The 115,327-nt window shown below is 38.7% G+C and overlaps 3 protein-coding genes across 5 annotated transcripts; 1 reads left to right on the top strand and 2 right to left on the bottom strand.

The window, feature by feature from the left end:
- Positions 1-1,758: 1,758 nt before the first annotated feature.
- LOC108271069 (uncharacterized) lies at positions 1,759-33,225 on the bottom strand. Of its 2 annotated transcripts, none has more exons than XM_053683129.1 (53): positions 31,034-33,225; positions 30,601-30,694; positions 30,183-30,324; positions 29,992-30,091; positions 24,956-25,033; positions 24,742-24,864; positions 24,257-24,296; positions 22,587-22,687; positions 22,383-22,443; positions 22,031-22,249; positions 21,752-21,890; positions 21,510-21,660; positions 20,647-20,763; positions 20,400-20,522; positions 20,173-20,212; positions 19,825-19,931; positions 19,571-19,631; positions 19,219-19,437; positions 18,931-19,069; positions 18,689-18,839; positions 18,215-18,331; positions 17,976-18,098; positions 17,749-17,788; positions 17,401-17,507; positions 17,153-17,213; positions 16,801-17,019; positions 16,513-16,651; positions 16,271-16,421; positions 15,797-15,913; positions 15,558-15,680; positions 15,333-15,372; positions 14,985-15,091; positions 14,737-14,797; positions 14,385-14,603; positions 14,097-14,235; positions 13,855-14,005; positions 13,382-13,498; positions 13,143-13,265; positions 12,918-12,957; positions 11,381-11,487; positions 11,139-11,172; positions 10,798-11,013; positions 10,479-10,653; positions 10,234-10,384; positions 9,581-9,697; positions 7,717-7,839; positions 6,767-6,806; positions 6,320-6,417; positions 6,085-6,209; positions 5,180-5,448; positions 4,352-4,457; positions 3,874-4,157; positions 1,759-2,663 (listed from the first exon to the last, which is right to left on the bottom strand). In XM_053683129.1, the coding sequence occupies exons 2-53, from the start codon at positions 30,677-30,679 to the stop codon at positions 2,548-2,550; spliced, it is 6,345 nt and encodes a 2,114-aa protein (XP_053539104.1). In that variant the 5' UTR covers positions 30,680-30,694; positions 31,034-33,225; the 3' UTR covers positions 1,759-2,547. The 2 variants fall into 2 exon arrangements, with proteins under 2 accessions (XP_053539104.1, XP_053539103.1); XM_053683128.1 differs by having other exon boundaries at positions 11,139-11,175.
- Positions 33,226-33,537: 312 nt separating this feature from the next.
- On the bottom strand, positions 33,538-45,819 carry LOC108271070 (adhesion G-protein coupled receptor G5). Of its 2 annotated transcripts, XM_017478308.3 has the most exons (15): positions 45,590-45,819; positions 44,024-44,108; positions 43,539-43,739; positions 43,234-43,408; positions 42,998-43,148; positions 42,512-42,628; positions 42,270-42,392; positions 41,412-41,460; positions 40,036-40,142; positions 39,767-39,891; positions 39,063-39,331; positions 38,440-38,545; positions 38,004-38,284; positions 36,717-36,857; positions 33,538-36,581 (listed from the first exon to the last, which is right to left on the bottom strand). In XM_017478308.3, exons 2-14 carry the CDS (start codon positions 44,094-44,096, stop codon positions 36,730-36,732), a joined length of 1,905 nt encoding a protein of 634 aa, XP_017333797.1. In that variant the 5' UTR covers positions 44,097-44,108; positions 45,590-45,819; the 3' UTR covers positions 33,538-36,581; positions 36,717-36,729. The 2 variants fall into 2 exon arrangements, with proteins under 2 accessions (XP_017333797.1, XP_017333796.1); XM_017478307.3 differs by having other exon boundaries at positions 33,538-36,857.
- A 4,037-nt stretch (positions 45,820-49,856) lies between these two features.
- Positions 49,857-73,522, top strand: mmp15b (matrix metallopeptidase 15b). Its single transcript, XM_017478304.3, has 10 exons — positions 49,857-50,696; positions 59,435-59,583; positions 60,163-60,285; positions 60,371-60,678; positions 62,947-63,108; positions 64,011-64,213; positions 67,090-67,228; positions 68,536-68,686; positions 68,867-68,985; positions 69,375-73,522. Exons 1-10 carry the CDS (start codon positions 50,586-50,588, stop codon positions 69,866-69,868), a joined length of 1,959 nt encoding a protein of 652 aa, XP_017333793.1. The 5' UTR covers positions 49,857-50,585; the 3' UTR covers positions 69,869-73,522.
- The last annotated feature ends 41,805 nt before the right edge of the window (positions 73,523-115,327 follow it).

Raw genomic sequence — 115,327 nt, forward strand, 5'->3', positions numbered from 1 at the left:
CCTTATTGTCTCCATGAGATAGTGGCTATATTTTCCATTTGTACTGTTTACTGGTTCTGCTTAGGTGTTGTTAACTGCCTCTATTTTCTGTGGTGGTGTCGGTGGGCCTGGGCGTTATAGCCACTACACCACGGTGTCTGTAATATTGGTTTTTCTTTGTTTGTTGTTTAGTGTTTGTGTAATTTTGGGTTAACCGGTGTTTCCTTTCTCTCCAGGAGCCAGTGAGTCTTGGTGGGACAGGGGAGGCTAGCTTCATCTATTCGGTGGTGTGTGCTTCACAGCGTGCTCAGTGTGCCAACACAACAACTTCCTTATGGTGTAGGTAGTGTTTGATGATTTTGGTGTGACTTGAGGTGGGTTTGGATGACCTCCCGAGCTGTAGCTGGCCTGCCTTGTTCCTGCCAAACCTGGGCCTGGAGAAGTGCTTAGTTTTGAAATCCTTATTGTGCTTCATGGGAGAGTGATTTTATATTTATATGTTAAGTTTTAATGATGCTTAAGTGTCATAATAAAATATAATTTTTATATTCATACTCGTGTCTCACTCTCACGTTCCTTGCCCTAATTGGTAAAACTTGTGTGCCTTTATTTGGGAGTATTTCCCTGGTTCTCCCCCAGGGTGGCGTAGTTGGATTTACTTAATTTGGATAAACGTATCCCTCCACTTGGGAATGCCACATTATACATGTGAATATTTGATGTAAGAAACACAAAATCTTGATAAAAATCTATTTAGGTCAAAATTAAATAATTGTCCACTCCTGATCTCTTGATATTAGAGCCAACATCAGCATTGGCACCAAAGATCAGCAGAACCAAGAAGTAAAGTAGTTTCATTTCAGCAGCTCTCTGCTATTAATAGAGAGCTTGATAGATTAATAACTTTGGAAGTGACAACAAATATCCATATGCAAGACAAAACATGAACTAAATGATTAAAATGAAAAGACTGTGGCTCTGGTTAAGAAAAATATGAATTTCAAGAATTCTTGAAATTCAAATGATAAAAATGATATAAAAATGATATAAAACGGATAATAATTGTACAAACCACCTGCTTTAATTATAAATTCATCCCTGTTTTTGTCCATACAATAAACTGAAGAATAATCTGTTTATAGAATTATTCATTCCTCTTATAATTAATACCCAATCTTGCCATTCTCCATAAATAAAACTATCAGCCTCATATCACTTAGTTCATGAACATTTGCATGAATCAAACCTATGTAGTGTAAACTTACCAAAATCTTGTCCAAAACCAAACAACTCAACTGGAAGGATGTTGATATCTCCTTGCATGTTTTCTATCTGTTGTAGAACCTCTTATTCATTTGCATACACAAATACCAACGCATCAGATGTGGACATGTGCATTGCTCCACATATCCAGTGTACAGTGCCTCATATTATAACACTGTGTGCTTGATTCTGTTCAGGATGTTTTTGAGAAACTCAGCCCTATTCTGTTCCCTTTTTATTTAATCTCCCTATGTTTTTCCTTTGTTGTCTCTCTTTCGAGGTTCAAAATAATGCTCGAGGAACATTTAATAATTTGAATTGTTTTTATGTAAAACAGCACAATATTATAATTACAATGAAATGCATTAATACAATATTATAATAGTACAATGAAATTAGATTAGATTACTTATCAGTGTGACACCAAAAAGTAAATATATATATATATATATATATATATATATATATATATATATATATATATATATATATATATATATATATATATAATAATGAAGAATAATGTCTCCAACACCAATGCAAATGAACACTTGAATATGTTTAGAGTAAGATATTATATATATATATGAACAAATTTAAATACTAAACCCAGCCCTGTCACACTGTATAACATTAATTGCATTGCTTTAATACAGTATAAGATAGCAGTGTAATAAACATATAAAAGTTAATATACCATGTGATCACACAGACACAATTTATGCTAGTTTAAGGATAAGCATATTTTATATGTAAACCCAAAATATTAAACCAGATCATATTACATTACATTTTACATTACAGCATTTGGCAAACGCTCTTATCCAGTGCGACGTACAATTATCTCATTTATACAAACTGAGCAGTTGAGGGTTAAGGACCTTACTCAAGGGCCTGACACTGGCAGCTTAACAGTGCTAGGATTTGAACTCAAGTCCAACGTCTTAACCACTGAGCTACCACTTCCCTCTAAATGATTGGATGAAAAGTATAGGTGATGAAAAATGAATAATTACTCAGTACTGGATCATTACAAATGCTATACACACTATAGTTCCTCCAAAACAATTGATGTCATTTACTTTTGTAATGTCGACAATAAGGAGCTCAGTGGCTCACAACAGGAAAAAAATTTTTATTGATTATGAACCTCACGCTGGGTTACAGAGTGAGGTGCTGAAGTAGGTTTTAAATAACTTGTAGAACTTGTTGCAGTGCTTGTCTTTGTTTCTATCAGTATATGATATATGACCACATCAACAATAAATGATATGTAATATCGATTCAGTGGGTAAAGATGATTTCCTAGCGCTTGACCGAAGTACTGACCGGATCAGACACTGTGTACGCAACTGAGGCTTGTGCCACAAGACTCCTGTTCTTCTTCATTGCACTATAGGACCACAGGAAGTGAAACAACCCTAGACATCAACAAGATAAAAATTAACGTCATACACCTACTATTTCCCCATTGATTATTACTTAAAATTTCACATAGCAATTTTATTGACTCCTGTCTAGTGTATCTTCAGCTTCTTCTTTTTTTGGTGTTGAGGATTTCACCTGATTTTCCTCCCTGATTTAGTCTTGGCCAATTCCCACCCTCCATCTCTCCAAAATAACATAACTAGCAACTAGGGAGAGTGAAGACTATCATGTGAGGCATGAGAGTTCATCCTCCCTGAGAGCATGGCAAATTTTGCTCTCTTGGAAACTCCTGGCCACGGGTGACTGTGGCATTGATGGGATTTGAATTTCCAGATGTTAGCCTGAAAGCTTTTCTGTTGCACCACTTGGAAAATCCAAGCTCCTATTATTTTGTGGTAGTTTGTCTTCTTGCTCAGTCTGATTAGTTCTCATTTGAACTCTGACCACACCCACCATGACAATGAAAACAATTTGTTGCATCACTAGCGCTACAGTGGGAAGAATTTAATATATTTCTTGATTGGCTCTTGTTGCTTGAATAGAAATACAGTGCTAAGCTTAAAGCTGCTGAATGTTTTTGAGTTTTATCCTCTATGGCACAAAACTGCTGCTGCAAGCAGTAAAACGTTTGTTTGCCAGACAGATTAATCTCATGGGTGTGAGTACACACGTTCAGAGAGAATTCAGGGCTGTGTGATGCATACCACATAGAAACCTACTGTTTCACTAAGAGCTCATGAACAAAGAAATAGGAAGTAAACCAAAGTGGGATTAAATAGTGGGATCATTTTAACGTATTATGCAAACATCTAGGTTCACACGAAACCTATTCGGATTGTGTTAATTCATAGCAGTCTAGAGGTGAGAGTGTTATCAATGAGGAGATATTTTATTACACATTGAGCAATTTATTCTAGGAAACTGGACCTGTTTTTCAGAAATTGTTGGATTGGTTTCTTCCATGAGCTTTTATATTAAGAATATTTTTAAATACAGTTTAAAAAAGTATTGGGGACATGTTCTGCACAGTAAAACACACCTGTGCAGATTCAGTGTATTGTGTTTGTGCATCAGGAAATATTATGCAATGAGGACATAATCGATTTTTAGACATAGAGTTGCATTAATATCAGAAAAAGAATTCAGTAGAAGAATATGTTTACAAACCACTTCTTAGTTCTACCAGTAGTAAAATATCAGTACCTTGCAGGGTGTTGCAGATACAGAAGAGGTATAAAATGGGGTAGTTTGTGTATCCTGAAGTGAAGAATGCCAAACCCCATGTCATTCCCAGCAGGAAGCTCAGGCCCAGGACAGTGCAAATGTCCTTACGAGATGGAATCCTTCCGCTTCCTCTGATGTTCAAGCAACGCATCTTAAAGATCTGATGCGTCACTGCCACCAGAACGCATGTGTTGAACAGGAATGTTAAGCAGAAGTAGGTGATGTTCATGCCATACAGATAGTGAGGATCAGTAATCCAGCAGCTGTGTAATATAAATTGCTATTATGTTATTTGGGGTCAGACACCACAGGTAGATATTTATTATAAGTTTATTTTAATACAGCCATCTACAGCTGTTGATCGGCCATTCAGTCAATAAATGTTTTGCTAGTTTAAAAATATTAGCTTTATACTACAAAACTTATACTGAAGTTGTTTTTTATGGTGTTTACTTACAAACTCGTTGCTTCAGTCATGTTGGATAATTTAATTTGTGTTTTGCCAAAAAATGGTTTACTGCCGTATGCACACAGACTTCCTCCAACAAGGACAGCAGGCAGTCCTGGGAAAACCCCCCCCCCCCAGAATCTCATGACTCACTGACCACTTTAATAGGAACACCTGTACACCTGAACATTCATGCAATTATGGAATCAGGTAATCATGTGGTAGTAGTACAGTACAATCAAGCAGATACAAGTCAAAAGCTTCAGATAATGTTCACATCAAACATCAGAATGGGGAAAGAAATGTCATCTCAATGATGCTGGTTGTGATTTAGTTGTTGGGCCAATTTGAATATTTCAGAATCTGCTGATCTCCCAGGATTTTCTGACATAACAGTGTCTACTGTAGAGTTTACACAGAATGGTGCGATAAAAAAAAACAACCAAACATCCATTGAGCTGCAGTTTTTTGGGTTAAAACGCTTTGCTAATGAGAGTCCAGACTGGTTTGAGTTGACTAGAAGGGTATGGTCAGCCAAATAACCACTCTTTACCACTGTGGTGAGCAGAAAAGTGTTTGAGAATGCACAACATCGAACACTGACGTGGAGAAACTATAAGAGCAGAAGACCTTTCTACTGTCCAGATTCAGTGAGCCTGCATTGCACTGCTGCCACATGAGTGGCTGATTGGATAATTGCATGAATGAACAAGTGTACAAGTGTTCCTAATAAAATGGTCTTTGAGTGTAATTGTATTATAATTTTAATTAAATAATCATTACTTAATGGGCTTATATGACATTGTGTTTTGCAGTTAGACCACATGGATTCCTCACCCCATCCAAACAGTGACAGCTTGACCATGTAGTGCTTGATGTAGGTGTTGAACACTTTGATTAGAAGCAAGTACAAGTGTATGGCTTCAATGGCCATCCAAGAGAAACAGGACAGGAGGCTGTACTGTATTATCACCGCTATTATGATGCACACAGCATCTTGAGACCAAGTGGCTCCCCACTCGATTAACAAGAAGCTGGTGTTGAGGAGGAACAGGGCTACACTCAAAGACACATGGATACGGATGGAATTGTTTATATCTGGTCTCCTGTAAAAACAGATTAAATATGTTTGTGCTGTATTTGTGTATGCTACAATTTTTTTTACATACAGACAGGTTAAAGAACTTTTATGTAAATATGATTTTCTTTTTCACTAAATGTTTCTAACTCTGAATATTTGACATTTGGTTATCTGGCTGATGCTTTTATTCAAAGCAAATTACAACTGAGCAGTTGTAGGTTAAAAATCTTGCTCAAGGACCCAACAGTGTCGTCATAGTGGTGCTGGGATTTGAACTGGCAACCTTTCCGATCAGTAGCCGAAACTGAGCCACAACTTCAACATGAATAATTCCCTAGGTGTGGAGATACACAGTACGGAAACCTCTATTTTTTCTTGGCCCTCTCAGCCTAGGGATCCTCTGTATTTCAGATCCACAATTCATCCTTATATGACACTCTTCATGTTAGCTGTCTAATCCAATTTTACGGTTTTCGATCTACTATATTATGCAAATTACAATATAACATTACAAAAAGAACAGCATGAAATCACTTGCAAATCAACTGATTAGGGAAACTGCTAGAATATGAATATGTATATGAATAAATACTTTGTAAAATATTTGCTCTTAGCCAGATAAAATGGCTCATTGGTATATCATCACTTTTACAATACCCACTTCATGAAAATGTAGAGGAAGATGGTGACTGTTGAGAAAAACGATGAAAGACTACAACCTATATAACTAACATAGGACAGGATTTTCCACTGCTGAGGATTAATTTGCAACACGTTCATGTCAACCTAATAACACACACACACACACAGACACAAATAGAGAATACAGATTTATTAGCAAGACTACAGTATAACTAGTTCACTCACTTGATTTCTGATACTAATTCAGTTCTTACCAGAAGTACAGCGAAGGGGGTCATATGATCGTATGAGCAGGTTACAGTGTTGTTGTTACTCAAGTTGGTGAAAGACCCCTTGTCATCCCACTTGTGCTCTAATTAGGACCAAATAAGAATTTCCGGTTAGTTGAACTTGATGCATGCATCATTACCAAATATAATTCTTATAGAGCTTATCGAGCGTATAAAACTTAGAGTTTATAGAGCACTCTTTATTTCATCATAACCAACCAATCATCATTATCAACAATTTATACAGCTCACTTTGTATAAAAGTTACAATTTAACATTACGTGTAGAGGCAGTGTAACCATTTCTGTTCTTGTCACTCGAATCTAACCCCATTTGTACAAGTTTATGAGATCAGGTTTTCATCGTTGTTGTTTCTCATGACTATTGCACCACCAACAACAAAAAGTTAGCACTTTACAAAACCCTACATACCTGTTTCATCATAGAACTGACACGACAGTTTATGGTTTTCCTTTGAAAATAAGCATAAGAGCAGAATTAACAAACAGATCAAATAACCCTTTCTGAGTTTTTTCCACATGTGATTATATGAATAATGTGAAAGTGCATTTCAACCGGTTCTGCTCTGAAGTTGCACATGTGAATTCAAGTACACACATCATGTGAACAATAAGGATCACATGTGATAATAAATTAATCATGTGAACAAAATCACATCTGAAAATATGTAACCAAATGCATTATATGTGAACCAGTAACATGTGAAAGTAAAGGAAGCATGTACTGTAAAAATCCATCCATCCTACTATTGTCCATACCACTTATCCTACACAGAGTCGTGAGGGAACCTGGAGACTATCCCAGAGAACTTGAGGAACAAAGCAGGGGACACCCTGGACGGGGTGCCAACCCATCGCACGGCCCAATCACACACACCTTCACACACTTCAGACAATTTGGAAATGCCAATCAGTCAACAGCCCATCTCTTTGGAATAGGGGAGGAAACCGGAGTACCCTGAGGAAATCTCCAATACACGGGGAGGAAATGCAAACTTCATGCATTCAGGAGGCAGAATTCGAACCCCCAATGCGAGGCAAACACGCCAATCACTAATCCACCGTGATCCCCGCATGTAAAAATCACATAAAAATATGAAAATATGAACACATGCACGACACGTGAAAACATAACATGAAAATAATCGAATCGTGTAAAAATAACACGTGAAAGTAAATGAATTGTTTGCAAAATTTTCATATGTGAAAAATATAAACACTACATAAATGCGCTACATGTGAAACATATACATGTAAAGAGTCTCATTATGCTCAGGTGAAGTTCCAGTGCCATAAGCCTGGTCAAGATCCTAATGATAGCCAAAACTATGATATGAAAAATATGTACAAACAATCACTTACGGGTATCATTTCACTACTGTTCACCGTAAAGGCGATGACAAGTTTAGGGGACAAATTCTTAAGCGCACGTCCGAAAGTTTCAATGCGTAAGACTCTGGCCTCAAACCCAATGTACAAGTCATTCTGTGAATATATGAAGAAAGAGGATAGAGATTATATATGTATACAGTATCTCACAAAAGTGAGTACACCCCTCGCATTTTTGTAAATATTTGATGATATCTTTTCATGTGACAACACTGAACAAATGACACTTTGCTACAATGTAAAGTAGTGAGTGTACAGCTTGTGTAACAGTGTAAATTTGCTGTCCCCTCAAAATAACTCAACACACAGCCATTAATGTCTAAGCCACTGGCAACAAAAGTGAGTACACCCCTAAGTGAAAATATCCAAATTGGGCCCAAAGTGTCAGTATTTTGTGTGGCTACCATTATTTTCCTGCACTGCCTTAACCCTCTTGGGCATGGAGTTCACCAGAGCTTCACAGATTGCTACTGGAGTCCTCTTCCACTCCTCCATGATGACATCATGGAGCTGGTGGATGTTAGAGACCTTGTGTTCCTCCACCTTCCGTTTGAGGATGCCCCACAGATTCTCAATAGGGTTTAGGTCTGGAGACATGCTTGGCCAGTCCATCACCTTCACCCTCGGCTTCTTTAGCAAGGCAGTGGTTGTCTTGCAGGTGTGTTTGGGGTCGTTATCATGCTGGAATACTGCCCTGTGGCCCAGTCTCCAAAGGGAGGGGATCATGCTCTGCTTCAGTATGTCACAGTACATGTAGGCATTCATGGTACCCTCAATGAGCTGTAGTTCCCCAGTGCCGGCAGCACTCATGCAGCCCCAGACCATGACACTCCCACCACCATGCTTGACTGTATGCAAGACACATCTGTCTTTGTACTCCTCACCTGGTTGCCGCCACACACGCTTGACACCATCTGAACCAAATAAGTTTATCTTGGTCTCATCAGACCACAGGACATGGTTCCAGTAATCCATGTCCTTAGTCTGCTTGTCTTCAGCAAACTGTCTGCGGGCATTCTTGTGCATCATCTTTAGAAGAGTCTTCCTTCTGGGACGATAGCCATGCAGACCAATTTGATGCAGTGTGCGGCGTATGGTCTGAGCGCTGACAGGCTGACCTCCCACCCCTTCAACCTCTGCAGCAATGCTGGCAGCACTCATACGTCTATTTCCCAAAGACAACCTCTGGATATGATGCTGAGCACGTACACTCAACTTCTTTGGTCGACCATGGCAAGGCCTGTTCTGAGTGGAACCTGTCCTGTTAAAACACTGTATGGTCTCGGCCACCGTGCTGCAGCTCAGTGTCGGGGTCTTGGCAATCTTCTTATAGCCTAGGCCATCTTTATGTAGAGCAACAATTCTTTTTTTCAGATCCTCAGAGAGTTCTTTGCCATGAGGTGCCATGTTGAACTTCCAGTGACCAGTATGAGGGAGTGTGAGAGCGATGACACCAAATTTAACACAACTGCTCCCCATTCACACCTGAGACCTTGTAACACTAACACGTCACATGACACCGGGGAGGGAAAATGGCTAATTGGGCCCAATTTGGGGTGTACTCACTTTTGTTGCCAGTGGTTTAGACATTAATGGCTGTGTGTTGAGTTATTTTGAGGGGACAGCAAATTTACACTGTTACACAAGCTGTACACTCACTACTTTACATTGTAGCAAAGTGTCATCTATCTATCTATCTATCTATCTATCTATCTATCTATCTATCTATATATATATATATATATATATATATATATATATATATATATATATATATATATATACACACTTCACACACTTCATTTAAAGAGATTGTGAAGGTTTACTTAAGACTTACCATAAACTGTTCAGCAGAGTTATATGTCACTACAGCAACTTTGCACTGTTCCTTTGAGACATTCAGAAAAGGATCAACAGGGACAAAAACATCCACAGGAAGATCATCATCAGCCACCTATCAGACAGTAAAGACATATTATTTCCATCAAATTCGCATAAACACTTGGTAAAGAAAGGTCTTCATTATCCGGTGGTTTTAATCATGAGATATTTTCATTACTAATCTAATTCTCAGTTCTGAATGGTCACAAGGTTTAGAATTCTTTTTCTATAACAGCAGCTCTGACAATACTGCTGGCTGTATTTCAGATCACAGGTTCATATTAATTCACTTGTTCTAATATGTTCGTCTTTCTATCGTAACAGCTAAATCAGAGACAGTCAAGCTACATTGTCCAAACCTGCTATTAAACAGACTTGGATTTGACAAAAGGAAAACATATTAATCATTGATATGGTGAAGCTTTCTGTAAAGAGACATTCACAGCCCTAATATATAACTATAAACAGTTCAATTGCATGGCATGGTGATATTTAATATATAAAAAATACAAATTGTTGTGGTATAAGAAGAATAAAGTACTATCCTATAGCAACACACCTTCAAATGTTTTATTCCTAACTTATTAATACGTGTGAAGTGAGTGTTACCTTTGGAGCAGAGATCTGTGCAAGCCTGTCAACTGTGGTGTTCATCATATCCATCTTAACTACAGTCATGTTAAATTCCTCTAGGACATAATTTTTCTTCGTTCCATTAAATGGTAAGTTGATGAGCGAGTGGATGTAATTTTTCTCTGCACTGTGTGGCACAGACATTAACATATTTCTCAGTCTGTAAGTTTATGGACACATACTGACCAGAGCAGAGTATTCAAATGTTACAGAGTGCTCACCTGATGTATATATGTTTTAAATTTCTATCAGAAGTAAACAATTCATTACACATCTTTTTGATTTGTGTTAGTCTTGTTAAGTCTTTCAAGTCAGCAGAGCTGACTGATTGGATTATCAATGCACTGATTTCACCCAATACACACTTTGTGACATTACATGTGATGTCTTGCCCACCTAAAGATGATGATAATAACAATTTTAAAAAAACAACAACACAGAAAACACAATGAATCTTATTAACAATTATTATATAATTGAACTGTTTCATCAAAAGTAAGAAATTGCAAACTTATTCAGGAAATTGGAATTGTGACTTACCCGTGTTGAAGACCAGCTGTGTCTTGTTTTGACCTGTGATTGTATCATTTTGTACCTGTCCCATTATGTTGTTCGCACCCGTTATGTTTGTGGTGAGATTGAAATAAGTGCACTCTACATAACACCGGGAGTCTCCCCAGTTGCAGAGTAATTTAGTAAGGTTCTCTGAAATTTCCAATTCTGTGCTCTTGTAGAAAGAAATAGTTGTCCACCTAGCTGCATAAAGAGAAGAAATACAGAAACCAGTAAGCGATCGTTCACTTGTTATAACTGTAGGATGAAACAAACAAACAAATATATATATGGTGAGTGCTGAGAAAAAAATAAGAAAGGACTACAACCTTTGTAACCCATACAGGATTGGTTTTTCTGCTTCTTCTGATCAGGTTGTGCCACGTAAACATGAGAGAGAGAAAAGAAAAGAGAGCGAGAGAGAAGAAAAGAGAAAGGGAAAGAGAAGAAAAGAAAGAGAAATCCACAGACACAAACAGACAAACACGCAGACAGAGAATACAGATTTATTAGCAAAAATACAGTATAACTAGTTTACGCACTTGATTTCTGATACTAATTCAGTTCTTACCAGAAGTACAGCGAAGGGGGTCATATGATTGTATGAGCAGGTTACAATGTTGAGGCTGTTAAAGTTACTCAGGTTGGTGAAAGACCCCATGTCATCCCACTTGTGCTCTATTCGGGACCAAATAAGAATCTCTGGTTAGGTTTAACATAATATCTGCAAACAGGTAGGATCGTGTGTGTACACATGAGAAAAGCATGATTAAAAAAAAATAGACAAATGCTGAGCACTACAGCAGTTTTCATAAGATGGATATGAGTAGAGTCTGTTGTGTGTCTGTGATGTTCCTGAGCTGCTGTGAGTCACCCTGACAATCCTGTACTATTAATTCAGATACAAATGTGGAAAAGAAAATGAAGGCACTATGTATTGACTGAGGAACACGGCTGATCTGACACTTGATACTTTTCTAATCTTTGTCTTTTCAGCACCAGTCCAAATGAATGAGTTCAAAGCAAAGCTGTGTTAATACTACACAAATGATAAAGGAGCAGAGGTTGATTTTGGACAACTATCTTCTTAAACTCCTGATGTATTATTCAGCTATAAATTTTAAAGCATATTATTATGTTTGCTTGATAGAGCCAATATACTGTTCATCATCATCATCATCATCATCATCATCATCATCATCATCTTCTTCTTCTTCTTCTTCTTCTGTTGGCAAATTTGTCCTGTTTCCATGGTACCCTATTTGACCCTTTAGACATGTTTTAACATTTTCCCACTTTAATCTTTAAACATGTTTTAACCCATTAAAGTTTTAACTTTTAAACAAACATAATGTTTGAACATTTCTAACATACTAACATATGAATGTATATTATTTTATGAGTTTATACTTGAACTGTTATAACCTTTGAGCCTTTTAACATTTACATGCTATTAAAGTCCTATGCTATTAAACTATTAAAGTCCCTGTGAAGTGCCTTGAAACGTGCAGCATCATTCGATGTGTTGACATAATTTCCACTGACACAGGAAGTCAATACATATACTGTATCCTGGTACAGGTTGTGTTATAATGGAGAATTCAGTAACTTCCTTATAATCTACTAATCTAAATCTACACTAAGGTGGATTTTTCATGAAGAATTACCATTTACCTTCAGTGTGAGTAAACTTTCTCATAGCGTGGAAACCTTCACATCTTTCTTTTTCTGTACAGGATTTCACCCAATATATTAGGTGATCTGAGTGGACTTTACTTGTCAAGTGTATTAACATGATGCAGGCATCATTACCAAATATTAATCAAATTATAGGGCTTTTAGAGCACTCTTTATTTAATAATAACCAACCAATCATGACTACCAACAATTTACACACCTCATTTTATATACAAGTTACAGTTTAAGATTAAGGATAGCAGCGTTAATGAACCCATTAATGAACCTTTTCTTATGGCTTTAATCCAACACCATTTTGTACAAATTTATTATGAGATCAGGTTCTCGCCACTGTTGTTTCTCATCGTTATTGCACCACCAATAACAAATAACAAATAACACTTTACAGCACTTGACAAAATCCTACATACCTGTTTCATTATAGAACTGGCATGAAGGTTTATGGGTTGCCTATGAAAATAACCACAAGGACACAATAAAAAAAATAATAAAAGAACCTTTTCAGAGTTTTTCACATGAAAGTGATTACGTGAATAACATGTGAAAGTGCATTTCAACCTGTTATGCTCTGAATTTGCAGGATCCTAAGAATGACAAAACTATGATCTGAAAAATATATACAGACTAACACTTACGGGTTTTATTTCACTGCTGTTCACTGGAAAATTGATAACAAGTTGATTGGACAAGTTCTTGATCTCATACCCAACAGTTTCAACACGAATGACTTTAGACTTTAGCACAGGGTACGAGTTATTCTGTAAAAATGTACAGAGAATGGATATAGATTTATGTTTTCTGGTGGGAAAAAACCCAAGAATCTGAGAGAAATACATGCCATTTAAAGAGTTTATGAAGATTTATTAAGACTTACTAAAAACTGTTGAGAAGAGTGATATGTCACTACACCAACTTTGTGCTGGTTCCCTGGGCCATTCAGAAATATTTGAACAGGGAAGAATACATCTATAGCTGGATCATCATCAGACAGCTATCAGACAGTAAAGAGAAATATTATTCAGATGCCATTTTAATTTCTATAACATCAGATCTAACAGTAGTGCCAACTGCAAAGCTTTAATTTATATTAATATGTTATCGCTTCTATAATAACAACTCATCCACAGAGATTCCACAGAGACAGACTCTCCACATAATCTAATGCTGATAATAAATGGATTAAAAGAACAAATGTGGTGTCATCAAACAAAAAATTTAAATTGGTGACACAGTAAATTTTCTGTAAGTCAAAATCTTTCCACTACAGTGAAGTTACAGTGAAATACAGAGGAGTTTGATGTGTTTAATTCCTTATTTATTTTAGAATCAGCTATAGCTGAGTGTTACCTTTGGAGCAGAGATCGTTACATGCTCCTGATCCCCGTTGTTCATCATAGTTATATTAAATACTGTCATTTTAAAGTTATCATATTCATAGGTTTTGTTTGGCCCGTCAAACTCTAAGTTGATGTGCTGATCGATGTACTCTTTCTCTGCCCTGTGTTGCACAGACATCAACATTCTTTCAGTTTAAATTTATGGATAAATACTGATCTGAGCAGTGTATCTGAATTTGACCGTTTTCTTACCTGATGTATGTATCTGAAGCAAATGATTTATTACACATATGTTGTACTTGTTTTAGCCTTATTAAGTCCATGTTTGGGATGAATGCATTCATTTCATCTGATTCACACTTTGTGACATTACATGTGGTATTTGTATCACCTAAATTTAATTTTTAAACAAAAAAAACAACAACAACCCAACAACCCAGAAAACGCAGTGAATCTTATTAACAATTATTATATAATTGAACTGTTTCATCAAAATTATGAAATTGCAAACTTACTCAGGAAATTGGAATTGTGACTTACCCGTGTTGAAGACCAGCTGTGTCTTGTTTTGACCTGTGATTGTATCATTTTGTACCAGGTCCATTATGATGTTCGCACCCGTTATGTTTGTGGTGAGATTGAAATAAGTGCACTCTACATAACACCGGGAGTCTCCCCAGTTGCAGAATGATTTATTAAGGCTCTTTGTAAATACCAGTTCTGTGCTGTTGTAGAAAAAATAGTTCTCTGTCCTATTAACTGCATGAAGAGAATAAATAAATAAATAAATAAACCACAGTTCAGTGGTTAACACTGTAGGATAAAGATAGAAAGAAAACAAACAAGTAAATAAATATGGTGCATGCTGAGAAGAACAACAAAAGACTACAACCTGGGTAACTAATACAGGGCAGATTTTTCTGCTGCTGCTGATCAGGTTGTGCCACGTAAACCTGAGAGAGATAGATAAAGAGAGATAGAGAGAGAGAGATAAATAGAGAGAGGGATAGAGAGAGAGAGCACAAGAGAGTGAGAGAGATCCAAAGACAAACACAAACAGACAGAGAATACAGATTTATTAGCAAAAATACAGTATAACTAGTTTACGCACTTGATTTCTGATACTAATTCAGTTCTTACCAGAAGTACAGCGAAGGGGGCCATATGATCGTATGAGCAGGTTACAGTGTTGCTGCTGTTAAAGTTCTCCAGGTTGGTGAAAGACCCCATGTCATCCCACTTGTGCTCTATTCGGGAACAAATAAGAATCTTTGGTTAGGTTTAACATAATATCTGCAAACATTGTGTTTCTGCGATGTTCCTGAGCTGCTGTGAGTCACCCTGACAATCCTGTACTATTAATTCAGATTGCTTTCTACTTCACTTGTTAATGTGGAAAAGAAAATTGAGGGCACTTTGTTTTGACTGAGGAACACCAATAACAAATAACAAATAACACTTTACAGTACTTGACAAAATCCTACATACCTGTTTCATTATAGAACTGGCATGAAAGGTTATGGTTTCCCTATGAAAATAACCACAAGGACACAATAAAAAAAATAATAAAAGAACCCTTTCAGAGTTTTTCACATGAATGTGATTACGTGAATAACATGTGAAAGTGCATTTCAACCTGTTATGCTCTGAATTTGCAGGGTCCTAAGAATGACAAAACTATGATCTGAAAAATATATACAGACTAACACTTACGGGTTTTATTTCACTGCTGTTCACTGTAAAATTGATAACAAGTCGAGTGGACAGGTTCTTGCGCTCACGCCCAGCAGTTTCAATGCGAATGACTTTAGACTTCAGCACAGGGTACGAGTTATTCTGTAAAAATGTACAGAGAATGGATATAGATTTATGTTTTCTGGCGCGAAAAAACCCAAGAATCTGACAGAAATTCATGCCATTTAAAGAGTTTATGAAGATTTATTAAGACTTACTAAAAACTGTTGAGAAGAGTGATATGTCACTACACCAACTTTGTGCTGGTTCCCTGGGCCATTCAGAAATATTTGAACAGGGAAGAATACATCTATAGCTGGATCATCATCAGACAGCTATCAGACAGTAAAGAGAAATATTATTCAGATGCCATTTTAATTTCTATAACATCAGATCTAACAGTAGTGCCAACTGCAAAGCTTTTATTTATATTAATATGTTATCGCTTCTATAATAACAACTCATCCACAGAGATTCCACAGAGACAGACTCTCCACATAATCTAATGCTGATAATAAATGGATTAAAAGAACAAATGTGGTGTCATCAAACAAAAATTTTAAATTGGTGACACAGTAAAGTTTTCTGTAAGTCAAAATCTTTCCACTACAGTGAAGTTACAGTGAAATACAGAGGAGTTTGATGTGTTTAATTCCTTATTTATTTTAGAATCAGCTATAGCTGAGTGTTACCTTTGGAGCAGAGATCTTTACACACCCGTGATCCCTGGTGTTCATCATATCCATCTTAACTGCAATCATATTAAAGTCCTCGTGCTCATAGGTTTTGTTTGGCCCGTCAAACTCTAAGTTGATGTGCTGATCGATGTACTCTTTCTCTGCCCTGTGTTGCACAGACATCAACATTCTTTCAGTTTAAATTTATGGATAAATACTGATCTGAGCAGTGTATCTGAATTTGACCGTTTTCTTACCTGATGTATGTATCTGAAGCAAATGATTTATTACACATATGTTGTACTTGTTTTAGTCTTATTAAGTCCATGTTTGGGATGAATGCATTCATTTCATCTGATTCACACTTTGTGACATTACATGTGGTATTTGTATCACCTAAATTTAATTTTTAAACAAAAAAAACAACAACAACCCAACAACCCAGAAAACGCAGTGAATCTTATTAACAATTATTATATAATTGAACTGTTTCATCAAAATTATGAAATTGCAAACTTACTCAGGAAATTGGAATTGTGACTTACCCGTGTTGAAGACCAGCTGTGTCTTGTTTTGACCTGTGATTGTATCATTTTGTACCAGGTCCATTATGATGTTCGCACCCGTTATGTTTGTGGTGAGATTGAAATAAGTGCACTCTACATAACACCGGGAGTCTCCCCAGTTGCAGAATGATTTATTAAGGCTCTTTGTAAATACCAGTTCTGTGCTGTTGTAGAAAAAATAGTTCTCTGTCCTATTAACTGCATGAAGAGAATAAATAAATAAATAAATAAACCACAGTTCAGTGGTTAACACTGTAGGATAAAGATAGAAAGAAAACAAACAAGTAAATAAATATGGTGCATGCTGAGAAGAACAACAAAAGACTACAACCTGGGTAACTAATACAGGGCAGATTTTTCTGCTGCTGCTGATCAGGTTGTGCCACGTAAACCTGAGAGAGATAGATAAAGAGAGATAGAGAGAGAGAGATAAATAGAGAGAGGGATAGAGAGAGAGAGCACAAGAGAGTGAGAGAGATCCAAAGACAAACACAAACAGACAGAGAATACAGATTTATTAGCAAAAATACAGTATAACTAGTTTACGCACTTGATTTCTGATACTAATTCAGTTCTTACCAGAAGTACAGCGAAGGGGGCCATATGATCGTATGAGCAGGTTACAATGTTGCTGCTGTTAAAGTTCTCCAGGTTGGTGAAAGACCCCATGTCATCCCACTTGTGCTCTATTCGGGAACAAATAAGAATCTTTGGTTAGGTTTAACATAATATCTGCAAACATTGTGTTTCTGCGATGTTCCTGAGCTGCTGTGAGTCACCCTGACAATCCTGTACTATTAATTCAGATTGCTTTCTACTTCACTTGTTAATGTGGAAAAGAAAATTGAGGGCACTTTGTTTTGACTGAGGAACACCAATAACAAATAACAAATAACACTTTACAGTACTTGACAAAATCCTACATACCTGTTTCATTATAGAACTGGCATGAAAGGTTATGGTTTCCCTATGAAAATAACCACAAGGACATAATAATAAAAAAATAATAACAGAACCCTTTCAGAGTTTTTCACATGAAAGTGATTACGTGAATAACATGTGAAAGTGCATTTCAACCTGTTATGCTCTGAATTTGCAGGGTCCTAAGAATGACAAAACTATGATCTGAAAAATATATACAGACTAACACTTACGGGTTTTATTTCACTGCTGTTCACTGTAAAATTGATAACAAGTCGAGTGGACAGGTTCTTGCGCTTACGCCCAGCAGTTTCAATGCGAATGACTTTAGACTTCAGCACAGGGTACGAGTTATTCTGTAAAAATGTACAGAGAATGGATATAGATTTATGTTTTCTGGCGCGAAAAAACCCAAGAATCTGACAGAAATTCATGCCATTTAAAGAGTTTATGAAGATTTATTAAGACTTACTAAAAACTGTTGAGAAGAGTGATATGTCACTACACCAACTTTGTGCTGGTTCCCTGGGCCATTCAGAAATATTTGAACAGGGAAGAATACATCTATAGCTGGATCATCATCAGACAGCTATCAGACAGTAAAGAGAAATATTATTCAGATGCCATTTTAATTTCTATAACATCAGATCTAACAGTAGTGCCAACTGCAAAGCTTTTATTTATATTAATATGTTATCGCTTCTATAATAACAACTCATCCACAGAGATTCCACAGAGACAGACTCTCCACATAATCTAATGCTGATAATAAATGGATTAAAAGAACAAATGTGGTGTCATCAAACAAAAATTTTAAATTGGTGACACAGTAAAGTTTTCTGTAAGTCAAAATCTTTCCACTACAGTGAAGTTACAGTGAAATACAGAGGAGTTTGATGTGTTTAATTCCTTATTTATTTTAGAATCAGCTATAGCTGAGTGTTACCTTTGGAGCAGAGATCTTTACACACCCGTGATCCCTGGTGTTCATCATATCCATCTTAACTGCAATCATATTAAAGTCCTCGTGCTCATAGGTTTTGTTTGGCCCGTCAAACTCTAAGTTGATGTGCTGATCGATGTACTCTTTCTCTGCCCTGTGTTGCACAGACATCAACATTCTTTCAGTTTAAATTTATGGATAAATACTGATCTGAGCAGTGTATCTGAATTTGACCGTTTTCTTACCTGATGTATGTATCTGAAGCAAATGATTTATTACACATATGTTGTACTTGTTTTAGTCTTATTAAGTCCATGTTTGGGATGAATGCATTCATTTCATCTGATTCACACTTTGTGACATTACATGTGGTATTTGTATCACCTAAATTTAATTTTTAAACAAAAAAAACAACAACAACCCAACAACCCAGAAAACACAGTGAATCTTATTAACAATTATTATATAATTGAAGTGTTTCATCAAAATTATGAAATTGCAAACTTACTCAGGAAATTGGAATTGTGACTTACCCGTGTTGAAGACCAGCTGTGTCTTGTTTTGACCTGTGATTGTATTATTTTGTACCAGGTCCATTATGATGTTCGCACCCGTTATGTTTGTGGTGAGATTGAAATAAGTGCACTCTACATAACACCGGGAGTCTCCCCAGTTGCAGAATGATTTATTAAGGCTCTTTGTAAATACCAGTTCTGTGCTGTTGTAGAAAAAATAGTTCCCTGTCCTATTAGCTGCATGAAGAGAATAAATAAATAAATAAATAAACCACAGTTCAGTGGTTAACACTGTAGGATAAAGATAGAAAGAAAACAAACAAATAAATAAATATGGTGCATGCTGAGAAGAACAACAAAAGACTACAACCTGGGTAACTAATACAGGGCAGATTTTTCTGCTGCTGCTGATCAGGTTGTGCCACGTAAACCTGAGAGAGATAGATAAAGAGAGATAGAGAGAGAGAGAGAGAGAGAGATAAATAGAGCGAGGGATAGAGAGAGAGAGCACAAGAGAGTGAGAGAGATCCAAACACAGACACAAACAGAGAATACAGATTTATTAGCAAAACTACAGTATAACTAATTTACTCACTTGATTTCTGATACTAATTCAGTTCTTACCAGAAGTACAGCGAAGGGGGTCATATGATCGTATGAGCAGGTTACAATGTTGCTGCTGTTAAAGTGACTCAGGTTGGTGAAAGACCCCATGTCATCCCACTTGTGCTCTATTCGGGAACAAATAAGAATCTTTGGTTAGGTTTAACATAATATCTGCAAACATTGTGTTTCTGCGATGTTCCTGAGCTGCTGTGAGTCACCCTGACAATCCTGTACGATTAATTCAGATTGCTTTCTACTTCACTTGTTAATGTGGAAAAGAAAATTGAGGGCACTTTGTTTTGACTGAGGAACACCAATAACAAATAACAAATAACACTTTACAGCACTTGACAAAATCCTACATACCTGATTCATCATAGAACTGGCATGAAAGGTTATGGTTTCCCTATGAAAATAACCACAAGGACATAATAATAAAAAAATAATAACAGAACCCTTTCAGAGTTTTTCACATGAAAGTGATTACGTGAATAACATGTGAAAGTGCATTTCAACCTGTTATGCTCTGAATTTGCAGGATCCTAAGAATGACAAAACTATGATCTGAAAAATATATACAGACTAACACTTACGGGTTTTATTTCACTGCTGTTCACTGGAAAATTGATAACAAGTCGATTGGACAAGTTCTTGATCTCATACCCAACAGTTTCAACACGAATGACTTTGGACATCAGCACAATGTTCGGGTCATTCTGTAAAAAAATGTGCAGAAAAGAAACTTGTTTTGACTTATATTTGGGGGAAAAATATTAACTCGAGCATTCAACAGAAATACTCATTATTTAAAGAAATTATGAAGGTTTACGTGAAACTTACTGTAAACTGTTGAGCAGAGCGATATGTCAGTACACCAACTTTGCGCTGCTCCAGTGAGACATTTAGAAAAGGTTCAGTAGGGATGAATACCTCTATGGGCGGATCATCATCAGACACCTATCAGACAGTAAAGAGATATTATTCAGATAAGATGCCATATGTTTAAATACTTTGAAATGAAAGATCTTCATTATCTTAGTTGGTTTAATTGTCAGATATATCTATGCTAACATTCCTAGCCTGTTAATCATTATATCATAGCACAATTGGATTCTCGAATCTGATCATTTTCTTTAACAGCAGCTTTGACAGTATTAACAACTGCAAATCGCACACTTATATCAAAACACCCGCTCTAATACGTTATAGTTTCCATAGAAACTCATTCACATGTATGGCAGATGCTCCACATAATCTAATGCTACTAATAAACATGGTGTTCAGTTACAAACAAAGTGTATAATTGTTGCTATGGTGAAGTTTTCTGTAAGTAGGTGTTTATTTAACATTTACTGAAGCAGCCTCCAGTGTCAGAGCTTTTTGACAGTTAATAAGTTTTCTGTCTTCTGGACAGAGAACTTTGAAGTTCCAAGTTTCTTAGTAACATCACCAGCTGTGTTTGTTCTTGTTGTTGTTGTTGGTCTTATTAATTTAAGGATACAGAATAAATAATGGCTGGTGATGGAAAGACTATTTAAAGCTGTTATAATGTAAATGATAACAGGAAATAACTTGTGTCTTAGACATTACATAACATTAAATTGAACCATAAATGAATGAAAAAAATATATTTTCCTATAACTGCATACTCTGTTGTGTTTAATTCCTTATTTATTTTAGAATCAGCTATAGCTGAGTGTTACCTTTGGAGCAGAGATCGTTACACGCCCGTGATCCCTGGTGTTCATCTTATCCATCTTGACTACAGTCATATTAAAGTCCTCGTGCTCATAGGTTTTGTTTGGCCCGTCAAACTCTAAGTTGATGTGCTGATCGATGTACTCTTTCTCTGCCCTGTGTTGCACAGACATCAACATTCTTTCAGTTTAAATTTATGGATAAATACTGATCTGAGCAGTGTATCTGAATTTGACCGTTTTCTTACCTGATGTATGTATCTGAAGCAAATGATTTATTACACATATGTTGTACTTGTTTTAGCCTTATTAAGTCCATGTTTGGGATGAATGCATTCATTTCATCTGATTCACACTTTGTGACATTACATGTGGTATTTGTATCACCTAAATTTTATTTAAAAAAAAACAAAAACAAAAAACACTGAAAACACAGTGAATCTTATTAACAATTATTATATAATTGAACTGTTTCATCAAAAGTAAGAAATTGCAAACTTACTCAGGAAATTGGAATTGTGACTTACCCGTGTTGAAGACCAGCTGTGTCTTGTTTTGACCTGTGATTGTATTATTTTGTACCAGGTCCATTATGATGTTCGCACCAGTTATGTTTGTGGTGAGATTGAAATAAGTGCACTCTACATAACACCGGGAGTCTCCCCAGTTGCAGAATGATTTATTAAGGCTCTCTGCAAATACCAGTTCTGTGCTGTTGTAGAAAAAATAGTTCTCTGTCCTATTAGCTGCATAAAGAGAAGAAATAAATAAATAAATAAAGCACAGTTGAGGGGTTAACACTGTAGTATAAGGATAGAAAGAAAACAAACAAATAAATGAATTTGGTGCATGCTGAGAAGAACAACAGAAGTTTACAACCTAAGTAACTAATAGAGGATTGGTTTTTCTGCTCCAGATTTTCAATTTGTGACATGTTACCCTGAGAGAGAAAGAGAGAGAGAGAGAGAGAGAGAGAGAGAGAGAGAGAGAGAGAGAAACGTAGACAGAGAATACATATTTATTAGCAAAACTAAAGCATAACTAGTTTACTCACTTGATTTCTGATATTAATTCAGTGCTTACCAGAAGTACAGAGTAAGGGGTCATATGATCATGTGAACCGTTTACAGTGTTGCTGCTGTTCTCCAGGTTGGTGAAAGACCCCATGTCATTCCAGTCATCCTCTAATTGGGACAAAATAAGAATCTGTACTTAGTTTTTCATGAACAGGTGCCAACAGGTAGGATCTTGTGTGTACACATAAGAACAAGATGGTCATAGACAAATAATGTTGTACACTGAAGCATTTTTCATGAGATGAAAGTCAGTTGGGTTTTTGTGATGTTCCTGAGCAGCTGTGAGTCACCCTGACAATCCTGTAATGTTAATTCACAGTCACCACTGTGTCAGGATGCCTTTATTGCTTTCTACTTCACTTGTAAATGGAAACACCAAAGCAACCACCAGGGGCCACATAACAACCGCCTAACAACACCCTAGCAACCAGTTGGAATACCATAACAACCAGATAGCAATATCCAATCAAGCCCATGGATTATCATAGCAACACACAAGCAACACCCTAGCAAGCACGTGGTTTTCATGGGACCCACCTCGCAACACCCTAGAAACCTAATGCAATATCATAGCAACCACCTAACAACACCCTAGCAACCACCTGGAATATCAGAGCAGCCATCGAACATGTTAACAACCCACTGGAATACCATAGCAACCACCATGAAACAGCCTAGCAACCAACCTGTTTAGCATAGCAACCACCTAGCAACACCCTAGAAACTAAGTGTAATATGATATCACCAGGCAACATCCTACCAACTAACTGAAATATTATTGTAACCTCCTAGCAACACCATAGCAACCAGTCAGGATAGTATGGCAACCACCTTGGAACACCTCAATAATCCAACAGGCTTACCATAGCAGTAACCTAGTAACATCCTAACAATCAATTTGCAAATAGTAGCAACCACCTAGCAACACCCTAGCAACCAACTTGAATATGACAGCAACCACCTAGCAACCAACTGGGATAGCATAGGAACCACCTAGGAACAACCTAGCAACTAGCTTAATTAGCATAGCAGTAACTTAATTAGCATGTAACTTATCAGTAGCTTAATTAGCATAGCATTTTAACCTTTAAACATAGTGTTTACAATTTGAACCTTTTTAACCTTTTATCATTTACATACTTAACTGTTAATTTTCTCTAACATTATATAATCAATGACAAGGTGTTTATCCATGAACTTTAACCTTCTAGTTTAGTAACTATTATCAGTTATTCACTATCCAAAGGGAAACTAGTAGGACAAGTAAGATAGGCTGGTGAAGAGTATGGGGAGATCAAGTCTAGCCTGATTGAAGCGTACAGTTTTTTAAAAATAGCATTTGAAGGTGTATGTTTTTAATTTGGCATTTAATTGAAAGTATTTGTAGTTTCATTCTACTTTTATTTATGGTTTATTTAATCATTTTAAAACTCATTAAATTTCTTTATTTTTCTTTATTTTATTCTATTTTTAACACACACAACTTATATCCTTATGTTTGTATTTACATTTTTTTTACTTCACCTTTCATATTATAAATAAACATTTAAAGCTCACAAATTCATAACAAAATAACAGTTTACAACTTTACAATTTAAGTTGAAAGTTAGATGAAATGTAACAATTTGGACCTAAAAAATTAAAACTTTGCAGCACTTGAAAAAAAATCCCACATACCCGTTTTATCACAGAACTGGAATGAAAGGGTATCGTTTCCCTATGAAAATCACAGAATTAAAAAAAAAAATTATAAAATAATCCTTTCAGAGTTTTTCCCACATGTGATTATGTGAATAATATGTGAAACTGCATTTCAACCTGTTTTGCCCTGAATGTGAGATCACATGTAACAATAAATAAATCATGTGGGAATATAACATCTAAAAATATGAAACCAAATGAAGTACATAATAATAATGTAAATAATAATGTAATAATAATGTGTGAAAATAAAATAATCATGTATTTTTAAAAAGACATCACATGTGAAAATAAAAACATGCCCTACATGTGAAAATGTGAAAATAATTCAAATGAATAAAAATGAATGAAGCATGTCTAAAATCACAGTTTATCTGACTGAAGATAGTGCCGTAAACCTGGATACAATCTTACAGTTGCCAAAACTATGATCTGAAAAATATATACAGACGATCACTTACAGGTATTATTTCATGACTGTTCACTGTAAAGTTGACAACAAGTTGACTGGACAAGTTCTTCATCTCATGCCTGACAGTTTCAACGTGAATGGCTTCAGACTCCACCACTGGGTACAAGTCATTCTGTGAAAACATGCAGAAAAGAGATATCGATTTATATTTTTGAGAAAATAAAAGGTTGAAATAAGACTCACTATAAACGGTTTACACCAACTTTGAGCTGCTCCTCTGGGACATTCAAAAAATGTTCAGTAGGCATGAGTACATGAAAGGGTGGATCATCATCAGACAGCTATAAGACAATAAAGACAGATATTGGTCAGATTAAATGCCATTCACATAAACTATTTGAAATAAAAGATCTTCATTATCTTGGTGATTTTAACAGTCAGATATTTTTTATTACTAATATTCCTACCAGCAAATGAATTATTATAACAGCATTTCTAGTACAGCAGATCACATGTTTATCACGTGTTTATATTAATGCGCTCATTCTAATACGTTATCACTTCTATAGGAACAACTCACAGGGACTTGTATGGAAGACACCCCACATAATCTAATCCTACTAAAAAACATGGCATTATTTAGCAAACAAAAATATATAATTGTTGATACGGTTTTCTGTATGTAGATATTTATTTAACATTTATAGAAGGATTCGTGACAGTCAGTAAGTTTTGGAAAAGTCTTCTGTATATAGTACTATGAGTTCCCTTTCAAAGGGAACTTCGACGTTGCATTTAGCATAACAGTACGGGAAGCGCCTTGTGTAAAATCATGCCTCTACTTATAGGCCTGCCATGATCAGGTGACGTGGCAATTAAGCGCGTCGCATGATATATATATGGCACCTGTGAACCACACCGCCAGCCTTATTATCTCCAGCGAGACTGCATGTCTGTTGTTTGTGTGACAAAAAAGGTTTCATTTCTACTCTATATTTTCTCAAAATCTCTAAACTTTTCTATCCCTTTTTTAGAAAAAATAAAAAGAAAAGAGAGGGAAATAATGAGCGAGAAAGATTTCAGAAAGTGTGTTACGCCTTGCTCCCGTTTCATCACGGGAGGAGACGGACACGCTTTCTGTGTGAAATGTTTGGGCATAGAGCTTGCGACAGCAGCCCTCAAGGGGTCTGACTGTCAGCATTGTGAACATTTCACGATTAGGCAGCTTCGCTCTCGGCTCGCTCTCTTCTCGTCTGAAGGGAGTTGGGTTTCAGAGCCTCGCAGATCTGGGCTGGCCGCTGCCGAGGCAGCCAGCCGGCTAAGGTCATGGGGTTCTTGTATGGATTTGGAAGAGGAGCCGGAGACGAGCGCTGCTCTGTCTCTTGCTCTGACTTCCAGGTTCGGCTCTCCGCCTGACTTTAGAGCTCGCGTCGCGACTCCTCCTTCCCCTATGGAAAGCCAAAACAACCTCGCTGACTACGAGGAGTCGGTAGAGGGTGCCACTGCACCAAAAACCGACAGCAGCTCTCAAGCATATAAAGATCTGTTTGATGTGATCACTAGGGCAGTTGAAAAGTTGAATATAGGCTGGCCCGAGGAAGAGGAAGTGGCTCGTAGCAGGCTGGATGAGCACTTCCTCTCCAGTGAAAATAAATATAAATCTCCCTCACACTGCAGAAAACTCCCCTTTTTTCCGGAAGTGCATGAGGAGATATCACGCTTCTGGAGAACACCATACACTAGCCGTGTTTATAACCCCGCGACGTCTGATTGCTCAGCCGTCATGGCGAGTGAGCAGCACGGCTATGTAGCAATGCCAAACGTGGAGGAGGCGCTTGCGAGCCACCTCTCTCTATCAATCGCAGGTAATTTAGGGAGGCTAACTTTACCTTCTAAGCCATGTAAGGCCACCTCGGCATCGGTGGGTAAGGCCTATGCAGCAGCGGGTCTTGCTTGTGGGTCACTGCATACAATGGCAGTGTTGCAGGCCTACCAAGCAGACCTGCTGAGGAGCTCGATATTGGGGAGGAAATTGGGCCCGAGGCAGTGGCAGAGCTGCGCCGTGCCACAGATTTATTAACTCCCCTGTTAAACCTTCCGGCCTGTTAATGTCAAGTTAATGCCATCACCGACAGGTTTCGCGAGGCAAAACAGCAAACAGTGGCATTCAGCCAGTTCCTTCTCCGTCGTGTTGAGTTCGCCCAGGCCTCCATGATTGGAGCCCGGGCCAGCGCTAGTGTGAGGGAGGCGCAGAAATCCAGGGGGACCGGGCAGCCACAGCCACAGCCTGCTAAGAGGCCTGATCTAAGAATGTCCATAAAAGCAAAGCAGGCTAGGAAGGAACGGTCCTGATGGGCCACAGAGGGACGTATCAGGGGACATGAGGTTGTCAGGGCAGTTAGCCCCCAGTGCTACTGTAGGGCCTGCCCTGGCCAGGGCCATTCCACGTTTTCAGCCTTCTCTGGTCAGCAAGCTGTCACAGGGAGACGGAAATCTGATGCTTTCCCTCCAACGAAATGTGGAAAAGCTAACATCACTGAAAGACCATTTGGCAGCGTGGAAACTACTGCCAAATGTGTCTCCATGAGTTCTATCTACCATAGAAAATGGTTACCGGGTCCAGTTCAGAGCTCGACCCCCCTCGGTTCAGAGGTGTGCTCACCACAGTTGTCAGCACAGAGCAGAGCCCAATGTTAGCGCAGGAAGTAAGTTCCCTTTTGGACAAAGGGGCCATAGAACTTGTACACCATTCCCTAAGGGAGGGAGGGTTTTACAGCCATTATTTCCTGGTCCACAAAAAAGATGGGAGTATGTGGCCAATTTTAGATCTGCGTCATCGGAACCGTACTCTTCGGACATACAGGTTCAAGATGCTGATGCTCAAACTTATCGTGCCACAGATTCAGTCCGAGGACTGGTTTGTGACGATAGATCTAAAAGATGCATATTTCCACATAGGAATATCATCCAGTCACAGGAAGTTCCTCAGATTTGCGTTTGGAGACAACACGTACCAATTTCGGGTTCTTCCCTTAGTGCTAGCTTTATCCCCTCGCACCTTCACAAAGTGCATGGATGCTGCTCTGGCTCCCTTGCGACTCCAGGGCATCCGTGTACTGAACTACCTGGACGACTGGTTAATTCTAGCACGATCCAGGGAACAGGCGGTTCAACATCGAGATGTTGTTCTCGCCCACATGAGGAGCTTGGGGCTCAGGTTGAACCTCAAGAAAATATGCTTTCTCCAGTGCAGAGGACAACTTTTCTAGGTGTTATATGGGATTCTACTACGTTGAGGGCATTTCTATCCCCAACACGTGTAGAATCGATCCTATCAATTTTGAGCAAGATAAAGCTAGGTCCGGGCATCCCCTCCAGTCTCTATGAGAGACCGTTGGGCCTTATGGCAGCAGCAGCCAACGTCATACCGTTGGGCCTATTACACGAGACCGTTTCAGTGGTGGCTGAAAAGTCGGGGGTTTCATCCGAGGATGAAACCTCTGAGAGTAATCAGTGTCACGCGACGATGCCTACGTGCTCTGAGTATTTGGAGGTGCCCACAGTTTCAAGCCTCGGGTCACACTCTAGGGGCGTCTCCTTACCACAAGACGGTAATGACAGACGCGTCCCTCACGGGTTATATGGCTGCCCAGCTCACGGTCTTTGGAGTGGCCCTCATCTGGAGTGGCATATAAATCGCCTAGAGATGCGGGCCGTATTCCTAGCACTGACATTATTTCTTCCTCAGTTGAGAGGTCACCATGTGCTAGTTGTGTCGGACAACACAGCGGTGGTCTCATATATCAACCACCAGGGAGGGTTACGTTCACTCCCCCTGTTCAGGCAGGCACAATTAATCCTTCTCTGGGCAGGGGGAAAGTTCTTGTCAGTGAGTGCAATGTGCATTCTGGGCAGCCGGAATGTAGGGGCAGACATCCTGTCAAGGCAGGGTCTGAGGCCCGGGGGTTGGAGGCTCCATCCACAAGTGGTGGAGTCCATATGGCGGCGGTTCGGACAAACAGAAGTGGATGTGTTCGCCTCCGAGGAGACAACACACTGCCCGCTTTGGTTCGCCCTCAATCCTCCAGCATCATTGGGGCTGGACGCCATGGTGCACACGTGGCCGAGGTCACGTCTATATGCTTTTCCCCGATTGCTCTGCTCCCACAAGTTCTAGTGAGAGTTCGCCATGACCGTCTACGTCTGCTGCTAGTAGCACCTTATTGGCCAGCTCAAATATGGTTCTCGGAGATAATTTCCCTGCTTGACGGCACTCCTTGGGAGATTCCCATCCGCAGGGATCTACTGTCTCAAGCTGGAGGGCTGATTTATCACCCTCGGCCAGAACTATGGAAACTGTGGGTCTGGCTCCTGAGGGGCACCAGCTCATAGATTCTGGTCTCACAACTGAGGTTGTAGAGACCATGTTAAACGCTAGAGCTCCATCCACAAGGAAATTGTATGTGCTCAAGTGGCGGCTTTTTGTCTTGTGGTGTGAGGAATGTCAGCTAGACCCAGTGAACTGCGCAATAGCTACAGTCCTGGAGTTCTTACAGGAACGTTTCTCAGCAGGGTTGGCTCTTTCTACAATCAGGGTTTATGTGGCTGCCGTTTCGGCCGGCCACGCCCCTGTTGATGGAGCCTCTGTGGGGCAACATCCTCTAGGTTCATGCGTGGTGTCAGATGGCTGAGGCCCATCTGCAGGCCGCGCATACCTTCCTGGGACCTTTCTGTGGTCTTGGAAGGTCTGTCAGGGGTGCCATTGAGGCCTTAGAGTCAGCCTCTGAGAAGCTTCTGACTCTAAAGGTAGCTCTTCTACTGGCCCTGACATCTCTCAAGCGAGTGGGAGATCTACAAGCTCTCTCTGTTGCCCCTTCCTGCCTTGACTTTGCCCCTGGATTAGCCAAGGCCTTCCTGTATCCTAGGCCGGATTATATTCCTAAAGTGCCTACATCGGCTGCCCACCCTGTGGTGTTGCAGGCTTTCTGCCCTCCTCCGTTCCTCACACTTTATAGCTGCTATAATGTAAGTTATGTATAGTTTTCTTGGACATTCCACAACACTAAATGTAAGTATAAATGAATAAATAGTATTGCACATTTCCAGTTGTTGGCGAATTGCTGTTGTACTGTATAAGAGAAATAAAAGACTTTAATATAAAAGACTTTGTTGTGTGCTGTTATAAACATATGCTGCTATTAAAATAAACCTGGTGGTAATCTCTTATTTTCCTCTAACAGCACACTCCATTGTGTTTTATCCCTCATTTAGTTTAAAATCAGCAATAGCTGAGTGTTACCTTTCGAGCAGAGATCTGAATGTTAAAGTCTTCTAGGGCATAGGTTTTGGTTTCCCCATCAAATGGTAAGCTGATGGAATCCATATACATTCTCTCTGCCCTGTGTTGCACAGACATTGACATATCTTTTAGTCCAAATTTATGGACACACATTTGTATGAGAATGTATTTCAATTTTACTGTTTGCTTACCTGTTGTATATATTTGTATCAGTATTATTTGAGGCAAGCAATTCAGTACACATATGTTTTATTTCCAAGACATTAGAGTTGGATGATGTAAATATTTCATCCCGTACACACTTTGTGACATTACATGTGGGCTTTCGCTCAGCTAAAGATAAAGAAAAAGACAAATATAATGAACCTTATTAACAGTTATCAAGTAATTTAGCATTGTTTCAAAAATATATAATAATATAGAATTGTCAAAAAAGTATTGTTTTGACCTTGTACCAGTTTATAGATAGAGATAGATACATTATTGATAGATTTACTTTATTGTCATTATTATCTTAGTTATCGTAGCTGTGCATTTGATGATTTGATGTAAGAAATGCCACATCTTTATTAAAGTCTATTTAGGATGAAATTAAAATTGTAATTGTACCCTGTTCTCTTGATATATTAGAGCCATCATCAGGAATGGCTCCAAAGTTCAGCAGAACCATAAAGTAGAGGAGCTTCATATCAGCAGCTCTCTGCTATGATTAGACAGATTGATAGATGGATATCTTTAGTAGAGATAACACATAATAGTATACAAAGACATTAAATTGCACTGGCTCGACTTAAGACAAATTTTGGAGAAAAAACCCCACCAAAAAACAGAACAAATACTTTAAGAATTAAATAAATACATTAATTACAATAATTACAAAATACAAGTGAAATTTTATGAATTTTACAAATTCATCCCTGTTTCTGTGGACACTGATAAAATGGAAGAACTATCTATCTGAAGAATTATTCATGTCTCATATTATTATAAAAAATAAACACCTCAGGCTCATACAAATCAAAGTTATAAATTGTAAACTTACCTAAATCTTGTCCAAAACCAAACAGCTCAGCTGGATAGATGGTGATGTCTCCTATCTATTGCATGTTTCCTACCTGTTAATGCATGTTTACCTCTTATTCATTTGCATACACAAATACCAGCACATCAGATACGGATATGTGCGTTGCTCCAAACATCTGGGATACAATGCCTCATTTTATAATACTGTGTGGTTTATTCAAATGTGTCTTGGCTTTCTGTCAATGATACTGTTCTGTAGTATTACAATAATAATAATAATTTTTTTTTTTAGAAACAAGTACAGAAAGTAGTTGCATTTGCCAATTATGGAACTATTTGATGGGTCCTCGACCATAAATAATAAGTAATTTTATGTGTTTACAATGTATTAGTACTAATTGAAGTATACTGCATTGTAAAACTTTCCATGTTGTATGAATTAACATAGGGTTGTCCTATCATTTCTTCGTACATACTTACAAAATTCAAAGCAGCGATTTAGGTGTAAAACTATAACAAGACCCAACCTGTTCTTTTTAACAGTATGTACAGGTGTTACAATGTATTCATGTAAATGAAATATATCCAGCAAGTCCTGTCCTTGTATTAAAACTCATTTAAAAAATAAGAAGAGTGTAATAAATGCTGAAATGACATACATATTTGTGCTGAAAAGGTGTGAATCAGCATGCAGTTGGTTGTGAAGTAGATTGTGTGGAATAAAGTTACCACTGAGTGTATAATCCATGGACATAAGAAGTTATGAATGATACAGTAAGGTAATTATTATATTGTGTATAGTATATAGTATAAATCGGTCAGATATTTGTATTCTGGTGGGGACAGTTACAGCATTTAGATACATGAATAAATATATCTTAAGGTTGTTCATCCTGTTCATTCTGTTCACTTCTTTTTTTGATCCATACCATTTTTTTAAAACGATGAAATGATGAGACAATGATTGAAATGAATTGAGGCAACATATCATAAAGTGATTATCAATTATAATTGATTATAAATTGATTATCAAAAAAGTTCAGACAACTGGTGTGTAAAGTATAATTCATATTTATACTGATGTGTAAATAATTTAATATGCTCGCAAGAGCATTTGCCCATTACGCTGATACTTAAATTAGTTCTTCTCTACGTCATTGTTCATTCATTATTCTCTAATCATTATTTAGGATGTAGATCAGGCCTGCTCCAGATTGTGAACAAAGCTGATCACATATCATTCAGAGGCGACTAAACTGAATAGTATCGTATCGTAGCAGATTCAGTGGTGTCACCAAAGAAATCGTTGCCTTAACAATCATACCATTTCGTGTAGAAACCTGAGGTATAAACACAAAAATAAATAGATACAAAAATAAATACAGCTGCTCCCTTGAGTGTTCAACATGCCTTCAACATCGCAAACCCACACATATTGTTCTCCACCTTCTCTTAACTGCCTAAACCCCCATCATCCTTATCCCACGTTCACTCTTGCAGCTGATGATGGGAGAATAAACATTGCACAGAAGATCACCAACATTGTCATCCTTCAGTCAGCCAAGCAGGACCAAACCTATACACAGGTTAATAAGGAAGAAATGGCCACAATGATGACAAATATCTATGTAGCCTTCATCAGAACCACACACCTGCACATCAACTCCGGTCTACATTCCTATTAATACGGTTAATTTGCATGGATCAGTTAGAAATCTCTCGCCATCACATGACAGCTTCCAACTGGGGAGGCTGAAGGCTAACATGTGCTTTCTTCCAGAGACATGAAGCCACCCAATGGCATATTTTTTAACTGCTCCATCACAGGGCAGCTTAACACTCAGAGGAAAGCGCAATCTGCCCACCTCTGCATTCATGAACCCACAGACACCCATGATTGGCTAGTGTCTCTGTGATTGAGAGAGAGTATCCCATCCCTCCCACCTAGAGAGTGTGGCTAGTTTTGCTCCCTTGGCTCCCAGCCACAGATGGCTTTGGCATCGCTGGGATTCAAACTTATGATCTCCTGATAATAGGGCAAAAATGTTTCTGTTGCACCACTCAGGAGCCACGGCTCTGGTTTTTCCATTTTGTTTCATTCTTATCTTCATTTCATTCTGTTCAGATTTCCGTTGAGTGCGTTTTGGGGGAAACTCATACGTATTTCAATTTGATTCTTGAGGAACATATAACAATTTGAAATTGTTATATTACCCCCCCTCCCCCCCCCCCCCGAATATTAAAATTATTATTAAATGCATTAATACAATATTACAGGGGGGAAATACGTATTGGACGTGTCAACATTTTTTTCAGTAAATATATTTCCAATGAATATATTTCTACTGTATAATTGTACGATGAAATTTGGAATGAGGTTTTCTGGGACAAACCACCCCCCTAATCATGTGTCTAACACCAACACAAATGAATACTTGATTACAATGTTTATGGCAAAAAATATATATGAACAAATACAAATACTCACATCATACCATATTCAAAATAAAGTGGAAATTCTGATTGTTTTTTCTGTTTTCTTTTATTTTTCCAATTAAAAATTGTATTTAGACTATAGTTTATAGTGGACTGATTAACTTTATGTTTATGAAATAATTAAATTCATATTCACATCCCTAAGTGAAGTTAATGTCCAGTATGGCCAGCAGGGGGTGCTCAAAGAACATTAACTCAAAGAATCAGGGTTTGAATCACTATAATACTGTATCAGAGAATCACTTTAACACAGTATAAGAGAGCTGTATAATCATATAAAAATGAATATACAGTGTGATCACATACACAACAAAACATTTTCTGCTAGTTTAAGGATAAGGGTACTTTATATGTAAACCAAAAATATCAGATCAGATCAGTCTGCTCAAAAGTAGAAGTGATGAAGAATTAATAAGTACTCAGTTTAAAAAATATTGGATCATTTTACATACTATATGTCCTCCAAACCAAATGTGCATTATTTACAGTCCCCTCCAAAATAATTGGAACAGCAAGGCCAATTCTATACTTTGAAGACATTTGGGGTTGAGATCAAAAGATGAATATGAGACAATAGATCAGAATTTCAGCTTTCCTCATAGTTACATTTGGATGTGTTAAACAACTCTGAACATAGCATATTTTGTTTGAACCCACACATTTTTTAAAGTGATCAAAAATATTGGAACATATATTGGACCGATAGATGTTTCTAGCTGCCCAGGTGTGCCCTATTAAATTGATTTTTTAAAGAATTAATAGCTCTGCCTGTCTACTCTTGGTTTGAGCCCAGGGTTTCGCCTGTGAAGACTGCATTTGTTGTTAAAAAGGATAAACCAACATGAAGACCAGAGAGCTGTCTATGTGAGAAAAGCAAGCCATTTTGAAGCCTAGAAAAGAGAGAAATCTATCAGAGCAATTGCACAAGCATTGGGCATAGCCAATGCAATAATTTGGAATGTCCTGAAAAAGAAAGAAGCCACTGGTGTAACAGTCATGGTTGGTCCGCCAAGGAAATGAAGAACAGTTGATGACAAAAATTGTGAGAACTATGAAGAAAACCCCCCAGACAACAATTAGTGATATCAACAACCTGCACGGGCAGGGGTGAAGCTATCACAGTCCACTATTCAAAGAAGACTTTAAGTGCAGAAATATAGAGGCCATACCACAGTATGGAAGCCACTCATGAGCAGTAAGAATCAGAAAGCCAGATAAACAACGAACTACAGAGATGAACCACAAAAGTTGTGGAACTAAGATTAACATGTGGAGAGAAAAAAAATGGTCCAAAACATACAATCTCATCAGTCAAGCATGGTAGTGTTATGACTTGGGCTTGCATGGCTGCTTCTGGAATGGGTTCACTAATCTTTATTGATGATGTAACTCATGATCATAGCAGTAGAATGAATTCAGAAGTCTGTCTTCCAATTTACAGAGAAATGCATACAATCTAATTGGGAGGAACATCATCATGCAGCAAGACAATGACCCATAATGCACTTCCAATACAACAAAGGTATGAGAACCCATGTGAGGATATGACCTTACCAAGAGATAGAGTAAAGAGGGAGAAAAGAAAAGAACCATGTACTGAGCCTTGTGGGACACCAGTGGAGAGTCTGCGGGGAGCAGATGTGGATCCCCTCCAGATCACTTGGTATGAGTGGCCTTCCAGGTAGGAAGCAAACCACTGCCATATTGCACCATGAATTCCGAGACTCATGAGGGTGGACAAGAGAGTCCTGTGGTTGACTGTGTCAAAGGCTGATAAAAGGTTGAGAAGGATGAGGACTGATGACAGTTTGGGTGATCTAGCAGCATGTAGCTTCTCAGTGACAGCCAAAAGGACTGTCTCTGTGGAATGTGCCACTTTGAAGCCAGATTAGTTAGGATCTTGGAGGTTGTTCTGTGAGAGGTAGAGAGACAGCCCCCAAAGGGGCTGTGGCCCCCACTTTGAAAACCACTGTCCTAGGGGACCAGGAGGGCGGTAAATGACTATGATGAGAAGGTTGATCGGGGAGGTAACTGTAACTGCATGGAATTTTAAGGATGAAATGAGACAGAGAGAGGTGTGAAGCACTATCTCCGATTACAACAGCAGATCTGTACCACGACCCTGCCAGTTTCTCATGGAGTGTGAGAGAAAGCATAAGCAAAGGATAGAGCAGCTGGTGTAGCGGAGTTCTGTGGAGATATCCAGGTCTCAGTTAGTGCCAGAAAGTCAAGAGAGTAATGGGAAGCTAAAACTGAGAAGAAATTAGCTTTCTTTAAAGTAGACTGGCAATTCCAGAACCCACCTACCACTGCTGTTTGAGACTGAGACAGCAGAAAAGGGTAGATGAGGTTACTGGTAGTACTGGTCTGAGAGTGGTGACAACAGAGATAGATTTGAGGCATATGTCTAGTCAGGAGTGAAGTTAGTGAAGATAGGGCTGAGAGGGAACTGGTAACACTTAACTGAACAAGAAGAAATAAACACTACTAAACTTGATACTTTATCTAAATTTATGCTTCCAACCGCTACAGCACACTGAATTTTGAATTAGATATAGCTTCAATCTTAGTAAGCCCTGCCCACAATTCACACCTTAAGGGAGATTGAAATTACTCTTGATTAACCACCTGAGAGAACTAATTAGTTTAGACACAAATATTTCCAATCAAAATTACAGAATCAACAATACTATACAATACAACAACTTTAGTGGCAAGAATCTCGATCCAACTGAATCAAGTAGATAGTACACAAAAGTCAGAATCCTACCTTACCAGTAGGGAATAAATTCAAGATCAAGATAAAGCACATGGATATGCAAGCAAATATTAAGTGTTATTTACTTTAACAGTACTGTTACAGTAATTTTGCTTACCTAAAAATTGAGTGTTCATCACCAAAGGTGCCATGTTTTAAGTTGTTTAACACATTTAGATGTATATATGAGGAAATGAAAGCTGAAATTCGTCTCATATTCATCTTTTGATCTCAAACCCAAATGTCTTCCATGTATAGCAAAAACAATAGAATTGGCCTTGCTGTTCCAATACTTTGAGAGGGGACTGTACTTCTGAAAATGAAAAAAGGGAAAGGGAAAAAAGTGAAATATGATCAAATAGGTTTTAAATAACTTGTGTAACTTGTTGCAGTTCTTGTATTGATATCTATCAGTATATGATATATAACCACATCACCAGTAACTGACATTTAATATCTGATCAGTGGGTAAAGCTGCTTTCATAGGTCTTGACTTTAGTACTAGCTGGTTCGGACAGAGTTGAGGTTTGTGTCTTGAAATCCCTGTCCTTCTTCATTGTCCCATAGAACCACAGGAAGACAAACAACCCTGGATATCAACAAGATAAAAATGAATGTTATTCACCCTCACTGAAATCACTTCCCCCTTTGTGCTTTCCTAAAAATATCATACAGCGGTTTCAGTGGCCACCATCCTGATGTCAGGTCAGTGAAAACATTTTTTGTATGACTAGCATTAATGTTTAAGCATAAAAAATTTGTTTTCTGCCAGGCAGATTACAAACATCCCAGTTTGCACAGAACTTCAGGTTGTGTTAATTCATAGCTGTCTAGAGGGGATAGTTTTATCACTGAGAAGACATGCAGATATTTTCTTACAAGTATCAAACTGAGAAACTAATTCTTTGAAAACAGACTTTTTCAGAAATTGGTGGGTTAGATGATCAGTTCAATGCATATGTATCATATGGCAAAATTATACACATTGGTTTGTGTTGTGCATTAGCAAATGTTATGCAATTAGGATATAATCAACATTACATTTTTAGGCAGCCAGTTTAAGGCATTTTATAGGAAATTCTATTAGGAAAATATAGGATGAAAATCACCTCCGAATGGTTTCACACTATTACTGTAGTCTCATTATCCTGAAAACCTTATCCTGATTTCTGTTGCTCTTTAGACTATTTGTTGTATTCAGTGCAGCATGGGTCTAAACTATCTTAATTTCATTAAAAACTATCTTAATTTTCTTAAAAAATGTAATACCTATAATTAAAAGAATGGGCCAAACTCTGAATAAAGTAAAATGTCAGCAATATTGCTTAATTTTGTTCATGAATTAAATTTTCTATAATAATTATAATATTTCTATAATAGAAATTTCTGCAATACTTTCTATTTTCTAATCTGGTCTTCAACCATATTTTATTGTTTATTGTTTATTGTTTTCATTCAATATTGCAGACAAGAATGGTATAATTTTTTTCAAAGACATTTGAAGATTTTTTTAATTATTGATTTTTTTTCAACTTATAATGTTTTATCCTTTTCCCCATGACATTTATATAAAATAAAAATTCATATATCATTTGTTTTAAAATCATTAAAAAAAAACCCTCACAAATGAATGTATGAAATGGTTAATATAAGAAATAGAAATCAATAAAATGTTTAGAAACTTTTTTTTTTTTTTTTTTTTTTTTTTTTTTTTTTTTTTTTAAGATATCAGTACCTTGCAGGGTGTTGCAGATACAGAAGAGGTATAAAATGGGGTAGTTTGTGTATCCTGAGGTGAATAAAGCCAAACCCCATGTCATTCCCAGCAGGACAGTCAGGCCCAGGACAGTGCAAATGTCCTTACGAGACAGAAGCTTACTGCCTTGGACATTCAAGCAACGCATCTTAAAGATTTGATTCGTCACTGCCACCAGAATAGATGTGTTGAACAGGATTGTTAAGGAAAAGTAGGGGATGTTCATGCCATACAAAAGGTAAGGGTCAGTAATCCAGCAGCTGTGGTACAAATTGTACATGTTGAAGATCAGACACCAAAAGTAGACATTTATCATAAGTTTATTGTAATGCAGCATGTAGATTTTTAAAATATTTTATGCTACAAATTGCAAGCTGTTTTTTTTTTTTTTTTTTTTTTTTAAAGGTTTACTTACAATTGCGTTGTTTCGTTTGTGCTAGATAAATGTATTTGCGTGGTGCCATAAAACGGTTTACTACCATACACACACAGACTTCCTCCAACAATGACAGCAGGCATTCCTGTAAAAAAAAAAAAAAATCCAGAAACTCATGTGTGCTGTACACTCACTGATCACTTTAATAGGAACACCTGTATACCTGAACATTCATGCAATTATTCAATCCGTCAATCATGTAGCAGCAGTGCAGTGCATAAAATCACGCAGATACAGGTCAAGAGCTTTGGTTAATGTTAATTGTCTACAAAAGCAGAAGACCACATCAGATCCCTCTCTAATCATCGAAGAGCAGGAATCTGAGCTACAATGGGCACATACTCGCCGAAACTAAACAGCTGAATATTAGAAAAATGGTCTTTGGTCTTTTTCCAATCTTCTACTGTCCAGATTCAGTGAGCCTGCATTGCACTGCTGCTACACGATTCACTGACTGGATAAATGCATGACTGAACAGGTGTATAGGTAATCCATATAAAGTGGTCTTTGAGTGTAAGTGTATTATAATTTTAATTAAATAGACATTATTATTGGGCTTATATGACATTGTGTTTTGCAGTTAGACCACATGGATTCCTCACCCCATCCAAACAGCGACAGCTTGACCATGTAGTGCTTGACGTAGGTGTTGAACACTTTGATTAGAAGCAAGTACAAGTGTATGGCTTCAATGGCCATCCAAGAGAAACAGGACAGGAGGCTGTACTGTATTATCACCGCTATTATGACACACACAGTGTCTTGAGACCAAGTGGCTCCCCATTCGATTAACAAGAAGCTGGTGTTGAGGAAGAACAGGGCTACACTCAAAGACACATGGATACGGATGGAATTGCTTCTATTTGGGCTCCTGTAAAAACAGAGCATATATATGTTTGGGTTGTATTTGTGTATGCTGTTGAATTTTATATACAGACAGGTTACAAATTAAAGCAAAAACAGATTGATCTGTTATGCAGGGGAATGTGGGGGAATTGATTTATTTTCCTAGCATGGTTTGGAGTCTCTTGTCCATTCAGACTGATCACCTTCTGGGTAGTCCAGATCTACTGTTCATCCTTCTGTGACACTCTTGACATTAACTGTGTAATCCAATATCAGGGTTTTTGATCTACCATAGTATCTTAGTTCCAATATCCCATTTCAAACAGAACAGCATCAACAGCATCAATTTCAATGTAATTGATTATAGAAACTGCTAGAATATTTAAAATACATTTAAAAATATTTGCTCTTAGCCAGTTAAAATGGATCATTGGTATATCATCACATTTATAATACCCACTTCATGAAAACGTAGAGGAAGATGGTGACTATTGAGAAAAACGATGAAAAACTACAACCTATATAACTCATATAGGACAGGATTTTCCACTGCTGAGGATCAATTTTCAACACGTTCATGTCAACCTAATAACACACACACACACACACACACACACACACACACACACACACACACACACACATGCAGTCAGATAATACAGATTTATTAGCAAAACTATAGTATAACTAGTTTACACACTTGATTTCTGATACTAATTCAGTTCTTACCAGAAGTACAGCGAAGGGGGTCATATGATTGTATGAGCAGGTTACAGTGTTGCTGCTGTTAAAGTTCTCCAGGTTGGTGAAAGACCCCATGTCATCCCACTTTTGCTCTATTTGGGATCGAATAAGAATCTACGGTTAATTTTAACCTAATAGCCACAAGCAGGTAGGATCCTGTATGTGTACACATGAGAAGAAGACAATAAAAAAAAGAATGTTGTACACTTTTGTTGGCAGTTTTCAAAAGACTGATATGAGTAGAGTCATACAGGTTGCTGTGATGTTCTCGAGCTGCTGTGAGTCACCCTGACAATCCTGTACTATTAATTCAGATTGCTTTTTACTTCACTTGTTAATGTGGAAAGAAAAACGAATGCACTATGTCTTGATTGAGGAACACACCAGATATAACGTTCTACATTTTTGCAATATATTCTCATTTGCATTTTCTGCTTCAGTCCAAATGACTGAATATGAAGCCAAGCAATTTCAGATAATATGACATTAACTATGGAAAAGCTCCAAAATCCTGTCATATTAAGCAGCCGTACATTTTAAAGCATAGTATTTAGCAACTACTAACTGTTATTCACTATCTAAAGTAAAGTAGCAAAGAGAAGCTAAGAGTTTGGAAATGTACGTTTTGATAAATAATTTTTAAAAAAGCTGATTACACCCTTATAAAAAGCATTTTTTTCTGTCTTGGTATTTAAAGTTTTATCTTATTTTTATTTCAGTATCTTAAATTTATTTGAATGAATTATTATTAAATAATTGATTGATTAATTAATTTATTTATTCGAATAAATAGAATAAATTATTTACAAAATTCATAAAACTTTTAATAGTTATTTTTCTTTAAGTAAAAAAATATTATTATTATTATTATTATTATTATTATTATTATCATTATTATTATTATTATTATTATTATTATTATTATTATTATTATTATTATTATTATTATCATTAAGAGTTACCATTAACCTCCAGCATGAGTAAGCTCTCTCATAGTGTGCAAACCTTTACAGTATTTTTTTTTCTGTAAGGTATTTCACCTAGTATACGAGGTAATCTTGTTAGTTTTAACTTGGCAGGTGTATTATCATATTTATTACCAAATATCATTCAAATTATAAAGCTTATAGAACACTCTTTATTTCATCATAACCAACTGACCATCACTACCAACAATTTACACACCTCATTTTGTATAAACCTTACAAATTAAGATTAAGTTTAAAAGCAGTGTAACCATTTATACCTTTTCTTGTGACTTTAATCCAGAGATCATTTTGTCATCACTGTTGGTTCTCATAACTATTGCACCACCAATAACAAACTAAAACATTGCAGCACTTGACAAAAATCCTACATACCTGGAACAGCATCCACATCGTAGAACTGACATGACAGAGTATAGTTTTCCTGTGAGAATAAACACAAGGCCAGAATTAACAAATTGATTAAATAATCCTTTCAGAATTTCTCATGTGAAAGAGCATTTCAACCTGTTAGACCCTGAGGTTGTTCGTATGAATTCAAGTAAACACATGTACCATCATGTGATCAATAAAGACCACATGTGGCAACAATTTAATCATGAGAAAATCATGTCTGAAAAATGAAACCATGCGCACTACATGTGGAAAAAGTAACACGTGAAAATAAAGGACCTGTGTGTAAAAGCAAATTTGTAACTAAAAACACATGCACTACATGTAAAAGAGTAGGATGTAAACAAATTAATTATATGTTACAATCACATGTGCAAATAAAAGCTCATGTCCTGCGTGTGTAAAAATCACACGAACAACAACAAGACAAAAAAAAAAAAATCACATGAACCATGTGTAAATATCACATGAAAATAAAACATGTGCACTACTAGAAGAATAAATGAATCATATATAAACAATCACGTGAAAAATAAAACATTATGACTTACACATTAAAATACATGATTCGTGTGCAAAAATCAGGAGTGAACATAAAAAAACATGCACTACATGTGTAAAAATCCCATCTCGCAAAAATGAATCGTGTTAAAATCAAAAAAATTATTTTCACATGTAAAAAATAAGAAATGCGCTAGATTTGAAATGAAACACGTGAAGAGTCTCAAAACTAGGGGTGTGTCAATTTGATCTGTGAATCATGTGATCATTCTCAGGAGAAAATTTGAAAGTTCTGATCCAAAACAACGATCTGAAACATATATACAGGCGATCACTTACAGGTATTATTTCACGACTGTTTAATGTAAAGTTGATAACAAGCCGTTTGGACAAGTACTCCATCTCCTGTCCGACAGTTTCAACTCGAATGACTTTGGACTTTAACACAGGGTACGAGTTATTCTGTGAATATGTGCAGAAAAGAGATATAGATTTAGATTTTTAGGGAAACAAATGAACTCGAACGTCCAACAGAAACGCACGTCATTTAAAGTGATTATGAAGGTTTATGAAAGACTTACTATAAACAGTTGAACAGAGGGATAGGTCACTATACAAACTTTGCACGGCTTCCCCGAGACACTCACAAAAGGTTCAGGAGGTATGAATACATCCAAAGTCAGATTATCACCAGGCACCTATCAGAGAGTAACGGCAGATATTAATCAGATCAGATGCCATTCACTTAAACACTCTGAAATTAAAGGTCTTCATTATCTTGGTAGTTTTAATCATTAGATGAATTTATTATTCCTACAAACACAACATTAAATGTAATTATAAACAGGTAAAAAAAAAAAGTATGACATGATGTTCTTTCCCGTATTAGAAACTGATGGGATAATGATTGGCAAATTGCTGTTACTTGAAATAAAACAATAAAACAGGGTGGTAACAATATCTTGCATCACACCACCCTGTAGTGAATTATTTTGCTATAACAAGACACTCCTAAATGTTTTATTCCTTAGTTATTAATTAAGATGTACATATGAGGTGAGTGTTACCTTTGGAGCAGAGATCTGTACAAGCCCGTGATCTGTGGTGTTCATCATATCTATCTGAACTACAGTCATGTTAAATTCCTCTAGGTCATAGTTTTTGGTTGTTCCATTAAACACTAAGCTGATGAGAGCGTCAATGTAGATTTTCTCTGCCCTGTGTTTTGACATTGACATATTTTTCAGTTTCAATCTCTGGACACAAAATGATTTGAGCAGTGTATTCAGTTTTTTTTTTATACCTGATGTAAACGTTTTTAACGTAACCATCTGAAGCAATCAGTTCAGAACAGAATTTTTTAATTCGTGTTGGTCTTTTTAAATCATTCAAGTCGTTAGAGTTGGATGACTGAATGATCAATTCACTTATATCCTTTGAGCGACACTTTGTGACATTACACGTGATGTCATGCTCACCTAAAGACAAACAAACAAACAAAAAACACAGAAAACAACGAGCCTTGTTAACGGTTATTAAATCATTGAACTGCTTCATTAAAACCAAGAAATTGCTAACTTGTTCAGGAACATTCTAATTGGTGCTTACTTATTTTGAAGGAAAGTATTTTAATTTGATCATCGAGGTATTCTACCACACTTGTTTTGTTGATTACAGCCGTTATGTTTGTGGTGAGATTGAAAAAAGTGCACTCTACATAACACCCGATGCCATCCCAGGTGCAGAGTACTGAAGTAAGGTCCTCTGTAATGTTCAATTCTCCGTTGTTGTAGAGAAAGTTCCCATTAGCTGCATAAACAAAAGAAATAAAGTTACACTGTAGTATAGAAAGAAAGAAAGAAAGAAAGAAAGAAAGAAAGAAAGAATGCAAACAAAGGAAAAAAGAAAAAGAAAGTTTGTTTTGTTGTGATACACATTTCCACCCTTAAAATAAAACATTTGCAATAATACTAAAGAAAATATGCAAAAAGTTGTCTTAGTTGTGCATTTGATAATTTGATGTAAGAAAAACACTATATCTTTATTAAATTCTATTTAGGATGGAATTAAATAATTGATTAAATGTTCTGTACTTGTCATAGGACATTGATCATCATCAGCCATGATGCCAAAGATCAGCAGAACCATAAAGTAGAGGAGACTCATATCAGCAGCTCTCTGTTAGTAATAGATAGATTGATAGATGGATTACTTTAGTAGAGATACACATAACATTGTGCAAAGACAAGATATGAATTAACCCTTGTTAAGTCCTTATGGACTTTTCTGTTTTTTTTTTTTTTTTTAAATCATTTTGTCTGTGTTAATGCAAACAGCATCAATTTTGCAAAAGCTGGGTATTTGTATTGGAATTATAATATTTAATTTGCTTCCATGAATCTATTTTAAACTAGGTACACAAAATAGTTACACTCAGGACCTTAAGGACAAAAACATCCCCATTGAAACCCATTCAATCTGCAATATTTAATCCCCGTGATGTTTAAGCATAAAATCATACATTCTGTGTTAATAGGCTTTTATATTGTTGAGAAGGATTCAAAACATTGAATTTTTATAAATGCTTCTACAATGTGTAAGTATTTTCTCAGGTTTAGCTTCTGGGGAAAATGCATGCTTTTAATTACTTTTTTTTATTATTCTGCTGTATTATAGAGCACTGCAGACCATCTGAATAAATGATGCAGCTATAACTGTGTGGGTGTGTTTGTATGGATATCAGAGTTGTGGTTTGTATGAGTTTACTGGGCATTTTATGTGAGTGAACAGTTTTAAAGAAAGAAATGATATCGTAATGGAAATCGCAAATCTCTCCCCATGTATACGAGTCAAAGAAGGTCACCGAGCTTTGAAGATTTTTGCACTATGTAAAAGAAACCGGCGTGTAAAGGGTTAAAATTCTGAAAATGAATGAATGCTTGGTAATTATGATCAGAACTGATGCTGGTAAAAAAAATCGAAGTCAGTGAAAGTGGAAAAAATATTAATATATAATATTTCTATGACAGTTTTTGGACGTGGACATTTTTATCCTCTATGGACCCGAGCGTAACTTTATTTAATTGACGCACAAGGGTTAAAAGAATGGAATTAAAAGATCATGGCCTGGCTTATTAAGAACAACAAGAATAGTTTAAAAATATATAAATACAGATTACATTATATATATATATATATATATATATATATATATATATATATATATATATATATATATATATATATATATATATATATATATATATATATATATATATGAATCTGTGTAATTACAGATTCATTGCTGTTTAAATATGATAAGATGGAACAACAAGAATAGTTTAAAAATATATAAATACAGATTACATTTATATATATATATATATATATATATATATATATATATATATATATATATATATATATATATATATATATATATATATATATACATGAATGAATCTGTGTAATTACAGATTCATTGCTATGTAAATATGATAAGATGGAAGAACAATACATCTAAGAATTATTCACCTGTCTCATATTATTATGAAATTTTATTCTTGCCATTCTCCATGAATAAATCAATCAGCCTCATACCACTTAGTTCATGAACACTTCACACTCACATAAATTAAACTCATAAAGCACAAACTTACCAAAATCTGTAGTCAGGTGAGGTTAGATCTCAGATATCATATAATATGTGAAAATCAGGTTCACTTTCTATAGAAATAATTAAGTTACTTAACCTAACCAGCTTAACTGGAAGGATGATGATGTCTCATTTCTGTTGCTTGTTTTCTACCTGTTATAAAGCCACTTATTCATTTGCGTACATAAATACCACAGCATCAGATATCTGCAATTTCGCATTGCTCCTCCTATCCAGGATATAATGCCTCACATTGTAATATCGTGTGGTTTATTCAAATGTGTCCTAGCTATCAATGATAAACTATCCTGTAATATTAACACATGTTCCATATAAAAAAAACAAATACAGAAGGTAGCCACAGGCATCAGTGAGCAAACTATGTGATTACACCAATACAGGTGATAAACTACAAGTAATTCTGTGTTTAAAATGTAGTGATGCTAATGTAAAGCTACTGCATTATACAACTTTCCCCGTCACATAAATGAACATGGGTTCCTTGCATCAAAATACAAATAAATTCAAAAGCACAGATTAAAGTGTAACACTATTACAAGACACATTCTGTTCTTATTCTTGCAAAAGTATTACAGTCAAAAGTTTGTGGACACCTGACTGAAATGTTTCTCATGATCTTAAAAAGCTTTTGATCTGAAGGTGTATGATTAAATGTTTGAAATCAGTGTTGTAGACTAAAATATAATTGTGTCGACGTATTCGTTTCTTTCATTCGAAAACTAACATTTTATTTACAAAAATATAACTGTGCCGACGTATTCGTTTCTTTCATTGTAAAACTGACATTTTATTTACAAAAAAAAACTTTTTTTAAACGGACGACTCGGAGTGAAATATTCCGAAAAGCAGCTGATAAGAGTCCAGCGTCGGTGGGAACTCCTTTAATACTGTTTAAAAAGCATCTCAGGGAAATTCCTCAAGAAATCGGGTGAGAAAATACCAAGAACACATTTCTGGAAATTCTAGACAAAAAGGGGGTCTACTTTGAAGATGCTAAAATATTAAATTATTTTGATTTACTTTGGACTTTTTTTTTATCACAACATAATAATTCCCATAGTTCCAATTGTGTTACTCCAGAGTTTTGATGACTTTATTATTTTTCTAAAATGTGGAGGAAAAAAATTTAAATAAAGAATGAGTGTCTCTAAACTTTTGACCGGTAGTGTATATGTAAAGGAAATATATCCCACGAAGACCTGTTAAAACTCATAAAAGAGAGCAATGTACACAAGGTTGTGCCATCAAATGTTTTAATCAACCTGCAGTTGACTATAAAATGGATACTCCATGGACATAATTTTTTTAAAAAAAGCAATACAAAGCTATAAAAAGATCAATATTGTGTATAGTATAAAGTGACTGTATCTGATATTCATATTCTTGTGGGGGCATTTACAACATTTAGATATGAGTGAATACATTGTCAATTTGTTTATCGTTTCAATTCTTTTATATCTGTTCCCTTCTTTTTGTTCCATACCATTTTTAAAAAATGATGAATCAATTTAAAAGGTAAGATTGAAATCAATCATTGCCTCAATTCATTTCAGTTGTTTTGCTTGATTTATAATTAATTATGATCATAAAAGCAAGGACAACTGGTGTGTAAAATATATTTCATATTTTGAAACTGATGTGTAAATCAATTAACAGGATAGCAAGGTGATTTGCCCGTAACTCTGATACTTAAAATAGTACTTCTCTACGTCATCATCATTCTCCAATTAGCGCTAAGCCTACTGCAGATTCTGAAGAAAGTTGGTCACATATAATTCAGAGGCTACTGAATTGAACGGTATCGTACCGTACCATAGCATGTGCAGTATCATTAAATATTGAATTGTTGTAGTAGAGTGAAATACATAGCAGATTCAGTGGGATTGTCAAATATCAAATCATGCCTTATGAATCAAAACCATTTCGTAATGCAATAGCTGAAAAATCTGCACAATATGGCCAAAGGTTTTTAGACACCTATCCATTACACTATATGTTGGTCTTTCCATTTCAATTTTATTTGTATAGCGCGTTTTACAATGGTCATTGTCTCAACACAGCTCTACAGAAACATATAAACATATGATAGAGAAACTATTTTTCAATAGTTTAATAGTAAATATCCATTATGGCCAGCAGGGGGAGCGCTTAAATTAGCTCAAAGAATCAGTTTTTGAGTCTCTAGTGCAGAAGTGTGTGAATCTTTTTTTTTTTTTTTTTTTTTTGGTATTTTTCCTCTTCTAACATACAAAGTTCAGTCAATAGACTTCTTGATAATTAGTAGATGTGTTGAATTACATGAGGTATGATGCAAAACTATGTAGTTTTGTGGCTTTCAGGACTGGAGCCTGACACTCCTGCTTTAAAAGATGAAAGATAATCAACATCACATACATTCACAGACGAGTAGGTAACTAACTTACACACACAGCATCAGGTTTTTAATACTCACAGCTGGCTCTGTTTGTCTGAGGTGTGAGACATACACTATGAGCACTGGTTCATGTTTTGTGGCACCACTTTGAGATAATTAGTTCAAAACGTACCTATTTTAAAGAAATGAAAATCAGCATTCAGTTCCACAAGTTAGTTATTCTTTTAGATGTACACTGTTTATTATTCAAGAATCTTGTAGAACAGGTTTGAGTTAATGCATGACAGAGATAAAGCAAATGCTTTTCATTGATTATTGAAGCAGTGTGTTTTTTGGTCACCTTTTGGTGACATGAAACTCAGTGACTGTAGAACTTCTGAGTTCACTGAACTGTTGAGTACCTTCCTGTTTCCTTACCTTAAACCCTGCAGGTATGCATATCTCCAGCTCCAGTGTTATGGCTCAAAGTGTGTGTGTGTGTGCACGTGTGTGTGTGTGTGTGTGTGTGTGTGTGTGTGTCAATATTTGCAAAGTGACTTAATGTGTACGTGCTGACAGCCGTTAAGATTCCATCATTCTCTCAAGACACTTGTCTCCTGTCTTCACAGATCTTGTCAGCAGCTTTTTTAGTCTTTGAATGCATTCCCTATCACATGCATCACCATCAACACAGCATGAGTAGGTGTTCTTCACAACTCTTAAAACTTGCTCCTTTGGTATGTGGCCCCCTAAAAGGAAGACAAGATGCTCTGTTTTTCAAGATACATCTCTTGTTTTGTTACTCAGTTACCGCAGCCCTTCTGCCACCACGCACAATTTGTCATCCTCTCTACCCTGCCCATCAATCAAAAGGGTCCACCATTTGCCAGATATTATTATAGAGCAGGGATTCAGCAGTGATACGGATGTGGTACTGCATGCTCCACTGGAATAAATGCCAGCTAATTTGACTAATTAGACACACCTTCCATGTTACTCAGTTTTGTAGCTGTCCAGTTAAAGACTAAAACTCTTTTCCATGTGCAGAGTTTGTTAATCAGTATTGAATTCATCATTAGTTTCTGACTACACAGGATGCTGGGGATTTTTGTGGTTGGTGGACTGGTCTAAAACCAGCAGTGAGTGAGTGTGTGTGTGTGTGTGTGTGTGTGTGTGTGTGTGTGTGTGTGTGTGTGTGTGTTTGTGTGCGTGTGTGTGTGTGTGCAATTGTGCCCCTGTTCAGAGTATCCGCTGCCTTGTTCCCCAAATTCCCTGGGATAGGCTCCAGGCTCCCCCCGACCCTGCGTAGGATAAGATGAATGGAAGATGGATGACTGAGGCTCCTTCGATAAATGTTAAATAAACATCTCCTCATACAAAGCTTCACCATATCAATGATCTTTGTTAAATAACGACAAGTTTTAAAAAACGTTTATTATTAGACTTCGATTATGTGATGCATCGTCCATACGCGTAGCGCCAGAAGTCCCCATGAATGAGCTGTTACTATAGAAACGATAATGCATCGAATATTATAATAAACTACAATAAGTTCTGAACTATTGTCAGAGCTTCCGTTATAGAAAATGAATCAACGCCTGCTGACCGATCAGAATCGAGGATTCAACTACGCCGTGGAATAAATGCACAAGTGTATTAATGAAGTTGACACTGTGTGTAACTGTACAGGTGCACACTAGAAGTGGGTTTGTGAGTTTAGAGTATATGTGCACTTATTAGATATTAGTAGTAGAGCTTTTAAGAATAGCCGGTAGTGACTGGTGTATGACTGCACTGTGAACGGAGCAGGGGGTGAATACATCACCCACCGGCATCCGCTTCTGTTCGCGCCCCTCCTCCATGGAAGCGCACGCACACACACACACATACACACACGTGGGTGAGAACGCCGGATCCACGATCCGATCCTTCTGTTCTTTTCCAGAAAATCTGGAATTTTTGACAAACCTGCAACAAAGCCGAGAACGCACGTGAGACATAACCAGCGGCGAACAGCTGGAATCCACGCGCACGCGCGCAATCAGCAGCTACTCTTCTTTTTGGAGTGAACGGAACTGACGTCATGCGATTTATGTTGTCTAGTCCGGTGTGTGTGTGTTTATGTGTGTGTATGTATGTGTACGTGTGTGTGTGTGTGTGTGTGACCGGTTGGTCACATGAAGGCGGCATCTGGAATTTGTTCTTCGCGCGCACCTCTCACTGACGTTTAACTTGGACGTGACTGTAAGTTAGGCTTTTGCGTGCACGTGAAAGAGGAGGAATACATTTAACGCAGCGTGGACACACCCGCGGCATATGATCCCCACGAAACTTGTGCCAGAGAAGCCGACCTCTCTGAGTTTTGGGTCCAACCCCTCGCAACTCGACTACACCTATTGCCTCCGGTCATTTAAATCTTTAGAGTGACATCTCGCGCACGAGAAACGTTTTTAGCATTTGATCCTGGGAGGAGAGGAGAGGATTAGAGAGGACACTTCAATGCTTCAGAGCAGTGCATCCGTTGTAGACTTGCAAGTTTTAAACGAGGGAAAACTCGAGATCATTTAGACTCATCTTTGAGGATCTGGTATCCTACAAGATAGACAGTTGACCCAGAATTGTGAACATGGCATCATTGTGGCATGTGATGCTCTGGAGATGGACACTGGTTCCTTCATTCCTGGTGCTTTGTCTGTGTGGGACACACACATTTGGAGATGATGACTTTAATGCAGAGGTAACTCTTACTGTTCCTCAAGTTTCCTTCTCTTCTTCTTTTGTTTTGTTCTGAACCATCTCTTATGTTGTGTTGTGTTCTGTGTGAACAAGTGCCCAGGTTTTATTTATTCATTTATTTATACAAAACCTTCCTCTACCATTGTGTGCTTGCTCAGGGTCCTTAGGCTTTTTCCTTTTCTGATTTTCTTTACAGTGTATAAACTATACACTCTCCTTGTCGCACCTAGGGTGCATCTTTTGTATCTTTAGGGCATATATTTTACCTAGAAAAGTGCATGTTGTGCACCTTTAATTAGTTCATAATTAAATGTACCTTAAATTATTTATCAGCACATACTATAGGTTCAAAACACGTTCCCTTGATGATGCCACCCCAGCAACAAGGAAAAGTACAGTTTGGTACCTTTATTTCTGAGAATGTAGAGCAATAAAAAGTGCATACAATACGGTAACTGAAATTAGGAAGGCATGAAGGTGTGCACTAAGTTTTGTTTGTCTGTCCATGTGTGAGAGAGATAATGTCTGGACTTTACCCCAAGCTGCACCCACTCGTCCTCATTGTGTTCACCAAAGTGCTTTTCAACAGCCAGTTAAGAATTTACATTGTGTGTGTGTGTATGTGTGTGTGTGTTTCTGTATCCTGTTTAGCCACACCTCTGCATCCATTTGTTCTTCCTGTGTTTTCTGTCCTCACTATGACGGAACCGTCTTGTGTGGAGGACACTTAGACCTTCTGAAGGAGTATGATACAAAAGTGTCTTTAGTCATCCTATCTGTTATTGTTATGTATTTTAATCACAGGTTTGTGAATAAATATTTTTGCACGCATCCAACTTGAAGTCCTGACGGTTTTAGAATTCTGAATGGCATTAAATGCCTTGTATCTCATGCTGGTGGCGTGTGAAGTGTGGGTTTGTTCATGGTCTACCACCCAGTGCATAAGAGGACTAGTGTGGTTCGCTCCCTGTCATTAGTGGCCTGGCGCACAGGCAGTGGAACTGACAGGAATACACAACTAGTCGCTCCAAACTCCCACAAGTGTGCAGACATCGCTGTGGAAATTGATTCCGTCAGACAATGACATGAAAGCTCAAAGAGTGTCTTCAGAAATAGATCACACCGAAACACAAACACATCTTTTAGTTGACATCATTTTCCTATACAGCACGTAGGTGAGCTTCATTTTGATTAAAACCCGACAGTGATGACTTAAATAGTAGCTTGTGTCATCCTCATACTGGATGTGTATAATTTCCCACCTGATGCCATGTATGGGCTTCCTGCAAGAAAAAGAGGTTTAAAAGCAAGAGAGGTTTATTAATAGGGACTTTTTTTTCCAGGTATATGGGTACATCTGTATGAGCTGACAGTCTGCTCACGCTAGACATGCACTTAGCTATCTGTCTGCATTTATATATAAGTAATGCACTGAGAATATGCATTGGACTCTTTGCAAATGGGGAAATTGGTGGTTTTATTTGATATAGCTTACATTATGTTATTTTTCTACTTAATATGATCATGACCATCAGTCAAAAACACTGGGCTTACTTAGGGCAGGGTGATATAATGATATGATATGATATTGATAAAAATGACATGATGAGTCTTTTCTAAAAGTGACCGGTGTTCTGTCACGTTCCATTTCCATTATTAGTTACACTATTAAATCAAGTTTAGCACCACTTGTTTAGTTTTGTTTCAATTTCATTCCTTGTTCAATAACGTTATTTTTGATCAATATTGAATACAAGGTTTTGAGCTTATTGTTTTTAAAAATGTTGCCCTCCTACTTTGTTTATATCTTCATACATTTAGCTAATCCATCAGAGATTTTGTGTACTATTGACAATCTTTAATTAAAGAAATACTGTAATTCATAATTGTGTGTAAACGTCTACGAGATATCCATTGTTACAGAATTGCTCAAGAGATCATCAGCTGTGTTCCCCATCCCTATTTCACCCTCTGTGTCTCTGAGCTTGAACATGAAAATGCTTAACGATGCAATCAAGACAGAATAAACATCTGAAGCTGATTAAGTCAGATTGGGAAAGAGTGCACTTTTTTCATGTTGAATCAGACAAGCCCATGCAGGCCACAGTGCTAATTCTGTAGCGGAGTGTGTGAGCGGTGTAGAGAGACTGATCCAGCCCGAGCATTTTGTGTCACATTGCTCCAGTGACTAAGGGTCTTAAAGGAGACTTAAAGATGTGCCTGTTTACTTAAGCTTCCATAATGTCCATTTGGCTCTGCTTACTACAAAAACAGTGCCCTGATTAAGTCTCCTGACAATGCCACGCAGGTCAAGCTCTCAGCATGTGCTGACAACCCCAGCAGGACGAGTCGTCCCACCTTGTCTGGCTTGCACAAAGCTGTGGATCAGACAAACCAAAAACCGTGGGAGGAAAAGAACTAGCTTAAAAGCTATGTTGGATTTATAAGTGAAGACATCTCCTCTTTCTTGGCTCCTGGAGTGTTACTGAATTCTTGAGCCGTGTGGCTATTGTCATTTTCACATAACCTCTAAAGGTCATATCTAAAGATAGGGTTGAGGCTTTGTGTCTCAGCTGTGCTGTCCACATCTCTCAATAAGACAGAGACTTGATTACAATGAGAATTAGCAGTTAATAAGACAGACTCTGCCTTGAAGCAGTAACATTTTGCTTTATATGCCTTCATAAGCAACATCCTTGTTAGTGTTACCAAAAGAAGTCAATTGCTTGGCCTGCTTTAGTGTTAGAAAGGGAAAGGACAGCGCAACGGAGGCTGGGAGTCTGCTTCAGGCCTGCTCGTTTCTGGTGCATGGTGATTAGTGAATGCAACAGCTGTTTTTCGAATCCACAAACAGAAACAGAGAGGGATGATTTGGGCTGCAGGGCTCCCAGGCAGCTGAGGAGCAACAATGACATGTTTTGTCTTTGGCCGACTCTATCTGAGAGAGATGCAAAAAGAAAAAGGGGAGCAGAGAGAGATGTAGGCGGGTGGGGAGGGTTTATGAGGTCTGTAGTACACAGGGAGCCGACTGTATCACTTCCTGAAGGCCAGTCTCTGTCCATTTCTACTGTTAACCCTTGCCTTGCCATTCTCACTCACTCATTCAATCCAGAGACCCTTCTTACCACTTTTCACGCCTTTGTGGTCCGTTTCCATCTCTGTCTGTTTGACGCTAATTGCATCGACTTCTAATGGGGTCTTCAGTGTGGATGTTTCTTCACATTGATTGAAAGCATCGAAATCATTTCAAATTGCGCAACGAACAATTAAAGCAACAAACTATTTTTATTGAGGCAATGGGTGCAAAGATTCATTTGCTTTCTCGATGGATCAAATTGCTGTTTACTTTATCGAATTGAATCAGAGCATTCTTAATTAATCATGAGTTGATTCAATTTGCTATAAACCCCGCAAAACACACCACTACTACGTACATGAACATACAATGAAGGATTAGGGTTTTCAATGTGATACAGATATGCGAGCTCTGAATATCAGCCAATACCTGATACTCATATGTTACATTTTATTTGTATAGCACATAAAGTATCTGTAGGTTTGCTAGGTCCCTAATGAGCAAACAGGGGTGACAGTGGTAAAGACAAACTCCCTGAGAGGACCTGAGGAAGAATCCTTGACAGAAACCAGACTCAAATGGCAACCTGTCCTCTTCTGGGTGACACCAGATAGTCTGACACAAGTCACATGCATAATGATGGCATGCTTAAAGATAGACTGTGTGCTGTTTTCATGTGCATGATCTGCATAATGTCAGTCCGTATCACACACTTTCACGGCATAGCATACATCAGCTGATCGGACCAAAATATCAATTAATCAGTGGCTCATGATTTACCCTGCTTGGTCTTTTAACCTCATGGTAGGGTCTCTCTTGCATTTGAATTACAGAACATCTGCCTTCCATCTGCTGAAAGCAAGAGCATATGTGTGATCAAGGACCGGTCTCTTTCTGTCACAGCGTGCTGGACATGAAATCTTACATTGCTAACATTTTAACATTCCCAGCTCTGTGATAGTAGTGTAATTGTGATAGTAGTGTCAATCATTGTCGGTCCTGGTCTGTGTATGAAGTTTGGCACTGCAATAACTAAGTGTGATTATTTTTCAAATTATTATTTTTAAAAACTCTCTTTCTTATGCTCTTTTTGCGTCTCTCTCTTGCACTGTTTTTCCATCTTCCACTTGCTTTTTCACTTGATCTTGATTGCTCCCACTCCCTCCCCCTCTCACTTAATGACCAGAAAGATGGCGTGCGCCCAAGCCTCAGGAATAAAAGCGCTTTCCAGTCGTTAGAGTCTTGGCTGACATTGTGCTGGAGACACACACACATACACACACACACACACACACACACACACACACACACACACACACACACACACACAGAATTAAAGTCGTTTTACAGCACCCTGCTCTTCAAGGACCCAGTAATGCAAGTGACTCTTAAGGTCCTTTTGAAGGAGTAACTGGCTCGCTGGCTCTCGTCTGGCACTTGCTTTGTATGCACGGCAGAGGATCCTGTGATAGCACTGAAATGCTTTCTCTTTTTAAAAGCGGACCTTTATACATCTCCTGCTCAGAGCTGGAGTGCTGCCTTTATTCCACACTCCCTACAATAAATACCTATCAGAAATAATTCCCAGGGCTCTTGGGAGAGCCAGACAGAGATGTGTGCTGAATAAAACCTTGGAATTAGTGCTCTTTATAAGCCAGCATGGATCTCAGTGTTAGCATCATTGGTGCTTCCCACTGAGCCGGCAGGAGCCCCACACCCTCAGGGCCATGTAGCACTCAGAGGAACACAGAACTTATCCATGGAGCAAGGTGTGTCCCACACAGCGTGCCTATTCATCATTTCCCCCCACTCCCAACCCCAAATCACACAGAAAGCAGCACAACGGGAAAGGACAAGAGCTGCTCCTGCTGTTCTGAATAGTTACTGAACTGTTTAGCTATATATACTTTGCACTCTCAGAAAAAAAAAAGCATACTAAAGTGTACCTTTCCATGTTACTGGGGTAGTGCTTTCTAGAGAACCTATCTAGAAAGGTGCATGTAGGTTTAATGTATCTTTAAATCTTTAAGTCCGGGTATGTGGAGCGCACATACTCGGAGTCATTTGTTATTGTCCTTGGCGACTTTAACAAAGGTAACCTCACACATAAACTTCCCAAATACAGACAATCTTAAATCTTAAATGCCCGACCAGACAGGAGAACATTCTGGATCACTGTTACACTACTGTATGCAGTGCCGATCATGCCGTCCCACGAGCTGCATTGGGACACTCTGACCATGTCATGGTCCATCTGATTCCTGCATACAGGCAGAAATTGAAGCTCTCCAAACCTGTTGTGAGGACATCAATTAGTGGACCAGAGAGGCTGTGGAGGATCTTCAGGCATGCTTGGACTGTACTGACTGGGATGTATTCAGGACTGCTACCAACAGTCTGGATGAGTACACAGAGGCTGTGACATCATACATAAGCTTTTCTGAGGATAGCTGTGTACCATCACGCACCAGGGTGACTTACAACAATGACAAACCCTGGTTCACAGCCAGACTCAGACAACTAAGGCTGGAGAAGGAAGTTGCATTTAAGAGGATGGAATCAGGTTTAAAGAGCCAAAGTACAAGTTTAGCAAGGACGTGAGAGAAGCTAAACAGCTGTACTCTGAGAAACTACAACAGCAGTTTTCAGCCAACGACTCCGCTTCTGTCTGGAAAGGGCTGAAACAGATCACAAACTGCAAACCTAAAGCCCCCCACTCTGCTAACGACTTGCGTCTGGCCAGTGAATGTGTTTTACTGTCACTTTGAAAGACAATTGGACAGTCCTGACACCATGCCTTGCAACACCAGCCATCAGGTACAGCTCCAGCCCACCAGCTTCACCACCTCCAACACAGTAGGGGCTGGGTCTCCTCTCCACAGCTGCACGTCTCAACGGCTCCCTCCCCCTCCTCCCCCACCGCAAGTACGACTCTCTCCATCCTGGAGAGAGTCTTCAAGAGACAGAACCCCCACAAAGCAGCTGGACCAGACTCTGTCCCTTCATCCATCCTGAAGTACTGTGCTGATCAGCTGTTTCCAGTGTTTACAGACATCTTTATCACCTCACTGGAGATAGGCCATGTGCCAGCCTGCTTCAAGACCTCCATGATCATCCCATCCCCAAAAAACCAAGGATCACAGGACTTAATGTCTACAGACTAGGGTTGTGATGGTGAGGGGGGTGTTCCCTTTTTCCCCCCTTGCTTTTAAATTGCTTATGAATGCCCATGTGGCTGAGCGCATTTTACTTTCGAATTAGCGGCAATTTGGGGGCAGCGATTGCTTGGATGGTGGGTTCATTATTATTCTTAATGAAAAACACAACAACAACAAAACAGTACAATGACAAACTTGCTTATATTAAAGATAGAGCTTTTGAAACCAAACCTTCTGCCATTGTCTTGTCAGTCAACTCGCCTCACTCTCGTTACGTGATCTGTGCTGTGACTCATTCGGCTCATGCTGAATTGAGCTGACATGTTCAGGTTTTTAATTGTAGCTTCCGTACTAATTGTGTGTGTTAATGTAAAAATTGGACATTACAAGAATTCAAGATGTCGTCAGTTGAGATTGGTGGTCCTAGAACACATAATATGATGTGCACACTGGCATCCAATTCAGTGTCATTGTGATCAAAGATTGTGTTGATTGATGATGTCAGCAAAACCTTGTAATTTTCTTTAATTGCAGATCTTTCATTATGCGATCTATTTCATATAATCTGACATGGTGAACACATGTTATCCCTGAGTCCATTATATAAGACTTTACTGGGATTATTTCGTACCATGTGACAAGTAATTATCTTAACAGATTGCTGAAATTACACGCAGTGTAAAACTGGTTTAATTAAGTTGGCCTGATTTATGAGTTTAATGACAGGACAAGCAAAGTTACTTCAAATTCTATGAGGATTTTGTACAGTGAATCTATTGAAGTAAATAAGTAAAGCACTTTGAATACAATTAAGAACAATGTGAATTAAATCAGACAAACCCTTCTGGATGGAAAGTGCTACAAATGTAGGCAGTTAAACAGACAGTAGGCCAGTCTATCCTACTCTGTGTTGGATTTTGTGTGGGGAAGGGGGAGAGGACGGGACGACTCCACACTCTAGATGGCAGCTATGGGGGTTTCCCTGCTTGCTGTGCCCAGAAACAGGGCCATCTATTCAGCTGTCTACAAAACACAGAGGGGGTACAAAGGCCTGTCTCTTTTGGAGCCATGCTGAAGGAAGACAAGTTCTGGCTAGATAACCATGCAGAAGCCCTGTTCCCAGTGCAGGAAAAGAGGGGTCATTATAAAGGCAGTGACCCTGAAAACCTCCAAAGTCCAGTGGGACATCTCCATTAACCTTGTGATAATTAAGGCCAGCTCATGCAGAGGTGGGACATGGGCCATAAAATTCACAGACTGAGTTTGTAGCAATGCACCTTTGTTGCTGTCCCAGTGGCCCCTCTGGTTGGGTTTAGATATATAATTTTGGTGGCCAATTTGTACTGAGCCCATCACTGTTTCCAGTGAGACAGTTCTATTGGTGGGCCTTGTTTTGAGAAAATGTTAGAACTAAAATAGACTGAACATATATTTTGGACATTTTGTATTTTGAAAAAAAAAAAAAATCCAACAAATGTAAATGAAAAATAATTATTGCCCAAGAGAGCCTTTCAAAATGGTTTGAAGGAATAGTCCAGTGACTCAGTAGACAAGGAAATGCCTTTTTGTATATTTTTTCCCCTTAGTTATAATAATAAGTCTTTGTGGTTTTTAGCCTGATTTATTGTCTGGTGTGTGTATATAGAATACTGTCATGAAGATGGCTGCTTAAGTGGAAGTAATGAAAGCCAGAGATGTGTAACGTAAACTCTATAAGTAGTTGTCAGTTGTTTGTACAGTTGTTGGTCGTTCTGATGTGTCCAGACACTGCTGTATGGAGACAGGGCTTGGCCGGAAGACCTAATTACTATAACCACAGGGCAGGAATAATGACGTGGGAGCTTAATTATGTAATTTCACTAATTGTCTAATTAGGTCAAGCCACCTACATTGCACTACAGAGCCAAATCAAAACTTTAATTCCACCATCATTTCCTATTACTATGATCACAAGACTCTTTTGCCTTTAGGAACACAAACTCCCACTTATGCATCTGGCTATATTTGACTATACACCACTCCACTTCACCATATGAACTGTCCAATCTCAGTGATCCAATAAGGCCCTTCCTGTAAGGGACTTTCTCTAGTTGTATCGGGTATACTATCACCTAGCTTGGTCATCGACTTTGAACTGTCCAGCTGGAACAGTGCCCGTTGATCAGTAAACATGCATGCAGATTCGATAGAAGTCTTTTTGTCTTGTGTTAAGTTTTGGTAAAGCTGTATGGAAAACCCCACACTGGCCTTCACTTGGGGCCTGTAATATGACCTACCCAGCTGGTGGTGCCTTTCCCTCAATCTGTAGCTACTTCTGCCATGACTTTATCATCCAATCTGGAGCTGTATTAAATATCTCAGCAGAACAGGTGTGGCACACTTTGACTCTGTAATATGGTCCTCTCACGCACGATCTACTACTGCTCTCCAAGCTATAAAAGCCTTTGACACTTAATCTGGATGATCATTGTGGTGTTAAATTTCTCTCTGTTTGACTTTTGTCAGTCCTGGCTCCGGATGTATGGATACCTCCCTCAGGCGAGTAGGCAGATGTCCACTATGCGATCGGCTCAAATCCTGTCCAACGCCATCAGTGACATGCAGAGATTCTATGGCCTGGAGGTCACAGGAGAGATGGATCCAGGAACTATAAAGTAAGACTCTTATAGAATTTATTACTGTAATAACTGTGCGGTTGGCTTGGCTGCATAGGGTCCAATTCTTGTAACTGGTGCTTCCCATAATTTTACCCCTCACCAGAGCTGATCATTTATTAAAGTATTTAGTAGCGCATTATTGCATGGCTCAGAGACAATAAAACTAGAATTGGTTTAGCGTGGCTAATTGGTAGAACCATGAAATAGTGTCTAATAGTAGTAAATCAAGGCAAAGACTCGGATGAAGGGCTTCATCACTTCCACAGTACAGCAGGAAGACATCAAAAGATCAAGTGATGAAGCCCTTGTAAGTCCAGCCACTTTAAATGCCTGCTACATTTTTTGAAAGAAAAAAAAACAATATTTACATAGAACTCCAGTTGGTTCTTTGGTTTTTCTCTTTGAGGATACCTTAAAGCATCCACGTTGAACCCTATAACAGTGTTTACCTATTAAAGAGGCTTCAAAATATAATTGCTGTAGATAGTGGAGAACCCTTGAAAATCCCTTTTGATCCTAAGAGTGTATTAGACATTGAAATTACCTGGTTGAACTTTTCCATTCTTCCTCTTTCAGAGCCATGAAGAGGCCTCGTTGTGGGGTTCCGGATAAGTTTGGAGGTCAAATCAAGACTAATGTTCGCAGGAAACGCTATGCCCTCACTGGCCACAAATGGGACAAAACCCACTTGACCTTTAGGTATATATCCAGAAAAACTGTATACCTTGAAAAATTTGAGTCTTGGGTTAATTTTCTCACATTTCACATTGTGTTTCTCTCACAGTATACAGAACTATACTCCTAAGATTGGGGAGTACGACTCGTACGAAGCCATTCGTACAGCCTTTAAGGTGTGGGAGAAGGTAACACCTCTGACGTTCGAAGAAATTCCCTATTTAGAGGTCAAATATGGCCGGCGAAAGGAACCTGACATCATGATCTTCTTCGCCTCTGGTTTCCATGGTGACAGCTCCCCGTTTGATGGCGAGGGTGGCTTCTTGGCACATGCCTATTTCCCTGGTCCAGGGATGGGCGGTGACACGCACTTTGACTCAGACGAGCCCTGGACAATTCGAAATGAGAATTTGCAAGGTAAGTCAGTGCAATTGAATTCTGAAATGCTTAAAAAAAAAACATCTCAAAAGCCTCCACAGCGTAATTCATGTTTACAACATGCCAGTGACCTTTCAAAATCCCCTCAGTTACCATCTGTATAGTGACCCAGTCCACTACAACAATGTGCAGAATTATCATTCTACCCATTTTATGACTTCTGATACACGCAAACACATTTCCCCCCTATTATTTAACCCATGTGAATTTGTTTAGTTTGTTTTATTCACCAGGCTGTTTTAGTTTTGCTCTTTACTATTATGTCTATAAAATTAGAAAATAGGCGAGTGACATCACAGCAGTTCCCACTGCCAGCTCCCGCATGCTGTGAGCGAGAGAAAGGTCGGACTTTATAAGCCGAGTTTCCGTCTTGCTTTCTCCTGACGCCTAATGACTTGTGTACTCATTAGCCAGTTATATTGTGCAGCTCAGAGTCCATATGACCAGATTTCATTAAATCCATGCTGGAAAATGGTTATTTTTTAACAGACTAGTGTTGAGACATAATGCAAAAATCTCTCATCTGTGTGCAGTGTTCACTGAAAGCAAATTTTCAGCAGAAACATTTATTTCAAGTAAAGGACAATTGGCGGACGATTTAGTTCCGCCATTCTGTTGAATAGCCGAGATCTGACTTTCCTCCAAAGGTTTTGCTTCTGACGTGATCATCAGGATTACATCACAATGACTTCTCTGTCTTTTTCCCCCCTCTTTCCTTCTTCATTTGGAGTCACATGGCAAGATAAAGGCAGAAACTCTTGCTGTGAAAGCACTTCAATGAGGGCTTTACTGAATACTTGTCGTACCCAATGTGTCGGCAGTACAGAATAAAGCTGAATTTTTGATAATTAGAGGTGCTATCATTCTGCCAGCAAGGGAGATCTTATCGGCCAGAATTTGAATTGGCTCAGCATAATTATCATTCATGGGGAAGCACCACACCATAGTAAAACTTGGACACAGCTTCAAAAGGGGTGTGTATTTAACATTGTGATTAAAGCAGTCAATTTCCATTGGCTTTGGAGTCCACAGGGTTTCCTTTGTGGCCGGTCGTCTCAGTCACTGTCACAGCTGTGCGCCATATTGTCTTGACTATACATCATCATTCCTGTTCCTTAGACAAAACCAGCTTTCATTGGCAAGTGGTGGACATACATCCGTGCCCACGCGAGCCTCGGCCTGTCAAAGACATCATTGATTTAGCAGCCTGAGGCCATTAGAACATCCATTTAATGCTCCTCCTATCTGTCGAAAGCCATTAGCTCTAATATCATGGTGTCTCTGTAAATCCCTGAACAAGCAGCTCTTCAGTGACCTCATAAGTCCTATAAAGACGCTTAACACTCAGATCACACTGACGAACAAGGAGGAAGTAATCACTCACAGATTTTTTTTTTCTGATAACACAACTAAGGAATCACAGAGATCCATTTGCTCAGAATTAGATTCACAAATCAACCTGACAGCTGCAGAATGGAGACAGAATATAATTCAAGGCAGGCAGAGAGTGCACTGCTTTTACAGACGTTTCTATAAATCATTACAGTCACCATCTGTGTATTACAAATGTCCTGTATCAAACCCACATGCGGCCCATACACACTTTCACAACCCCCCCCCCCCCCCCACACACACACACAAATGCTGATATACTTGAATAAGAACTCAGGATGCTCCGTTCCAATCCATTACTCCTCCCTCTTCACTTCACTCCAGCAGCATGCCGGTTGACCCGAGGTCACAAAGACAACAGAGGGCTCAAACAAAGAGCAGTTTAAGCATCTCCATGTTTTTAACACCAGTCAGTAACTAAAAAGGCAAACGCTTGGCCATAACCCAGACAGGCAAACGCTTGGCCCTAACCTTTTGGTCACAAATGCTCGAGTGTGTTTTATTTTATTTATGCAACCTCCACTATAGGGTGTGCTAGCTTTACCAGACCTCTCTTTTGAGTAACATCAACTGGCAATGCAGTTATCATGGTGGACTTGGAAATTGAATCTGTATCATGTATCTCAAACCTAATAACCTAATAATAGCCCTATGTAAAGGATATTTTTAGCTGAGTGGATGGTACTGCGTCCATAAAGAGTGATTGTATCATGTAAATCCTTGTATCACCTCAATAATCATCTCTATAACACAGCAGTTTATTCTGGCTTACCAGTACACATCAAATTTCATTTCATTAACATTATTTAATTTATATCTCTTCATTGCTTCCTCCATCTGCACCTTCCTTTGCAGGAAATGATCTGTTTCTGGTAGCAGTGCACGAGCTGGGTCATGCTCTAGGTCTGGAGCACTCCAATAATCCTTTGGCTATTATGGCTCCCTTCTACCAGTGGATGGACACAGAGAACTTCCAGCTTCCAGAGGACGATCTAAGAGGCATTCAGCGGATCTATGGTAATATTGATAATGCAATACTTTAGTTATGTCAAGTGCATTAATAGAAATGTTTCCATTTAGTACTCTATGGCAGGGGTTCTCACCTCAATTTCTAGAGGCCACTGCCCTGAAAATTCCCCTGCCTCACCACACCATATTAAGCCCATGCTCTGGATAGCAATTATCAAGCCTTCTATAACTTGGTTCAGGTGGCCCAGGAGCAAAGAAAGCTTGAAGCTCAACAGGGCAGTGAGCTTCCAGAACTGGATTCTTTGGTTTGTCCTTCTGGGTTTTTTATTTGTATGTATTTATTTATTTATTTTTTAAAAAGTTTTTTAATTTCCCAGTAGTACCGCTTTAGGAAGCTAGAGCCATTAACCATCCAAAGAACCTTTGAAGAAGCTTTGAGGAAGATTGAGCAAGTCCAAAGCTGTGACAGTAAAATACACCACTGTTTTTTTGTACAGTCACCACAGTTCATGTTATTCATTCTGGTCTAGTGTCCTTTGAAATGTTTTTCTTCATGCTGTTTTTTTTAAGGGATGGTAAGTTTTGTTTTTATCTTTGTGGTGGTGATGCCGAGTGTAAAGTTGACTATTTAGTTTTTTTGGTTAATTTGTGTTTGGATGGCTTGGCTTGCCAATCCAACCTCAAAGTTGTGCAGTGGGTCATTAACATTTTCTGCAATAGTGTTATTTTTGAGCAAGTAGCAGAGGAGTTGTTTACACAGCATGCCTTATGCCCACTGTGTTACCACAGCTCTAGGGCTGTTTCCCATATGAATGCAGTGCCTAAGTTAGATTGCTGATACTCGAATCCATTTATCACTAGATACCCAAACACAGTTAGACACCCTTGTGTTTTAATTCTATTAAGTTATTATATCAAGTTCATTGCATCTTCTCATTGTTGTCCTGTAGGACCTCCTCACAGTTCCCCAACTCAGGCTCTTCCCACTGTGACCCCTCGCCGTCCCAACCAGCCTAAGAACCCACCAGGAGTCCCACCACGTCAGCCAGATCGACCACGCACCACTGACCGCCCTGAACAGTATGGCCCCAACATCTGTGAGGGCAACTTTGACACGGTCACTGTGCTCCGTGGAGAGATGTTTGTTTTCAAAGTGAGTTGGAGTCACTGAAATGTGCTACACAAATACTCTGAGTGTATGTTTGTGTGTGTGTGTGTGTGTGTGTGTGTGTACATATAAAAACAAGTCTGACATTGTTAATATAGTGTGTAATAGGATCTGACAAGCATTCAGTAAGTTGTTAGCCGGTTAAGCAGGTAGGAAATTGGGTGAAAAACGAGGCCCTGTGCTCCCAGTGGGGCTTTGCTAGTCCTGTTGCACTTTCTCCAAGTTGTATTAGTAATAGCTCAGAAAAAGTACCGAGTTCCATCTGTTCCAGCTGAAGACCAGGCAGAGGCTTCAAGCCTGGTCTCAATAAGCCTCCAGAGGGATTGTAGCCTATAAAACCCCAGTCCTGAGCTCAGTTATGAGCCATAAAAGAGTAGTTCTGTATCATTGGGCTCTGGAGTTCATCAGGAGAGCCACGGGACACAGGGGCAAGTTGTGGCCTTGATCTGAACGCCTCACTGGAGCTAAGCTGTTCTTAGCCGAGGATTCATCTGCAGTTTTAGATGTTCTTGGGTCAGATCGTTCCATCATGTGATTTCCCCTTCATGAAAAAAGCTGCTTTCTTGTTTTTCACGGTGTCTCCCTCATACCCTTCCCTTATAATTGGAATGACAAGGATTAAGTCATATGATCTTGGCTTGTTGTTGATTAAGTGCTCTCTTCTTTTTGTTCTTTTTGCTAATTCGCTGTAGTATGAGAATATATCTTCTGCAGTTGTAGATTAAGTCATACAAACACTTTGATGCGATTCTTTCACAATTACACTAAACAGTATTGTTTACACTACACAGAATCGTTCTGCAAATCTGAACTGGAATTTGACTTCTGGTCAGTCGTATAGTCCTTGTGTTTGCTCTTGACATCCAGTAGATGAAGTCTGAGTCTCAGTCTTCTGCACTGTGTAAAGAAATTCGAGGAAAATCCCCCCTATAAAGGTTTGGGTGATTTCCTGCCACCTAAGCTGCTAACAAGTTTTCTCCGTTACATGAATAATTTACATTTTATAATGCCAGTAACCCAAATGAAAGCTGTTAGCCAACATGTGGTGAGCCAAACCCAAACCTAATTTAACACACAATATTCCAGCCGATCTCTGAAAGACGATTTGTTATTTTGCAGTTGGCTATGACTTGGTTATAATTTCTTGTTCTGGATTTAGATGAGCTTGACCAGCTGAGTTGCATTTGAAAAGCTCAGTGTAGACTTGCAAAAGATATGCAGTGCAAGAAGGATATGTCATTTACTGTTACACCTAATAAAACACAGATCTGTGCTTTCTGCAAACCTCAGAAGGGAGTTATACTGTCCTTTTTTTTATGGGTGAAATGTGTCTTAGCTGTGTGTGTAAAGAAAGAGGTGTTCTCTGGGCTTGTGGAAGGACAGTGCTGGAGCAGATGGGTTAAGTTTAGAACTTGCTAGCTGAAAGTTTGGCACTAACTTTAATTTGGGTCAGGTGTGGCGCAATCGCAAGGTCTTGGCTTGGAACCCAAGAAACAGGAGAATAAGCTTGCTTGTTGGTGTGGGTCATGAGTGTGTAGCCTGTTATCTTTAGATTGTTGTTTTGAACAGGTGTACAGCCTTTGAGTTTAGCTGTAGATTTGATTCATTCAGTGACTGCTATTTTTCAAGGACTTCTTGCTTTTAATGTTTTTCAACACGGAACTTCCATGTGATACTCCTTCAGATTTTGGAGAGCAGTTAGCTGTTGCTTGGTGTATACAAGCTACAAGCTGACCTTGGAAATATAGCGGTGTCTACAGGGGCATGTGGGGTACAGAGCGCCACCTGATTTCTTCCGTTTTCCTGATATTTTTTTTTCTTCTGTTTTTGTGTGTATCTCATGCTAAATAGTTTTAGATCATTTACCACATGAAACAAAGGCAACCTGAGTAAACACACAATACAGTTTATATTTTTTCTTTTTTATTGAACCAAAAAAAGTTATCCAACACCTATCACCAATGTGAAAAACTAATTGACCCCTTGAACTTAAAATCTGATTGTGCCACCTTTTAGTAGCAATAACTGCAAACAAATGCTTCCGATAACTGGAGGTCAGCCTTTCATTTACTTCTAGGACTAGGATTTACTCCCATGGTTTGGATCATTGTCTTGCTGCATAATCCAGTTGCGCTTGAGTTTCAATTTACAGACTGAAGACCGGACATTCTCCTTTAGGACTTTCTGGGAGCAAAATTCATGTTTCCATCAATTATTGCACGTTGCCTAGGCCCTGAAGCGGCAAAGTATCCCCACACCATCACACTTCCACCACCATACTATGATGTTATTTTTGTGGAATTCTGTGTTTTCTTTACGCCAGATGTAACGAGACCTCTGTTTTACAAACAGTTCCACTTTCGACTCATCATTCCACAGAACATTCTTTCCAAAAGTTTTGAGCATCATCAGAGTGTGTTCTGGCAAAATTCAGATGAGCCTTAATGTTGTTCTGGGTTAGCCGTGGTTTTCACCTGGCCACTATTCCATCGATGCCATTTTTGCCCAGTGTCTTTCTGATAGTGGAGTCATGAACAGTGACCTTTATTGATACAAGAGAGGCCTGTAGGTTCTTTGATGTTGTCCTTGGCTCTTTTGAACCTGCTGGATGAGTAGTTGCTGGATGACTGTTCAGGGTTAAAAATTGACTAGCTAGAAGCCTATAGCATAAGTCACGTGTGATAACTTCTTGAATTAATTTTGTTTGAGGCTATATCATATTGATGCCATTCTGCCCCAACAAGATCTATGATCATGAGCTGTGGCTGGTGTTCAGCCAGACAGCTGCTAGAGGTGTGCTAACACCAAGGAACCTTAATAGACATTCCCTGTCTAAATGTGTAACGTTTTTGCTCCTTTAGGGACGCTGGTTCTGGAGGGTTCGAAGAAACCGCGTACTGGATAATTACCCCATGCCCATCGGCCACTTTTGGAGAGGCCTTCCAGGAGACATTGATGCAGCGTATGAGAGACACGATGGCAGATTTGTCTTTTTCAAAGGTATGTTTTTGCCCATCTATGTTCACTCTGTGAGAATGCCAGTGTTGCATTTTAGTACATGTTGTAAAAAGCTTGCCATGTTGGCGTCAATTAGCCATGCTCGATGGAGGACTATTTCTTGACGACTCCAATGGATTTTGACATTTAATAGTAAGGGACTGGTGTGCGAGTTCCTTTAGTAACTATTCATCTTATTCTTCTTATTTATGAATTCATGAATTTTACAGGTATAGTTAGTGAAAGAACATGAGTTCCCTAAAAAGTCAGAATTTTATTGCAGAGTCAGAGTACCTTATAGATTGGTACTAAAATCCTTATGAGAGTGCTTTAGTTATTGCTTTTTACCTCACAGTGCCCTTAACAGTTGCCTGGGCAGCAGAGCACTGATACAAACAGTGAAATGTTTAACTTACATTTGCATTGTCCTCTTATTTTATTACTTCATTAAGCTGAAATCAAAAAACGGCTTTGGCAGTAGTGAGCTTTTCCTTAACTGATTTTCCTGCAGTTGTCCACTCGTAGACAAGAAATTTTAACAGCTACTTCCTGTATAGTAATATTTATCCCTGTTTTTCATCTCAGCTTGTCCTGTCCAACACTGTGGTTGAAATAAAGTTCTGATCAATTCTTTTGATAAACAAAGAGGGAGGGATGTTGGAGAGAGAGAAGGAAATAGACTGAGTGTGAAAGTGAATTTTTTACTTATTTTTTTTTCTTAAGAGAAATTTGGAAAACATCTGTAGGCCAAGTGATGTCATTGGCAAGGTCTTCTTAAGTTTGGATGCCTGCCATCGGAAAGAAACCAGGGGGACCGAAAAACTTGGACGGCAAGAACTGTTATATTTGAGGCGCGGCTGTTGCATCAGCCAGTGGTTCCTCCAGATGCTGAGTGCAGAGTTTGCACTTTTTCAGAATGAGTATATGGAATCAAACTGCGACCCTAGTGGATGGTGCCACCATGTCTGCCATACTGTAAAATAATAATATAAAACACTACAACGTTGATCATAGTATCAACTCTGATGTCGTGCAGTGTTCTGTCATCAGTTAGACCACGAGAATGCCAGATTTAACCAAAACCAAACTGTTTCTGCAATTTTCTCTGTGTTGTCCTCCAGTGTGGTTATTTTTGTTTGCACTCAAGCAGCAAAACCAATACGGTAATGCAAGATGGGAGTTTTTGCAACTTTCTGTGATTGCTTTAGTCAGGCAGAGGGAAATTCCTTGTGTTCTGAACTCTTGCGTATTTACGTATTTCCATTCTCACCACACCGTGTTGTTTTTCTTCTCTTCCCTGATCTGTGCAGGGGATCATTTCTGGATTTTCCGGGAGGCCATCCTGGAGCCAGGCTACCCTCTGGAGCTGGTAGATTATGGCCGGGACATTCCTTATGACAAGATAGAGACGGCCATCTGGTGGGAACCGTCAGGCTACACCTACTTATTTAAGGGAGACAGGTAAGCAGAAGGTCCTGTCTTTGATCAACTTTCAAAGGTTAATAGCAATACTTAGCATGTTCATTGTTTGTTATATATTTGTATTACTGTATTATTAGCATTTAAAGTGTCTCAAAGGATTCCAGTAAGCTATATGTTCCCAGTAAGCAGTTGGTGTATTTGGTAATTCCTTCCCTGTAGGTACTGGCGTTTTAATGAGCAGTCGCGTGCAGTCGACCGAGACTACCCTAAACCAATCAGTGTTTGGGATACGTCAGTACCCACATCTCCCAAGGGAGCTTTCCTCAGTGATGATGGAGGTGAGTGGTGGTGGGGGGGGTGATGGGGGGGTGATGGGGGAGGGGGGATAGGGGGGACTGGCATAAACCTCAATCTATTAAAAAGGGAAAGAGGTGGGGGAGAATTGGGTTCAGGAAATTTAGTTGAAAGTGAGGGAATGAATGACATCACTTTGAGAAAGCAGATTCTCTGCCTTTGTCCTGAGTGGTCTCTCCACCATTATAACAATTAAGAGGTCTTAACGCACGTACAATCAGTTAAGTGAAACCATGATCAGCAAGATTAAGTTTACATTCATTGCATTTGATTTTTCCCCTCCTTTTTGGCAAATGATATCAACTAGAGATGTGATGAGCCTCCCATTTCCTTTCTGTATGCCTTTGTTTAACATCCTGTTTTCCCTCTGCAGCTTACACATACTTCTACAAAGGCAGCAAGTACTGGAAATTCGATAACCACCGGATGAAGAGTGAGCCTGGATACCCCAAATCCATCTTGAGAGACTTCATGGGTTGCAACGTGGACTTGGATCCTGACCGAGACACAGACGTGGACCCGGGACGGAAATGGCCCGACAGACCGCCCTTCAACCCAGACGCAGGCAGAGACAAGGACAAGGAGAAAGAAAAGGACAAGGAGAAAGGAAAAGACAAGGACAAGGTGCAAGATCGCACCAACGATGTGGACACCAAGGAGGCAACGGAAGAGGGGACGAACGAGGTGGACGTGGTGCTGAAGATAGATGAAACAGAGCGCACCATGAAAATCATCATGGTGACTGTGCCGCTGATCCTGGTGCTGTGCATCCTGGCGCTGATCTACGCCATCATCAACACGCTGCAGAGGAAAGGGGCACCCAAGTACTTTCTGCACTGCAAGCGATCCCTGCAGGACTGGGTTTAACTTGGACTCCTCATTTTCAACTCTGACCTCTGAACCCTTGACCCTTCCCATTCATCCATGTCGTTTTTCATCTTCCTAATATATTTAGATTGCACACACACTCACACACCCACCTTATACTCTGTTATCCCATGGTGCTGTCCTAATACATTGACTGTAGTCTATTTATATGAGAGTTTGCACATCTGTTATTGTTGTTTTCCTTCCTTTCATCATGGTTTTGTTTTTCTCCCCACCTTTTCATTCAATTGTGCACATTTCTTTCTTATCTCTATAGACGGAAATTTTTCATTTATGCTATGATAAACTGCCATATGGCTTAGGAAGCATACTCTGGATGAGAAAAATACAAGAGAAATCTAAAGCATGTGCAGTACAAAAAAAAGGGAAGAAAAGCAGTCGATCTCTGAGATCTTAATAATTGCTCCCTTTACTCAGGATTCAGCTGTCGTCTATTCACTGACTGGAGAAGACCTGTTGTAGAAAACAGTCTGGTTTCAACACGACTGGCCATTTAGAGCTCTACTTGAGGCACACTTGCCAACGATGAAGAAATTCCCATGTGTTTTATTGCCTTAGTCGAAGCACTCACGCTATTGTTTTAACAACGGTGCCTTGGTCTTGCCAGCCAAAAGCCTTCCTGTAGTTTTACCCCTATAGGAAGAGCCCCTTGATCTCCCTCGCGTGTTGCTTTCTCTCTATGATCCTATGATACTGTTTGACCGTAATCTTTTATTGTCAGAGGAGCGTAGCTCATGTGGTGCTTTTCCTTTAGGGCAAAAAAGGCAGCGTACTGTGAAACCACACTGCAAGAGGACGGGAGGGAACGTTTGAGGTACTGGATGCTGAAGGAGGGTTTATTTTTATTTTATTTTTTTTTTTTTGATGTAGTAACCATTAGCCAACTGTAGGCTTGCTTCAAACAATGTAATCAAACACGTACACAAAAAGGCTTATAAAAACATACCAATAGTGCAGTATATACCACTTGAGAGGGCCAATTGCAAAATAAATAAAAGGCATTTGCGTTTCTCGAGCCGCAGTCATAACGAAAGGCCTTGCCGGGCCTCTTTCCCTGCCCTGTTACAGGCTGTTAGATAATCCTCTCATTTTAAAAACAGCAGGTGGGCGAAAACATTGCTAACCTTCCACCCGGGTAACATGAGGCCTCCTGCACCTAAGAAATCCTACTCTGATCTGCTGAAGCATGTAGAGAACACGAGTAAGCAATGGAGAAAAGAGTGATAAAGAGAAAGAGAGAGAGCGAGAGAGAGTTCAAAGGGAGGTGGCTCAGCTGTGGAAACCTTATCTGCCATTGGAAGACGCTTACAGTGTGTTGCTCCAGAGACAATTTAACTGTATACACATTTCAAGGGTGGTGCAGAAGAGCCTACGCTGTGAGAATATCCTCTTGAGGACAGATAGGAAGTGTATAGAGCAGGTCCTCATATGGGAGTAGGCTGGCAGACATTCGTGGCATACACTCTCTGCCACTGGTTATTTTTGACCCACATATTTTGAATGGGAAACAGGATCTGCTGCTGGCATTCGTTCTCCGTCCATTCAGCAGCTACGAGCTGGATCTGACACGTCGCTCACACTCCTCAAGATTCAAACTCGAACTGGATTCCGATTTGGATCGAGCAGCTCGTCAGTGTTTTTAAGTCAAAACCTTTCAGCAGAAAGGTTTGCGTGACCTCAAACCATCGATTCAGCATCGCACGTTTTTTTTTTTTTTTTTTTTGGGAGAAACAAAGCATCTCTGTGCCAGGGGAGAAAGTTTCTGTGTTCACAAAGGCACAGAGGATGGCGTAGATGAGAGAAGGAAAGTGAGTGGTACTATAAATATTGCCTTGTCGGGCAAGGTTGAGTCGAGACCACTTTCATAAATATTATGGAGAGACTAGAGGAGACGGAGGACAGTCATGACTTGCATGCCATCGCTGATGGAGGCCGTTCAGCTCCCTTGCCAGGCGTCACCCTTCCCCCTCCATTCGAAGACGAGAGTTAATCAGAGATAAAAGCCGTTCCTCCGCTCCTCTCCCCTCCTTCCCAGATCAATGAAGAATACACAAACAGGCCTGACGGGGATCCAGAATTCGAGACTTCACGCTCAGCCCATGCTATCCCGATGCGTTCCCATACGAGCCGACGTTTACTTGCTGCTCCGCACCTTTGTGGCCTTGCTTTGAGAGACCTTCTGGATGTTTTGGTGTCCCGGCTGATTAATGTTATCTTTGTGTTTGCTTAGGCAATCGAAACCAAATGCTCTGTCAAGACCGTTTAAAGTGAACTTGTCCAGTAAACATACTGCCCGTGTGAACTGTGCACAAAAGAAAGGCTCGCTTTAGATCGTAACCTTTAATCACAGATCTATCCTGAAACTAGAGCAAGTTGCAAGAGTACATGGCGCACGAGCTGAATCCTTAATAATTTACACGGTGGAGATGAAACAGGAGTGATCATGCTGGAGAACAGCTAATAGAAGAAAAAAAAATCAAATATGCGCACAAATCTGTGTAATGAGAATGTTTGTATCCATGCTTCATTCTCCCACTCATGTCTGCTTCGGCTCAAATAACAATGGACCCTCTTACTTCGGGCATTATTGTCCTGCATAGTACTTTTTCTGGCCAACAGGAAGAAAGTCTGGGCTTTAGGCCAAATCCAGGAAGCGTCCTCCCACTATCGTTCATTCTTGCATAGCAATCTTAAAGGCATTGTGGGTTTTAGTAAAATATTTCCTGAAGTTGCAGCTCAGTGATTTTTTTTTTTATTTTTTATTATTTTTTTTAAGTTGTGCATTGTTTTTTTTAGTTTTTTTTTAGCAGCAGCATTGTATTTGTGCAAGACGCATCCACACAAAATAGCAGACGTGATTCAATGTCTGTGACCTTTCTTACTCTCTATCTTCTGATTTATGCATGAAACAAGAGTAGATCTCTGTTATTCATCTGTCCCGCTCATTTCTTTAATCCTATACTGTAATTGCTAAATAGTATGAACAAAGGATGTCATAGTGCCAGAAATCTGTCATATTTTACTAAGTGTAGCCTTGACAGTGTCAGGATTTTTGTCAGGATTAGACAATTTGTGTCTGGACTGAGAATAATTTCACTGTAGTCTTTAATCTACATTGACAGTACGTCTGGTCCTGTATCACTGTATCACAAAGCATCTCACTTTACCCCATGAGCCATGTGTCATGCCTTTTAACAAAGCAAATATATGCACAGACTGAACAATTCATCAAATCAGGTAAAGAAATTAATGGCTCACTCATGTTGCTAAAGCAAAGTCATGACAATGTTGTGCAACTTATATAGTGCTGCAATTATTTTTTTTAAGAAAACCTCATGTTTATTAATAATGATTAAATGTATGATACTATTTTTGTGGTTTCGGTTAAACTGCTTGATTTCCTGACGATCTTATTTGAGCTTAATTGGTTGTTTTTGAAATTGTAAATATGTAGGACTTTTTTTTTTTTTTTACTCTGTTAATAACATTCCGGTTTTGTGTTTTTATTTTTGTTTTCTGATGTAGAAACTGAAGATTTTATACATTTTGTGTTTGATGATCACATCTGTTGAGTGTCTCTAATGATCCATGCTGGACATGTAACAATAATAAATAAATGATCTGAATATGAAATACAGTCTGATTTAAAAAACAACAACAAAAAAACAATAATAATAATAATAATAATATAATGGTCTGCACTTATATAGCGCTATTATCCGAAGGTTCTCATTCACCCATTCATACACACACTCACACACCAATGGTAGCAGAGCTGCCATGCAAGGCGCTAACTTGCCATCGGGAGCAACTTGGGGTTCAGTGTCTTGCCCAAGGACACTTTGGCATGTGGAGTCATGTGGGCTGGGAATCGAACCACCAACCCTACGATTAGTGCACAACCCGCCCTACCACCTGAGCCACAGCCGCCCCAAAATTATAATAATTGTTCTCTCTATGTAAGTGTAAATGCTTATATTTTTATATCCATTACCCTATGGTGGTGGTGGATGATTAAAGGATTTGACATGTTTACAACCTCATATATGAAATGATCAAGGTTTCAGGGATTAAGAGAATTTTAAAACAACAACAACAAAAAAAGGTGGCAACTTTTTCTTTTAGAGGAAATATAATTATTAGTGAAGCTTTTTTTGTTAGAATGGAAGTAAGTAGATCCTCCAGTTTGAATGGAAAAGAGTAATGATTTCATAAAAAAATTAAAAAATAAACACAAGGCCGGTAACACTCTGGACAGGGTAGCAATCGCAGTGCAAAAGCACACACTATGGACAATTTGGAAATGCCACTCAGCCTACAACGCGTGTCTTTGGACTTGGGGAGGAAACCTGGGAAACTCCCAAAGCACACGAAGAACATGCAAGCTCCATGCTCACAGGGTGGAGGCAGGAATTGAACCCCCAACCCTGGAGGTGTGAGGCAACCACTAAGCAACTGCGCCCCCATAATCTGATTTCTGATTATACTTATTGAATAGTAATTGAACATATTGAATTTGTATTTTACTGTAAATTCAAATCATGTAAATCCTCACTGACTGTGTGAGTGTACACTATATTAGACCTTATACTCTATTCTATTAAAACGGTACCGATTTACATACCTGCTATTTCACCCTCTGTATCTTTGTGTAGGAGTAAGCACAGTGCAGTGCTCCTATTACGCTGATAGCATGAGAGCATACTGTCTGTACTGTAACTGAACCTTCATCATCACACTCCATGATTCCCATCCCCCCTCCCAAAGCTCTGAAGAGAGCTCAGGGTCTCTGCCTCAGGCTGAACTTCCTGTCCCTCAGGAAAGAGCAGGGCCTTGTGGGCCATGGGAGACTGGGCGGGATATTTATAGAGGCTTGTTGTAGGACAAAGGAGCAGAGAATAGAGGAAGTCTGTGATAAAGTCTGTGAAATAGCAGGTGCTATAGATTATATGGATAGAAACATAAGCAAGTACTGTACACTTCATAAAGTCACTTTACATCTGCATGGAAGGCCCATATCACTTACTTGGCGCAATGTATGGAAAAAAGGCCTGAATGTTTACTCATCTGGTTCACAGCTTAAAACACCTCTCATTGCTTTTTTTTCTACTTTAGTACTGCTGCATTTTAATCACTCCACCTGGGCTCTGTTAAACAAACCCACTTAGCACCTGCCCATCCCCAGGGAACGGCCTAACTGCTATGAGCTAACCACAGCAAGGAAAGCACTTGTGCTGCCTGGCACATCTCCTCTCACTACGCCATCCCTTATTTACTTGATCTTTCTCATTTTGCTTTTCTTGGAGGCTGAAGTCACTGTATAAAGTGTAAAACGTGTGGTTTCAGAGTATTTGTTTGGATATTAGAGGAGGACATTGAGGAGTGGGTGTGCAGTGATTTGGGGAATGTTTGCTAACACACTATTAGCCCACTCTCTGAAATGAGTAATCTTCAAACAAAACACAGCAAGCACATTCTTTGTTCAAATTTGTATGCTTGCCTTTACAAACTTGTTCTTACAGGCTCACAGTGATGAAACTGAACTTCAATACCATATACAGGTCAGGACACAGCAGGGCACATGTTTAAACCCGGTCTTAGTTCAAGAACGTCTAGGACTAAAACATGCTGCAGTTTTTTGAGTCTGTACATGCTTTTCTTAAGAGTAAGCATTTTTCCAGCACTCTCAATGTGTATAATAATATTTTTTTAGTATACTTCAGCTCAGTGGTTAAACTCAATGTACAAGAAAGAGTTTGAAGAATAGTCTCTTTGAATAGCTAAGTCCTGATTTTGAACACAGTGCTAATTTACATTTCATTGCAGTCCTCAATATTGTTATCATGATGTTGTAGGCTGTTTGGCACAAATTATAAATGCCTTGAAATGTCATGTTCTTTATGAACGTACAACATGCTTATGGAAAGTGTGTTTGTTCCTCACTGCATAACCAGCGTGACCTGTAACGTACATTGTATAGCCAATTTACGTTAACTGTCAGGTGTGAATGTTGGTAAACAGGTTAGCAATCGATCGTTGTCAAATGCTGACGTCCTTTAGGGCAAGTGTTACTGCTCAAACTCCATCTGAGAACTTATTTGTCACTACAGGCTTGGGGTAAAAGAAAAAACATACAGTAAAATACACTATATGGTCAAAAGTATATTGACATTACCATTGAACATCCCATTCCAAAACCATGGGGATTAATATGGAGTTTGTCCTCCCTTTTGCTGTTATAATAACCTCCACTCTTCTGAGAAGGCTCTCCTCTAGATTTTGGTACTTCGCTATGGAGATTTGTGTTTATTCAGTGACAAAAGCACAAGAGGTTTGGCACTGATGTCCAGCAAGAAGGTTTGGTGTGACGTTGGTGTTCCAGTTCATCCCAAAGGTGTTCACCAGGGTTGAGGTCAGGGTTCTGTACAGGTCTTTCGAGTTCTTCCACACCAACCTTGGTAAATGATGTCTTTATAGACCTCTCTTTGTAGACAGGGGCATTGTCATGCTGGAACAGGTTTGGCCTCGGCCATTTAGTTCAAGTGAAACATAATCCTGTGATTTGTCTTGCAGGTAGAACGACTGTCAGAGCTGCTCTTATAGAAAATGAATCAACAACCTCTACCACTCAGATTCCAGAATTCATTTCTATAATGCAAAATTGGTGGGAAAATGTAAATACCCTTGATAATTAGATTCTGTCTAAACCTGTCCACAATAGTAACGTGTGTGTGTGTGTGTGTGTGTGTGTGTGTGTGTGTGTGTGTGTGTGTGTGTGTGTGTGTGTGTGTGTGTGTGTGTGTGTGTGTGGGTGTGTGAAATGAGCATTTGCTTTGCTGACTTTGCAACCTAGTCATGTTTTATAATCTTCAATCTTCAAATACTTACACTGAACCTCAAAGGTGTTACCTTTGAAACAGTTTCACTGGCAGCTTGGCTGTGTTTTTGTTCTCTCGCCTGACTGTGTTACAGAACTAACCTCTGTATCCGGGCAGAATTTCCACATGAACACACACACACACACACACACACACACACACACACACACACACACACACACACACACACACACACACACACACACACGGATCAACATCAACACAGATCCTACAAAACAACCTAGTCAGCATTTCCAGTCACTGCTTCACAATTACATTAAAACCTCTCACAGGTTTTTAAAGGCTTGTTAAGAAGGGTAAATAAGTCATTATCTGAACAACAAGCAAGAAACACAAGCAGCTGACAAGAGTTAAGATGAGCTTAAGGCACAATTCAGGTCTTTCTCAAGTCTTTCTCGTGCTGTAATTTCGTAAAAAATTGGATTTGAGTAAAACATCAGGAATCTATGATTTTAAACTAGTGAGTCCACTGGGAATGCACAGAGGGGGAAAAAACACAATAGATAGCGAAAAAAGTTAAATAAACTCACTCACAAGCCATTTTTCTAAAGTGTAAGTGGTTTTGGGTGAATGAAAAATTTAACAGAAGTTATAGACTTCATAAACATACATACAACGATATGAATTGAGGTAAAACTTTGTTTGAACTATCAATCTAGCTAGTACCTTGAATGGAATGGTGTTAGCCGCTTTACAAATGCATTTACCACACCACTTTTAACCCTTTACTGCATGGTGTTGCCATAATGCAACAATTAATTTATCTCCAATTTTTTGATAGACAATAATACAAAACTACTACTTTCCTATCTAACTGGAAAAAGGGGACAAAAAAATGCCATGTTATATGATCGGGAAGTGCTGTTTGCACTTCATTTTCTGCAATCACATGGCATGGTGAAGGTCATCATTGGAGGGCTCTCAAAAATTGATTCATATGTCAATATTTAGGCAAAACTACTTCAATAAAAACATGTTTGGATCAAATTTTTGTATGCATTTTGAGTGAGAAAATCAATCCACATACTTTTTACAATTGTAATTCCTTTCCAGAAGATAGAACTTTTACATGCTTACTAGGTGGCAAATTATAGTCTGGAGAATGCAGTAATTGGAATTGTAATATCATACATTTTGTGTTATTTTTGACTATATGATACGTTCCACCATTGCACATTGTTGCCATATGGCAACAATTTACCAACTAAACCCACAAAAATGTTTTAAAAATGTTAAAGATACTTTTACTACTTGAATTAATTCAAGTAATAAAAATTCATTAGAGAAACATATATATATATTTTTTTACAATTTAAATGTAACAATTCATGCAAGTAGAGGGTTAATGCTTACACACTGGCTAATACATTGCCAATAACATATTTTGCTTTATCTTATACCCATAACCTAGATGAAAACTGACATGCAAACTGTTAAAAGCAGATTAGGCAAACTTCAGGCCAAGTTGTTTCTGAGCTACATGCCTTCTTATTGCCCAGATAGTGTACTACATAGGGTGTAGACACAATTATGTTTTACACTATGTAGTTCAAGTACAAAAGCATTCAGGATTTGCCTTAATGTCTTGTCTGATGAGTACCGTTACCATAGAAATAGCATTGTTGCGAGAAAATATGCATGCATCATGCACAGTAGCCAGAGCAACCAAAAAATATTTTTAGTAGTGTCATTGGAGCCAAAGACCACAAATGATTTATTTATTTCATTTTTTTGTCAGATAACAGTGTAACTGATTTCAGTTTTCGCAGTGTTTGAAACATCAACTTGGCAGTCTGTCTTGTGTTTATGGGTCTCTCCCCATTAAAATAAACAGCCTGATATTGTAGGACTGAAAACAACTGGCAAAATGACCAATGAGTGGACAGACTTTGCTGCAGGGAAATGTGTAGACAGACTTTACTATAAGGACTCCGGTTAAGGCGAAAGGACAGTCTGGAAATGACTCTTTGCCTTTTTTTCTTACTCAGCAGTCTCTGCAGCGTTGTCATGTTCTATGGACAGTGAAGCCTATAATTATTTAAAGCAGTTTCATGATGATTCCTTTAAACTGGGCCAGAATTCTGACGAGCTACAATCTCGCAGGAAATGACTTTTCCTTCTCACACAACGGTGTTCTTCTATTCAGGATGAGTTGTCTGGCCGAGTGGCATTTCCCTGTGCCATGAGTTTATCATGTGGTTTACACCGTCAGGTTTCTCATACAGCACTCAAACAAACGAATACAACGCTACATAACAGAAGGCTTATCATGTGGCTAAACGAATACACTTCCTCAGATGAGCGGAGATCAGAGGAAGTGCTTGTCAGGGTCAGGTGGTGTGTTCGGGTCACTCTGTTTCCTGAGAGAAAATCTCGTCCTGTCTTCAGTAATGATGAGCTCATGCTGCAGTTCCCATAACCTCCATGAGCCTAGTCCACAGCACCCTGGAGATAAACACGAGAGCGGATTCATAAAAGCTATAACACTAAAGCAAAATGTGGGTGAATACATTATTAATGTTGACTCTCCATCTCTCTGCCTCTATGTGAGTTTCCTGCTCAAAGATTTTCTGGTCTTATGATATGTGTATATAACTAGCATATATCGTATAAATACATTTACTGATTTGTATTTGATGTTCATGGAAAGAAACAAGTATGCAATGGAAACATAGGGAATTATTAAATGATTTTTATCCCACAGATTAAAAAAATAAATAAAAAGTGACCTACAGTAAATATTAAATATATTACAGTATTGAACACACATTCACTGGTTAGCCGTTTGGATGCTAGCTAGCCGGCAAAGCTTTAACAATCTTTTAGCTATATTGCTCTTAAGATAGTTGGACGAGGGTGTATGACAGGTGGTTAACATTTGTCGTAGAGTGTTAATTTATAAATGAAAAAAAGGACATTGTTGAATACTTTATGATATAGAGAACAGCACCAGTTTGGTTTCTGAAGCATAACTAGCAGAAGTGCACAGTTTTCTAACCTCATTGACCGAAACGGCGCTACTGCTCTTACGTCCCACGTAAAAATATCATTCCTGTATCCATTACAGAAAAATGAAACTCATAAACACTTATACTGTATAAATCTTTCTCAGAAAGTAAAGACAAATATGTTTCTGCAACCATGTCAGAATGGGACATACAATCTCATATAATGGGCTGTACCATTTCTTTTACTCAATGAACTGTGGTAATACTTTTTCTGAACTAATTAGCTAGCTTAGTAATTTGAATGGAACTGTGTTAACTGCTCTACAAATGTTTTTACCACATTAGTAGACTGCAATTTACTTTACATTTTTAATGTATCTTGAATAGATGCCGCTATATCTATCTTCCAAAATTAGCTAGTTAATGTTTTGCCACTCGCTTGCTACACATGCTGCTAGCTATTTTTGTGTGCTCTAAGCTGTGGTTGCCATTTTGTATACATCTGTTACATCCACATTCAGTACAGAATACAACAGACACATTCTTTCTGGTTAGAATGATCAAGCTAGAATTTAACTAACTGCAGAAACCGAAAAACTTCCAAACACTAGCACCATCATTTTACAGGTGAAAGTCACAAAGTGCCTTAGTGCTTTAGTATTTTGTATTTTATTTTGATACTACATTTGCTGTATTTCCTACACCGAAAGCCATTTTGAGGAGGCCAAATTCCTTTAAAACACTGTATCTTGTATATTTTCCTCTCTGCTTTCACGTGCATACTCTCAGAGTGAGATATAGAATCTGTTTCTCATGATGTACATGAAGAGCAGCATGTGCTCGTATTTGCTCTGATTTATTGAACGGCTCTTTATGACTATGGAAGTGCACAGCTGAAAACCCTGTCTTTTGATGACACATTTTCAATGCAGAGAATATAAACACCAATGGCTTTAGCATACTGCCCTATTGTTCTACACCAGCAAAATACCATCTTGTCTAAATTATAACAGAGGGTCATGAGTGGAACGATCCAGATTCCATATGGAAGGGCGTATTGAAAGGATAAAAGGATGTGCTTCAATGTAACGGACCACTTTTGACCACAGACCTGTGAGTAAGATGTGATAATCCTAAAAGCATAAGAGTCTGTTCATAGTTTACTTCCCGGTTTCCCATCACAGCCAGATCTCAGCAAAGTGAGCAACACAGCAGGATTGTCTTAACACACTCCTCATCCTTAAAAAGTGTTCTTGTTTGTGTGAGAAATTCGGACTTGTTTAGAAGTGCTTGTGTGGGAGCATTCCCATCTGTAAGCACTCTAAATGATCCACAGGATGTTTTGTTTGTGTACAGTATTTGGCAAGCCTTGGGCATCTCGTAAATGGTACAGGTGTCTCCAACAGATATATATTACGCAACCCCTAGCTGAACCTGCTAATGCTATAGTCATTAGCATAATTAGAGAACACTGTAAAATAGCAGGTAATAATTGGGGTAAATATAGGAGAGTTGTTGACGTGTGGTGTGGTGTGGCATAGATTTAAAAAAGTGTTCTAAGACATAGGTTTATATCTCTAAGTGGATGACACATGTGGTTGTGAAACTTATCAAGGGGCTAATAATTGCATTTTTCATTTTTTTGATACTCCAGATTGACTTGGTTATTTAGCTTGTTGATTGTTATGAAACAAATCCAGGGGATTTGTTTCATAGGCTTACAAGATGGTACTATGGCAACAGATTCCTTGCTCAGAACATGAAATGTGTGACAAAAGCACCTCAAAGCACCATCTCTATTGCCTGCTCATGACATCTGTGGACCTGCAGCTCTAAGCCGATAAAGATCCTGACCACGTCTGTCATCTGTTCTCCACAGCCAAATTTAATGTTGTGATTGTAGGCAGAACGAACAGACACTCATTTTCCACTTTGGCTGAAACTGGATGCTAGGTGATGAGATTGAATTAAAATTGAAGCAGTGGGGATGCTTTCTCTACTCACCGCCCATTTGCCCAGCTGTACTCCACCCTGTAGTTATTGATTGTGATGATTCCATGGCTAAAATATGTTCCTCACTCTTCCCAATCACAACCCTTGTGCTTTCTCTTCCATCGTTGTACCACGCTTATAAATTTTCTTTTTCCCTACAGCACCATCCTGGTGGGTTTTGTGAACTTGACAGTCAGATAAGACCTGAAAGACTGACTGGCAGGTATTAAAAACTGGTTCATAATCACATCAATGATTACATTTCTGAAGGAGCAAAAAATGCGATAATTGGGACTAAACATGCTGTAAATAATAACTGTAGATTGGGGCTGATTTTCTGAATAAGTGATGCTCTTTTTGTCTATTATACAGAACATTGTACCTAACTAATTGTAGCTGTTATCACTGGGCCCAATTGCTTATCATTGTTCCACACGATCAGAGGTTTTTTATGTTTTGCGAGATGGTAAATCCATTCTGAGGCCTTATTTCTAGACTTACAGCACTGTGCAAAAGTTTTAGACACCCTATTTTTTTAGGTATAGATTTTTTATTTTTTGACTTTTTAACATTTTAGATTCCCAAACATTAGTTTTCTAGCACAAAATTAAACATTACAGAAACATGTTTGTATGTCATTAAAGAATGCAGCATATTATGTAAGAGACACTTTTCAGACAAAAATCACAATTAAGGCTGCTGGGTTTTGCTGCAAAAATAGGACGCAAGTGTGACAGTCAAAGTCTCCAGAAGAACCGTGGCTGGTTCTGCAAGATGCTCAATAAAACTTAACAGATAATTTCCTTGTAAAACTGCACAAATTTTACTGGAGACTATCTTTATTTTTTGTCACACCAAAGCTTGATTTTGTTTCATTTAATACTGTTTACTGCTCTTTACAGTATTTTTTTAAACTGTAGAAACATTTAGTATCATTATTTTGAAGGAATCTTTGCTCTACAACATTTCTTTGCATGTGCCTAAAACATTTGCACAGTACTATATGTGGTGACACCTTTAAACATTTATGAAACCCTAATTCTTTCCCAAAATTGTTCACCAACTAATGAACTACAAGACTTGATGATCACTTGATGTGTCACATGACCTCTTACTACGCTTTCATGCCCTGAACTTCTAACACACACACACACACACACACCTGTTCTCAATCACAATCACCGGTTCACTACAAATACGCATCACAAACTTCTTTACAATTTGATTTCTTGTCCTAGCACGCAGCAGAATCTGGCCACCTTCACTTGCTGCTATGGAACACTTTTCTTTACTTTTTTTGCTTTGCTTGCTGCTAAACTTTTCTCTACAGTCAACAGTTTATAAACAAATGTTTGTAGTTTGTCCTATCCAACATTGTTCTGTTGTCCTGTCTAGATCGTAGGCATTATGTGTTGCACCATTCCAATATATACAAAGGAATAACCATAAAAGCCTCTTCACTTGAAGTATTGCTCCTAGTGAATCCCTAATGGCATTGCCAAGCCTTTATTGTTGGGTGCACCCAATTCTGATTTTGAACCCCTTTGTTTAGCAGCTGTAAGAACTTCAGAATTACTTGCTGAATGCACAGAACTTCGTTTGCTGGGTTTGAATAATAAATGCGATGATGCATTGACTATTGGTTTGATTCATACCCAACAAGAATTACATCCCTGCCATGCAGGCTGAATGGCATCATTGTGCTTCAAAAGACAATGGGAGAAGTGAGCATGTATAATTGTGGAATGCTTATCTCTGCCATTCTCAGTTTTGCAGAAATAAAATTATGTGCTTGAGACTGTCTGCAGTAATGGATACTAAACAAAATTAGTGAAATGGAAAATAATAGACATGACAGTTAATATATTTCACATTCCTTTTTGTGGAATTCAGTCAGCCATCTGCATTCACTTTTTTTCCAGCAGTCATTGGATGCAACACAAATAACAAACTGGTGAAGAATTTAGTGGCATTTAAGACAGGATGCCCCATATTTAAAGCAATGCTTTGTTTAGTAGATGTGTGTATGGTAGCAGCCTGAACATCTGAGGATTTCACTGTCTTATCTCCAGCCTTTTCTCTAGAGGGAAAGGAGAGAAGTGAGATGAAAGAGGTTTGAGGAAGCCAGATAGAACCACACAACTCAGATTTATGATGTCTTATTCTCAGCTGATGATGGACAGAACAGAAAAGAGTGAAGGGCAAAAAAGGCTGATTAGATAAACTGGGTGGACTGTTTCCTTAGATCGGCCATGCTTAGTGGTTTAACTTCCCTTTGTTAACACACACACAAAAAAAAGAGTTAAAAATCTTCATTTCTGGAGGCTGCGTTCAAGTTCTCCTTGAGTCTTGTAAGTTCTCCAATCTTTCTTTCCTCTTCTGAACTGAAACAGTTCATAGTTTAACTATTATGACATTGATTATTTAATTAGAAATTCATTTTATTAGGTTGTTAGCATTAATAGAGAGTCACTGAGATGAAAATAGTACAATATGGTGTTCCACAGGGTTAGGTTTTAGGCCCCCTGTTTTTCTACTAATACAGTATATTTAGCCTCTCGGATATAATTCTCAATCATAATGTTGGCACTCACATCTATAGTGTCAAAACTTTATTCAGAAGCAGAGCTATGAAAAAATTAAAGATGGTATACAACCCCAATTCCGAAAAAGTATGGAAAATTCTAACAAAAACAAAGAGGAGTGATTTGTAAATGTATTTTGACTTGTATTTAAACAAAAAATGCATAAAGGCAAGGTATTTGATATTTTACCTAATCAGTTGCATAGTTTTTTGAAGGTAAACGTTTATTTTGAAATTGATACATGCAACACGTTCCAAAAAAGTTGGTACAGCGGCAATTAGGACTAATAGCAATGTGACAAGTCGTTAGGATTGCGGGCATTTCACCTTCTATAGTGCACAATATAATTAAAATATTCAAGGAATCCGGTCAAATCTCGGTACATAAAGGGCAAGGCCGAAAACCACTTCTGAATGAGTGTGATCTCTGATCCCTCAAACGTCACTGTCTAAAAAATATCATGAGTCTGTAATGGATATCCTGACATGGACTCGAAAATACTTTGGTAAACCTTTGTCAGTCAACACCATTCGCTGCTGCATCCACAGATGCAAGTTAAGGCTTTACTATGCAAAGCAGAAGCCATACATCGACACTGTCCAGAGGCACCGTCGACTTCTCTGGGCTCGGTCTCATCTGAGATGGACAGTAACACAGTGGAATCGTGTTTTGTGTTCTGACGAGTCAACATTTCAAATAGTTTTTGGACAAAACAGCTGTCATGTTCTCCGGGCCAAAGAGGACAAGAACCGTCCAATCTGTTATCAGCGTCAGGTCCAAAAGCCAGCGTCTGTCATGGTATGGGTGTGTGTCAGTGCCCCAAACCACATTCTGCCCGTATTACAAGCGCATGGTTGCGTAAGCAGAGAGTGCGGGTGCTAGCATGGCCTGTCTGCAGTCTTGACCTGTCTCCGATTGAGAATGTGTGGCGCATTATGAAGTGCAAAATAAGGCAATGAAGGCCGTGTGTAATGAAGGCGCAGCTGAAGAAATGCATAATGGATGAACGGGGGGAAATTCCGCTTGCTAAACTTAACCAACTTGTGTCTTCAGTGTTCAAGCACTTAAGTGTTATTAAAATAAAAGGTGATGTTACACACTGGTAAACAGTTGACTGTCCCAACTTTTTTGGAGTGCGTTGCAGTCATCAGATTTTAAATGTAGTGTATTTTTTTCAAAAATAAATTAAATTCACAAAGTAAAACATCAAATAATGTGTTTTCAATACAGTACAGGGTGAATCGAATTTTCATATTTATTTATTTTTTTGCATTTTCCATACTGTCCCAACTTTTTCAGAATTGGAGTTGTAAAAGACATAAAAACTTGAGTAGGGACTTCTAGAAGAGAAATACTGATAAGTCCTAAGTCTGCCCATGACGTTTTTGTTGTTTTGCCACATTCATTTACAAAACATGGGCTAAACATCTCATTGAAAATATTATAAATAAAGTTTTCTTGAACTTCAAAACATATTGTTTGAGTTAAATGTTGGATCTCATAATGACTAACCCCTGATATACATTCAATTAATACAAGCCTATATGTTTATGCATCAGTAGTTTGAGTCAAGGTGCTTTACAGGATATATACAGTAGATATAAGACATGTTATATCAACTGACAAAGTTCAAGTGCGTTCAATTAAATTTGATTTATATGCCGTGTTTAACAATAGACCTTGTCACAAAGCAGCTTTACAGTTCTTTGAAAGACTGTTGGACCCTGAAGTGACTTCCAGACCCTCCTGTAGGTCCATAGCCACTATAATACAAACTGAATCGGACATTCTTTGATGTTTTCCGATGGCTTCCTGTTCTTGTCTCTAATATCTCTTATCATTTTGGACAAATCTTCCACTCTCTATACACTCACAGTGCTTTACTGCTACCCCTGTATGTCTAAAGAGTGACATTTTGGTTTAAACATGTAGAAATACTGTATGGCAGCTCTAGATAGATGTCTGCAAGGGGACATCTTTATCATGTGGTCCTCTTTAGTGCCCCTGGCCATGGACTGTGCTGTTTGTTCCACTTAGGAGTGTATGCGAAACACAAAGACACACTTTACCACCAGCACGACCTCTGAGACACCTCCTCCCCAGTGTACCTCCCTCTGCCTTCATCCACTACGACTCTCCAGCCTGTTTTATAGACATGCTTATTTTCATTCTGCTTGCTAATGCACTCTTGTTGTGCACAGCGCAGACAAACTTCCTCTTACACAACATATAAAATGCAACGCTTAACGCTGCGTTCTAGGTTCTTTGATATTCAAATTGTTATAATCAAAGTTGTTTTTTTTTTAATTTATTTTTATCCCTGAACGCATTAGATGTGCTATTCACATATTGTGCTTTGCAAGTATGATTCTATAGAAATTGCTAGAAATGCAGGAACCTGGGAGCTGTTTGTGGCACTAAGTGCTCTCTTCTTGCTCAGGCAGACATAACCCTTCAGCTGATCTGTCTCCATTAGGAATAAATGCCAAGCAATGCTATCAGGGTAATGTTCCTGTGTAGAGCTCTGTGCCATGTCAGAGACAGCTCACCAGTGAACCCTGATAGCCTGTAGGTGGTCGGCGTTTGGTGCTGTTTGTGTTCAGACCACACAGATCACAAGTGCTCATCCCATTCAGTTATCTGTCTCATTGCAGGTATCAGTGGCTGGGAAATAGTAGGACTATTAGGTCCCATGTCTCTTTTTATCTGCTTAATGTCAGTGTGAACTTGTGGACCTTCTGAAATACAGCTTAGATGTTCTCACACCCACATGCGCACACACACCTACACAGACATTATTTTTTAGGCTAGATGTGTAACACGATTCTAATCTCTGCATCTGTATTCAGATTTAAATACAAACTGGGCATGGCCTACAGAATACACACTCATCGTCCACTTTAATAGGAACATCTGTAAACTAGCACATTTGTGCAATTATCCAATCAGCCAATCATGTGGCAGCAAAGCAATGCAGAAAATCATGTAGATACAGGTCAATAACTTCAATTAATCAAATATCACAACATTCACATCAAATATCAAAAAAGGGGAAAAAAGATGTGATCTCAGTGACTTTGACCGGGGCTGATCTCCTGGGATTTTCACACATAACAGTCTCATGAGTTTACACAGAATGGTGTGGGGAAAAAAGAAACATGAGTGAGCGGCAGTTCTGTGGCTGAAATTGCCTTTTTAATGAGAGAGGTCAGATGAGAATGACTAGCCTGGTTTGAGCTGACAGGAAGGCTACGGTTACTCGAATAACCACTCTTTACAACCGTGGCGAGCTGGAAAGCATCTCAGAATGCACAACAGGACGAACCTTCAGGTGGATGGGCTACAAAAGCAGAAGACCATACTGGATTCCACTCCTACTGTATAAGAACAGTAATCTGAGGCTACAATGGGCACAGGCTCACCAAAACTAGACAGTTGAAGACTGGAAAAGCATTGTCTGGTGTTTTCCAGGCAGTTACTAAGTATGAATGAATGAATTAATGCTATCTGGTGTTAATGGATCTGGTCACCCCACAGGATCCCAGGCCCAATGCACATCTCTAGACTCAACCAGATGCCATGTGAACCTTTACAACAATATTTCTAAAAAAAATAAAATAAAATAAAAAGTGCCTCTTACTCATACCTTTTATTTTTCTATCCATCCATCAATTTTTCATACCACTTATCCTACACAGGGTCGAGGGGGAACCTGGACCCTATCCCAGGGAACTCAGGGAACAAGTCGGGGGACATCCTGGACAAGGTGGCAACCCATCACAGGGCGCAATCGCACACCCATTCACGCACCCCAACCCCGGAGTTGTGAGGCAAACGTGCTAACTACTAAGCTGCCGTGCCCCCCAACACATTATTTATTTATTTATTTATTTATTTATTTATTTATTTATTTATTTATTTATTCTACATAAAATATTCATATTTGGTTACATCCCTACAATAGACAGAACAGCTTTACAGAAATCCAGATGAAGATTTCTAATGAGCAACCCAGAGGTGAGAGTAGCAAGGCAAACCTACCTGCGATGACATGAGGAAGAAACCTTGAAAGGAACCAGACACAGAGAACTCGTCCTCTTCTGGATGACATCCCCTACAGATCATGAGATTAAAACTGTTATTCATTATATTTCTACAACTGTACTGTATACTATAAAGTGAAATAGTACTCAAAATGAGCATCACAGTCTTAATGATTACAGCAGCAGTTCTTAGGCACAAGTCTACAGTATAAATGTGAGATTATTCATTGAGGCAAGAGTGAGACTGTTTTGGGGTAGTGCAATGTATAGGGTGTCCATATTGGATAATCTACAGTTGCAGAAAGTGACTCACAAGGGCAGTATCTTTATTATTTTCCCACAAATTATATTGATGTCCATTCATATTCTTAGTCCTGTTTGTTATATCATGCTCAGATTGGCTTAATAACTTTGGTAAAGCTTATTTATATGGACATCCTTGTCCTGACCCTATACCAGCAATTGTGTTCAGTTTGTATAGCAGTCAGCTTCTTATTCAAGCTCTCGACAGTAGGAGATATGAAGTGCATGCTGATGCATGCTGATGCATTTTAACCACAGTAATAAACACATTCATTCATCACTCAAACACAACGTTTTTTCCCCAACTGACTGCGCACCTCTTTTGGAAGAGACACGGACACATGTTGTTGTTTTGCTCGTCCTCTTTTTTTTTCTTTTCCTGGAAGAATCGTCAGCAGGTGCTGACATCAAAAGATCTTCCCTTAATGGCGGGAATCTGTCATGGTTACAATAGAGTGGGAATTCATCTCAGTTGCGTGCCCCGAAGAACATGTTGGGGCTTTTGCTGGCTTGTCTAACCCTTGGGTCACACTGGTGCTCTTGAGTTGAATCGTTCTGCACAGAGATGTAAGAGCTTCTTAAAAACCCCTCCTCCTTTATCTTTATGTTTTCTGCTTTACTGTCATGACAGGATTTTTGCTTCCACAGCAGAATGCTGAGAGTTAAAGGAGCGTGACCTGCGTTGACTGTAGTGGTTTCTGTCTAACCAGAATTCTTTTGTGGAGCATCGTGTACTGCTGATGCAGCCTTTTTTTGCTTACAAGAGACAGGAATGAATATTAGGAGACAGTGAGTGCAGAATACTCACATATATACACATAAAAGGGGAAGATATTTCAGCAACCATTCCATTAGAGGCCTCATTAACCTGGAACAGTTTGGCAATGTACTGTGTCCGGGTTTGTGTTTCTGTGTGTACTTCATGGCTTGATGGTCATGAGGTATTGGATTGTGAAATTTGACTGTTTGGATTTTGGTAAAGGGGCAAATAGCAATGTTGAGTTTATATTTATGGCATTTGGATGACGCCCTAATCCAAAGCAACTTACATTCATTTATACAACTGAGCAGGTGATGGTTAAGCGCCTTGCTTAAGGGCCCAGCAGTGCCAGTGCTGGGATTTGAACTCACAACCTTCTCATCTGTAGTCCAACATCTTAACTACTGAGGTGCCACTGTCAGGTTGTAGTATTGCTACTATGGCATATATAAAAATATGACTAGATAATACTCAGCACAGTGATACTAATATTGCTACCAAGAAAGTCCAAGCAGGCAAAAACCCGAGTATATGTTGGTAGGCGAGATGGTGCCCATCTTCAGAGGTGCCCCAAACAACAGTAAGAAAACAGAGAGGCAAAATTTCGGTTTGATCGATACTTAATAATAAGCCACTCCTCCATTTTTTATTTTTTTTAACCATCCCACCTTCTTGGTTCCAACTGGCTCTTAAGACCAAAACTTCTGAATTCATAGTTCAAAATTCACCTAGATTAAGTCAAAGGAAAAGGAAAAAAAATATATGACTTTCATGTACCATGCCCTTTCCCCTTCAGTGAATTGCTTTTTCCAAGTGAACTATATTTAATTTTATGATCTCTGCTTTTTTTTCTAAGAATGCAGAAACATAATTTTTTTAAAAACATAATTTTAAGTGTTTCCTGTATCTTTGTAGCAAGGATCAAACATAATAAATGCTAAGACTAAACCATTAATGTTGGCACCTCTGATGGCACCTCTAATGTCAACACTACTCTGATTCAGTCAATAGTAGTAGCTACATGGATTAATAATCAGTAATGCTATGACCGTACCGCAGATATGTAGCTAAACTGAAAGTAGACTTGCCAGCTAGAGACAATACCCAATGACAATACCCAATGACAATACCACTAACTGTTTCAAACAAAATGCTTGGGAAAAAATGCAGGATTTTTCAAACCTGTGACTGTATCCTCCTTTGAACAGCTCAATGTATCACATCATATTTTAGTTGGCACCTGTAGAAGGGCCAGTCAGAGTGACGCCTACAAGATTCTGAAACTTGTGGCCAGAAAAGTGTACAAGAGGAATAAGATGGATTAAATTAGAGGCTAAGACTAATTGGATCCATTTTGAAGGTAATTTGAAGGTAGTTAAAAATTTTCATTAGTGCCATAAATATTTCAACTGCTGTCATTGGCTAAATTTTGAAATTAAATACTAGCTGTTGACATATGAGGGTGAGTCAAATGAAAACCTGAAAAGGGCGACATAAATTAAGATCCTTGGAACACAAGGCAAAGGCAAAGGCAAGGGTTAACACATGCTTTCTCAAAGAGATATAAAGCCAATACATCTTTCTATTTCAAGGAAAACCATCTTTCCTGGTCAAAGAGCAGAACTCCTGAGCACAGTTGGCCGTGGCATTGCTTTGAACCCGCCATTTCCCAACAACAAAGTGAGTATTTTTTCTTGCCACCAAAGTGTCATGCATTGTTCCTTCTCACTGTTGTTACGATTTGTCGTTACACATGTTGTCTCTGTCTGCTTTCCTGAGCAAATAAAATAAGCTTCTGTCAACCATGCATTTCTCCATCACTCCATCTAGTGATATTTGGTCCTGATCAGTGGTGCATATTTAATTAATGTTCTGAATAATTAATCATTCGTTTTAATACTCGGCAAAAAGATTTGATCTGTTATCAGGTTTACAAGATGTTTTGACTTTAATACCTTCCAACACTTCAGTCTAAAAACCTTTCAGATATTTATTCATTCAAAAATAAGTACATTAAAGACAAAATGCCTGTAAGAGGATTTAATTCTTCAATTATCCAAGTTGATTTTTGTTGGGGAAATCAGCACATAGCTTTCACTTTTGTACCGCTCCGGTTGAAGTTTTATAGGCTTGTTTTATTTAGTCCCTAAAGAAGACAACAGCAACCAGACATTCAAAAAAACAAGAACACAACCAGACGCAGTGGGTGTAACCGCACATGAAAAGGACTATAAGAATGACCGTGGGAAGGACCCATCAGGGATAAACTGTAAAAATGACAACAATGACAGCAGCTTTTTGTTGACGACACATTGGTGAAAATGGTCTACATGTCTTTGGTACTAATTTGAACCTCATATGTGTATTACTTCAACTACATTTTAAACTATAGTAGTAGCATGTAAATTGATAAACAATTACAAACTACATTACAGCACTTTGCCCAAACACGGGTTAACACTGGACAATTGTTAGCCCATTTTTGCTGACACAGACACAAATCCATCCATTTTTCATACCGCTTATCCTACACAGGGTGATGGGGGAGCCTGGAGCCTATCCCAGTGAACATCATCAGCCCCATCAGCCTACAGTGCATGCCTTTGGACTGGGGAGGAAGCCGGAGTACTTGGAGGAAACCCTCAAAGCACAGGGAGAACATGAAAACTCTGTACACACAGGGCAGAGGCTGGATTTGAACCCCCTAACCCCGGAGGTACAACCACTTAGCCACCGTGCCCCCACAGACACAAATCGTATCGTGAGTTAAGATTGGTGGTTCTCCGAATCCATAATGCTCTCTGTTGGTCTATTTAGTGCAGTTGTTGCAATTACGATCAAAGACAGCCAGTGACAAAGCTCTGGCAGTGTCAGAAATGTTTGGGCAAAATCTCAAAGTGCGAGCGCAGATCAAAAAGCCACCAACAGGAGGATGGCATAGGATGACATGAAACTCACAGGACAGCTACAATACAATAGCGTCAATGGCGAAATGTATACAAAACATGTTAATGAAGAGAAAAAATAAACCTATTACCTCAGCTCACTTTGCAGAATGTAAGCAAGCCTGGATTGCGCTGATTGATGATGTAAACAGTACTGTAGCAATTTTATAGGATATAATTATGAAAAAAGGGCTTAAATGTTATGTCAGTCTTCAACCCGAGAGCCTGCACAGCTCTGCCCATACACTTTATATTAAATGTACAGCTGTAAAAAGAAACAAGTGTATGATTTATGTATAATAAGTCTAATGTGCAGACACATTCCTACATTAATTACAGCTGTGATGACAACGTTGGTGGTTCATGCAAGAACCAAATCACACGCACATACAATACTGCACACATATAGGGAAAAAAAACATCTTTCACAAGACATGCGAGCACTCCGAGTGTAATGCATCATGAAGGGGAAAATCCCAATAGAGGTTAGGTCATGCTTAACTCAGCTGGGCTCCCTCCATACGGTTTGCACGCTGTCAGCTGCAGAACTTGCTGCTCTTAGCATGTGGGTGGAGGGCTTTCAGAGATGATTTCACAGACCACATGGCGGCTGGGACAATATTTACAGGCGATTTATGATGCCCTGACCCGGATTCGTACAATCCCTGGTGTATAGTAGTTACAACTGGCTGTCTCTGTGGATTAAGTTCACATGCAGATCTTTGCCCGTGTGTCGAGTCAAGAATAATCCCAGGAGGGAAATCTTTGTTGTTTTAGTTCCAGCACAAAGGGATATGGTCGTGGTTTCCATGGAAACTGGATACTGTGACCCCTTGGTAATCAGAGTGGCAGTAATAAATGCTGCATTGGTACAGTATAATCTAACCAATTTCCCTTGCACCCAAACAGGCACACTAGGTGGTAAAAATATGGGAATTGGTAATTTACACAGTCCTGACCCTGTCTTTGTAATAGCCTATTATTGTCGTCATCATCATCATCATCATCATCATTATCCTTACCAGTACTATGACAGGGATTGGTTTTCCAGAGTCTGGAAATGTAAGCCAAACCTGCTGCATTCAGAACATGTGGCTCTGGAGCAGTCTCTCTCTCTCACACACACACACACACACACACACACACACACACACACACACACACACTACAGCAAAGCAAGCTGGGCTTTCTGCCTGCTAATGAGAACACAGCATTACAGCAATGGAGCCCAGAGCTCTATTAAACTGGATGAGCGAAACTTATGGAGTTGGCCCCAGTTGTAGTGCATCTCTGCCAGGACCACTCCAAGATGAGCAGTTAACGTTCACCCACGCTTGTTCACCCACATTTATATACGCTAACAGACACAAACACACTCGTACACACTTTCCCTTGTCCCTGCTCACCTCTTAATCATTTTTATGCACTGTAGGGTGGGCTTCCTGCAATTATCCCTGATAATATCTAAGCGCTCTTCTGAAATAAGACACAAGCAAAGCCTCTCATATTCGTCCCACAAGTCTTGAAAATTACTAACATCCGAAATGACAGGGACTGCGCAAGCTCTTTCTAAACATATTCTGATTGCAGACACGGCAAACAAAAGTGCAATTTTGCTGTCACATTGAGCTGTATGTGAGCAAGTGAGCTCAGCTCAGCGATTTCTGCTGAGAGCACTCTGCATGTTGGCCTGCAGAGCAGTGCGGTTCCTGTAGATAACACTCTGGGGGGAAAAAAAGCTTCAGTTCATGAACAGGTCAACGTAGCATCTTTATTCAAATGGAATATAACTACAGTGTTTTAGAATATGTAATTGAGTATTCTGTTATAATGTTTGGCTTCTGTTTTCTATGTATATGTCGTTTGAAGTGGCTGAATGGGCTAAAGCTGTCACATACAATTTATTCCATTGACTTCCAGGGAAATTTAATTAAATCTTGAAGCCAATGGGATATTAACTGACCCTGTTTGCCTGTGGCCTCACTGTTAACCTTTCCAAAGCAGATCAAAGCAGATGCTAAACGACACAGAGACAGGACAGGGAAAGATCTCAGCTCTGGAACTTATTTCTGAATCGCACTGATGCAAGTGTCTTAACAGGAAAAAACACATGTTCTACATTTTACAGGTGATCATATATTAAAATAGTATTATGTGAGTACATGTGAAAAACATGTGAATGTGCAGAACTCACATGTGGAAATGAATGAATAATGTGTAAAAACAATCACTTGTGGATATAAACGAATAAAGGAAAAAAAATCACATTGAAATAAATGACTCGTGAAAAAAAATCACGTGGAAATAAACGAATCATCTGGAGAAAAAGTTGCTTATGAAAATAAATGAATCTTGAAAAAAAAAATCCCATGTGAAAAATTAATCACCGGAAAAACAGTCACGTTAAAATAAATTAATAATCTGTAAAAAAAAATCGCATGAGAAAAAACAATCCCATGTAAATAAATGATTCATCTAGGGGGGGGGGGGGATCAAATATGATATTAAACGACCCAGCTGGAGAAAAACGCGTGTGAAAATAAATGAGTGTGAAAAACTTCATGTGAATAAATAACACATGAAAATGAGTTGTCTGGGGGGGGGGGCGTGAAAATAAATAAATAAAAAATGATGAGTAAATGAATCGTTTGAAAATGAAATCACATGCACTGTATATGAAAGTTGTGATAATGTGTGAAACATAACAAATGCTTCACAAAGGAGCTTAAATATGCACATGTTAGTCCAGGATGAATTGTGCCTATACACACAGGATACGCCCTGGATCCACTTTGACCTTGACCAGAGTATTGACCAGTTATTGAAGATGGATCAAATATTTTTCTCTTTTTGTGCAAAAATACAGCGGTGTTCATCCATGTTTGTGTCTGACTATGTTTAATGTAGTCTGTTCGATCAGTGCCAGCAACTGTCTAAATGATAAACCATACTGCATCATATACATACAGTATATATTACATGCAGCTCGCAAGAAAGGCATGCGTGAGATGTGTGTGTGGAGACTCAGTGTGCGTGTAGACATAGCGACAGAATCAATGGAATTCATTAGTGCGATGACCTCCATTGTGGCTGGGGTTGCATCGACTACAGTAGCAGGGATTGTCCCTTCTTCTTGCCTCCAGTGGTGAGGTAAGCATGGCTGAGTTAAATGAAGAAGATTAGAGGGAACTGAGGATGCATACAGACCGCAGACATGTACACAACTCACTCTTGTGAACACTCAGAGGTCATGTTTGAACGCAAATAATATAGCGTAATACAAATAATGTCTGCAGTCTCCATCCACACTTTTTCTATCTAAGATTTTCTTTTACAGTCTTGTCATCATAGTATCGATTTAACATTAAATTGGCCACTGACCTGCTGCTTGCTCTGGTTGACATGGTTGGAATATATAGACCCATTTTCATCTTGTTTAGTTCGTACTTGATTGATGTTTTACCACTTTGTTAGCATTAATCGAGATTCAGGCCCTTATTTATTAAATGTTTATGCATGTTAAAAGAAGAAGAAGAAGAAGAAGAAGAATCATGCCCATAAAACACGTGCAACATAATTTACTAAGTCTATGGACGATGGGGTCTTTCACAATATGTTGTCCATTTTGTGTGTGTTTGTTGTAATGAATCTACAATTTTGTAGCATTTCTACACCAAAATGCAAATTACAGAGTGGTGTTTACCATCAGATCATGTTTTTGTGACCCACCTCACATACTCTTCTGGGACGCCTCCGGAGGACGCCCAAGCTTGATGATTCAAATTTGGTGACAACGTTGTACATATGATGCGACGAATGATATCCACCAGCCAATGTGTCGCACTTCCTGTCGCTGGTGACCCCCATCGTTCGCCAAGGTTCCCGAAGGCTCCTTGTTATCAGCTGGCACCGCACGGAGGTGATGGTGGGGTTTTGCCAGCCAAGTTTACAGAAGTCCATTAACCTCAGACAAAATTATATTAAACAGATTTCCCTTGTGCATTATTTTCTACTTGTAAAAAGTCAATTTTCCTAGATATGTAGTTTTTGATTTGTGAAAACATGTTTTAACTGTTTAGTAAGTTTAGATTTGTAAAGTAATTCCATTGATTTCATCCCAGTTTTACTAAAGGAAGAAGACCATTGTGACAGATCTTTTTTTACGAGCGAAGATGAACAAGTTTAGTAGACCTATCATATACATCATTTCACATCTCTAATTGTGCAGAAATGGTTCATGTAGATCTTCTTAATATGTTTATCCAATTCATAGACTATCCATGTTTTGTTTTGTTTTTGCTGAAGCACTGGAAATTTTTAGGTTGGAACTGGGGAAAAAAATTTTTTTAAATCAACTTTCCAAATTCAGAGTACAACGGATTGCTGAATCAGCATCCATTGAAGTCCCATGTTGACTACCATGTTATGATTCTGCTTATGATTCTCTAAATGGTATAGCTCTGGAGTGTCTTGCTTATCTTTTGAAGCAGTATGGCCCATGATAAGCGCTACTGTTAATCCTGAGTATCATTCATACAGTAGCTCAGCTGGATGATGTTTTTCTTATGTCACTCCTTAAACATTGTAATAGTGTTCAAGACATTAGAAATGTAGTCTTCATGACTATTTTAAAAAGCAGATCTAAAATATACTTGATTAATCTGCACCATTGATCATTCTTGGGTTTTTTATTTGTTTAGATTCATCCTCAATCTTCATAGGTTTATAGTTGTTTAATTGTATATTGCTGTAGCTTGTTTTATCATAATTTAATTTTGTTCAACCTTGTTTGACTTTCAGCCTTTTGTATTTTAATTAATACAGCTGTAGGGGAAACTAATGGAAAAGCCGAGTGCATTGTCATGCCTGTGTGTTCACCTAGAATGGTACAGTCCAGCTTGTAGGGCAGCAAGGACTCTGTGAAGCCTTCACTAACAGACTGCTGATGAGCTTGAGCTTTTGTGTCCTTGTGCTGATCTCACTGACCATGTCCTGTTGAGCTTTACGCACCAGTGCTTGTGGCCTTTGTTTATTCCATACAATCATTTCTAAGGAAATTTACTTCTCTTTTGTTTCTGTAAAGATGCCATGAAATCTGTCATAGAATTCCCCCTGAGGTTATGTTCCTGTTGGTGGACCATTACAGTAAGGGGTTTTCCTGCTTGGCAGCCATATATAAACACATTCATTACTTTGAAATTGGTGTATAGCAGTGAAAAGGACATTACACTGATTGTGCACTGGACTTGTTTTTGGGCTTTTTATATAGCCTGTATTAGTTCTTTGGAATAGATGTAGTAATACTATTGAAGGGTAAAAGAAGAAAGACCGATGATGAATTCATAGTGTGACGTCTGCGATGGCTGGCACGCTTACATCAGCACTCTATTTAGATGAATGGTGGGGCTGGGCTGTATGAAGCGAGAGCTCTGAAATCACCCAGAACAATGAATGGACTTCCTGTTCCCCCTCTTCTCATGCCCCCAAGGAAGGCAGAGAAATGAGAGGAGGGAGGGAGGAAGAGGAGGGGGGGGTGGTCACACTCGACAAGTTTCATTTTCCTGTTGGAAAAGTTATGGGTGACCTCACTTCCGGCACTGCTCTAGAGGGACAGAGGGCTTCTGGCTGTAAAGGTGTGCCATAAATTTTACTGCGTCAAAAAAACATCCAGTATTCCCTGTTCACACACATTAGTGCATGAGTTCATTTGAGGATGGAAGTAAGATCCAGTAACTGTGATGCTTATGGTGAATCATGCTTGTGGTTTTCCTGTCAGTCAGATTTTAGCAAGTAAAAAAAAGAAGACGAAAGCACTAGGTCAAACAGTCATACAGACACAAGCATAGCTTATAATAGAAATATTAACAGTAAAGCATTTTTCTGTATTTTTCTGCCATATTAAATTGGCACAGGCATAGAAGATCCAAAATGTAGGACAAGATAATTGTAGCAGATTGTTCAATATATAATACTTCCTGCCATGACTATAAACTATTCAATAATAAGAGGTAGTCACGAGGCTGGATTTGATGGTATCTCTATTTTTTTAATCATGTTTGTTTCTCAATTAATAGGAGGATTATCATCAGTATAAACAATGATAGAAATAGAGAAATGAAATCACGTCATTATTTTGACCTGAACATAATATAAAGGCTCAATCATGCCAGACTTTGTCAGTGAAATTATTCATTCTAGGATTCAATTCATTTAACTGGATTAGCCTCGATCAAATGTTTGTGTCATAGACATCTATTGTATTCTACATCATCTATACATAAGTTATGGTATTGGGTAAATGATACATATCACAAGGGGTTGTCCAGGATGGAAGATCCAAAATGGAGGACAAGCTAATTGTAGCAGTGTGTAGGTATGATATTTTATATAATACTTCCTGTCATGACTATAAATAATTCAATAAAAAAGAGATGGCATGGTACACAGTCAGTGAGGAGGATGGATTTTGATGGTATCAGTATGTTTTTGTACTATTTTTGATTGGCAAACTAGCTAGTTTGCTAGAAACTAACTTAGTTATTTGAATTGTGTTTTTAGTCATTAATAGATTTTCAATAGTTGTTAATAGTGAAGTTAGAAGAATCTGCTACAATCCACCTTCCAGCAGGACAACAATCCAAAGCATACAGCAAAGGAAACTCTCAAATGGTTTCAGAGAAAAAAAAAATCAAGGTGTTAGAATGGCCCAGTCAATCACCTGACTTGAATCCATTTGAACAAAGTTTAAAGACAATATGTTTAGAAGAAGGGGCCAATATCACACCTGAATACTCCGGCTGATTAATTTCTTCATACAGGAAGCGTCTTGAAGCTGTCGTTACAAACAAATACTAAGTATTAAATAAATTTCAGTTAGCATGTTCAATACTTTTTTCCCGTGTCATTCCTCTTTATTACAGATAACTTTATCTATGGACTTGAATGTTTGGATTTCTTTATATGTGTGGATTTCTTGAGTTAATACCAAAGTCAGGTGAAAATTGAATCGCCTCATTGGAAATATATTTACTGAAAAAAATCTTGATGCATTCACTACTTATTTCCTCCACTGTATATATACACTTAAGAATGGCAGTAACAGTAAAGACAGGGGTGGGAAGAAAGCTCTCTTTTTATGTGCATGCCTTTGACATCTGCCCTGCTCTCAATAACAGCCTGCACGTGAGTCTCAGCTCGTTCTAATGGAGCAAAAGTGCAGATGCCATGCTTTGTCTGTGAGGTCACGGCCAGCGTAATGGATCCTACTGCCACCACTCAGGCCTATGGAGTCTACCTCTCTCTGATCTCGCCTTCAAAGGAACCAAGCCCTGCCCGGCCATCATAAAAAAGACAAACGCAGAGAAAGCGTGTCCAATTGCAAAATCCTGCTGCTATTTGATTATTAACCCTGGAGTCCCTTCCCACGATGCCATGCATTATTTACTCCTGCATGGTGTATGCAGCCCTCTGTATTGTGGACTTTACCTCGGTGACCCTGAGGAGGGACAGGCTCAGCTATTGTGTACAGAACAAATGGCTGGGTAAAAAAAGATCAGAAAGGTGGGAAAGAGCGCTGGAAGTAAGTGACCTGACATCACATACTGCATGTTTAGCCCATGCATTAAAAGATCACCAGATCACACTGGATTTTGCTTTGCTATTTTATTTACTGAGGTGGGGTGAAATTCAGGTGATTACAGGCAGCTGTGGTGTCATTTGTCTTTAGGAAGAAATGTAGTGGGAACATTGAGTTAGCTATTTTTAAAAAAATACAAAATACTGAATTAATGTGTTCTGGTTTCTGTGTTGGCCCAGACCAAAATCCAGGGCAGTCTGGATCAAAAAAATAAAAAATGAAGTTCTGTTAATTAGCTTTGTACCATTGCACAAATTGTAATAATGTATTCACGGGCGGATTTAGTTATTTGGGGGCCCTAGATAAAAAATAGGAATGAGGTCCGTTATTTAGCATTAATAATTAAAAATATACATAATTGGCATTTTTAGGGGGCACTTGGCTTCTTGGGGTCCAAGGAGGTTGCCTACTTTTGCCTAGTACTGATTCCGCCCCTGAACGTATTTTACGTAGCTTTTCATGTATTTGAAAATAGTATAAAAATCTATTTATTAATTCGTATTTATCAATGGCAAATCTGCGCTTTCAGTAAGACATTTCCAGAAGATATTACTCCATAAATCTCATCAATTCAGTTGATATATAAAATATGTACTAGAGAATTCCTCATGCTAATCAGGGCAACATTTTCAGTCAAATTATTTTTAGCTACATTGATTTAAACATCAAGTCTAATTTGTGTCCATTGAAAAATTTAGGTGGACAAAATTTCAGTGCTTCCCTAGAAAGCTCTTTTTCATGTCCCAATATATTTTCCATTCAAATGAATTGGTGTTCTTTTTTTCCCCCAGGCATATATTTGCTTTTGGTCTGATTGCTGCTTTAATATTAGATAGGGATTAGAGATGAGCTCTAAGCTGCAGAAAGCATGCACATGGATGTTTTAACAGAAATATTTAGTAGCAGGGAAGCCAGACCCAGTAATATGACATGACCTGTGATATGTCACTATCACCCATGCACAGGGAATTCAGTTCCACTGGATTATATGGTTAATACTCATGATAACAAAAGAAAGAAGGTAACATTACCTGGTCTTAACTTGTCCTGTCTGGCCTGTTTGGTGTACAATTCATTGTGAACCAAGTGAACTCATAAGAGAATAGAGCTTCACCTTCTTCTAATGAGGTATACAGGACTCAGACAAGCCTCCCTGGTGCTCGGCGTAGGCCACAGACGCCAGAATCAGACTGTTTGCCAGCAAGGCTGTCATTATTGCCCTCTACATAACCCTCTCCACTGTTGTTCTGTTGTTTGTTCTCAACTTAATTGAGCGAGGCCGTGTCGTTTACTACTGCTGAAAAATGCTGGCATCATTGTCTGCACTGATAATAATACATTCCAGTGACATTGTGTTTTGTCGCTTCTCTCTCTCTCTCTCTCTCTCTCTCTCTCTCTCTCTCTCTCTCTCTCTCTCTAACTCTCTCCCTCTGTTAAGTTCAATCAAATTTATAGTTTGCTATATTGTCATGACTGCCTTTCTTTATAGTACTGCCGAAACAAATATACATTGGTCACAAATATAAAACGTTGAAGGAAATATAATGCTAGCTAAGTTATTGAGCACTATTATAGTTGAGAACCAAACACATCTCATGGATGTCCCACAGCAATAAATGTAACTATAAATGGTTACCATTAATAGCTGAAACATTGTGATTGGTGGCAAACCGCTGTGGCATAAGAGGAATAAAACACTTCTATGTGTGCTGTTTTTAGCAAATAATCAACTTCAAGGTGTTCACATCGGGGTGAATCACACCACTCTGTTTATTATTTTCCTATAACATCTCACCACATCGTTTTATTCTTTACACACAGTAATACATGACATTGGGTCATCCTTGTCTGTTAGCTCAGTAGTGCTATACAAAGCAAGATTTCCTGCAAGCAGATATATATACACATCAAAAAAAATTGAGGATGAGGCAATATGCAGAGCAATAGTCATTCAGTGTTCCTGGGAAAATGACACATTGCAACAGTTATTGTGTGTCTCTCTCCTGATACATTCACAGTTTCACATCCTCAGGCTGCTACGGGAAGTGTCTGATTTAATTTCTGAAATTTTAAGAAAGCAGATCACTTGGCTATTTCATAATAGCATCATGCCAGAGTTGTGAAAAGATGATGCTAATTCATGCTCATCATTACTCTCTGGAAAAGAAAAACAACCAATGGCGCCATTGTGCCTATGTATGTCTGTTTTGACGAAGGTACTAATTCCCCCAAACGAACTATTGGTACGGGTACATGGTCTATCCAGTAGCCAATCCCCTAGTCCACTCGCTTTTAAACTTTTAGTCACTCTTACCCAACTGGGATCGTAATCTAACTAGGATATTATATAAATATGTCTGAGTCAGGTGACAGGTTTACATTTACATTTGGTAGGGGTGAAAGAAGAAACAATGACAATTAAACTAACTATACCATTTCCCCCCTTTATATTTAACATTGGAGTTTGTTAGCTATGTTAAGTTACTACTACTTTAGAAAAGCAGTCTTCTACTTATTACTAAAAAGGCTGTTATTTTTTCCAACACTAAATATGGAAAAACCCACCTATTGTATGTTCTCAAATAAAATAACCATGGGCAGACTTTTTTTTTTCTGAAACCCTGCTCAAGCAGAACTCTGTATAAAGATGTCGTGCGGAGAACTTGTTCAATCCAGTGACTATACTGTGCTCTGAAAAGCTTATAGCATCACATCATTCCAGTGCATGAAAATAGGTATACATGGATGTAGAAATAGCCAGTAAATTTTAAGATTCTGAAGCTTCTGGCCACAAGCTTCAGGATCTTGAAGGTTGCAATTCTGTGCACCAAGTTGTGATAGATTTTAGTTTGAAGCAATTTGTGGTGAGTAAATGAAATAATCTTGCACGTTTGCTAACAGTCTAGGAGGAAAGGTCTGTGGTTGCCAGGTCATTTGCCATGTCAATTGCCTATTTCTGCAAATGCTAGGAGTCTGTCTTGTGAGACTAAGTTCTCCCAGCTGGGAATCTCTTTATAAAACTATACCAGTAAAAGAGCTGAGCATGCTGCCTGCATGACTGACTGTTACAGCGTCTCTCCAACCTACGCCGACTGATTAACACACACTCGCTGAGTTATAAAAGCACGCAACCAATTTAGAAATTCCTTTTGCCAGTGAGTAAACTGTAGAATGCTATCACTTGACCAGAGGATGACAAATTGGCACTGTTGTCACCTGCTCAACCCCCTTCCCCACCTCCCCCCTGCCCATCCCCATATCTATATGGCTATTTATGAGCCCTTCTCTTTTCCTAGTGATAAAGAATAATACGCTTTCTTCTGTCCTGCCTTCACTAATGAGATAAGGACAAATGTGATTGAGTCTCTCTCTCTCTCTCTCTCTCTCTTGATCTTTCTCCCCCTGGTGAAGGAGGAGTCATCCATAGATTGTTTTAGCTAATTTAATAAAAACCCCATCAGCGTAATGGAGCCAGCTCATGTGGACCGACCAGGCAGCAGAGGGCCCCCCACCCCCACCCCGCATCTGGAGCACCATGGGAACCTACAGACGAAAATGGAGAAAAGGACAAGGTGGATGGCGTGGAGCTGTGTTGCAAAATGAAATCAGTGATGACTAAGCGCTATTTCTATTATCTATTCCCTGTTTGTCCCTGTAGGGTTATGTACTGACTGTCAGATAACTCACAGACACACCTGCCAACAAACACCAACTCCCAAGTAGTGCTTCCTGGTTTGAGTTAGCACGGAAATCTGGCTGCATGCTAAAGGAGTAGGAGGTGTCTTTGTGTTTATCCACACCTATTCCCCTTTGCTTCATATGCATCCCTTTCTTTGTTTGCTGGCAGATATAGATCTGAATGAACCACTCACTGATATCTCCCTGACTTCCTTCCTGGCCTTAGAACGCACCATTTGGCTGCATGCAAATTTCTACGGGCCATCACTTTTAAGTGAACTCTATCTATCATATCATGAAATGTAGATTATTAAGAGAGTACTTAGAATTATTGTTTATACCTCTCAGCTAAAGAACCAGCTGTTGAATACAGTAAATATTTCACAGGTTCTAGGACGATTATGCTTCCAGCATTATACCACAGAACTGTTAAATTCTTCATACTAATTAGTGCTGACTTATTTTCTTTGACAGCAGCTCTGACAGTAGTGCAAACTTAAGACAAATCACAGGTTTATATTAACACACTCATTCTCATACCATTTGTATAGTTACAACTTGTTTGCTATATGGGCGTGGTGGACGCGCCACATAATCTACGACTAATAAGAAACAGATTTTAAAAAGTGTTGCTGAGTTTAAAAACCCAGTGGTTGAGTGGTGGCTGAATGGTGGTAAAAGGGTGGCTGAGTTGTAGCATTTTGACATCTGTAAACAAGTTGACTTTACAATCTATTCCACTCCATTCCATGTGATATGTAGGCTGCAAGAAAATGCCTGAAGTGGCCCAGGATTATGCGTATTAAATGTGCAAGCGGGGCAGGAATGTCTAGGTTAAGGTCATTTAATGGAACGTTTTCTATATTAGATGATTTGAAGCCTCAGTGGTGGTTGAAACTAATTTTATAGTAACCATTAACACACTTTTACCCCACATGTTTCACATGCTGTGTTTGCATACCTTTACATTTCAGTGTTTGTCACTGGTGTGAGTCACCCAAAGAAATATAAATAACTGTGAATTTGTCACCACACACCTGAGATAAAAAGACAGCAAACCACGCAGAGGGTACAGACAAAGGCTGCATGGTCAGCAGGTACATTTTTTTGGTATAAGTGACATAATCGGCAGTTTAGAGCTCCATATAGAGCTCTATACCATGCAGTTGGTTTCTGGTTCAAAATTACTCTTGACACCCTACTTCATGGTTCCCACACTAGCAGGCTTTCAGATAGGATGTGCAGCGTACATGTTGCAACCAGGTTGTTGTGGTTGTAGTGCAGATAACCTGAGATGCTTTCTTGTTCCATGAGACTTTAATCCTGTTGTGTAGCTGGGTTCGAAAACAACTTTTGGTCAAAATTTGGTGTCCATTGGTGGATCAGTAGCATGGAGCTCCAAAGAGCACTGGAAATCAGGCATGGCTCTCTGTGGCATGGTGGTTGTACTGAGATTATTAGTAAAGATAACACAAATCTCTTGCCATAGACCTTGATAACCTGGTTCAGCAGTAAATTTGGATAAAACAGGGCACCAAATGTGCTAGGACCAGGAGTGTGGGTCAGTTGGGCCATTTCACAAACTATATTTGTAAAAGCTCTCAGAAACACTATGGAAAAGCTCCCTGCCAGACAATTCTGGCACTAAACTGTTTGTTAGGCTTTGGGTGACCCTGGTAACAAACCACACATCTCTCTCCATGAAGCATTCCTTCCAGCCAAAGCACAACCAAGTTTAGAGTGTTAAAAAAATCACACAGAGAGAACCATATTTATCTATATATTTATATGCACTCATGCATGATTCCATTTATTATTTGCCACTAGGCTATTCTAGGTCACCGTTGTTAATGATTGCTTGTTGTTATCAACAAACAAACAGAGAATAATTCAGATGGAAATATGAGGCTGGGATCACAGTTGGCAGCAATTAAATGCTCTTGGAATCCATTAAATATATGCCCACTGCTGTCAGCCACACATACTGGAACTGATGCATGAAGAGGTACAGGGATATTATATTCTGTTTGATGAGTAAAAGAAGATGAAGAATGAAGGGAGGAAAAGTGTCACTTGGCTATTAGGAGTGATAAATTATCCAGGGATTTCCCAACAGTTTTTCCTACTTATGGATGAAAGCAAACCCACACCCTTGACCCTTTAGGAATGTGAGTATATAACGTATAATATGCAATATGTAACAAGAACACATAGTGGTTCCATCATAGTGGGGAGTCAACCAGGACTTGGACATGTTGGTCTTCCATAGTCAGCCAGACATGTCCTTGAATACCAAAGGTGTCTGGAGAAAATCAGAATTTTCTTCTACACTGTCTCATTTCCAAACAATAAAACACATATATGCACTCCTAATCCCCAGTTAACAGATGATTCCAAGACAAATATGGTGGAGTTTGGACACATAAGAGTAACAGAAAGTGTACCGTGGACAAACAAAAAAGTGGCCCAGCTATAAGCAACCACATTTAGGGTTTTCATGGTATTTGGGATCAGGGCCAAAAAAGGAACAAACACAACTAATCATACATAGTATAATGCTTTCACAACATCAAGGCAGAGTTGTGGTTGAGGCAGATTCCAGTGGGGTCATTTCTGTCATTTCACTGAAGTATGCTGGTCAGATGAAAGTGGAAAATGTGGGTGTGTACCACTGCATCATTGTTTGTTCTTCTGGTACACTCTGCAGCGACATTAGAGACCACTTCACCATAATAGTCATTTAAGAATTATGGTACTGAAGGCCTCTAGATAAACACAACTGAATGTTATGTTGTTTAGAGGATGAGGTCCAAGAACCAGTGTATTGTCTTTGATCATATCCACACATTCTGGCATATACCTAAAGACATTATTACCAAGACGACAGATTATTCCAGATCAAATATAGTTGAGTTTCAGTGCATTTGTAATCGGTTATGGCAATGGCAAGTGTATTGTGGACCAAAAGTTGCCAGGCTTTAAGCAGACACATTCACAGCTTCATAGCTTTTTGGATATGGGAAACTGGTCCAAAAGCAAATAACCATACCTAATGCATTGGCAGCATTTTCATTTTTGTCTGAAAATGTTCAAATTCCAGTCTTTTGGTCCAAATCATTCCAAAACATACTAGTTTCATCAAGGTGGAGTTTGGATCAAGTCATTCCATGGTGATATGTCAATCTGATGAAAGTGGGCTTCACTCCTTGACCCATATGACAATTATTCCATTCATGGTTACTGCAAAAAATTTAGGAGTGTGTCCTGACTACTTGATCGCAACTTTCACTGTATTTACAGGTGAGTATGGGCACTCCAGTTTCCTCACACCTTGCAAAAGCGTGCTAAAAGGTAAATTGGACATTCTAGGTGTGAAAGAGTATATGAATGTGTGTGTGCATGGTACCCTGCAATGGACTGGTATCCCATCCAAGCTGTTAACTGACTTCATGCTGCCAGTTACCTTCATTGGGTTTTCGACTTGCTGTCATCTATGATGCCTCACCATGTCGAATTATTAGAACACATGACTGCTGTTGAATACATTTTAGGATGGTCTTTGCCAATGGGCATTTAGGAAGTTCCCAATGAAAGAGTTCCCAAAGTTATTTACTATTCACACATTCATTCCTCTGTTCTGGTCTTCATTTAAATTTGCCAATTTCATAGTTGACTTTAGTCCTGTCCGGTTATGTTTATGGAAAGATACTGTACTCCACAGAGACCCAGCCAAGGCATAACTGGCACCAGAACAAATTTGCTGACTGAAGTAACACTAACATCACACTTCATGAACAGGAGTTTGCCCCTGAGTATGGAAGTGATTTAAATCATCTGCTATGGCCTTTGCAATCATCAGATCTCAACCAATTCAAAAGCTGTGGGAGATTTTAGAGAACACTGTCATCCACCAGCATCAAAATACCAATTGAGGGAACATCTTTTGGAAGAATGGTGTTCGGCCTTCCAGTATTGTTCCAGAATCTTGTAGGATCTATGCCAAGTTGCAGCGAAGCTGTTCCTCTATTAACATCTTACCATCCCTCTTTATGTTGGTTTTTCCTTTATTTTGTCTGTACATGGAAATATATTGCATCTGTCATGTCTGGAGGATATAGCAGGGTGGAAGGAAGAGAAAGGTACTCTGAAATAATACAGGATATGGGCTCTGTGGAATATGGGAGAGGGAAGAGGAAAGCCTTGGTGTGTGTGTGTGTGTGTGTGTGTGTGTGTGTGTGTGTGCGCGTCCCTGAGGAGATTGCAGAGGCTTGTCTCTGAGTCAACAAAGCCAATGAAGTTTGACATATATTCAGAAGATTTGCAAAGAAAAATCTGTTTCCATCACTTCATAGAAAAAGTGTATTTATTTATTTATTTATTTATTTATTTATTTATTTAATGCATTCTTGGTTTGTCCATCTGGAGAAACCCTAAGTTCTATGTAGACCCCTACAACAGAGGGTTTCCCATTCAGAAAATTTGTCAAAATATCAACACTTAACTATCTGAGGAACCCTTGAAGAACCATATTTTTTTAGCAGTATGTACTCAGTATGTATTAATGATACACCATGTGTTCCACTCCAGCCCAATGTGATAAGTGTTTCTGTGATTAATCTTTCATTCATTCATCCATCATCCATATAGTAACTGCTTTATCCTGGTCATGGTCGCAGTAGGACCAAATACAGCTGGAGTTAAAATGCAGCTAAATTATATTGGGAACAACCAAAAATGATTATTTGAATCAGTAGAGTAGCAGCAATATACAGGAATACTTGCCTGACCTTACAGAAGACAAGAACTATGTTTCTTTGTGTCTCAAGGACTTCAAGATGATCTGTGGCCACCATTCAAAGCTGCCACTGGCACTTATAACCCCTAGCACTGAAGCAACCCAGAAATGTAAAGTGTGGACGCAAAGCCCCATCTTATTGAAAGTATTTATGAATGGACCTCACGCAGACGAGGCTGCGTTGGCAGACCCATTCGCTGCTGATCGATGGACCGCCAGGACATCAACAGACACGGTGATGTTTTATTTCTGTCCCACACTGAATAAATTGCGGGTGAAGGCAGGCTTGTCCTTCAAAGGGCGTACAACACGAAGCGAGCCTGGCATGCTCATAAAGCAAAATTGGCAGCTCTGTCCGAGGCTCACTGCTGAGATTCCTTTGCGCTGAGGTCACATGATCTGAAGATACTTTAGATGCCACAGGATCATTGTGCATTTAAAGATTAGAGTGTTTTCAAGATGGCGCCATCCACAGCAATTTGGTCTCTGCTAATATACTACTGCATACCAGCTGTCTCTGGTCACACAAAAGCAAGTACAAAGGAGTACATACACAAGAGAATAGTGGTGAGCAATTCAGACCGATTTAACAGAATATTTTAATCCTAAATGGTTTGTTTCCAACATGGACTATCACTTACATGCAGATTTTATCTCCAACACCACAAGTTTTTCATTTCAAATGTACGATATCGACAAATAAATACATAAATGAAAAAATATAGCTTAATGCTTACAAACAATAACTCTAATCTGAATGAATTAGCTCTAGTGGATAACATTAAAAACTGCATGTATAGCAGTACAAGTGGTAAGTAAATTTGAAGCAAAAAGATGATGTCTGTGAAATCAACTTCAGAAATACAAGCTTAAACAAGCACTGGTGAATTCTTGATTCTGATTGGTTAGAAGGTGCTGATTCATTTTTTGCTTTGACAGTAGTTCCAATTGCATGGTTTAGTTTCTTGCCCTCATTCTAATCTGTTATTGTTTTTATAATGAAATCTTACTTGTATGGTGGCTACACCACATAAACTGATTAAAAAACAACAACAGCAACAACGTGTAAGTATTATATGGATATGATGAAGTTTTCTGTGAGATGTTTCTTTAGTGTTATTGGAAAGAATCTCCAGTGTCAGCACTTTGTAAAAGTCTGAAGTAAAACTATAACTTTAAGTTGTCTGACATTGAAAAGTCTTCAGTATTCTTCATAGCTATTGGTTTAAAATGACATGTTCAAGGCTACTTCATCTTCTCTGTTATATTAGCCAATAATGCTGCTTCATGGAAGTCCAGTCAGGCTGGGAGAAGAGTCCAGTCCGTGCCAAAACTGTTGCTATTCTGGGCTGAGAGGTGCGCTGGCACAGGCCTTGCTGACCTTTCTGCCCGCTTCCTATGCCAACTTTTGTGGGTGAGTTTAAGGTCTGTTTTCTCTCACCAGCTCTCTGCGGACAGCTGGCCATCCCCATTGCACACCCCACACCACCCTTCCCCTCCCATTCTAGGCCAAATATGTCCGTCAGTCACTGTGGCAACTGGCAGACATGTGTCAGTGCTCTGCCTCCCTCAGGAACTTCTCCACCTGTTCCCCACTGTGAGAGATGAAGAAAGAGAGAGAGATAGTCAGCGGGAGAAGAGAGATATGCAGTGATAAGGTGCGAAGGGGGTGATGGAACACACCCTAAATATCATCCCTTGTACATCAAAATGAAAAGACAGCTGATACTCGCTGTGACGTATTACAGCCAGGGAATTATGTGTGAACTGGTGTAAAGGAATGTGTGCTGGATGTGTATGTGTGTGGAACATCACATGTGGGTTAATGCTCAAGGGAAACGGAAATAAATCAATCGAAATGTATGCGTCATGAAAATTTGTATGTGATGCCTGACTTCTTTACATCATCCCATAAACATTCACCTGCTGCTGTGATCAATGTGATTTGTTACAGATTACTACACAGTAGTCAGTAAGTCAACAGAGTGCCAGGTTCAGTGCCAGGTACAGAAAGAAACAAAATGAGACAAGGCTATACTTTACCCTTCACACTCCCTAACTGTGGTCAGTTACCATTTATCACAGCCTAAATTCACCTTCACCAATCTCCCTCTGTCCATGGTGTCTAAACCTAAGCTCATAATAACCAGTGACAAAATGGCAGTTGAGCATTCTTGTGCATATACATGTATACCTCTCAAATCTAGTGTCCGGTGTTCCCAGGACTGGCCGTCCCAGCAAATTCAGCCTAAGAGCAGACCGTCTGATGAAAAAAGAAGTCTCCAAGAACCCCAAAATTTCATCACAGGATCTGCTAGTAAGTCTTGCAATTGTTGGTGTCAAAGTGCATGCTTCTACAATCAAAGATATTGCACAAATTTGAGCTGCATTGGAGGCGTGCCAGGAAAAAGCCTTTGCAAGACTACAGTTTGCCAATGAGGATATAGACAAAGACCAGGCCTTTTGAAATAATGTGCTCTGGACAGGTAAATCAAAGATAGAGTTGTTTGGCCACAGTAACAGCAGACATGTTTGGTGCAGACCATAGACAGCTTTTCAAGAGAAGCACCTCATACCAACTGTGAAGCATGGTGGTGGAAATGTTATGGTTTGGGGTTGCTTCACTGCCTCAGGGACTGGGCATCTTGCATTCATTGATTCAGCTAGGAATTCTGCATCATATCAAAAGAGTGCTTGAAGATAATGTGAGGCCATCTGTCTGAAAGTTGAAGTTGAACCGAAAGTGGACCTTTCAACAGGATAATGATCCTAAACACACTAGCAAATCCACCAAGGAATGGCTCAAAAAGAAGAAATGGAGGGTTGTGGAATGGCCTAGTCAAAGCCTGGATCTGAATCCCATTGAAATGTTGTGGGAGGATTTGAAACTGGCAGTACATGCAAGAAAACCCTCAAACATCTTGCAACTGAAAAATATTGCATGGAAGTGTGGTCAGAAATTCCAGCAAACCTGGTGGACAATAATGCAAAACGCCTACAAGAAGTTATTTCTGCTAAAGGGGGCAATACTAGCTTATGAGGCCAAGGGTGTACTTACTTTTTCCACTTACTTTATAACATCCATTGATATTTCTGTTGAATAAATGATTGAGAATTCTAATTTTCCTTGTGGTTTTGTTCAAGTATATCAACTTTATTGATAAGCAGTGTTTCAAAGATGATCAAATGTTTGCTTGTCCAAGTATGTCAAAACGCCAACAATTTCCATGGCGTGTACTTATTTTTTCACATGACTGTACATAAAACTACTACTGCTGTTTTTGTATCAGAACCAAAAAGCACACCCACAAGCTACAACAATAGCTCTTGTTACATGCCCACAAGAGGCAAACAATGGCATGACCGACTTGTAGCTTGCTAATGTGAAAATAGGATTATAACGCTTTTCCTCAGCATCTGCTGGTGCAGTACAGTTACGAGTACAAATCCATAACTTTCTGTAACTGGCCTCACCTCCACCTATTTCTGTGATCTCTAACAACTCTTTTCCACCAAAATGTGTTATGGTGCAGTTAAGTTACTAATCCCAGTAAACCTGGGTTGAGTTCCAGTGTCCAGTAGGGAGAGGTGTCTGATCTGGGCTGAGGGTTGTGCTAACTCAATCCTTGTTACCCTCACATTGCTTTGCTAACTCTATTGGCTGTTTGTTCTTCATTTTCTCTCACCATCACATAACAGTATCTGTAAAAGTAGTACAAATTTTCTTGAGGTTGTAGATTGGAAACAAGCAGGGATGAAAATTTTCCAGGGGAACATCTATATATATTACATAGTTCAATGCCCACTATCAAGAGAGAGCAAAATTTCCTCACCTACAACCGGTAAAAGCCACAGAAACACCCCAACAGCAACAAATTGGGGGGAAAAAACCCCTCATCAACTCGCGGTAGTCTTCGCCGACCAGTTCTTTCCCCATTTACAGCGTGATGTCATGGCATCTCACGGTGTGAAAAGTGTAAAGTACCCTTTCTCTACTTTTACATTAGTTTCAAGTAGTATTAGCTTTAGTTTAGTTAATATACCGACACAGTACTTGTCTGCGAATGTTGCTGTGCTTTTGTGCAGAACAAACAAAAGCACACTTTTGTGGTGGCATCCATGTGTTTTTATTTTTTCCACTTCGCATGTCGAAAGTGCCTAGGTGCAAAATGATGTTATTACAACTTGCGTATTACCACTTACAAGGCACCTTGAACGCATTATGAGCTTATAGCAGAAACAGTGGGAGTGAAGTAGGAATACACCTGGATGGGATACCAGAGCAGAAGACATAAAATATCATCATAAAATTGGAATATTGGCACCTAAAGCCACTACTCTAATGAAGATCATCGATTTGCTGCTGTACAGTATTGTGTTTTAATGGTCCTCCATGTGTGTATTTGTTTCGCTGATTTATGCAGGATGGCTTCAGGATGACCTCCAGGGTCAGACTGTCAGGTGTGTTTAGTCTGTCTTGCTCTGATTAACCCCAACCCCCTTCCCCTTTTATTTTTTTAAACTTTTTACACCACCTCAGAGAGGAAAGAGAGACGTAGGAAGAGTCTGCTCTTCAGACACAGATGTCATACATCATATGAGAGAGAAAGTAAAGTAACGGTGAAATTGACAGAAGCTTGATGTGTTATTTCGAGCAGATCAAACAGTTTCACTTGTGTATGGAATTTTACAAAATGTGGATTAATCTATGAAAGGCAACACTCGTGTGTTGACACATGAACACCATCCACCATCCTCCAACCCCCACTCGAGTACAGCTTCCCCATACACATCGGCCCTGTGGGAAAACATGCAGACAGACTGATAAAAGGTGGAGCGTAGACATTTTATTTCCTCGTTTTCACTTCAGTGACGACTTTTAATATTGCACAAGTTTTATCTACCCACAAATAGAAAAAATATTTCCTCTATCAGGTTTGGTTTAACTAAAGTGAAGGACTTAAACAAATAAAAGAGGAAGTAAGTGAAGAGAAAACAACTGTGACTTCAAATTTTACAGTGCTTTGGTATAGCATACGAGTTAATGAGTTACTCACACTGGCACCTCAGAAAACCAGGCCAGGCACCGAAACCTAGAGTGGACTTTAGATAACAGCTAATTTAATGATTAACCATTTAAACATTGTATATGGTTTGCATCTTCAGTACCAACAAATGGTTACATATTTGATTGATGACTATAATGTGATTTTTTTTTTTTTGGTAACTCCTAAGGGCACAATGAAGATTTTTCAATGGAGAAACATTTGAACAATATAAGACATGATGCTTGAAATGGTCTATTTGTACACTTTAAGAACACTTTAAAACCCTTGAGGCTTCATCACAGTTGTGCCTCTGCAAGAACTCCTAAAGGTTCTATGTCCAACCCTACAACAACGTGTTTTCCTAACAGGAATGGTTGAATATCCTGTATAAATATTCAACTCGCTTGACCTTTCGCACATTTTTTAAACTGTTACGACCATAGCCTGGACACTCCACAAAACTGGGATTAACAGAAGACTTACGAAAGTCCATTTCGAGTTTGCCAGAAGGCATGGTGGAGACTCAGCAAACATTTCTAATAGCAAACACTGCTATTCACCCATCCACACAATTAAGCATGGTGGTGGTAGCATCATGCTGAACGCTACCCTTGGCCTTTTGGTTGTCCTCTGATTAGTTCATCAGTTTGGTGGACTCTTGCTCTAGGCAGAGTTGTGGTTATGCCATATTATTTCCATATTCTAATAGTCACTAAGTTTACATGGACAGCAATAATGTAATTATTGACCTTATTCTGAATAAGACAATATTGTGATTAAAGTGTTTACATGAGTCACTTTTAGAATATTCCTTCCATGTTCCTGTTTTATATATTATAGAACATAGATCGATTAACAGCACACGTCATTACATCTCCACGCCACGCCGTCCGACATTCCCTCCAGAATTTCACGTATCAACATACAGTTGTTCTTTGTTATGGAACCGTGTACAGTTTTGGGTGTTTCATGTTTAATCACCTACTATATAGTAGGTAAGTATGCGGTTTGGGACTCAGCCGTGCTCTTGTTTGCCATAAAATGGTTGAGCACTGCCGTGTGTGTACGTGTCCTGTCGCAAAATGTGGTGAAAACTCCCACATGACGTTAATAGTGTGATTAAGGTGTGTACATGTCTGTAACACATCGATAATGCGACTAAAACAGGAATACTCCACATGTCTTAATTCCATTTGTGTTTACTTCGAGTATGACTTTAGTCGGATTAAGGTAATAAAAAATTGCTGTTCACATGCGTTTCTTAATTAGAGTATCGTCTTAATCGGGTTAATATTGGATTATTGTTGTCCATGTAAACGTACTGAATGAATTTAACGTTGTTGTTGTTGTTTTTATATCTAAACACTGATTGACGCTTTTACATAAAATTTTCCTGGTGTTGTTGATCGCTCCTTGTATTTTATGATGATGTTGTTTAGGTATATTCTCTATCAAAATCCAGGGCCTTCCAGGAGCAGTTGTATTCATATTGAAACTTCAGTGGTAGGGACTATTTTTACATCAATGACGTCTGTTTCAGTTCCATGTTTTCACACTTCAAAATGTGCAGAAGTTCAAGGGGGTGAGTTCATAGGCAAGAAGCTTACAATAACCATTTTTTCCACCTAAGTGTATGTATTGCCTGAGAAAGTGTGTGGTACAAACTCTGAATTATGGGTCATTATTTTCTGAGTTACTCACATTGGGACCTCAGAGAACCAGGCCAGGCACAGACTGGCAAATTTTTTTGACGAGGCATGTAGATATTGTGTCTTTTGTGTCTATAACAACTTCTCTCCATTATTT

Source organism: Ictalurus punctatus, chromosome 10 (assembly GCF_001660625.3).
Source record: "Ictalurus punctatus breed USDA103 chromosome 10, Coco_2.0, whole genome shotgun sequence".
Taxonomy (NCBI): domain Eukaryota; kingdom Metazoa; phylum Chordata; class Actinopteri; order Siluriformes; family Ictaluridae; genus Ictalurus; species Ictalurus punctatus.

Bases quoted from the DNA above. Each gene is read 5' to 3' on its own strand.
- LOC108271070 (XM_017478308.3), bottom strand. From the start codon at position 44,096: ATGAGTCTCCTCTACTTTATGGTTCTGCTGATCTTTGGCATCATGGCT. The intron at 39,332-39,766 runs GTGGGTATTATA...CTGTTTTTACAG, and splicing joins TTCCTCTACGTTTTCATGAA to GAGCCCAAATAGAAGCAATT. The intron at 36,858-38,003 runs GTACTGATATCT...GTTGATATCCAG, and splicing joins TATCTGCAACACCCTGCAAG to GGTTGTTTGTCTTCCTGTGG.
- LOC108271069 (XM_053683128.1), bottom strand. From the start codon at position 30,679: ATGAAGCTCCTCTACTTTATGGTTCTGCTGAACTTTGGAGCCATTCCT. The intron at 14,236-14,384 runs GTAAGTCACAAT...AATTAAATTTAG, and splicing joins ACAGCTGGTCTTCAACACGG to GTGATACAAATACCACATGT. The intron at 2,664-3,873 runs GTACTGATATTT...GTTGATGTCTAG, and splicing joins TATCTGCAACACCCTGCAAG to GGTTGTTTCACTTCCTGTGG.
- mmp15b (XM_017478304.3), top strand. From the start codon at position 50,586: ATGGCATCATTGTGGCATGTGATGCTCTGGAGATGGACACTGGTTCCT. The intron at 63,109-64,010 runs GTAATATTGATA...GTTGTCCTGTAG, and splicing joins AGGCATTCAGCGGATCTATG to GACCTCCTCACAGTTCCCCA. The intron at 67,229-68,535 runs GTATGTTTTTGC...TGATCTGTGCAG, and splicing joins CAGATTTGTCTTTTTCAAAG to GGGATCATTTCTGGATTTTC.